At 39.8% G+C, this 144179-nt stretch overlaps 2 protein-coding genes across 4 annotated transcripts; one reads left to right on the forward strand and one right to left on the reverse strand.

Moving 5' to 3' along the window:
- Positions 1-3746: 3746 nt before the first annotated feature.
- On the reverse strand, positions 3747-103724 carry HHIP (hedgehog interacting protein). Of its 3 annotated transcripts, none has more exons than XM_054030881.1 (14): positions 103035-103724; positions 95829-96024; positions 87035-87191; positions 85992-86193; positions 42021-42172; positions 41001-41174; positions 38604-38747; positions 35188-35309; positions 32474-32597; positions 31542-31672; positions 29642-29723; positions 7655-7803; positions 5101-5225; positions 3747-4227 (listed from the first exon to the last, which is right to left on the reverse strand). In XM_054030881.1, exons 1-14 carry the CDS (start codon positions 103299-103301, stop codon positions 4213-4215), a joined length of 2040 nt encoding a protein of 679 aa, XP_053886856.1. In that variant the 5' UTR covers positions 103302-103724; the 3' UTR covers positions 3747-4212. The 3 variants fall into 3 exon arrangements, with proteins under 3 accessions (XP_053886856.1, XP_053886855.1, XP_053886854.1); XM_054030880.1 differs by having other exon boundaries at positions 5097-5225; XM_054030879.1 differs by lacking the exon at positions 3747-4227 and having other exon boundaries at positions 4538-5225.
- Positions 14506-16240, forward strand: LOC128838580 (histone-lysine N-methyltransferase 2B-like). The gene is made up of 2 exons (XM_054030882.1): positions 14506-14543; positions 15699-16240. The coding sequence occupies exons 1-2, from the start codon at positions 14528-14530 to the stop codon at positions 16190-16192; spliced, it is 510 nt and encodes a 169-aa protein (XP_053886857.1). The 5' UTR covers positions 14506-14527; the 3' UTR covers positions 16193-16240.
- Positions 103725-144179: the final 40455 nt, after the last annotated feature.

Consider the following 144179-nt stretch of genomic DNA (forward strand, 5'->3'; position numbering starts at 1 on the left):
TTTTAATCAAAAAGTAGGTTTTTGGTAAAATGGTTATGAAAACCTGGTTTTTGGTAAACAAAGAAAATTGGAAACCATTTTGCCAATGTTTAGGGTAAAAAATTGATTAAAAATACCCCAAATAGGTCAGTTTTGAAACCTACCAAATGGAAACAACTTTGAAATTTCAAAAATTTGTCATGATATTTTTCTCATTTTTGATCAGTTCTTTTAATGAGATTACATTTTGACTAATTCAATAGACTGTTAACTTGGTAGTTAACATTAATGATTATTTTAAATATCTAATACCTTCTTAAATACTTTCACAATCAGCGAAAATTTAGCTGAGCAATATTTCTTTTTAGGCAGTATCAATTTTCTCCCTTAGGCTCCAATCCTGCAACAACTTATGCATATGACTAACTTAATACATGTGAATAGTCTTTAACTCAGTGGGACTGCTCACATGTGTAAATTTACTCCTGTGCTTAAGTGTTTGCAGGATTGGGGCCTCAGGCACACATGTGTGCAAGTTAGCTTCATCCTTGTTTGTAATCCAATGCTAGGGAAAGAGAGAATTGTGAGGATCCACATTCCTTCATTCTGGGGAATCCCCTTCTGTTTCTCATTTGAGGGTTCTGATGGCTAGACTGGAAACAATCCCCTTCAAAGCTAATGCCAGTGCTGTTTTTTGAACTACCCGGAAGTTTGACTGTATAATAAACAACTGCCTAGCTCAAGCAGGTAACCTCCTTGACACTACTGAGCTTCATGATCTAAGAGTGAGGGACACGAGACTGCTACTCCTGAACCACAGCACATAGTGAATGACCAATGCCAACCAAGCTACAGTATTAGAAGTGGAAAAAAACCCCAAACCAATCGACCAAAAAAATAACACAGTCGGAATAATCAAAACTATCACTTAAAAATAACTGTATTTTGTTTAAATTCTGCATGTAATGTGCCATGGGAAGGCCACTTTAGTGAGGCATCTGTCTATAATATGGATTAAAAAATAGTGAGCAGAAACAGCATGGAAATACTGATCTTTGCTATGAGGAAAGAGCTATCACGCCAAAATTAACAGAAGTGAATGGGAGAAGCAAAAGATGAGGAAGTTATCATGGCTGCCAGTACAGAATAGTTCTCCCTGATACTGATATTTGGATAATTTGGATGCATGGAACACAGTAACCTCTGAGGACTTGTAGACACTGTGGGCCAACATCTGCTCTTTGATGGGCACATGTAGTTCCCTTAAAATCAATGGAAGACGTTTTGTGCCAATCTGAGGGATGATTTTGGGCTAATATTTGCAGTTGGACAAGTCAGAAAAATCAGCATAATGATTTTTGTGACTAGAAAGTAGAACAATTTGGGGCTAGTTTTATGGCAAATTCTTAACAGAACAAGTCTTTGCATCTCATACTGTCATATGTGGAGTAGAGAAGATGGTTCAATGGATATGCAAATATTAGACCTTCCACCAGATCAGTGGTGCATGCTATTTTTTTCAGAGAGAGGAAAGAGAGTTAGCCAGTGGTAAAGTGGGAAAATGAGAAATATAAATGGGTTCAATCCAGCTGGAAGCTAGAATAGAGCTATGTTGATATAAATACATTTTTTCCTCTTTGAGGGGAAAGACACCCGAAGGAATGTTTGAAATGTATATTGTGTTGGAAACAAAGGCATGGATGTGTTTCATAATGACCTTATTAAAATAAAAGACAGGAGAGAGAAACTCAAGCACATGCGAAAAACCCTACCTGGTCTCCTTAGCTGTTTGCCCCATTTAGCCAGTTTCATTTGGAAGCTCTGTTTTTCATGCTGGAAAACTCTTACTGAATACATAAGAATAGCAAACTAGCAATAAGAGTGCTACAGAAATAATTTAATTTTTGCATGTCAGTTCTCTGCAGTCAAACTTCTTTAACATTTTAGACTGTCGGGTCAGGAAAAGGTGACCTTAGTTTACTCGCCCCTTTCAATAGTTAATGTAATTTCTTTTGAAAAATATGCAGTTCAAACTTCTAATGAAAAATATGCAATTCAAACTTCTTTCAAATGGACAGTCCTCATGTTATGTTACACACCCTGAGGGGCTTAAAGGAGAGAAGCCTGCTTCCATGGGATGGAAAAGATGTTTAATAATGCAATGAAACACAAACTCCTCTCTATCTCCCCCTTTCCCCTCACCCCCAATATTTTAGATCGATTCTTAGTAATAAGTATTGCAATCTTTCTGGAATGTGTCAAATGGATTTTATTTTATAAATTGATATGGATGTTTAAATTTTTAGGATGGAATCCTGCCCCACTGATGTCAAACGGGTGTTTTGCCATTGATTTTGATGAGGCCAGGATTTTACCCTCAGTCTTTAATGGAGTGCTGATGTCTCTTTTCACCATTAACAGTAACTAGGGGCCCTCTGGATACTAGACATTTTGTTGTTATAAGCTAACATCCGTGACTCTGGATAACTTCTTACTAGAAGAATTTAGTCTTTTACCAAAATAGATAATGTCACTTAGGGCTCGGTTCTTTTCAAAGAACTTGAAAGTGACTAGTAAAAATGGTATGTCATTCCTCTTCAGTTAGGTACTGAAAATATTTAAGAGTCACTGCTGATATGAACAGGTTTTAGAGGGGTAGCCGTGTTAGTCTGTAAATTACAGCTTGGAATTACTTTTGTTAAAGGAAGTGAAAAAAGTGCTAGTTGTGTTGGATATTTAAATGTTACAAATAATACTGCAGTAACTTTATTCTTATTTTGCTGACTCTATGAATAGTATAATGCATAATAAAACTGCACAATTTGACAGATTTAGACAGCTGGCTCATTCACCAGAAGTTCACATTTTGTTAATGTCGCCCACGTTGAATAAGGGAAGATTAGTTGGTAAGGTCAATTTACAAAAATGGTTGTCAGGACATTTTTTTTAATTGTAAAACTTTTTGTGATGGAATTCAGTAAAAAGACTATAGGCAGAAAGCAGTGGAGACAAAGAGCTGCTATTAACCTACAGATGCAGGCTACTGCAGGGTTCATTGCAAGATTTGTCACACTGCTTAGCCAATGAAGTGTTAGTGTGACTAGAAGGGACCACCCTTTTCTGGGGTAAGAGGGCAATTTGGTCTCCATGCTCATTTAATCCTGAGACTTCTTTGAATAGACTGTCACTTGAATCTACATTGTGCAAAATTATGCATGCACTTTTTAATGCAGACTATTGTTCACTAAGCACTCAACCAAGATTTCTCAACCAATTTCCATTTGGCACGAGGTCAGCTGAAACCCAAGTAATCGTATATGGAAGGCAAGTGTAGCTTTCTGTTCACTTTAGCCAGTCTCTTAACACAGATCGGGACAAATATCAAGTATACTTTCCTTGCAAATTTCAGATGTATTAAAATAAGAGACTGAAAACATCCATTAATGGAAAATGTCCTATAGAGGTCATTTTCTTATTGGTGGGAAATCTTGTTGGACTATGTTAGACTGCATTGCTTAAACTACTATCCACTGTTGATATAGGAACAGCAGTTTATAGGACTATGATGGGAACACTGTGGTTGTTCTGTTCTCTCTTTGTAGGTAAGTTTTTCTGTAAGGCAGTGCAAAGGAAACCTTATATGTGACAGGTATGAACACACAGTTCTGGCTACACATCACGGGATCAAGGGGCAGGGGTGGATTGGGGGTGGTCCCCCAGTCTGAAGGTGTCTATAGTTAAAATATTAACTAATGCTTTAAAAAACCTGAATACAGCATGTACACCAAATTTATTGATACATTTACAAAAATTCATTTTTTGTTAACTCTTCAAGGAACATTTACATTTAAAACCATATTTGGCAATAATTGTCATATAATGTTTTGTACAAGTGACACCTTATGTAGCCAAGATTTGCTAAAATGAGCTCTTGTCCAGTGAAGTTCCATTCAGTGTGAAATCTGTAACAGTCTAATCATGTATAATCTGGGCAGTCCTGTTACAGTGAAAAGCACTTTTTATAAACATTTTTATGATATGCTGGAATTCTATAAAGATTGATTGGTGGTTGTTTTTTCATCCGTCGTAAAGGAATACATGTTGCCACAAGGATACATGTCTAGATTAGATCCACAACACATTTAAGAGTGTTTGCTCTCTCATTCCCCGTCATTCCAATTAAGTTGGTGAAAAATGTAACTTTAGTATTTTACAGGACATGGTAAAGCTGTTTCATCTAGGTGATGTCTATATTATAAAAATAAAATAAAATAAAATAATATAAATATGTAACATGAACCCAGTGCCCAATGTTAAATAAAATATATGATAAAAAGCAGACCTTCTAGGATGACTCGTTTTGAGATATGCTGATATAATTTAATTATTAAACACTTGAAACAATCTTGATATTAAGTTGCAATAACCAGATTTCTGCATCTATGCCAGATAAAGAAGTAAGTGCATAACATTCTGTAATAGAGATACATTGATGAAGGTGAAGGTTACAATCTTACAATGAATTGCCTATTTAGGAATGCATTAAGGAGTCTGGAAATATTATCTCATAGTGTAGTTTATTTCACCTTAAAAACTGTTATAACCAAATTTAATTAAATCCAGCAGTTTGTACAGTAATGTTTCAAAACTCCTCTCTTTATTGTTATAATCAGATAGCTACAGATGTAAAATTGCTGGGATGTCAAAGAATCCATTATGACATCATAAGAGTCCTTTGATGAAAATGTGGTTTAAGTGGAAACACTGTGTAAACTATTTCACATGAAGAAATATATTTCAAAAATTCCACTAGTTATGCAACCACACTTATGATGGGGTTTTGCGTGTGTTGTACATCTATACATCTGTGCTGATGTATTGATATATATATACACATGAAAAAAAATTATCTGCACATGTCTGGAAATTATAGTTAAATTAATAAAAGTAAATTGAATCACCGGTGTTTATAGCAGGATAACAGTCTTTTTAAAATGACAGGATTCAAAATAAATGCCCGTTGAAAACGTAGTATCCAAATAGTCCCAGAAACTATACAATGTAGCTGGTTAGATCCAGCAAATAGGATGTCATGTCTATAATCTGATCAAGAATACCTGCCCTTGTCACTCTTCGGATGTTTCTATCCACTTGTTCACACTGGGGGCCAAGATATCCTTTTTTACACAAGCACTTATTGGGTCTTACACAGACACCTCCATGTCGACATGCTGGATCACATTTTGCTGTGGGGGGAAAAAGTATTCTAATTCATGTTGAGAATCTTACTAAGAAATAGAAAAATCAAAGGCATGCACATGACATGAGAGCTACTTCGCGCCAGTGACTGTGATGATAAGAAAAAAAAATTAGAAGTATGGAGTATGAAGGAGTTAATGTCCCCAAAGACCAAACTGGTGCTAAAAAAAAGTTGCAGAATGGATGCCCAGAACTATAAATACTGTTTTCATGCTTCTAAGAGGACCTCACAAGTAATGGATTGTGAATATAAATAGCTATTTGATTTATGGCAAAATTTTCAAAAGTGTTTAATTGACTTAGGTTCCTCGGTCTCTTTTTAAAAAGCGAGTTAGGCACTTGGAAATCTAGGGTTCAGGGTTATAAAGGTATTTAGGCATTGTTCTCCCTGGCTTAGGTACCTAAATCTCATTTTCAAAAGTTACTTGGCACCTAAGTCCCATTGACTTTCAGTGAGACTTAGGCATCTATATCAGTTAGACATTACAATGTTGAGCAAAGCAACACCTAAATACTTTTAAAAAATCTGGCCCAAAGTCACTTTTAAAAATGGGACTTAAATTCCTAAGTCATTAGGTCCACATTTTAAAAGATATTTAGGTCTTGCAGTGCTCCTCATAGCAACACTTAACTGATTTAGGAGCTTAAATCTCTTTCTTAAAAGTGGGGATTTAGTCATTTAGCAGCTTAAATCCCATTGACAGTCAATCCCTAAATATCTTAAAAGATTTGGGCCTTAGGCACTTAGTGTCTCTTTAAAAGATCCCTGAAAATTTACCACTGCAATTCTTTATTACTCTGTTACTCAGAATTTCCAGATAATTTTTAACTGTAAATATTATATTGAGTTCTAACTAATTTTAGCCAAACCAACAATAAGTAACTGCAATTGTGTAACTTTTTTTAGCCCTTTGTTTGGGCTGGGCAGTATTATGATGAAAATATTCAGACGTTTTTTGTCATGATGATGCCACCCTGATGATATTTAATGATGTCTAAGACAAAATAGATGTATAAAAACTCAGGTCTCTTGGTTTTCATTAACAATTTCTATTTTTCACTATAAGCCCCTCTTAGAACCAGATTATTGACTCACAATTATTTACTTTTATTATTTAGAATATGTTAGTGGCACAAGGTCCCACCCAGGGATCTGAGCACCATTGCTAAGTGTAGTCTGACATGTAGAAAGAGAGAATCCTTGCTCTTTCCTAAGTTGCAAGTACTGGACTATATCAGATCATCCTACAGCCAACCTGCCAGAAGGGGAGGGATGATTAAGCACTCCATTAGATTCACATCGGAACTTCTTCCTGGAGCTCCCCTTGGGTAGGGAAAGTGGAAGGGGTACTGTCCAGAGTACAGACTTGCAGATTTTAGGGCTTCTGTGCAGAGGGTCTGCCCTTTTGTGCTGCTGTATGGGATTCTTTTCCCAGCTAGTGCTGTGCTGCCATCATCTGTCTTACTTGCTTTTTATTGTATACCCACATCCTTGTCTGAGCCATCATCAGCTCAGACATCAGCTCAGCTTTGGGATTAGGGTTTGTTCATTAACTTTTGCTTCCTTTGATGACACACCCAGAGCAAAGTACTGGGTCCCAGAAAAAAGTTGGAACATAGATTTAAAAAAAAAAAAGAAGGCTTGGCAACAATTTGATGGATTTAAGATATGTAAGTGTTTATAACCCAGAGAATTTTCCCAGTGGATTATAAACATTTTACAATTATCAGTTATATCGTGTGCTGAAATATTTATCAAATTCTCTTTAATCAAATTAACTAGAGTCACAGTATCTTATAGGGAAAAATAAAATAAAAATGCAAAGGCATTTTAAATAAAAGACCACATCAAACTGGCTGACTTTAAAGTATGCAAAGGAATAATTGTAGGGACAGATCCTGCAGCCCCTTCTCAGCAGGTAACTCTTATTTTAGTCAGTGGTAATTCTATGTGGGGGGAGACTGCAGGTTCAGGGATTTAGGACCAGATTTTTCAAGGTACTGTATTTAGTTGCCTAATTCCCTTTGATTTCAGTGAGAATAAGGCACCTAAATGTCTCTTGAAATCTGATTCCTGATTTATATTACTAGAATTTCCTTTGTATTTTACAACATGGTTGAAAGGTAAAATAGGAGTATATTGTAGTCTATAATGTTATTGCCGTTAATTAATGGAACTCTACATGCTCTACTTAAGGATCCCACATTGTAGCCTTAAATATTACATATTGTAGATCTTTCATCTGGTCTTCTACTTCACCCATCACCATGGTATCAAAGCGCCTGTTTGTTCTGTGCTTCTAGAAGCTACAGTAAATTTGCTTGATCAAAGATTTTATCTCAGCAAGTCATTAAAGGCAATTTTTGGGGTAGGTAATTGCTATTTTCATTCATTGCCATGAACCTAAATACTAACCAGTTCTGCAGAATTCTCCTTCCCAGCCTTGATTACAGCAGCATTTTCCCGTTGGAGTGCAGTGCCCATTCCGACAATGTCTTGAGCATTCAGATGTCAATATCTGTGCAGACTGAGCTGTTCTTTTGCATTCTTCAGGGACTAAAGGTCTGTAGAAAAATATACGAGCCAATTACTTATTTAAAAATCAGGGCCAAGGGGAGAGAATGCTTTCACACGTGAAATAAAAAAAACTTGCTTTTTTCTCTATTTCCTCTAAAGAAAGCTGTTTAAAATGGCCCACATAGAAAAGCGTTCCATTTTGTATAGAAAACATGAGAATACTGTAAGTGAAAACAAATCTCTTTTCACATAAAAGGATTATAAGAATACTGTCAGTTGAAATCTTTTAAAGACCTTATCATGAATCATATAATTCCTTTTCCTGCATTCAGACTGTCATTGTTGACAGTGAACATGGAATGCAAACTGTACTTTTTTCTTAATAAAGGCATGCTCCTTTTCTCATCGGTAACTGTCACAGTTTCAGGATAAAGTTGCCTGTATTCCCCCTCCATGGTCCTTCAAGGGTACCCACTTAGGGTTTGCGGATCCCAGTTATCACCTCTCTTGGGTGATGACTTCTTCTCTCTCTCTCCTCCCCAGCCGTTTTAAGGCTGCACAGCTCCCTGCCTTTCACTGTGATATTCCCAGCAAGCCAGTCTGCCTAAAGGCCAGCCCCTGTGCTTTGCTTTCTTCCCGAGGGCTATGATCACTGTAATGCCAGCAGTTACCACACAGCTCTTTCTAAACAAGCACATTTATTCTTAAGGTAAAAACTTTACATAGAACGCATATAAAACAATTCAAGTTCCTATGCACATGCTAAAAGCTTGCTAGAGGTCATCCATCAGTCTTACTGGGCCATAATAGGCCAAGTCTTTCCAACCCTTTCATAAGGGTTGGGGGCTCCTGGGACAGAAGGTCCTGTCCATCTGCTGGATCAGAAAGAAGGCCCTGAGTTAGTTGAAACACAGTCTTTTGATACCATAAGCCATTTCTTTGTCTATTGGTTTCTGGAAAAAGCAGTTTGAACTAGGATATGCAAGACTCCTACAGGGTTGGTACCTCGCGGGAGGTGTTTACAATCTGAGTGATTCACTCTAATCACCTCTCCCCTGTTCTGAGTTCCTAGAGGAGCTGTGGCAACTCTCTGTCTAGGAATTGCATACAGTCCCTGGCACGCAGTAATACATAAGCTATTAATACTCTTAACACAATATGGTCTCCAAAGATATTGCATCTGGTTGTACTATCTGTCACATATACCAATACAAGTTTTGCCAGATTGGGAGCAAGATTGGGTTCTAAGAGAATAGTCTTTTTCTCATAACCATCATTCAAAGAAGGATGACACATTTTATGTTCTTAGCAAAACACAGTACAATGCATCTTTGTATGCAGTGTTGATGGAGACGTGTCAGTCCCAGGATATTAGGGTGAAAAGTTGGGTGAGGTAATATCTTCTATTGGACCAATCTCTCTTCTGTTCTCTCACCAACAAAAGTTGGTCCAATAAATATTACCTCACCCACCTTCTCTCTAACGCATCGTTTCATACAAACTGTCTTCTAAGGTATTATTCAGAATTAAACAATATGTATTGAAACCACATATGAAGGTAGCACAGAACACCAATGCTATGAGAGATGAACTGCCTCCTGATGGAGCTCCCTGGTGGAGCTCAAGAATTTGATTTTATCTTAAAAGGCCCTAAATTATTTTGTAACTGTTTAGCTAAGAGGCTGCCTCTCTCCCTGGGTCTGTACTGCCACTACTGAGATCAGCAACAGTGCTTAAGTGAGCTAAACATCTGTACTGGAATTCACTTTCCATGCTTAGTCTGTTGAAGCCTGGTATTCTTTCGCATGCACTGCAGAGTTCGTGTCTCAGACCCATTTGGAGAAATTGGAGTCCATAAGAGGAGGAGCTGGAGGCTGAATGATGATTTAACTAGGGTCCCATAATATGGCAGGATTAATGATTTTCATTTTTGTGGGACTGTCTTTGATTTGGAACAATTGTATTTATTTAATATATATTTTACAAAGTATTTTATTGAACACTTTAAGTTTTTAATTATGTGGTTTAAATTTTAGGAGCTTCCTAGATTTCTGAATAGATACTTGACAAATCAAGACAATTTACACTTTAATAATAATGGGTGAGGAGCAGAGAAAAAGGTATAGGAAAGGGACAAAAGGGATTTTTGGACAGAACTTGAAAGAGATTAAGGGATTTTAGAAGATTCTCACCAACAGTGAGAATAAAATAATAGTTGTGTGGAGGGAAAGAGAAAGCTGCTGCTAGGCAAGTGTATGGAGTTGGAAGGGCAGTCGAGAGAAAGAAGGTAGGCTGGAGGGCTAAAAAAATTTAGAACAATTCTGAACTGGATGTTGAAATGAATCAAAAGGCAGTGAAGTTCAAGGATATTCAAGTAGGGAGAGACACCTAGAGAAAACTCCATAATATGGTGGAAAGAGGGAAGCATGTGGGGGGGAGAGGGCAGGGTCTATAGACTCATAGACTCATAGACTCTAAGGTCAGAAGGGACCATTATGATCATCTAGTCTGACCTCCCGCATGATGCGGGCCACAAAAGCTGACCCACCCACTCCTGGAAGAATTCTCTCCCTTAACTCAGCTGTTGAAGTACCCAAATCATGATTTAAAGACTTCAAATCGCTGAGAATCCTCCAGCAAGCGACCCCTGCCACATGCTGCGGAGGAAGGCGAAAAACCTCCAGGGCCTCTGCCAATCCACCCTGGAGGAAAATTCCTTCCCGACCCCAAATATGGCGATCAGCTGAACCCTGAGCATGCGAGCAAGATTCTCTAGCCAGACCCTCTGGAAGAAGTTCTCTGTAGTAACTTTTAATATCCCATCATTGACCATTGTTACTAATTACCAGCGATGGCACGTTATTGACCTATTGACTAAAATCACTTTATCCCATCAAACCATCCCCTCCATAAATTTATCAAGCTTAATCTTAAAGCCAGAGAGGTCTTTCGCCTCCACTGTTTCCCTCGGAAGGCTGTTCCAAAACTTGACCCCTCTGATGGTTAGAAACCTTCGTCTAATTTCAAGCCTAAACTTCCCAACGGCCAGTTTATATCCATTTGTTCTTGTGTCCACATTAGTACTGAGCTGAAATAGTTCCTCTCCCTCCCTGGTATTTATCCCTCTGATATATTTAAAGAGAGCAATCATATCCCCCCCTCAGCCTTCTTTTGGTTAAGGTAAACAAACTGAGCTCCTCGAGTCTCCTTTCATACGACAGATTTTCCATTCCTCGGATCATCCTAGTGGCCCTTCTCTGTATCCGTTCCAGTTTGATTTCATCCTTTTTAGACATCGGAGACCAGAACTGCACACAGTACTCCAAATGAGGTCTCACCAGTGCCTTGTATAACGGAACCAGCACCTCCTTATCCCTACTAGAAATACCTCGCCTAATGCATCCCAAGAACGCATTAGCTTTTTTCACAGCCACGTCACATTGCCGACTCATAGTCATCCTGCGATCAACCAGGACTCCGAGGTCCTTCTCCTCTTCCGTTACTTCCAACTGATGCGTCCACAGCTTATAACTAAAATTCTTGTTAGTCATCCCTAAATGCATAACCTTACACTTATCACTATTAAATTTCATCCTATTACTATTACTCCAGTTTACAAGGTCATCCAAATCTCCCTGCAGGATATCCCGATCCTTCTCCGAATTTGCAATACCTCCCAACTTTGTGTCATCTGCAAACTTTATCAGCCCACTCCTACATTTGGTTCCGAGGTCAGTAATGAATAGATTAAATAAAATCAGACCCAAAACCGAACCTTGAGGAACTCCACTGGTAACCTCCCTCCAACCTGACATTTGAGTGAGGAACAGCTGGATCTTTAGGAGGTGAGGGAATTGGAGGGAATACAAAGTTAGTGGTGGTTTTGGTAAGGGATGAGGAAGATGGTGGAGTCTGGTGAGGAATATCACATATACTACCAACTAAGGCAGAACATTTAAAAAGCAGGTTAGACAACACCTGTCAGGGATGGTCTAGATAATACTTATTCCTGCCATGAGTGCAGATGACCTCTCGAATTCCCTTCCAGTCCTATGATTCTATGATTTTTAAGGGAGCCTCTTATTAAAATTTTGGCATCACATAACTGTCATAGAAGCACAGTAGTTAAAGGCCCATTAATTCATCATATACATTGCCATGCCAGTCCAAGATTGCACACTTTTAGCTCACTATTACATGTCTAAAGCAATGGGGTTTCTATCACTTGTCCTTTTTTAGATGTTTTAGCTGAGATCCTATAGTACCAGCCTTTACAGGGTGCAAAGGTATATTTTACACAAAAATACTGAATATTTAAAGTTAAAGTGATAACTAAAGGTTATTTTATTACTCAGTAGGAAATTATATATACACAATATATATGCAATAATGGGATGTTAATGAATTTAATTAGGGCAGAGGTACCAAAGATATATACCTACAATAGCTGATGGTGTTTCAGCCTTTCTGTGTCTTTATTCTTTTCCTCTTCTTCCTGATTAACAGTATATCTTGTTGAAACCTTAAAATTCCACTGGTCCTGCTTTTCTGTGTCTCGTCTGTTCAGGAACTTGGTGTTATTCAATGGAAGTCACCCAGCAGGACTATGTGGACTTTTCTTCTAGGTGCTCAGATACTCCAGGCTAGAATCTCTCTGCCTCCTGTTTCTGTTGGCTTTTCTTTTAGCTAAGTGCCTGGTTTCTGATTTTTACCTGCAGAGAGCACTCTGAATGGAGGTATTTTATGTCATATATTATGACTCGTGCAGCCATTTTGCAACATCTAGCAACATCACTGCCGCATTCTACAACTTTCATTTGACACTCCAGATTTTTTTTGCCTTGTGCATTCATAATGAAATCAAACTTTGCTGTAGTTTTGATACCAGTGTAAATGGAGCGTATACCTTGAGGGATGTCGAGTTCAATTGACAGAAAGAATTTACTACTGAGCACCAATATTTCTTGAAGGATTCTGTATGTCATAGGTTTTATGTAATGTAATTTTTCTGCCAGCTTCCTGATAGAAGTATTTTAGATGCTCAATGGCACTCAATATTTACAAAAGCACAGAATATGTTCTGCACTAAAGAAATTACTGTAATGCTTTCTGCAGTAGCCATGGCCACCATATGTTCTTGTAGAAATATATTTTTCTACATGATTTTAATTCAAACAGCATGCAATTCAGGGAATCCATTATTTATTTATCACTCTGGCAACTAATAAGTCTTATAAGAACATAATATTCATCACACAATACATTAAAAAGTCCTACAGGATATAGATTCAGTGGAATCTTTTCCAGAGACAAAGCAAACCAAGCTGCAGAATTTTCTATTAATTATGCAGTTCAAGTATAGTTATTTATTATTTACTATTTATTAAATATGGTTTTAATTTTAATTTGGGAGTAACTGTAACTATAGATCTGCTCACATGTCATATGGCCTCAAACATCCATTTCATTGATATGTTTTGTTTATAAAATTCCATGCACAATCACAAGCATCTTGTGAAACATGTACATCTAAGCCACCACCTGTATAACGAATAGCATAATTTCATAGGAAATGCAGGCATGACTGTATGCATATAGACCCATATTATTGTCATATCCTTAATTTTTCAGTTGCCTCTGTGTTTTTAGTTTAAGTAATCAGCTTTAACATTGTATTAGTATCAATTTTTGCATTTTATTTCCTAATATTTTTCTTGAGAGAATTACTAAGAAACTTTCATTTGAATGTTTGATCTCTTATCATACATTCATGGTGTACCTTTGTGTTTATTTGAGCTATATTGTGACCCATGCTAAGAAACTTTCAGGTGCCTTAAAAGGAGTATGCACTCAATGGATTGGGACTAAGGCCTGGTCTACACTACGACTTTAATTCGGATTTATCAGCTTTAATTCGAATTAACCCTGTAACCGTCCACACAACGACGCCATTTAATTCGATGTAAAGGGCCCTTTAAATCGATTTCTGTACTCCACCCCAACGAGCGGAGTAGCGCCAAAATCGATTTTAGCAATTCGAATTAGGGTTAGTGTGGCCGCAATTCGATGGTATTGGCCTCCGGGAGCTATCCCACAGTGCATCATTGTGACCGCTCTGGACAGCAATCCGAACTCGGATGCACTGGCCAGGTAGACAGGAAAAGCCCCGCGAACATTTGAACTTCATTTCCTGTTTGTCCAGCGTGGAGAGCACAGGTGACCACAGATACCTCATCAGCACAGGTAACCATGCAGGCTGATAATCGAAAAAGAGCACCAGCATGGACCGTGAGGGAGGTACTGGATCTGATCGCTGTATGGGGAGAGGATTCAGTGCTTGCAGAACTTCGTTCTAAAAGACGAAATGCAAAAACTTTTGAAAAAATTTCCAAGGGCATGATGGAGAGAGGCCACAATAGGGACTCTGAGCAGTGCCGCGTGAAGGTCAAGGAGCTCAGACAAGCCTATCAAAAAACAAAGGAGGCAAACGGTCGCTCCGGGTCAGAGCCGCGGACATGCCGCTACTACGCCGAGCTGCATGCAATTCTAGGGGGGGCTGCCACCACTACCCCACCTTTGTTCGTGGATTCTGGGTCGGGGATAGTCTCGACGCCTGAGGATTCTGCCGATGGGGTAGAGGAGGAGGAGGAGGAGGATGAGCTTGCAGAGAGCACACAGCACTCCATTCTCCCCAACAGCCAGGATCTTTTTCTCACCCTGACTGAAATACCCTCCCAAGCCTCCCAAGCCAGTACCCAAGACTCTGACCCCATGGAAGGGACCTCAGGTGAGTTTACCTTTTAAAATATAAAACTTGTTTTAAAAGCAAACGGTTTTTAATGATTACTTTGCCTGACTTTGCATTCGCGGTCAGTTCAGCTACTGGAAAAGTCTGTAGCTACTGGAAAAGTCTGTTAACGTGTCTGGGGATGGAGCGGAAATCCTCCAGGGACATCTCCATGAAGCTCTCCTGGAGGTACTCCGAAAGCCTTGCCAGAAGGTTTCTGGGCAGTGCATCCTTATTCCCTCCTCCATGGTAGGACACTTGACCACGCCATGCTTGCAGCAAGTAATCTGGTATCATTGCCTGACAAAGCCTAGCAGCGTATGGTCCCGGGTGTTTGCTGGCATTCAAGCAACATCCGTTCTTTATCTTGTTGTGTAATCCTCAGGAGAGTGATATCACTCCTGGTAACCTGGTTGAAATACGGGAACTTAATTAAGGGGACAGAGGTGGCCGTTCCTACTGGGCTGTTTGCCTGTGGCGGAAAATAAATCCTTCCCTGCAGTTAGCCAAGCGCAGATGGGAAATTGGCCCTGAAGTTTTCCGCGTTTGGCTAGCAGGGTTCTTCCCTGTTACCAGCCACGCGGTGGGGGGAGGGTACCGTGATCATCCCAGAGAATTCATGGCGAGGGGGGGGGTCGGCGGCGGGGGGGGTAGTTTGGTGCCTGCAGGGATCTTCCCTGATACCAGCCATGCGGTGGGGGGAGGGGTACCGTGATCATCCCAGAGAATTCATGGCGGGGGGGGGGGGTTAGTTTGTTTTCTGGTGCTGCTGAATGTTAACAGAAAAACCGCAGCACTCTACTTGCCTGAAGGGGCCCAGACAAGCCCCCCCACACTGCCCCCCCCAACTGGCTGAGATTGGCCAGGCTTCTGCAGCACTCTACAGGCTATGCTTGGTATGTGGGAAAGGAGGGTGCAGAAGCTGTAAAACAATGGCTTACCATGGCCGCATGCAAGCCGAATTCTGTTGCCCAGACCTGTGATCTCTAGCAGCAAAGCCACAAGCACTCAGCATTAAGAGGCAAAATGCGACCTTGCACAGAAATCACATGTGCTATGTAATGTGAACAGTGTTGGTCACCGTGAAAGAGTATAAGCATTGTTCTGCAAAATGTAGCTTTTAAAACAATTCTCTCTTTTTTCCCCTCCCTACAGCAGCTGCAAATTCCTCAAGTCTCCCTCCTCCATCCCGAAGGTTATCACAGATAAGGCGTCGTAAGAAGAAGACGCGGGAGGACATGTTTTCTGAAATTATGCAATCCAGCAGGAGTGACAGAGCTCATCTGAATGAGTGGAAGGAAACAGTTTCAAAGTATAGGAAAGAAGTCAGTGAACGTGAGGAGAGGAGGGACCAACGTGAGGAGAGGAGGGACCAACGTGAGGAGAGGAGAGACGATCGAGATGAGAGATGGCGGCAGGAAGACCAGAGGATGAAGGATGCAACGCTGGGGCTGCTCCGGCGTCTGGTGGAGGTTCAGGAACGGCTGCTGGAAAACAGACTGCCGCTTCAGCCCCTGTTCCCCCCTCCCCCCTCCCCATGTTCCGTATCCTCCTCACCCAGACGTGTAAGAACGCGGGGGGGGAGGCTCCGTACACCTTCCCATTCCACCCCAGTAGACAGCCCAAGCAAAAGGCTGTCATTTTTTTAACCTTTTCTTTGTGGCTTTTTCCTTCCCAGCAATCCTCCTCCCAAATACCACCCGGGTTCCCTCCCTCTTTTTCTAATCTATTAATAAAGAATAAATGATTTTTAAATGATAGTGACTTTATTTGGTTTGAAAGAAAGCTGGGGGAAGGGGCAGGGTGGGTTCCTTACAGAAAATCAGTCAGTAAAGGGGGAGGGTTTTCATGAAGGAGAAACAAACAGATATTTCACACGGTAGCCTGGCCAGCCATGAAACTGGTTTTCAAAGCTTCTCTGATGCACAGCGCTTCATGGTGTGATCTTCTAATCGCCCTGGTGTCTGGCTGCGCGTAATCAGCAGCCAGGCGATTTGCCTCAGCCTCCCACCCCGCCATAAAGGTCTCCCCCTTACTTTCACAGAGATTGTGGAGCACACAGCAAGCAGAAATAACAATGGGGAGATTTCTTTGGCTGAGGTCAGAGCGAGTCAATAATGAACGCCAGCGACCTTTTAAACGGCCAAATGCACATTCTACCACCATTCTGCACTTGCTTAGCCTGTAGTTAAACAGCTCCTGACTCCTGTCCAGGCTGCCTGTGTATGGCTTCATAAGCCATGGCATTAAGGGGTAGGCTGGGTCCCCAAGAATAACTATGGGCATTTCAACATCCCCAACGGTTATTTTCTGGTCCGGAAAGTAAGTCCCTTGCTGCAGCCCTTTAAACAGAGTAGTGTTCCTGAAGACGCGAGCATCATGAACCCTTCCCGCCCAGCCCGCGTTGATGTTGGTGAAACGTCCCTTGTGATCCACAAGTGCTTGCAGCACCATTGAAAAGTACCCCTTGCGGTTTATGTACTCGGTGGCTTGGTGCTCCGGTGCCAAGATAGGGATATGGGTTCCGTCTATTGCCCCACCACAGTTAGGGAATCCCATTGCAGCAAAACCATCCACTATAGCCTGCACATTTCCCAGAGTCACTAACTTTCGTAGCAGCACCTGAGTGATTGCTTTGGCTACTTGCATCACAGCAGCCCCCACCGTAGATTTGCCCACTCCAAATTGATTCCCGACTGACCGGTAGCTGTCTGGCGTTGCAAGCTTCCACAGGGCTATCGCCACGCGCTTCTCAACTGTGAGGGCTGCTCTCATCTTGGTATTCTGGCGTTTCAGGGCAGGAGACAGCAAGTCACAAAGTTCCATGAAAGTGCCCTTACGCATGCGAAAGTTCCGCAGCCACTGGGAATCGTCCCAGACCTGCAACACTATGCGGTCCCACCAGTCTGTGCTTGTTTCCCTTGCCCAGAATCGGCGTTCCATGGATAGAATCTGCCCCATTAACAACATGATCTCCAAAGCACCGGGGCCTGTGGTTTCACTGAATTCTGTGTCCGTGTCCGTGTCCATGTCCTCATCATGCTTGTCGCTGCGCTGCCGCCGCCGCTGCCTCCTCGCCTCGTTTTTCTGGTCCTGGCTGAGCATAAACTCCACAAGAACGCGCGAGGTGTTTGCAATATTCATGAGTGCTGTCTTGACCTCAGCGGGCTCCATGCTTGCCGTGGTATGGAGTCTGCAGTGTTCACCCACCCAGGAAAAAAGGCGCGAAAATGGTTGTCTGCCGTCCGTTGCTTTCATGCAGGGAGGGAGGGAGGGAGAGAGTGAGGCTGTACCCAGAACCACCTGCGACGATGTTTTTTGTCCCATCAGGCACTGGGATCTTAACCCACAATCCCAATGGGCGCAGGAGACTGCGGGAACTATGGGATAGCTATGGAATTGCTACCCACAGTGCAACGGTGCAGAAATCGACGCTAGCCCCGGTACTTGGACGCACACCACCGAATTACTGTGCTAGTGTGGCCGCACTCATTTCGACTTTATACAACCTGTTTCTCAAATCCGAATTATCTAAATTCGGATTAATCCCGTAGTGTAGACATACCCTAAATGAGTGTTTGGCAGCTGAGTGAGGTGGATTTGTTAATCAAAATTTGGGCCATAAGGGGAGGAGATCCGAAAGTGGTGCCAGTGGTGGGGAAGGCATTTCCATACATGTCGCTCACTGGAAACTTGGTGAGTGGGTCTGGTCATCAGGGAAGAATTTAGCAGCTGGGGGTTGGTGGGATTCTCACTGAAAGAGTTTTATTTCTGAGACAACCATAGGCTTACTACTAAAATGGGTAAATTGATTATTGGAATGGGAGCCTGGATGGGACTGGTTGTATAGCAAAATTACTTAGATTAGTGAAGACTGTAAGGAACTCCCAAAGGATCTAAAAAGCTAGGTAAATGGGTAGCATGATGGCAAATGAAATTCAATGTTGGCAAATATAAGATAATGCAGGGTGGAAGAAATAACTTGAGCTCCTCATACACATTCTTGGGTTTTAAATTAGGAAAAAGAACATGGTAGTTTTTGGACAGCTCAATGAAAACTCTGCTGAATCAAAAACAAGTAATATGCTAGGATGCATAGGGAATGGGATGGAAAACAGTACTGAAATGTTAGTGTTCTATAAATCAGTGCTATGTCCTTATTCTGAATACTGACTTCTATCTAGTTGCCCTATCTAAAAAAATAAAATAAAAAGTAATAGTGTGGAGCCTGATGCTGAAAACTATTTCAAGGTCTGGAACAATATTCATGTGTGGAGAAAATGAAAAGATGAGGACTGTTTTGAGAGGGAACATAAGGGAACTATACAAAACGGGCCTGTACGGACAGGATAAATTGAGCACTCCCGTTGGCTGTTTCTCATAGTGTCAAAAGAAGGGGGATTCAAGGAAAAAAATTAAACTGGTAAAAGTAAATATTTTTTTGTACAATGTACAATTAGCCTAGTGGCAATCATTTCAACAGGGCTATCATTGAAGTCTGAGCTCAGTAGGATTTTAAACAAGGATTAGGTATTTATATGGACAATGGCAATCATAGTAATAAAATATAGTAGGATGCACTGAGTATCAGGTTGCAGTTTAATAAAGTCCCTTTTCTGAGTAGAAGTGCATTTTAAGGACTTAATATTAAACAAAAGCATAATCTGTGGTGGCAAGAAGAGAGGTGATAAAGGAAAATCTGCTAGTACACAGGCAGGGCCTAGGTAGAGAGACTTCCCATAGCCTCTTTATAATGTGCTTAATTTCAGATAGACACAGTGGGCCAAATTTTCCAAAGGTGTCTCAAAATTGTGTGCCTGAATGTCTGGCTTCCATGTATGAATGAATCATGTAAAAATGAAGATGTACTGAGTTATCTGAAAAATATTTTGAAGTAAAGATTGACCTTACAAACGATAGAAACTGAACCCAGAACTTTTATTTGTGAAAATATTCATGAATTTTTTTTTTTTTATTTAATCAAACAGCTTGATCTATGTTAGCACTGGTAGGTAAGTTCTGTCTTCTTAGTATTCTACTAATGTGGTGGAAATCATGTATTTTATATCAGCTTAAGCCTGTTTGATCACTTACGCAATTTCACATATTTCTCTCTGCTGTTGGCACTTGTGAATAAAACTCTGATTTTTTATTCTAATATTAATTATCAATAAGCTGTACTTGTAACGCTTCATCAATATTGATTACATCACTAGTTACTTGGGCTGGAGTGGAAGGGAAGATGGCAAAATTCGAGTTGGCAAAGAGCCCAGTGACCAGATTGATTAAAAAGGCAGGTGAAACAAAACCCTCTGATGATTGTTGAATTGTATATGAAAAATCTTACTAATACTCCTTATGTATATTATGGTAGAGCCCAAAAGCATTCCTCAAGATCAGAGCACTGCTAAATGTGTACATAAAGCGAGAGTTCCTGCCCCACAGAACTTACAATTTATGATTCTCAGATCTTTAAGGGCAGAATGTTTTCAGGCACAGAACAATTGTTTTGAACTGGATCCCACAAAGGTAAAATTACTCCTGAATCTGACTGACTGATCATGCCAACACTTAAGCATGTTGTAATTTTGCTTGCATGGATAGTTCTTCTGTGTCTCCTGACATAGAACATGGAGGATGGGGCAGATGTGGAGAATAGATGGGGCTCCATAAAGTTATTGACCTACTGTCCCTTCTTGGACTCAGGACCAGATTAAGGTCAGTGACTTCATGTATGTATCACCTACATCTCCACAATCTCCAAGTTGCAGGACATGGCAGCTTTAGCCATAGAGTTGCTCACTAGCCACATGATGTTCTGTGGGAAAGAGTCTTTCACTCCTCCCGTTAATCCCTATAAAACACTTAAGTGCACAGCTCAGTAACCTGATTGTGTGTAGGATTTGGCCCCTAGGAAGTCAACCAAAAAAGCTGCTGCTAATTATTATGTAACTAGAATTGTTCAAACTCTATATCTTAAAGAGCTATTCATATAAACAGTACAATATTAGATATCTTGCTTGTTAAAGTATACATTCATGAATCTGTGTAATCATTGTAGATATATGGAGCATAGAATAAAAGCTGCATTTGGTCTCGGGGTTCTCATTGTCTTATAAAGGTCTGACATACTCAGCAAATTGAGACATCGGGATAGTAAAATAATTTACATATGCATTACTGTACTAGGAATAGAAGAGTAACCTCTGTTATTATTTAATGCGAGTTAAGGAATACAAATATAAGCCATGTTTTAATAAATTAAAATTCACATTAAAATCTTTCATTTCATGGCATCTTTAATAAATCTCTTGATAGTTCCACCACATGCAGAATGTGAGTGACTTAATTGCAATGTGTGTTGCTATTCTATTCAGGCACACATGGAGCAATCCAATTTAGGAGGCAAAATTCAGCTTTCATGTAATTCCACTGAAGTGAATGCAGTGCCATCAAGACTGAATTTGGCACAATATTTTTAAAATGCTTGGTGAGTAAAACAAACAAAAGATTCATCTCTGTTTGTTGTAGGAATAGGGAAATCCTGACTCTGATGTCAAAGGGTTTCACTGCTATGTGGATAGGAGAATATTTCACTTCCCCAAAATATTAGATTTAGTTATTAAAATGATGGACAAACACACATTAATGCAAAAAGTATCCTAACTTTGCTTTTTTTTCTAGGGCAAATTACAAGTGAAAATAAGTTTGTTTCATTATAATTTACTACTTGTCACAGAATAAATATTGCATCTCTTCAGGTACAGTTTCTAAAATAAAAATATACCTTAAGTACTGGGAGACATGCCAGAAGCTCGTTACTTGTCTCTAGATTTACTACATGGGAATAATGTGGAAAAAAACCTCACTGTTCTTAGATTTAAACTCAGCAACCTATAAAATTTATTCTTATATGGTATACTCGTTCATGACCTCTAGTCTTAAGAAATTCTGTCATGTTTGAAAACTAGTCCCTAGTGGAGCCTGTATCAATGTTAATAGCTAAGAGGTCAATGCAACTGCTAAACAGTTTGTATTACTGTCAGGGTGGTCATGAAAACAACACCTGCTGCATGAGCACTTGGCAGCTGGGTCAACAGGCACTGTGGGAATTTATCAATTTAGGGGGCCACTTGCATAACACTTCGACTGATGAATTGGCAAAGACTGGCTTACTGGACTAAAGCTGCTCTATTATGTATGACTTTCTTTGGGATGGCAGAGGAATTGGCTTCCTGCAGGCTTCAGAAAATAGTCAAAAGATAAACTGAACTGTTTTTTTCTTATAAAGTGATAAAAAGTGAAAGCTCCTTAATACCCAATGTTAGAAACAGTAAGAAAATGAAAACAAAACCGTTACAGTCAGTGGATTGTGCTGTGATTAAAAAAAAAACCCTCAGTTTTTCCATAGTGGTTACAAAGGACTTTTTGTGGTGTACTTCTGTAAAGTGAAACTCTCTAGGCTGGTATTTACTAAGAGCTTTAATTTCTCTTTAGTGTCTCTTATGGGAATAGTAACTGCATGTGGCTAGGTAAATGAGATAAGAATTTTGCATTCTAAGACTAAACTAAATATAATTAGACATTAATTCTGACTTTCCATTCTCTTAAATGACTTAGAGGGATAGTAACTTTTTGGATAGAAGGAGATTGTATGGCCCACCTGGTTGGGTTCACCAATAAAATGGCTCATTTTGTTGACAGCTTTAATAAGTGCTTTCAGAGTATATGTCTGAACTATCAAACGTGGACTTTTTGTTTGGAGAATGGGTCTAATACTGTATTTCTCTTCTCATCTCTCATTAACCAAAATCTTCATGAATGCTACATTTAAATATTATTTTTACATTTTTCTGAAAATGGCAAATGCCTGACATATGAGACAGTTGTATTAAAAGATATAACAGCTGAAGTTCTTTGGAACAGCTAAGGAAAAGCTCTTAGCTTCAAATCACCTGAATGACATAAAGCGCCCCAGACACAAGCCTTTGTTTGCAATAAATTCATTTGTAAATATTCTTTTGATATCATAAATCCCAGAAGAGTGTCAAAAAAGAATGCTAAACTGAATGGAACATGTTTGTAGGGTTAAGCAAGTTTGGAGCTCAGTCCAACTCAAAACAACTCCTGCTTGGCCCAAAAATGCTTTGCAGACATGTTGTAGTCCAGGACTGTGAAGCCTAATCATAATGTATGGGGAAGTGTTCTTCCTTGAAAGTCCATGGAGCACCTGATTAGGTATTAGATATTGCCCTCTTTTTCAAAAATAAACAGGGACTAAGGAATTGCTATACTAGATCAGAACAGTTGTCTGTCTAGTTGAATCATGTATCAGACTGTGGCGAATACTGGATGATTCAGAGGAAGGAATGGATTTCCTTAAATGGATTTCCATACTTATGTCTGGCGAGTTTCTTTCTAACCCAAGGCAATGTTTGATTTAGGTCCTGAAGCATAAGAACTTAAGGTTTTGTCGGCACTAGCACTTTTGTCGGCAAAACTTTTGTCAGGCAGGGATGTGAAAAAAATAGTCCCCTGACCAATATAAGTTTCACCAGCAAAAGTACCGGTGTGGACAGCACTATATTGGCGGGAGACTTTGACTGATGAATTGGCAAAGACTGGCTTTCTACGCAGGAGACCTTATAGCAGCTCAGCTGCAGGGGTACAGCTCTGCCGCTGTAAGGTCCATAGTGTAGACATAGTCTAAGAGTTGTTTTCTCTCTCCCTCTCTTTGTGGGGGGAGGAGGGATGGGCAGGCAGTATCCATAACTAGCGTAGTGATGATGATGATACCTACAAAAAAATTGACAATGATTGGGGTGAGATCACTGCCATTCTTGCTGACCAATATTGCCTCATAGTTTGTCTCCTTCTGTTGTCACTTGTCTTCTACTTAGATTATAAACTCTTTGGGGCGGAGTGTTTTTTGTTCTGTGTTTGTACAGCGCCTAGCACAACGGGGTCCTGGTCCATGACTATGATAATAAAAATAATGTTATCTCTATACATGTTTGTTTGCTCTTTTGAATCCTGCTCTGTGCCTCAACAATATCTTTGGAAGTGGGTTCTATAGGTTAATTATGCATTGTGTAAAATAAACAAAAGTCCTTTTATCAGTTGTAAATGTATTGCCTTTCAGTTTATTTTAATTGACTGTCTCTTGGTTATTGTAATATGAGGGCAAAGGGCAGTGCCCAAATGACCTACCACAAACCATTCTTTATTTTATATTTCTCAATATTTCACCTTTTATTAATCTTGTATCCACATCAAATAGTGGGTTTTTTACATCCTCTCTTTGTATGTGGAAGTCTTTCCATATGTCTGACCGTTTTCATTGCCCTTCTAGCATAGCCACTCATCACAATGGTTTCAGAGCACTTTCCACAATTTAACGTATTAATTTTTAATTGTTAATTATTATTTTATTAGTAGTAGTAGTAGTATTGTGGTAGTGCCTATGAGTCTCTGTGATGGATTAGGACCACATAGTACTAGATGTTGTACAAGCACAGAACATGTTTAAAGATGTTTTAATTCAACTGTCCATAATGATGTCTACTTCTTCCCTTGAATTAGTTAATTTGAAACCATCAACATGTGAACATACTTCAAATGATTCCTTCCAATGTGTTTTATCTAGCACTTGTCATTTGCCATTGTGCTGACCAAGCACTACTTTCTGAGGTCCCTCCGGAATTTCTCCTTATTTTCTCTGTTGTTGATTAACCTAAATAACTTTGTCCTCCAGAAATGTTGCCACTTGGCTGTTGACTCCTTTTCCCAGATAATAAATAAACAATGCAGCTTTACTATGGATCTTTGGGACATCCCACCACTGACTTCTGTTCATACTGAAAATGTATGCATTTATTCCTACGCCTTATTTTCTATCTTTTCATCAAGTCGTAATCCATGACAACACTTAACTTCTCATATCATGGCAACATATTTTCCTTAATACCCTCTAATTCTAATAGGTTAGAGAGGCATAGTTTTCTTTTCTAGGAAATTCTGTCTTTAATTACTGTTTTAACTAATATATCTGATGCTGAAGTTTTACTTTTCTGTAAATGCTAGGATCATTCTCCTCTTCCTGTAAGCATGAAGAAAGCACAACATTAGCTATGATACCTTCCGGTTGCTGATATTAGTGACAAGTAAATCTTTGGATCCAATTATCTCTTGACAAGTGCCATTTTAATAAGATTTTTTTAAAATTGCCTGTCTCCTTCCTTTTTGTATGGGTGCAGATATGCCTGACTCTGATATGGTATACATCCATACTGATAAGTAATATTGACTTACTGTCATTTCAAAGCAGAATAGATCACAGTGGACTAGGAACTTTTAGGGTACTGTAGTACAAGTCACACAGACAGTTAATGTGCAGCATGCTAGCACTGAAGATTTTCACCCAGCGTATCACATGCTAACCGTTCATCTAAACAAGCCTAATTATGATTGTGTGCCTATTTTTATATATCTTCTTTCTCTAAAATCCTAATATCTTATTGGATGCCCCAGCCTCAACCCATCCTTCTTCTAGCAGAGCTGGAATTACTGACCTTTTCTTTCCTATTAGATACCTAGTGTATCTTCTGATATTGACATCTTCACCAGGAGATTCTGCCCAACTGGTGTGCAGCTCAGCATCTGTCAGTTTTCTTCTGATTAGAAGTTTAATTTTACCCGTCTTTATTTTCCTTGCCAGCAGTCTGGTTCCATTTTAATGATCTCTTCCATATTAGTCTCTCCCTTCCCTAGTGCCTACAATGTGACCATCTCCTCTGTACACATAATCTCATTTGTACAATGAGCTGCTGTAGTTCCCCCTGTCTAGCACATGGAACCAGAGGCATGCGAGAGAAAGATACCATAGAGACCTGGACTTAAGCCTTCCTAATAATCCAACTTTGACTTCTGGAACTAATCTTGTACACCTCCTTGTGTCATTTATACCAGTATATGCCACTGCCACAGGCTCCTCCTCATCCTTCTAGAAGTTTGTCTAGATGTGTCAGGAAATCTGCACAACACTGCGTGCCTAGCAGGCAACTCTCCAAATGGTTCTCATTGTCTCCGCATACCCAGCTAACAATATTTGACAATAGAATCCTCGATACTCATTGCATGTCTCTTTGCTGTGTTCCCCAGTCTGTGAGGGTTACCTACTCAGTCTTTTCTATCAGAAATAGAGAGTTGACTGTCTATTGCACTTGCAGCCTTTTCCCTTGTAACACTAATTTTGTAAGCTGAAGGATTGTGGCTTCAGGTTCTTTCTGCCTGAAGTGGCCTCTGCCTAGCAAGTTTGCTATGTTGCCATCCCAGCACAAGCTTACGTCTTCTGCACAGACACACAATCACCAAACCTCACTCAGGACTCACTAACTTCAACCAGAATAGACCACTTCAAATAGATCAGATAGAATAACTACACTCTCAGGTCCTGTTACAGTAAGTTGAATTATCTGATACCTTAATTCTGAATGAACCATCTCTGATTTCACTCAGCCTGACTGCCATGTAAGACAATCATACTCTAGAAAGTGAGGTCAGAAGACTCCATTGGATATGTTGCTGGATTTTCTCCACACATCCTAATGCGAGGGTGATTTCTTCTGCTGTTGACTAAACAATCAATTGTGGAAGAATTTTAAAGAGACCACATGGCTTGAGGTTTTGAAGTGGGGCTTTGCAATGGTTGATACTGTAAATTTGTTTGTGAGGTCACAGTGGTGGGGAAAAATTTTATTTGCCAGATGGGTTGGTTATATAATGACTTCCAATTATGGTGAGCAGAGATAAAACCTCAGATCTCCTCCATATTCAAACTCTGAGCCTCTACCAGTTGGGCTAAAAGAGTAACTTCATTAGTTGGTAGCAGTAGCAGGTAATTTTGTGGATCTGCTGCTAGGAATGGGGAACAGAACATATTCCCCCTGGCAGAGGAAGCTTATTCTGCATGTCTGAGTTACTCCTTTGTAGCCAATACCCAGCATTTGGCTATGTTTGTCCATGTGGAATGTTCTCACTGAGCTGATAAACAAAGCTGCTATTTGCTCCATGTTCACATGTCTCCTGATACCCACTTCTACCAAGGTGCTGACAAGAAACAGCTGATAGATAATTGCAAGATTGAGGGTAACTAGGATAGTCTGTATATCTAACATCTCTTTCACAGCACTGTATTGTGAAACATATTATTGAGAGGCAACCATCTTGACAACTTTTTTTGTACGGTATGGTCATTTGCCTTACACTTCATCTTTGTTTTCTATTTTAGACTTAAAACTCTTCCGACATGGATTACATTTTTGTGTGTGTGTATCTGTAAAGCAGCTAGCACAAAGTGGGCACTATCAGAAACAAATGATAAATGATATTTGTATGGAGATCAGGGCCGGCTCCAGGGTTTTGGCCACCACAAGCAGCCAAAAAAAAAAAACAAAAACGATCTGTGGCGGCAATTCGGCGGGAAGTCCTACGCTCTGAGCCGGAGTGAGGGACCGTCTGCTGAATTACCGCCGAATAGCTGGACTTGCCACCCCTGTCCGGAGTGGCCGCCCCAAGCACCTGCTTGACAAGCTGGTACCTGGAGCCGGCCCTGATGGAGATGAAAATGTATATCCTGAATGATGCATTAGACATTAAATTTTTCAAAGGCTTTGACTTTCTTAAATGCATACCTGGTCACCAGTATGCTAGCAATGAATGAAAAACTAATGCTTAAAATGTAATGATGCTGCCATGCCAAGATGCTGGACTGAGTCCAGTTCACCTAAAAAAAATCCTAAAATGATAATAGTTAAAAACAAACAACAAACCCTCCTTTGTCCAAAAACTATGTACTTTGCCACAATCCACGTAATTTCAAATGTATGCCAATGTACAAGGACAATGTTTATAGCGCTCAGGTTACTTTCTCCAGTAACCAAACACAAATCTTCCCCCCTGCCCACATATGAATTACCTAACCAGGAGCACTGCAATGGGAGGTCTGGCCTTTCAGGTATGTCATTTTGAGACCACCCTACTAGACAAGGCAACAAGAACACAAAGCCAAGGTCAATCAAGGCAGCCCCTTGTAACCGGATACTAATAATGGATTTAAGGTGAAAAATTCACTTAAACCCATACACCAACAGACTAAACAATCAAAATGAGGCTAGCAAGATTTGTGTTGGGGAAAAAAATGTTTTAATTCTAGAAAGCATACATAAAACACACATAATAACCTTGACTGACAGACTGTACTCGCATTTGCTTCCTAAATAATTGCAGTATATCTGGGTGGGATAATAATCACAGACCCTTAGAATTGTACTGTCACTAGTTCTAAATGCAATTAATTTATTACTACATTCACATCATTATCATGTGCTGTACCAGCAACAACATTCAGAATTTCAACTCTTGTTAGAAGACAAATTGTTCACAGGAGCAGTAAAAAGATGATGAATATGTGGACTATCCTCATGTGAACAGGAAAATATGCTGAAGTAGATCTAAGCAGCAGGCAGATCTGAATGATTCTAATAGTTCTCTGAAGGATGGTTGGGTGAAAGTAATTAGTACAACTGGTTCAATGGTTGTTGCCCTGTTTTCTTTTGTGTTACCATTGGGTTCAATCTTGTGGCCTGTGTGCATGTTTTTGCAGGATGGAGGTGTAAGAGGCTTAATATGACACAGGCCTAGTCTGATGAAGCTGCTGGTGCCAGGGGAAGAAAAGGCCACCTTTCTAACTAAAGTGAGTTCCCTTTAACTGCATTTCTCCTGGTACCCCTGATGATGAGGACGTTGGTGTATGGAAGGGAGGGGTTTTGTGCCAAGTTTTCAGATCCCCTATCATTCTCTTGGAAGTAGTTGCATTGTAGAGAACTTGAAATTGGGGTAAAGGGATTTGCTTCTTCATATTTTGACTGGTGTATAGGGTAGTATAGAAAGAACTTGGGCAATGTTTTTGTTCATTTGAGTCTGACAATTCTCATTTTTGATGTACAACTTTGGTGCTAATTACACCTCGGAAAACCTTTTTGGGTGATTTTAATTTCATCCCTGTTTTTATCACAAGTCAGAATAATTTTATTGAGTCTATGGATTTTGTTTTATAAATCATTTGGGTAGGATTTGGGGGCCTGTTAGAAATAGTTGCTGGTTTTTAGGTCTTCAGACACAATTTGGAGTATTCATTTGGTGGTGGGGAAACAGAAGGTTCTTGTATGGCCTTTGCTTTTCTGGTCACAGATAAATTCTGGGGTGCACTGTTTATTGTACAAACTTACCTGGAGAAGAGGTGGATGACAGCAAGTTAATCCATGCATATTACTGCCTGGAGGCAGAGATATCTCTAGAAACCATTGGGCAGATCCTCAGCTGGCAAATCAATGAGGATCTGCCCTCATATGTGTCCTTCCTCTGTGTGGGATCTCTCATACAGGAGAAAAAAAGGAATGCTTTGGGGAGAAATGTGTATGTTCCTCATATAGTCATTGTCAGCCAGTTCCATATATGAATACTACACCATTTTGCACAGCACACCTGCTGGCCTTGGGCATCAGTCACTAAGACAGGAAGAATTTGTTGTCCTGCCACTAGTGAGTACTGTATATTCTCAGCTGTAGGCACTGATGATTCAGAATCCCAGCAGAATCTTCTATGTGGATTGGTTCAAAAGGTTCTACTGTAAATATGGGAGTCTAGGCTGACACAAATTTACCCAAATACTCTGAAAATATGAGCATCAAGGCTACAGTAGGGTAAGATCCAGAGATTGAGGAAGATGAGATATAGGCTGCCCATGAGAGTTTAAAAAATCATGTTATAGCATTTAAATGATACTTCATAGTGGTTACTTTTGGTGAGTGTTTGTGTACCAGCTGGTGGCTCCTACATCTGCTGCTAGGAAGCCTCTTGAGAATTTCCCTCAGTTTTTGTTCAAGCATTACATGACCAGAGCTACGCGGAAAAGTGAAGCATAAATAATTTGTTCTGTTTCACAGAGTATTTATTTTATATTTTGCCCCAGTTGTTTTTATTAAACTGCTTAAGAACAGATTGATCTGAGTCTGTGATGTGAATAAAGCAATGCTTACCGTTTGGGGTCAACAATCTTGTAGAGTTTCCCATTGTGAGACTGTGACATGCTTTTGCTGCTTGATAAAATGTACACCTCACCTGTTAAAGAAATAGATCTAGTAAATTAGTGTTCTTTAATAATACGCTGTACCTCTGACTTATCATCTAGCTCTATTTGCAAGATGATGAAAACCTCATGAAATAAATATCTTGCATCATTGGAAAATACAATGTAATTGTACTGTTTGAAAACATGTATGAAACAATTCTTACCAATTAAAACTAGAAATGTGAAACAAACTTTGTCATGCAAATTTAAAACCAAATTTTTCACTTTTAACATTTTATAGAGCTAGTTGAAGATTTCTGAATTTCAAAATTTAGACATAACTTCAAAATTGGGGGGTGGGGGGGGGAGAGGAGGGGGAATTTCATCTGCCCACTCAATAACTTTACTATTGAAATATGGAGTTATATACATGTACATTATTTTTTGTGATGTGAATATGTGCAATGTATTACAGGCTCTTTGTTACAAAGATGATTAACTGCCTGTGGGCTGTTCTGACAAATATCCATTATGATTTAAAAACTATATATACTAGAAAGCATCTAACACCAAGTTTTTCCTTTCTAAAGGTGGTGGTGTATGCATTTGTTGTTCATAAAAGCGAAGGAATAGCATCAGCTAGAGCTAGATGCTGTGCAAACATCCTATTGAATTGCAGTCCCATTGCCACGCAAATCCTTAGTATCTATTAAGAAGACATTCCTGCCAATTGTGTCAATGGAGTTAATGATCTTTTGATGTCATGAGTGTGAAATCATCAAACTCATTTTTCCTTTACACCAAATTCAGGATTTGAAGTCAGATTTCTAAAGGTGAAAGGCTAGTGTCCTATCCTAATATGGCACTGAACTTCCATAGTTAATTATTTAGTGACAGACCTGCGGGTGGCTATATTACAACAGAAAAACTTCAAAAACAGACTCCAAAGAGAGACTGCTGAGCTAGAATTGATATGCAAACTAGATACAATCAACTCCGGTTTGAATAAGGACTGGGAATGGCTGAGCCATTACAAACGTTGACTCTATCTCCCCTTGTAAGTACTCTCACACTTCTTATCACACTGTCTGTACTCGGCTAGCTTGATTATTACTTCAAAAGTTTTTTTTTTTTCCTCTTAATTAATTGGCCTCTCAGAGTTGGTAAGACAACTCCCACCTGTTTATGCTCTCTGTATGTGTGTATATATATCTCCTCATTATATGTTCCATTCTATATGCATCCGAAGAAGTGGGCTGTAGTCCACGAAAGCTTATGCTCTAATAAATTTGTTAGTCTCTAAGGTGCCACAAGTACTCCTGTTCTTCTTTTTGCGGATACAGACTAACACGGCTGTTACTCTGAAACTTGTCTTAATTATTTAAATGAGTGTTGAGAGGCAAAGATAAGTCAATTACTAATTTAAGAAAATCTCTCATTGGTCTTTATGCAAAATCCAGTTAGCATGAATGAGAATTTTAAGTGCTGAAACAGGAGGAATAAATGGCATTTAGATATTTTCATCCAATTCTTGACCTCCTTTTGATGTGTGTCTTATGCTCATGGAACTTAAACTACATTTGTGCCTTTCACTTAAGTTCATACCCTCTGCGTTTGTGCAGAGATTGAAAATAGGGACCTTCACCCATTCTGCTACCTCATGATCACTCTCCCTGTTGCTTCTTACATAGATGCTAAAGAGTAGGAGGGACGATACTATAGCAATCTTGGTCAAAGAATTTAAAAGAAAAGAAAAGCTATGCTGTAGAGACTGATACAATTAAACACCTACTATAATACTATATGGTGCAGCATGTAATTTTGGTAAGATTTATTTTGTAACTTAATAAGAGGTTTTTCTATTATACCTAATTCATCTTCACCAAATCCCAAAACGTGTCCCGAAAAGAAGCCTCTACATGAGCCACTGTTGCCAAGACATAGAGGTTTCTCTTGCCACTGTTTGGTCACAGGACTCTGTTGCAGCGTTAAAAAATTTCTGTAATCAAATACATACAATGCAAACTGTTATATAGCATTTGAAAAGAGAACTTAAAATGTCCAGATAATAAAAAGGAGTTGCAGTAAGTAGTTCCATGGACATTTCTATAAAATTAATCACAATATAGTTTCCCAGCAGGCATTGTACAAATATAAAAAAAGCATAACATTCATCCTTCTGCCATCCTTACTCAGGTTGCTTAGTATCTATGTGTGGCAGAATTGAGCCCAAAGTATTGTAAATATATATATCCTGAAAATACTTTGTATTATATTTCTCTTGCACATTGGTACTAAGCATTTCTCTTGCTTGGTGAGACAGGACTGCACCCATTCATCCAGAAAGCATTATTTTTTCTCTATCATTGATGTTTCCATGAGACCAAGATTCAAAGCTGCACTGTTAATCAGTTAGACCCCGATCTTGTAAATACTTACACACATGCTTGATCCATTGAAGTCAATGGGACTACTCGTATACTTAAAAGTTAAGCATGGGCATAGGTGTTTGGAGAATCAGGGTGGATTAGGGGGTCCCTGAGGAGCATTTGGGATCAATATCTCCATTTCAACCTCCTTTAGAGATCAAGTATGTCACCTCTGCTGCTATTCATTAGAATGCCATGACTCAGAAAGTAGTGGTCCCTATCTTGTTTCCAAACCTGGGGATTTCTCTATGGCATTGCCACACTGAAAGGTTGGCAGAACTACTTTAATATGCAAACATGCAAAATATTATTGTTGCTTTATATGTACCATAAGTGAATATATTTTAAGACTGTGATTTTAAGAAACCTACCCGTTGCGGTCTCCAAACACATAACTTCCATAAAGCCTCTGAGATTGGCAACCTCGGTATACAAATCCACTGACCAATGGTCCACTACTGAATGGTTTGAATTCTAGAAGTGAAGGCTCGCTCTCTAAAAAGGAACTACCATAGCATTAGATCAAATACAATTTCATATATTAAGAACAATTATGCAAATACTATATGAAGAAAAGTTATTGCCATTTAAATTGCACCAATGTTGAGATGTACAGGATATATAAGACAGGAAATTGAGTATAAGGGAAACCAGAAAACACCATCATAAACATAGAGGGACATAGCCTAACCTAAGGCTGAGAGAAGAATAGAGCCAAAGGGGTCATATCCTAACTATCCTATTGAAGTTGATGGGAGTCTTGCTATTGACTTTTATGTGACTGGAATTTCACCCAGAGAATGGATCTGTTATGCTTCAGCATTATAAATAATAAAGGGGGTGGTTTAGGGATGTAGGAGTACAAGTCCCATTGACTTTCAGCGGGACTTGTGCTTTTGAAAATCTTGCCCAAAGCTACCTTCTTTTAAGGTCAGTTTCTTAATGCAATAAGCCTGTACTGTTCAGTATCATGCATCAGTATTGCTGGCTGTAGTTTCTTATTTAGGCTGAGGCCGTTATACTGCTGCTAGGGTTGACAACAGTTACATGCATTTTTTGTCTTACAGAACTGCACTGTTAAATCATATCAGATAATCTTCTCAACGATGTTAATGTGTAAATAATCCTATGTATGCAATTAAACTATATTTAAAGACTACATAGGTTAAAACCAAGCTCAGATTTTGTTACGATTATGTAATTTTAAATCAAAGTCACAGCCAATAGATATTTTTATTTTACATGAATATTGTTGCAGTTGGACTGCCACTTGTAAGTCTTTGTTGACTGAATTTCCCAGGTTAGATTATGAGCATAAAGGATGAAATTATACAAGGGAGAAAGCAAAATTATGATTTTTTCTTTTATTTAAGCAACTGACCACTGCACAAGCTCTGGCAAGTTCTTCTGGATGGACACAATTCCATACCACAATATTGTTTAGTTTGATCTACGGTAGAGATGCAGTCAAAATTCCATTGGAGCAGTGGTTTACCAAATCCATTTTAAACCACATTTTTCTTTGGCTTGGCATTCATAAAATGACAACACCAAATATGTGAAATAACTAAAATTGAAGTGACTGTATTACATATGTGGACTACTGCATGAGCCAGCTCAGCTGTACTACTTTCAAAGTACAGTACAGATTGGGGGAGAAATGGGTATACATAGGTCAGTCTAAAGACTGAAATTAGGTCAGTACTTGATACCATACAAGTGTCACTGCTTTGAACTTTACCACTCTTTACCACAATGAATTTAGAAGCTGTTAAATGTTCAACATAGGCAGAAGATAGCTCTGGGCTGTGGTCATCTGGCTTTTGTCTGTACCTGCAAGTGTCCTCAGCAAGCATCAGACTTTAACATTAAATATAATTCAAAGACTTATTTAGCAATAATAGCACCAAGTCAATAAATTATGTACAATTCTTTAAAATCCAAGTTTCCCGATGTACTGTGCGCCATGTTATGACTTGTGAAGTAATATTATATTGTACATTTCCAAACTGAACATTTTAACTGAAATTTAAACAGTGTTCAGTAGTTTCCCTATTTGATTGTTGGAACAGGGTCCCACTCACTGCTAGGGCACCTCCTCCTGGCTGCTTTGGGGATTAGCTCTTTCCAGGTCCTACGCCCCCTTCTGCAACTTGTTTGCTTGCTCTGCCACCTCTCTCTGTGTGTGACTCAGGGTGCTCTAGCTTCATGGCTTCCTGCCAGGTCACTAGAGTCCTCCCCTTCCCAGATATCAAAGTCCCTCCATACACACTATCTCCGGCAGTCTTCCCATCCACATCTTCCCATCTTAAGACCATCCATCTTCCCATCTGTGCCAGTTCCCAGTGGCTATTAGGGAACTCTGGCTTGCCCTCTAGCTCAGGGATCCTCTACTCAGCCAAGGGCTGCACCATCTTAAACTTTGCTGCCCTTTCCCTGAGTCTTTTCCTACACCCTCTCAATCTAGTTTTCTTTCCTTCCCTCTCTAATGTTCAAAGAGTGGCTACACGTTCCCTCACTGCAGCCCCTTTTTGCTGCCAGATTCCTGGTTTTATACTAGCCCCACCTGTTCCTGCTCCATATTGATTCAGGGGATTTCTTAGGCCACCTAATTCCCCTCAGCTGTGGCCTATCTGGTTAATTGGCCTCTCCTCAGTCCCATTATCGTCTCCTAGTCACCCCATCATAGTTGTGCTCTGTTGTTTTGCCTCTCATTTAGACTCCATTACAAGAGGCACATTGCCTAAGACTTAAATTCTGTGTCTTAAGAGGTTACATGTGAATGAGTAAGCATACATTTTCATCACTTCCTGATCTTTCAGAAAATTTTCTTTATAAGCAGTCACATATGGTAACAAACATGTATAACAACAGACCTCAGTCATTTACATCTTTTTCTTTTCTTTCCTTTATTTGCTTGTACTTTGTCTTTCATTGGTTTCCTATTAAGTTTACAATATTCCTTTTTATCTGTTTTTTTCTATTTTCCTATGGCAATACACGCTAATATGGCAATACTACCATATTCATTATTCCACAGACTTTTTGAAGGCTGTTTGTCATAATAGTTTTGGATAAAACTTACCATAGTCTTTCCCCTTTACTATTTGCAAGATTCTTGCTGAAGATCTATTCTTTCCATTTGAGTCTGAGCAAAGTATTGTTAAATTAATATTTAGATCTGTTGGGTGGCGATCCACGGCACACCTGTGCATCAAAAAGCATGTTAGAAAAGTCATAAAAGACATGATCTCACAAGGGGAAAGCTGGTTGTACTTCTTATGGACTCTTATTTCTTTACTAATAGAATAAAAAGTCAAATTTTGGAGGACTGTTCTCTTTGTGGTCTGTATATTTTTGTGGAGTATATTATTCACTGTGCCCTGATCACAAAGAAAATAAGTTTGTGTGCATAAGAAAGCATTCATACTTTTGTGACAAAAAAACAAAAACGAAACTACAGCTACAACCCCCCCCTATGCCTCATGACATATTCTGTAGAATGGATAGACTTTTTTCCTATTTGTCACCAAGAATTGGGCACTGCTGAATAATGTTTGAAATTATTGGTACTCTAACCGGCTTTATTCTGTAAAGCTCACCAAATCTATGCAACTTGATTCTTATTGCATAGCAGTGTTGGACCATAGAAAGGAAGCAAAGAACAACTCCTTTTTTAACCAAATTGAATTTCTTCTGTTTTTCAAAGCATGGCCTTAAATGTTACTGGGCAAGGCATCTGGTGAAGACATGCTATGCCAACAGGAGAGCACTTTCCTGTTGGCATAATTACTGCACCTTGGCAAGAAGTGGAAGCTATGTAGGCGGGAGAGCATCTCCTGCCAACGTAGCGCTGGAGTAGGATGTTTCCCCACTAAGTGACATAAGTTATATCGACTTAGGCTGTAGTGTAGACCTGCCCATTAATATTACCGCCCCTAATTTATGAACTACAAAATATGTGACTCCCTCTGCTCTGTTATTGTTGAGATTGCATCAGATATTTCCGTTTGTTTTCTACTTGCCTTTTTTTCTGTTAAGAAAAGGTTTCACGTTTTTAACCTGTCAGCCATTGCTCTGTATTACTCTACACTTCATTTTAAGTTGCAGTGGTTAATTGAGTTCTCTTTTCTTTCTTAAAGCTAACAGATGTCTCTCCCATTATTTTAAAAATACTTCTGTTTCTGCCACTTCAAAAGATGATTTATTACTTGAACATTTTGTGCCTTTTTTTCTACCAAATATATTTTTGAACTATGAAAAATCTGTACAAACCTCTGAGGGTTTTAAGCAGCTTGCTGATGGCTTTATTAGCTGACTTCTGCTGACTCTAGAATTATTGCTATCAAACTGTGTGAAATATTTCTTAATATACCACACTTTAACTCACTCCTTTGTACAAAGGTGTATCAAAAGATTCTTAATATAATACCAAGCACGTATCTAGTGATTTATATCTTCAGATCATTATAAAAACATTAATGTTTACACCCTCTCTTCCCCTCCAAAATTACTATCCCCCTTTTCAGATAGGGAATCTGAGACATAGCTTTTTGGTTTGCCCAAGGCCACAGAATAAGTACCTGGCAGAGCTGGGAATATAATATAAAAGTTCCTGCATTTCATCTTCATATTTAGCCAACTAGACCTTGCTGCCTCTGATTGAGGCATTTTAAACAAATGTTCAGATCAAGATAAAATACTACAGAAAATTTTCAATATCCTGAAAAACAGGCATATGGACAAGAATGCATTCCTTCTTCTTCCTTTCTAAAAGTGAATTTAGTGCTCTGGGAAGGGCTTTATTGACAACAATACACTTTCTTTGCTCAGGACGGGTACAGCCTGGGCAGCAGCAGTGCAAACTTCCTTGAACTGTCTTATGAATGTACCTCCATCTTAGTCAGGAAGCAACTAACTCTAAGGGCAAGAAGATATTGTAGTTCAGCTTCTATAACCATGTATTCCTTGGGGTATCTCAGGGTGCGAAATAATCTCAAATGTTGCTGGTATTTTTTCTTATTTAGCCATGCATCTACGAGGCATTGGAGAGACACCACCATTTAAGATGTGCTATTAAAGATACACTAGCTGGCAACAACTTGTAGTAAAAATAGCCTTGATTTGAAATAGTTCTCTAAAGTTGAAGATCTCCTGTATACCATTACCATATTTCCAATTTCATAATAGAGAAATGATTGGCCTGCTTACAAAGAAACAGTGCATTTTACTGCTCAGTAGGAACAAGGCCGGATTAACTCTCTTGTGGGCCCAGGGCTATTAGATTTTGTGGGGCCCCTGTATACAAGTCTTTTTCCTAATTTAAAACAAAATGATCACAATTATGGATTGAGGCTATTAACTCTATGCTAAACTTGGCTTTTAATTAACATAAAGCCATTCTGTGGTTACAACATTTCAGTAGAACATGTAGAATATAGTTAAGTTAATTCAAAATAGCCTACTTCTTACCTTAGAACAGCTATTATATTAGTTTCTTTCTGGGAGGGAGTTTGGGTGCAGGAGGGGGCTCCAGGCTGGGGCAGTGTGTTGGGGTGCAGGAAAGGGTGAGGGGGTGCCAGCTCTGGGAGGGAGTTTGGGTGCAGGAGGGGATTCTGACCTGGGGCAGAGGGTTGGGGTGCAGGAGGGGATGCGAAGTGTAGGCTCCAGCTGGGAAGTGCTTACCACAGGTGGCTCTCAGCCGGCAGCACAGCAGGCTGCCTGCTGCTGTGTTCCCACGATGTTCCCGGGAGCGACTGTGGCCAGCTGCTGGCACATCTCTGCATGCCCCTGGGGGGGGGAGGAGGAGAGCGTGCATTGCCCGCGCCCGTAATTGCCACCCCGCAGCTCCCATTGCCCGGGAACCAGCCAATGGGAGCTGCGGGGACGGTGCTGGGTGCTGTGCACAGCGACACACTCTCCTCCTCCCCACAGGGACATGGAGAGATGTGCCAGCAGCTGGCTGCTTCTGGGAGCGGCATGGAAACACGGCATGCAGGCAGCCTGCCTGAGCCCTGCTGCGCCACTGGAGATCGTGATCGACTGGCAGAGGCTCCAGGATCGACCTGTTGATTGCGATCGATGGGTTGGTGACCACTGAATTGTATAAAATTATGGATTTATTTTTGTGGGCCCCCCCCTTAGCCCGAGGCCCTGGGCTGCAGCCCCTGAAGCCCCTGTGTTAATCCATCCCTTAGTAGGAAACCTACTTACAAAACTATGGTCCCAACCTGGCCTGATGGATGTATTGCAAAGGCCCAGTCTCAAAGGGGTGCTATTCAAGATTCTGTGACATATTCCTTCCAATTCCTTTTTTTGGGTACTAAATCTTAACTGTATGGGTGGATTTCTGTCCTCTGATGTCTGTCACTCCTGTTGGTTTCAATAGAAGCATGTATAAAATATCTGAAAGCAGAATTTGTCCTGGAATTAGCAAGCCTAAGAAGCACCTGGATTGCAACAGTATCTGCTCCTCAACAATGACAAATATAATTTACTTACCTGCCTGGATTGTGGAGTCCATGTGCAAAAATTTCAGGGGGTTGATTGGTGCTGTTAAAGTGTGGGTTGCTCCGTGGTATGGAATAAGGAACATTGCACAAATCAGTATCTACGTCCAGACGTAATACAGAACCTGTAAAATCACTGAGAAAGTTGGAGGATAACATAATTGATATTAAAAAGTATTTCAGCTGATATATTTCATCTATATAGTACCACAATGAAGCAATAAAGGGAACCACTTATTTCATTGAGCCCTATGTAGATTACTTTTAAGGAACATGGGAATCATAGGGAGTGCCATCCCTGAACTGATCAGTGGGTCATCTAGTTCATTATCCTGTCTCTGGCAGATTATGTTTATAAGGAGGTACTTAGTGCTCCTTTATGAAACAACCTGCCAATAGGGTAAGTTTCTTCAAATCCTGACAATTGGTTTATGCCCTGAAACATGAGGGTTTACATCCCTTTTATGTTTTAACCTATCTAAGATAACTGTGGCTGTACTCATTATATAGCTATATAATATGTGTGTTTGCATATTTAATATGGTTTTGAATCCTGTTCTTGGATTCAAGAATGATATCTAGTGGCAGTGAACTCCAAAGGTGGTTTATGGCTTATGTAAAAATAAAAGTCCTTTCATACTTTGAATGGAGCTTTGATAGGAAATGTTGATGTTAGTAGTGAACAAGAATTCTTTTGTCACAAGGAATAGAACAAGGCAAAAACATTTTCTCATAACGTTCATGATTGGTGGAAAAAGGATAACTCAACTTTATATTATACTATCAAAACTTCTTTGCAAAAACATGCATCGACTAAATATTTAAATTAATTGCTTTCTGTCCTTTCCCATATCCAATCCTCAATCTGTTTTAGTCTCCCATTATTGTATATACATTTAAAATAAAATGTTGGAATTATTCTTCAGTTTTGCCACTGATAATATGCTTGTTGCAAAAGCTACAGAATATCTGCTTGTCTATCAGCGGTGATAAGGCCTCTGAGTGTAGCACCTCCTGTCAATTAATGAGGGAAGATCTCTCCATCTGGACTCATACATTACTTATTCTAAATGACAAGCAAGTGTTATTCCAACTGGAGTTTAGCACAATGAACCAAGTAGATGGACAAAGCTGTAGGGGCAGCACCTGAAATAGGATTGCTTCATTTGCTGTCTGGATGTTTTTCTGGTTGGTGCAGGGCCATGATTTACCTCAGTATGTGTCTGTAACCTTTCTTATAGTACATTTGCTTCTTTAAATTGGCCTGTTTGGAAAAAAATTATTTAGGAGAGGGAGCCTTTGTCATGTTTAAATTAGGGCTGTCAATTGCAGTTAACACATGTGATTAACTTAAAACAGATTAATGTTATTTTTTTTAATGAGTGTTAATAGCACACCTCTGGAGACAGGAGTTGGTGGGAGCTGGGCGGGGAGTGAGGCACAGGCTGTGGCAGTGAGCAGGAGGTGACCAGGGACACAAAACTTCGTAATGAGGGCTGGCCTTAGGGATGGGTGAGGGGGGCCATTCCATGTTCAGGGCGAGCCACCCTGCTCCACTGCTGCTCCTCCCCCCGACTCCATGGAGCCATCCCTGGCCAAGCTGCTCTGGACCAGGAGCCTGCCTCCTGTTGGCTGTGCAGTCAGGGGTGCTGGGGGAGAGGTAGGGGGCTGATGTCGGGGTGTCCCCCTCCCTCCACCCATGTACCAAGTTGCTGCAGGGCTGGGATTAGGGAATGGGGGGAGCCTGCCTCGTGCTGCTGCTAGCTCAGGAGTGAGAGCTGCTGACTGAAAAAGTGTTCAGGCTCTTGAATGCTCTGCTTAAAGAGAGTGCACTCCCCCAACACACACACACTTCCCCCCCAACACACAGTCTCTTTTGTTTATCTTTTTACAGTGCAAATGTTTATAATAAAAATCATATAAAGTTGTAATTGTGTTGTAATTGAAATCAGCATATTTGCAAATGTAAAAAACATCCAAAATATTTTAATAAATGGTATTCTATTAGTGTTTAACAATGCGGTTAAAACTGCAATTAATTGGGACTTTTTTTTTAATCTCGTGGTTAATTGCGATTAATTTTTTTAATCGTTTGACAGCCCTAGTTTAAATCTAATCACAACTGCTGGTGACAGCTAATTAAATGCTTTGATAACACACAAGTATGAAAAGATTTATTTCAGCTGCAAGAATGTACTGAGAATATTTGCTTAACTCATGCTCTAAAGTCAATGATGCTTAGTAGCATGAGTAAGGTGAGCAGGGTTTGTCCCTCTGTGTTTGTGGTGACCGGTCACAACACTGGGGGACTCAAATGTCTGACCCTAATTATTGTCAAAAGGCAAAGACAAATAATTAAGAAAAAGAAACCTATTGGCAGGTTTTGTACCTTAAACCATCCATCTCCTCCATATCATCTAGAGTGATCATTCCATCACCAAGGAAAATGTATAAGAAGCCATCTGGGCCAAACAGAAGCTGTCCTCCTAGATGTTTTCGGTGTAGCTCTGCTACTTCTAGAAACACTCTTGCTGTTCTCATATCAACCTGGTGTGGATTTTTCCTGTGGTATAAAGATATAAAAATAGATTCATAGACTCAAAGGTCAGAAGGGACCATCATGATCATCTAGTCTGACCTCCTGCACATTGTAGGTGACAGAACCTCACCCACCTACTCCTGTAACAGACCCCTAACCTCTTGCTGAGTTACTGAAGTCCTCAAATCATGGTTTAAAGACTTCAAGTTACAGAGAATTCACTATTTACATTAGTTTAAACCTGCAATTGACCCATGCCCCAGGCTGCAGAGGAAGACGAACCTCCCTGCCCCCAACTCCCAGAGTCTCTGCCAATCTGACCCAGGGGAATATTCCTTTCTGACCCGCAATATGAAGATCAGTTAGATCCTGAGCATGTGGGCAAGACCCATCAGCCAGATGCCTGGGATAGAATTCTCTGTGGTAACTCAGATCCCTCCCAATCTAGTGTCCCATCAAGCCACTGGAGATACTTGCTGCTAGCAGCCACTGATTGGCTACATGCCATTCTTGATTTCCTATTTTTAACAATAAACTTAAATTTAGTCAAATGACAGAAGAGCTATTGTAACTCTATAGTAAAACATCAAACAATTTCATAGAAATCGCTATGTCACAAAAGATATTACACAGGATAATTTGGGAATGACTAATACAAATGATAATTGAAAGTGTACTAAAAAAACAGAATGAGGCAATATACTCACTGCTGTTTCAAAACTATTGCTTGAAATTAACCCAGTGGTACTTCCTGAAAGAACCTAAATATATCCATTGTAATGTTACAATTCATTTTAAAAATAAGGAATACCAAAGAAAGAAGAGTGATGAACAGCATAAGGTTTTTGATTTTTTGACTTTTAATGGTACCTGGATACTGTGTATTCTACGACCCTAAGGATGTGGTCATGAGGTCCAATGGCCCACCGTTCTTGGTTGGTGGTATAAGACACATACAGCTTTCCATTTTTCTTATAATTGGGATGGAATGCAAGGCTTAACAGTCCTCTTTCATCTCCTCCCTGCAGTCAAATGAAAAACACAAAGAATTGTGAAGTTAATTATGTTCTTTATTGTGTTTCAGATGGAACCCCAAAAAAGTCTTTCTTGTGGATAATCTTTGCCCAAACTGTTTTCTTTCTTCCCTGATTACTACACAAAAAGGATTATAAAACATTTCACTTTCAGCTACTCTATAAGAGTTAGAACAAGACCATTGTCTTGTGTAGTTATCTATGCACAAGACTCTTTTTCCACTTTTGTGGAGTGATTTGTGTATGTAATCTTTGGGAAGCCATGAAGACAAGTTTAAGTGCTGTGAAGAATTCTTTGCTGAGTTACTAGTATGCTTGTAGTTCGCAGAAGACAAATAAAAAGGTCTGTAATCAGCAGTCACTTCTAATCCAAGTATCCAAAACCTAAAACACAGTGTTGGCTGCCAACTCCCACTGTCTTGGCAATATGTTTAGAAAACAGTTAAATTGCTTGTGTAATACGTAAACCTTTGTTTTACCCTGGAGGCAGCTACATTAGTTGTCACAACTATGGTGGTCTGGTCATCATAGCTAGCATACTGTAGGTAATAAGCAGCCTCGGTCTCTCTACACAGAAACCATAGTTTTACATGTGGCCATTCAATGGAAAGGTTTTTGTTATTCTTAAAAATAAAAATAGAAAATCCCCAAACAACTTTTCTTGTTGTTATGATTACCACCAAGATTAGTACAGTTCTATGTTATGCATCAAATCTATATAATATACTGTGACAATGCAAATACCAGTGTACTTAAATAGAAGGCAATTTAAGCTTCTGGCTTCTAAAAATATATGTAATTTACTACGGCTTAAATTTCATTTTGCTGTATTTAAATAAAAAGAGAGCATATAGATTTGTTTTACCCTTTTAGGTAATATACCGTCATCTGGAGAAGAGCACACAAATAAACAGAATATTCTAATCAATGGTTCAAATTCAATTCATATGTGACTGTTTACATCATGGCTATTTGGTAGCTTAGGTCAGGATTCCTCAGACTCACGGAGCTGGTAATAAGAAATGTTTTGTGATCTTTTTCCTCCCAAGACTTTAAACCCCATTCAAATGCAGGCAACCACACCTGTGATAACTGAATATAGAATTCTAAATTAAAAGGAGAGTGAAATCTTTTAAATACACTTGCAATTCAGTGACAGAGTCCTGTGGCACCTTATAAACTAACAGATGTATTGGAGCATAAACTTTCGTGGGTGAATACTCACTTCATCAGACTCGGTTTCAGATCTGACAAAGTGAGTATTCACCCACGAAAGCTTAGGTTCCAATACGTCTGTTAGTCTATAAGGTGCCACAGGACTCTTTGTTGCTTTTTACAGATCCAGACTAACACGGCTACCCCTCTGATACTTGCAGTTCAGTGTTATGGATGAGCCTGTCTTGGCTGTTGGGATATGTTCAACAGGAAGCCTCATTCAGAAAATGCACAGTTTAAATTTATTTTCACTTGAGAGATGATTCCAATACTTTGTTTTTTTCACAATCACTGAAGAGAAACCTGGCTTAGAGAAACAAGGATGAAAATAGGATGAGACCTTTCATAGTTTGTACAACTAAAGCTGGATCCTTCTTTTTCAGAGGCAGCCAAAATCAGCTGAGTTTTTGGCTAGGGAAAGTCAGCTATGAGATGTTGTCAGAGGAGAAGTCTGCCACTTTGTCTTGCAGTGGCCTAGTCAGTACTACTGAGTTATCTGCCTCTTTTTCTCTTTTGTGGTTCATCAAAAACATAGTCCTGCAGCTGGGTCTGAATTTATTTTAGATGCTGATTTGAGTTCCTGAGAGTTTTTATCAGGTTACCTTGATAAAGTCTGAAACAGGAAGCTAATCCAAATTTCTTTTTTAACAAACTAGAGGGCATATATTTCCAAGTTTTCTGATGCATGATTCTATCCTGTTGTGCGTAGACAGACACTCCCATTCTTCCTTTGGAGAGAAGAATCAGCTCATTTAGATGCTCAAAGATGGCAACTCAAATTGAAGCCTACCAGCCAAGGTGAATTATTGAAGACATCAGCAAGGGGAGATTATTGATCATTCTTCTCCTAATTTGAAGATTCTGCTTAGCATTTTATTTTATGAGAGCTATCTCCTCTCAGTGTGAAAGAGGAGTTGCTGGTGAAAGATATCACAGGGCTGGTCTACACTGGGGGGGGGGGGAATCGATCCAAGATACACAACTTCAGCTACGCAAATAGCGTAGCTGAAGTCGAAGTATCTTGGATCGAATTACCTGGGGTCCACACGGCGCGGGATCGACGGCTGTGGCTCCCCCATCGACTGCGCTACTGCCGCTCGCTCTGGTGGAGTTCTGGAGTCGATGGTGAGTGCGTTCGGGGATCGATATATCGCGTCTTAACGAGACGCGATATATCGATCCCAGATAAATCGATTGCTACCCGCTGATACGGCGGGTAGTGAAGATGTACCCACAGAATAGGACAAACAGAAAATTGAATGGAGAGCTATTAATTAAGTTCACTACTTCAACAGCTTCATGAAGGATCTGGCACAGATTTCCAGGCATTTTCTTAGTAGCAAGAAATTTGTGGTTTATGAAACACTGAAGCTATGTGGTGTTTTGCATCCATGTGATCAGACTGCTATTCATACTTGTCATTGCTTTGGCACTGTTCTCACAGATGGCAATACATGGCTTTCACTGAATGTGGAAAACTTTTATTGTCTCAGATAAGCAGTCTCCTGTTTATCCTGTCCCAACTTTACAAATGAGTAAGTCGCCTTCAACAGAACCTCAAGAAACGTCTCTCAAATGCCAGAACCTCTGCAGCACCAGCGACATCAGTTGATTCATCAAGTTGAATGGTTAAGTATTTGCTTTTCCTGGCCTTGGAAAGCAATTGCTCTCAGATGTTCAGTACTGCCACTAATACAGTATGAAACAGCATTATTTGATGAAACTACTGTTTCAGATTTGGTAGCTCTCTAGGTCCTGTATCTTTTGAAACCATACCTACTGTGCAGGTAAGGATACAATTTTCTGCAATGGTATGCACTTTACATTGTTGAACCGGTCGGTAGCGATACCAGATAAAATCTCTATAGGGAGTTCATGTTGACACTGCGAATCAGAATAATCCAGTCTTTCTGATTTTTTTCAAAGCTTCAAGTTTTCTCTCTCTCTCTCAAAAAAAAAATCTGTTTTCTTTTTCATTAATGGATTCTTGGTTTCCAAATTCCACAGCAACCCCTCAGGCTTCATACTCTTGGCAACTGACAACCTGAGAACATACTGCACACTTGTCAAGCCAATTGACACAATGAGAAATGTGTGATGGATAGTTTATTTCCACATTTTACTTTTTCTTTCTTAGTCATCATTGAAATAACTTGCCACCATCCTTTTCATGAAACAGTCTATCTTTCTGAATCACCCCTAGGCTGCAACTGATCTCCAGTGAAGTCTGGAGGACACATACACGTTTATCTGAAGCTCAGCAGTATTTTCAGGCATTAGCCATTGACACCTTTTGTTAGAAGTCTTAGCAGGGAGTCCATGAAATATGAAACTACTATCTGAACCCTTTGAAGGTGTATCCAAAATAAGGTGAAATGTATTGGCTGAACATAACAAAAAAGCTGGCACTGCCACTTTCTGTGCAGTTCTGGAGACTGATTGACAACTCCTTTTGCTGGCAATTGGTCACTTTTCACCAGCACTACATTTGTTTAAAAAAATTTTTTTTTTCTGTCAATTTGAAATATTGGGCTGGCTCCTTAGCTTCAGCCAAGGAGTGCGTGATGACCCTTGTGGGGAGTAGGTTGGATGTAGTGATGCTATAAAGGGGAAAACATGAAAAAAAATCACGTGTAATTAAAAAATCAGTAACATTTAAACTGGGACCAGACATTAAAATACCTTCATGATAAAGGCATGGTTATTGTATGATGTCACTACATGTCAAAGTATCTGGGTTCCTTATCTTAATATGTTTGGATTTCTTTTAAGTGTAACCTTAACTCAAAATTTCATGGATTTGTAATGCTTGATTTTAGATAAATTACAACATCCCTTTAATGTGTTTTATCCCTAATTTACTGATCAATATTGTCAACTAACTCCACCTTAATGTAAATTTGTCTGGAACTTAATAGTTCTCCAATATTTCGAATCACTGGGCCAGATTCTTAATTCATGTTAAACTGGAGTAACTCCACTGTCTTCAGCTGTGTTTCTTCAGCAGTACTGAGAGGATTAAAAGAGCAGTAAGAAAGTATTTTTGTCTCAAGTCAATGGCTACAACCTTGAGAACACACACAAGGACCAGAGTTTTTGAGAAAGAATGTGTATCTAATTAACATAGGTAAAATCAGTGAGATTTTAAGGGTGACCACTGTAACTCTTAACCCAACATGTTACCTAATCCACTTCCTGACGCATGCAAAATTGGACTCTATTATATATTTTCAAGTGCTTTGTCTAGTGTAATTATAAACAATTCCAGTAATAAAGCTACAAATACTTACTTTGAAAAACTATTTCATAGTCCAGTTGATCTTCCGGGGGTGAAATAGTATCATGTGTTCATTTTTAATAAACTTGTGGTCTGGACTATCCCAATTTAAGTTGGCAATTAACAGCATCTTTTCACTTAAAGAAAAGGGTATGTGTGTGTGTCAAAAATATTTTTTTAAATATTTTGACTCATAGTATTAAATCATTTCTGTGGTAATTTTGTAGAATGTTTGTTTGAATATATTATGGTATTGGCTATTCTGTATAATCTCATCAGGTAGTAGCCTTTCATTTAATCTGTTTCCCATGTAATAAATTTCATTGCAAATCTGCATGACCATATGTTTAATTTTGTGGGTTTTTTGTAAAGTAACTTAAGTATGTTTTTGATAATGTGAAAGCTCTTATTAAAAAATGGCCTTTAATTTCTGCAACAATTCCCATTAGCTATCGGAGTTGTACCACTAAGTAAGGATGAGTGAAGGATTACAGTTAAAACAAGAAAAACCCAGAGCTTCACTCATACCTTCTGCGGCTTGGGAAAATTCACCTAGGAACCCCCAATTTCCCTTGGAAATACCAACAGAGCCTCTTCCTGCTTGAATCGCCTTACCTTATTGGTTCATACTATCGGCTTCAAAATCAGCATTAGACTCTCTGCCTGGTCACAACTAAATCAACATTTCATGCAAATTTTATAGACATGTGGCCCCAGCATGTGAAGGAATTTTAATATTGCAGCAGTGGGACCCAGCAACAAGATTGTTGCATGGGCGCACACTGCCTTCCAAAGCCTTTCTTCCTTCATCATAAAGAGGAAATGAGGAGCCTTCCTGTCAAAGGTCAGGAAAGAGCGGGCAAAAGAAGGGACAGAAAAAGCCAGGAATTGGTAGGGGAAGGGGATTGGGAGATACTACACAGAGGATCAATAATCCAAAATAAAAAACTCTACCCTTTTGTCTAATCATCTGCATTCAAGGGGCCTCTGTAAGTTAAAACATTTAACATAAGGAAAAACAATTACACCTATGGCATGGTTGTGTGTAGTATGTAGATTAGACCTACCAAACTGCTATTTCCATTCTCCTGTTGCACTGCAAACACCTCCAGACACTTGGGTCTGTTTCTGCCTCTATCATTGCTGTAAATTCCATTTGCCAAGCCACTGTTGTTTTGGGGTTTTTTATTAAAAAAACTGTGTGTGTCCAAAACATGTATTCATTTTTAGAGCCGTGTAAATCCAAATTAGCCAATTCTTGGATTTTGAATTCCTTTAGGCTCTGAATGAGACTTTGCTTGGTCTCACCAAATGTGATCTGTAAGGCTGCAACACTGAGTTGTTTTCATTCACTTACAAAAGTGTCTGTCTCAGAAAAAACACTTCAGAGAAAGATGCTCAAGTCTTGAATTACACCTCTACCCCATATAACGCTGTCCTCGGGAGCCAAAAAATCTTACCGCGTTATAGGTGAAACTGCATTATATCGAACTTGCTTTGATCCATTGGAATGCGCAGTCCCCCCCCCCTTCCCCCGGAGCACTGCTTTACCGCGTTATATCAGAATTCATGTTATATCGGGTTGCATTATATTGGGGTAGAGGTGTATTAATATGGCAGGGAATATTTCTTAACCAGCTGCCTGTTTCTTCTCACCTTCTCTGATCCAGATTATGACCCATCTAAATATGGTGGGGGGAGAGGATGCAGGGGAGCCCTCCACTCTTCTCAGAAGACCTGTACAGCTGCAAACCAGGAAAGAGTGTCCATGTTGGTAGAGCAGCCTGAGATGGTAGGTATCTGGAAGGAGCAAATGTTGTTGCCCTTCTGCATAGGGACAGCTGCTAGCTACACCTAATCAGCAGCAAGGGGCACCTCTCTCAATGCTCTGCCCAGAACCCAAGAGGCATTGTGCTTTAGACAGGCTTGGTGCTTCCGAGCAGTGACACTCAGGCTGCGTGCATCAGCTAGAAAGAGGCGTAGCTTGGAGCCTTCAACATTTAGCTGTCACCAAGATGTTGTTATGCTTTTTCCTTGTTTATAATACAATGTATTTTGTAGGTGTCTGAAGATTTGGTTTGTTATGTTTTGCTTTATAGTTTACTGTTGTTCCAAATAAACCCTTTTACACTTTAGTGAAGAATATTTTCATCTTTAGGGCATACTGGTATCTCTTCAGTTTCATTTAGCAACATCTTCCAACTTCAGTTATTTTTTGACCTCAGATACACATGCAAAAATCCTACTGAAGCCAGTGCGAGTTATTTATGCATTTATATAGGCAGTATTTGGCCCAGAGACATTAATGACCCAAATGAACCTGCCAGAAAGTGGAATTATTAGCACTGGTGTTGGCTAAAATCCAATGTAGATAATTACAGAATGCTTCTCAAAGGTTTCCCCGGTAGTCACTCAGATACCATTGTGATGAGTGTAGTATGAATATCTAGAGAGAGGAATTCATTGGAATGCTGTAGCTTTTACTTCCTGCTATAAAGTGGGTGTATTGCTATGCGTTATTAAACAGCTACTGGGGTCCACAGCGCATCTGGTGGTTGATGTGATTCCTATCTGTAATTCTATAATTTGTAGAAAGCGTAGAATCATAGGACTCGAAGGGACCTCAAGAGGTCTAGTCCAATCCCCTGCACTCATGGCAGGACTAAGTATTATCTAAGCAGGAGCGCCGCCAGCTTTTCTGCCGCCCTAGGCAGCGGAAGGTCCCGTTCCAAAATGCCGCCCCCCACAGGGGCAGCGGAAGGTCCCACCGCTGAAATAACGCCACGGTTGCAGCCCCCCAAATTGTAGCGCTGGTCACCTAAGGGGTTGCGCCAGCCCTGTATCTAAGTATCATTCCCACAGGTTTTTGTCTAATCTGCTCTTTAAAATGTCCAACGATGGAGATTCCACAACCTCCCTAGGCAACTTATTCCAGTGCTTAACCACCCTGACAGTTAGGAAGTTTTTCCTAATGTCCAACCTAAACCTCCTTGCTGCAATTTAAGCCCATTGCTTCTTGTCCTATCCTCAGAGGTTAAAAAGAACCATTCTTCTCCCTCCTAGTTGTAACAACCTTTTATGTACTTGAAAACTGTTATCGTGTCCCCTCTCAGTCTTCTCTTTTCCAGACTAAACAAACCCAATTTTTTCAATCTTCCCTCATAGGCCATGTTTTCTAGACCTTTAATCATTTTTGTTGCTCTTCTCTGGACTTTCTCCAATTTGTCCACATCTTTCCTGTAATGTGGCACCCAGAACTGGACACAATACTCCAGTTGAGGCTTAATCAGTGCAGAGTAGAGCGGAAGAATTACTTCTTGTGTCTTGCTTACAATACTCCTGCTAATACATCCCAGAATGATGTTCGCTTTTTTTGCAACAGTGTTACACTGTTGACTCATATTTAGCTTATGGTCCACTGTGACCCCTATATCCCTTTCCGCAGTACTCCTTCTTAGGCAGTCATTTCCCAATTTGTATGTGTGCAACTGATTGTTCCTTCCTAAATGGAATACTTTGCATTTGTCCTTATTGAATTTCATCCTATTTACTTCAAACCATTTCTCCAGTTTGTCCAGATAATTTTGAATTTTAATCCTATCCTCCAAAGCATGTGCCACCCCTCCCAGCTTGATATTGTCCACAAACTTTGTAAGTGTACTCTCTATGCCATTATCTAAATCATTGATGATGATATTGAACAGAACTGGACCCAGAACTGATCCCTGTGGGACCCCACTCATTACGTCCTTCCAACATGATTGTGAACCCCTGATAACTACTCTCTGGGAGCTGTTTTCCAACCAGTTTTTCACTCACCTTATAGTAGCTCCATCTAGGTTGCATTTCCCTAGTTTGTTTATGCGAAGGTCATGCGAGACAGAATCAAAAGCTTTACTAAAGTCAAGATACACCATGTCTACCATGGATCCTCTGAGATATTTCCCTGCCTTTAGTCTTGTATCTCAGAGTAATACATTATTTTCTGCTCTCTGACCACATGCAAAACTCTCACTGTCCCTCCAGTGCTGGCCATACCTTTTTTTCTGCTGTCATACCCACACATAAGTATGGAATTGTGGTTCAGGAACCATTTTACAGGTTTCTTATCTAAAATTCATGCAAACAAAAATCAGTGCCTCACTCAGAATCTCATTGGTGCCATTTTATTTCTCAATTGTATGAGTCAATATTCTCATTACAGTAATTATTTAGGGGCTAGTTCTGCATGTCATTTGCAAACTGCAAATGAGCCCTTAAAGCCAGAAATTAGGCATATTGAAATGCAATCGATGATAAGATGTTATGTGAGAACAACTGTACAGGAAGTTTGAGGGAGGCTTTTTCTGGAATTGTAGAGGAGTATAAGTATTTATAGGAATATATTTTATTTAGCAGGAGCGTACTATATATTTTATACATCATAATTTTGCCAATAAAGAAGGAATTTTTTGTGAGCTTAGAGTGAGCCAGAATGTAGACAAGGGTTTTTAGAATTTTCAGATAACGCTAGTAGGTTAAAAATGACCCCACTAGTTCCCATTTTTCTTCTGATTTTAATTAAAGCAAGAACAAAAACTTTCATATGCCCTTGATTGCTTTATAACTTATTCTTTCTTTTCCTTACCTTCACTCCTTTGAGGAAACCAGTCACTAAATGGAGGACCTCTCACTTCTAGTCCTAGTCCTCTGTATTTTTTAAAAAATTCCTCTAGTCCAGATTTTGCTGTTCTGCTGGGCAAGTCTTTAACTTAATCCAAATGGCAATCCTGGTCCCCTGACAATACAATTCTTTCTTCCAGTCCTCCTAAAGAAAGTATATGAAATTTACAAATCCAGAAACCAAAATAACACAAACCCACAGATTGCCTCCTTCACACTCCCGGAGTAAGACATGGGTCCTGCTTTAGCAAAGCTCCCACTTATTGGTTGGAAGCAGTTAAAAATTTTAAACTTGCCAAAAGCCAGCCAATAATTGAGAGGTTCTGGGCAGAGAGATATCTGACTGGGAGTGTGATTATAGGAGGTGGCGGTGAGCCCATGTTAGGTCTGTGTCTGGACTGGGAAACTTCATGTACTGTTCTACTTTAGGAGAATTGGAATAACAGAAAACAGTGGGAATCAGAACTGGAAGAGGGAGGTTCAAAATAAAGGCCAGATAATTACTGTATTTACTAAAGTTGGCTTAAGAAGATGTGAATTACACATTTTCCTGCACCAGAGTGGCCCCTTGAACCTTAGGCAGTACTCATCCTATGGGAAAAGCAGATGGTGATTCCACCTCTGTCCTCCCTGGGATTTTGTTGCGGGGAATGACAGCTTTAAAAGTCATCAGTGACTCTGAGTGCTTCACCACTAGAAACCATTGAGGGAAGGCAATGAATAAGTATGCTCCCTAATGTCCTGCCCCATCCCACTCCTAGCCACGCTTTTTGGCAATTCTGATGTCCTATATCTCAACTCCCCAGTACTTTACCATCACAAACTGTCTGCTCCTGGTGGTCTTTCTGTAGCCAGAGATTGAGATCCATTTGGCTGTGGAACTGGTCTCCCGAGGAAGGTGGTAGAAGCCCAATGTATTGGGACTTGTAAAACTTGACTGCAGTAAGCACTAAAAAATTTAGGGACAGCCCTACATTGGCAGGGAAAATGGGTCAAATGATCTAATAGGACTTTTCCATCTCTATGTGGTGAATGCATGTCTTGCCTCTCTGTTTATTGCAATGAATATCCCTATAAAATTATTGTGAAGGGTCCAAGAGAGAAAGCTGGCATGGTCTGAGAATCTGGCTCATTATATTAATATTCATTAATGCATGGACACTTTAATGAAAGGCCCGTAATGACTTTTCAATCATAACAAACTTTGATTTTACATTTTCAAAAAGTTACCCCTTTCAAACAAAAAAAGGAAACATTTTAATACTATTTCTAGATTCTTTTTCCCCTATAGGGACACAAACAGTACAGTTTTAACCCATTTAGCTATTTAAATTATTCTACCAATGACCCAAGTTGACTGCAGTCCTCATAGAACACAGCCTTGGTCTTCTTAGGCTTTAGCCATTAGCCATATATCCAAGACACATCTCTACCTGTCATTAATGCTATTTTTGAAAAGCATTTCATTTTTTCAAAAAACATTGTTTCCAACAGGAGAAAGATGTCAACGAGTTCTGTAAACGTTGTCATCAATCAGTATAAAATTTTGATTTTAAACAGTATGATATTTCAACGGATCATCACAGCTTCTATCACAGCTACAAAAATAAACGTACACCATTTAAAAAAAAAATCTTACTACAGTGCAAAGATCTCCCTGAGCTGTTAAAAACAACAAATTGTCATGTATGTAAACACAGGCCCATAAGACTTTGAAATCAGCTGTATTTTAAAGTCTTTCTCTACTGAGAGAGGAGAAAAGAGAAGTGTGTATGCAGCAACACATGGCAAGTTTGACAGTGCTTATGTAAAATGGACCAACCTACAACAAACTTTGGACTCCAGTAATTGAAAACAAATTCATGCTGTTTTACCATGACCACTCTATATGGAAATTTAGGAGTATAATTCACCACAGAATAACGGCAATTATCATCTGTGAGTAAATTAAAAACAGAATGTTGATTTGTGCAAATGCTAGGTACTGAATAATAATCACTTTTAAGTGAAATGTAGGTGGGGAAGGTGACCGCATGGTTTTCTGGATATTGCACTGCCCTGCCTTATAAGCTCTTCTGCATCTCCTCTTTGGTTACTAGTTGTGAACTGTTGTCTTTTAAAAACAGTCACTTGGCCTTTCCAGCTGCAAGGGAGTGTGGGTTCATGAAATTCATTTAAATGTTCTTTGTGAGGAGCTTATTATGGACAAAACACACATCCAAAAACTAAGGAGAAGGCACAAAGATTTCCATTTGGACAGGTTCTCCTGTCTTGTCTTTAGGCTAGATATTATGAATGAGGCAGGAGTGCAATGAATGAGGAAGGAACATTGCCAGAGCCACCTCCCTTTAAATGCATTCCATACAAAATGCACACTTTATTAATACACATTTTACAAGAAGTGCAGTGAATAGGGTAGAGAGACTCCTCATTCAACATACACCATTTGTGAATTTTTCAGTGCACAGATGAACTAGGCCATCATGCATGTGCTGCGTGGCCTGATTTAAGCTGCAGACATTATAGGCTTAGCACTGTCATTGTTAAAAATGTGCTGTTTATAGAAAAGCATAATTTCAATGGGTCTTCATTCAGTCAAGCCAATACTAATCTCTGCTAGGACAGAGGCACTCCTCCTCAATTGGGGCTATTTCCATGCCAGATTTCTGCTTTTTACACACACACATTTTGGCATTAAAGCTGTTCAAAAAAAGGTTGTAAATCTTTAATTATAATTAATAAAATTTGGTTGTTTTGTTATATTTTACTTTCTCAGAAGCAGCTTAAACTTTTTTTTTTTAAAGTTGAAAGGTAAAAGCTACTGATGCCTGAAAATGAGGGCTGGAATGGAAAAGCATATGAAACCTTAACTGTAGTTGTTTCGAGTATTCAAGTTATGATCCTGCCTATTCGTGAAGATGAGGGACCCAGACTTAAAGTCTGAGCCCTGCTGCTAACAGACATAGAAATATGGAAAAACTTTACCTTTTCACCAGCTGAGGAAAGTGTGTGCATATTCTAGAAATAAATTGAATGCTAGTTTATTCCTTAACATCCGAAGAACTTTTGGACTGCAGAAAATTGGAGGCATGGAGAAGCATATTTCTGCCTATATTTAGTATCAGATGTTCAGCATAGTTTTGATAAGGATGTGACATATATCTCCAAAGCAGATTTCAATTGCATATGTTAGTGGTTTTTCAAATACTTGGCATAATCAGAATTTTGACTCCAAAGAGTTCTACAGTATATGTATTCCTCACCATTTTGTCATACCAAATAATGGGGCAGATTTTACTGAGAACTGGACAAATGAGGTTAAAAAAACCTGTTTATTCATACAAATTATTTTATTTTTGTGATTGTGCCTCTTTAGTGATGGCTTTACAAAAATATTAAGTAATCTTATTTGCACAAATGCTTGCAGAAAGCAAACAAAGTTCTGTGCTTGGTGATGAATTTTGAACTTGTACATGGGACAGTTTGCACTGGAAGTTGTATATTTATGAGAGATGCTGTGGAACATCGGGCCATGGTACTCCAAACCTGAACTCTGGCACAAACTCAATTAAACGAGCTAGAAAAGGCTGACTGTACTTTTTGCCCCTAGAACTGTGCATGTACATGAGTTATTTTCTGTGAATATGATGAGACAAAATTAAATTTAAAATCTTCCAACCAATAAATCTTAGGGTATCCCAGTATTTCTAAGAACGATGCCTTGTGCAAGATCTGTGTGGTCCAGAAAGGAAAATGTTTACATGCTAAATCTCCTTAAGTTGTTATTTCCCTTTGAGATTCTAAAGTCCAGTGTGTTCTTCAATCTCATTTTGTGATTGTTGGTCATCCAACAAGAGAACAGAAAGAATATCACATATTTATGCAATTAATGAGCAGCTCAGATTTCAAATACTGCAAATTATTTGTATCCAGCCAATAGATTAAAAATGCACACAATTTGTCCAGTAAAATCAGATGAAGAATAAATCAAAAGAAATTTTGGTTTACTCATGAATATTTTGTGAGCAGAAGAGGAGGCAAAATTCATCAGGTATATTATTTGCTATGAACTATTCACACAGCTCTATTTTACTTATTCTCTCAGTTAAAATAGTGTGAAGAGTGTTGTTAATTTGGAGACCGACATGAGTATTTTTATGAAATATACCAAATGGAAAAAGCAGGATGGTGAAGAATTTACAGTTCGCTCTTCCTCACTCAAAATATGTTATACTAGCAGAATGATGGAAATCCACAGCAGTGCTGACAATTGCAGACATGCAGGAAACATCCATCCAGAAAACTAATTCCATTTGGGTTTGGCTTAAAATATGTGAATGAAAAGTATGTTTCTTTCTGAGAATGCAAAGATAGTTTTGCACATTGTGGTGAAGGAATGTATATAGCATGTATCGTTATAAAACAAAAAAGTGTGAGGCATGGGTATGGAATAATTAGAGGAATATTTGAGTGTCTCAGTGAGCTGTTGCAGATGTATAGCACTGGACTGTGCGTTTGTCTTGAGACAATCATCAGTGAATGACCAGGGCAATGCCTCAACTAGAGCTTGTCAGGAATTCTTCAGACATGTTTTTTCATTGAAAATTGCAGTTCATCAAAACTGAAACTTTCCGTGGGAAAGTGTCGATTTCAACGAATTTCCCAGTTCAAAAACGTGTTGAGAAAAACTTTTGAAATTGTCCTGTTTTGACATTTTTGGAATGCAAATTTCTGTTTTTCAATTTGAGACAACTTTTTGTTTTGGAATATAATATAGTAGAAAAAGGAAAAATAAAAAGGTGAAATCTAAAGGAAGTGTTTCAATTAACCCAATTCAAAATTTTCAGATTTTTATCATAATTTTTGAGATTTCAACTTTTTGTCTCATTTGGGAAAAAGGAAATTTTTTGAAATCTCTCATTCTCACATGACGGAAAAACTGCTTTCTGCCCAGCTCTGGTCTCAAACCTATGTGTAAGAACGATTGATTGGGGTCAGGCACATCTTGGTGATACATTGGTCAGATCAAAGTTTTCTGTGTCTATTCTTTGCCTGGGATGACTTTCAGTTTTTAACACAAAGCGACAGCTACTCATCTGAGATCCCACTGCTTTTCCACCTACACTCTCATTGACTTGGAAAACCTCAGGAGAGATGGTTCTCCAGTTACTAATGAGAACAATGAATGCCCTAGCATGGAGAAGGAAAGGTTCTAAGCTCTCTGATTAGTGAGTATTCAGCCTTTTCTCAAGAGAACTCTCTTTGAAACTACTGACCTTGCTGGTTATAGACCAGTTGCTAAACATTTCTTTTGGGGGAAGGTTATGGAGAAAGGGGATAGGTTGGGCACTCAAATTATGTTTCAAAACTGCCCAGATCTGAGACTAGTCCCAATCTAGTTTCAAGCCTGCTCATGATACAGATGGCCAGGTTGATCAATGTTCATCTGATTGATACATATTGTCTATTGTTCTAGGTTGGCTATTTTAGATCTGTGAGCAGTTTTTGTCACTCCTGACAATGGTGTACACTTATCATGGCTAAACGCTATTGCATATGTTTCCTTAATTGTTCTCCAGTGCAAGTCATACCTGGAAGACAGGATCCAAGAAGTCAAAATGGCCAATTCAAGTCCATACCTAGGTACTTGTCTTGCATTATGTTACACAGGGTTCCACCCTTTCTTTCCCCATGTTGTTTAACATGTACAAATGTGAGGTCCTTGAATAGGATCACTGAAAACCATGGGGTAAAACATCACTCGTGCTAATGATATGAAGTTGTACATCTTTTGACTGATGGATTCTATTCAGGCTGTCATCAGCTTGGAAGCCTGCCTGAAGGGGAATGCAGCTTGGATGTGTGAGAACTAGCTTGAGCTGAACTAGCTTGAGCTGAACCCAGTCCAGCTAGAAATTTTGGCAGATGGGCATGGGTGAATTCTGTGCCTGGCAGCATCTACTCTGTGAAAACAGCCAAAGTTGTCCTTGACTGCACTTATGATGGAGAAGCAGGTGTTGGAGATGGTTAGAATGTTGTTTCTACCAAGTTCATCTCTGACTGAATGCACTCCCTGCTCTTTGGCAGTAAATGCCACCCAACCCCTCATCATCACACAGCTTGACTATATTTATTTCCTCTGCTTTAAGCTATCAACAAAAGAGTTCACTCATTTGCAGCTAATGCAAATTGTGAAAGGACATTTGCTTGTCAGGAGAGAATTTTTAAACATAGAGCATTGAATTTTCAATAGTAGGCACATGCAACTTGGCTTGTAAGTTCATGCACACATAACTTATCCATCCCGCTACCCCCAAGCAATTAGGTGAGCACAAATGTAAGCATACAACTGTACACCCCTAACTTTGAAAATCTAGTCCACTTTAATTCTGTGTACTGACTGCCAATAGAGGAGCAAGTAAATTACAGATCTGCTTCACTGACATGTAAAGCCTTAAATGGATGGTGTCCCAGCTACTTAAGGAACGAGGTCACAGTTTATTGTCCTTCCCTCCGCACCAGCTCCTCAAATTACCTCTTGATGGTAGTACCAGCTAGCCTCTCTCATTGAGAAACCATGTATTTGCAGGGGCAGACCCCAAGAATATGTAATAGATTATCACTGTTATGTCTTGGGCATTTATTTCCGGTGTTGGGGAAAACAAAGTAATGAAAACAATGGCTTTTGTAGGTGCTGCAGTTCTTAAGGAATTGTCTGAATTATGGTTGTCCTATTTATCTTAGTATTCTATGTTTCTGAATGGTGTTTAATTTTTATTCCATTACATGCTGCAGATTTTTATTTTGCATCCTAGGCATTTTTGTGGAGATTGGAGACCATGAATAAACAATTATTTTATCAGAGTAGTTACATCCTACCTGCACCTTTTAACTTAAAGCAATATTTTTCTGTCAACGCAGATGTTTTTCTTTTTACAAAACAAACTCCTTTGGGGGTCAAATTTCCTAAATGACCAATTCCTGAGTACAGGAATATTGTTTGCTATGTTGCAGGGCCGCCCAGAGGGGGGGGGGGCAAGTGGGGCAATTTGCCCCAGGCCCTGGGCCCCGCAGGGGCCCCCATGAGAGTTTTTCGGGGCCCCTGGAGCAGGGTCCTTCACTCGCTCCAGGGGCCCTGGAGCTTCTTCCGCTCTGGGTCTTCGGCAGCAATTCGGCGGCGGGGGGTCCCTCCGCTCTGGGACCTGCTGCCAAAGTGCCCCGAAGACCCATGGCTGAGGGTCCTTCCTCCCCGGGACCCACCGCCGAAGACCCCAGGCCCCCGGAATCCTCTGGGCGGCCCTGCCATGTTGTGTGTTGATCCCAAGATATTAGAGAAGAAGAACTCTGTCAGCTTGACAGCTTGTCTCTTTTGCCAACAGAAGTTGGTCCTACAAAAGATATTACCTCATCCATTTTGTCTCTCTGATACACAGATCTTGTTGTTTAAGAACCCAGTTTAGCAAAGCACTTAAGCATATTCTCAAGCTCCATTGATTTCAATGGTTCTAAAACAAGACACCATACTGAAGCTGATTTGGTTCTATTTTTAGTTGATATATACCTTTCTTTTGATGTCAGTAAAAATGATGTGATACAGAGCTGACGATGGTTTTTACCAATCAAAAAGGCATTGTACTGAAGAAAATTCATGACTAGAGTAAAGAGTACATAATTGTTTTAATTAACCTGACTCCTACTTTCTATAAAGATTTCTTCATAGAAAGATTTCTCCATAGCTAATATGGTGGTCATGTAGTTAAATGCATTATCTTCACTTCATTAGAATGAAACATAACACTGATATCCCTGACATTGCTAGCAAGGTTTCACTGCTATCTGACATTATATATTTCCTATTATAAATCTAAATAAGAACTTACATTGACCTGCATTAGAGCAAACATTAAACAATTTAGTCAGATTACTACTTTGAAAGGGAACTTAAAAAAAATAAATCTTTCAGACCACCAAGAAACAACCATAAATTTAAGGAAATATGAGGTTTCCACCATGTGACTTCCCCTGCAGAGTTATGCAACAGATTGCTGTGACTTAAAGGTCATACATAAAAAGCACATTTTTGAAGAGATTTATAGAGTTTCTATTTATACAACTTATATGTCAACAATTTAAAGGTATAGTTTACTAAAATAACAAATTCAAATCTAATCCCTGTGAACCCTTTATAAAATAGAGTGCAATGTTAACAATTATTTACATAAAACAAATTGCTAATCAGCTTATCTACATTAATTGATGTGACATATGTTACAATGATTAGTTGTTTACTATTTATTATGGATGTGTGTTCACTTTTACACTGAAAATCATCTTTCTTCATTTCCAAAAGGGGTTTAATAAGGTAGCATGATCTAAGTTACTCTGTTCCAATACACACAATGTTGCAACTGTGTTTAGAAAAGTGATAAAAATCAACCTCAGAAATAACTTATTTGTGCTTGTTTTGACTCAGTCTAGTATTATGCAAATAAAGCACCATCAATAAATAAGATTTCTTTGTCACTGTAAATTTCAGACTGTAAATTAATAAGTCATTTGTCAGCATGGGAGAAAATGTCATATTTTAAGTGGTAAGATATGTTTCTGACCACTTAAAATATGACATTTTTGTTAGAGGCCACAAATTTACATGATCTGGCATATGCTTGTAAGAAACTGGCTGTGTGTGTGTGTGGGGGGGGGGGGGTGAAGATGGAAGGACTAAGATCTTAAATATGGTAAAAGATGAAAACCTTAAATGAGAATATTTCCTAGTTTTATTGCAAGTTTTCAGTTGGTTTGATTGTGTTGCTTTGTCTTGTTTTATTAGTCCTGCTATTGGAAAGAAGTGTAGATTTTTTTCAAAAAATCAGCAAATTCCAGGTAGGATGAATTAAAATAATCTGGGGCCATAGGCACAACCCATGTGGAGCCCAATGGCCCTACCTCAATGCTGTGCCTTTGTCCCTCCATGAGGTGGCAGAAGGTTTCAGAGTTAAGATGAATGGGGCAGTTCACATCTCCTGGAGTGCCTGTTTCAGGCTGGTCACATGTTCAAGCTTGTCTTTGCCTCCATGGGGGCTAGGAACATAATTTTTTAAAATAAAATGACAGTAGAAATTCTGATCTCAACCTCTGACCCAGGAGCTGGGCCCTGAGCACAGGTGTTTGTGGTGTCTATGCTTTAATCCATCCCCTGACTTGAGCGATTTTTACATATTAAAATAATGCATTATGGTGAGATAACACTATTACAGTATTATTTAACAGCCCCAACTTGTATAAGGGTCCAGAGGTATTAGATGTTCAGTTCTTATCAAACTGAATCTTCTTGGGGAAACAGAGGCTCCACTTCAGCAAAGAATGTAAGCATGTTCTTTGCTATAAGCACTTTAGTGGTTCCATTAACTTCAGTGCTTTGCTGAAGTGGGCATTAACATTTAGAGAAACAGACATGAACACTAATGAGATAAAGGCAACAACAGAAATACCACAGAGATTTGAACAGTAATGCTATTATGGCCAAATCCTGGCCCCAGTATAAAGCCCGAATAAGCAAAGTGTGTGCTGGGGCAGGTTAATGGAGTTGGGGCCTCTATCAAAACTGTGCCCCTCACCACTGGGTCTGCGTTGACATGGATAGCCAGTCCAGAGCCCCAATCCACACCCATGGCATGCAGGTGGTCAGCGCCCTGTGTGGACTCCCTATATCTTGCCTGTTGAAAAACAGAGCGGTACTGATTCGGCAGTATTCAGGTATTTTCATGGCTGCGGATGCTGTGGAGAAGGAGGGGAGGAATTTGCCCTCTCCTCCCCTAGTTGAAGAAACACAATCTCCAGTGCAAAGCCTAGTAACTTAAGCGACCACTTAGCAAGCATAATTTATTTCTATAGTAGGAAATCACTATAAAGAAATTTGGCTACAACTGGTCCAAGAGAGTTTATGGGTTCACAAGCCAATCCAAGTAGCAATTAGTTGAGAGAAGATGTGATCATTTCCTATCTTTTATGTGCATTAAATAATATAATTTTATTTTGTGTGCCAAAAAATAGTAAAACTTAAGTTTATGTCAAATTACTGGAATAAAAGTTGATAGTATCCATGGTGTTTTTTAATATCAATGATTTTACCAATAAGAAATAAAATCACTAAGAGTATTGGAAAAGGATAACAGGTACAGAATTTTAAAAGCTGTTTTTCTTTATAACTGTTAGTCTAGAGTTTCAGAGAGAAAACACTAATAAAAGTCAGTCATCATTATGATGTCATTCTCATAATTTCCCTTGAAATAAAGAGCAAGTACAAATAATATTTGTAATGTGTGACATCATCTATGTAGCTTTCCATTGCTCAGACTTTGGGTTAGTGATGTTTCCTGTTTGTTATAAAGAACACCTTCTGGGTGGAATGGATTCCATTAATAAAATCTCTCTGAAGTTAAGCCATCTTTGTAAATTGTTTAAAAAAAAATCAGGCCAGTAATGACAGAAGGACCACAGTAGCAATTTAGTAATAACTTTGTCAACTGGTACAAACCAAGGGATTGGTCCTATTTTGATGGAAGTCCATGGGTGCACAAGGAAATCAGGGTCACACCACAGACTATTTGAATGATTCTCATTTACTAGGAAATACATTCTCATCTCTTTTCTTTATTCAGAAAACATAACTCTCCATGCATTATCTATCAACTTATAACAGCATGGACTGCAATAGCATAACATAACCAACCAAATGTTAACAGAAATGGCCATAGGCTTGTCCTTATTTCTCCTGCTTCAAAATGTTAAAGGGATTTTAACCAAAATTTTCATAAAATGACCAGTGGTGTATCAATTTTTGGGTGCTTAGCATGAGACAGCTTAAAGGGGCCTGAGTGATCAGCTCAAAAAGTCAGGTCCCTTTTTGGTATCTCAAGTTGACAGCCCCAAATCAGTAGTCACTTTTGAAAATCTTGGCCTTAGATTTACATGAATTAGGTGAGAGATTTTTAGGGGATACATTTCCCCTACAGAATGTCCAGCCATTGCCTTTGGTCTTTTCACATATTTATTTTAAAGTTTTCTACATTTTGAAAAATTGTATTGTGTTTTATCACTACTCCCTATCCCTACATAGCATTCCTGTCTTCACAGTGTAGCGATGGCAATATATCATTGGAAGGCCTGACCCTGCACTGCCGATGTCTATTGGAGCTTTGACATTGACTTCAAGGGTTGCAGCATTAAGTCCATAGCCTCTGCCAATGGCACAGAGCTGGTTCTTTATGCTCTTGCACTTTAAATACTCTGATATGCATTAATTATACATCCAGCCACTTGCAAATTGGACCTAATTTTGATCAGCACAGTGAAAATCAACTGAAATAATTGTCATTGCTCCTATTTTATATCAGTTAACTTAGTTTAGAATCAGGCCGATTATCTTTTCCTCTTACATATGCAATGTACAGATGAACTGGACCAGTCTTATCAAAAGGCTACATCTGATAATGGATTTAAGGAATGAATGGCACTATTACTTACTTTTCAAAGTAGTTGAAGCAGTAGTTCATGTCATTATTACTGCATTTTTATATTTTTGCTAGACTTGGGCATTTCATAAATGTTGAATAATGTGATTATCTACACATGGTATTATTTGGATTTATATAAAAATTTGTCAAATGCTACATTTGCTAAAATTCAAAATAGAAAAAGTGCCTATCTTGAGTCAATATGTTACAATATTTTGGCAGTTATTCTTTGGTTAAATCCATGCTTCCTCCTAAAAAGAGGCTGAACACTGTAATTTACCACCACAGGCAAAGCATGAGCCCATATGTATTTGAGTTTTCAAATCCCTTTATAGAGAGACAGAATGTTGGGTCTATACTAAATTACAGTCAAATAGAACAATTCCTGAAAGCAAAATGACTAATGTACACAGAATTCATTCTTTAGAAACGCCTGGTACATAAAAATTAAAACTGCATTACCACGCAACAAAAATTATACTACCAAAGCAGAAAGAGCAACAGTACAATAACTACTTAAAAAAAAAAAAAAGTAGTAGGCCATATACATACACAATTCATCGTAGCCTGGGGAGTACAAATGAAACTGTCTAAAAATATTTAAAAAATAGTAAAATCACTTCCTCTACAAATTCATAAACTCACAAATGTTCCCTTGCAATTGTTCTTGGAACTGATAGAGGAGAAATCATAAGCACACACAAAATGTATTAAGTATAATGGGAAAACTCCCCATTGCCATATGAAAATTAAAGCAAAACAAATACCCTCTAGAAAACCAGTATGTTCTCTCTTTTCTCTCATGTGATCTGATCCTGCTGTCTTTCTGCATGCATAAGAAGATGTGTGTGGAAAAAAGTAGGATTGGACATAAGAAGACATACCAAAGCACATCAGGGATTCAGCCATTTGTTAAACATTATTAATTTTCTATTATTTCTGGGTGCTACAGTTTTCACCTGTGTGTGTGTGTGTGTGTGTGATATCTATATATGCAGTGTTTCCAACTCTCATTATTTTATTACAAGTTTCTCAATATTTAGAATTTTTCCTATAGTCCCAGAATCAAAAATTTTAGTATAATGTCAGCTTTCAATTTGTAAAAAAGTAATTTTCTTGCCTTCAGGGTTGCAGAGGAAAGCTTGAAAATGTGAAATAAGTGTATCTCAAAGGCTCAGAAGACAAAGAAAAAAATAACTCAATATGTATTATTTTTTTAAAAATCTCATGATATTTGAATGCATAGGGTTGGCAATACTGTATATGGCTTATTTAAAACTAACATCCCCACCTAAAAATATATCAAATATGAAAACACTGAATTCCTTCAATATATAATTAATACCTGATTCTAAGTATCCTCCTTCTGTTGTGACAGCAGAGTTCTAAGAACCAAACCATTAAAAGTAATTGTAAGGGTTTTATTCCTTGGTGGAGGGGGATGTCCTACAGGTTCACTTGTCAAGGTTCACTGCTGCTCTCAGATCTTTCTGCATGAAGTCAATTTACAACTATTAAAACCTTGGCAGCATCTCCTATTTTGAAGTGATTTGCAGGTATACAAACTGAAAATATTATTTAAATATCAATGTTCAAAAGAAGTTAGCAAATCCCTAGGTGTATTGGAGTCAGCCTTATCTGAAGCAGTGACCCAACACTTTAAGTAGAATGGAGCAAAGTAAATAGTCTCCTCTCAGCTTCACAAGTCCCACCTATCTCTAGTCGAAGGTTTGAGTGGAAGCACTTGATTTCCAAAGAGATGGGAGAAGACTCTGGTGGGATGGTCAGGAGAAAAGGGACTCGAACTTTGAATACCAAACTGCAAATTTCTTCCATTCTCCTTTCCTCCATCTCAGTCCAACCAAATCTTTCTCCCTCTCACCCCAAGTATATAGTTCCCTTATCTGACCAACAAAGCCCTCATCTCAAGTTGTTTCCACCTCTTTTTACAATCTCATACAGGCCTACCCAACCTCAGATCTCCTGATTCTCCCAGTAACAGGTTCATATCTTGGGTAATTTCATCACAGGTTCTTAGGTTTGTCAGTCTGTCTGCTGGGACCTACTACTGCTGCTAAATATTTGACTGTCTTGGGGGCCGTGATGATCAAAAGTGCCTCAGAATGCCCAGAATGCATTATATGTCTGTAACAGAGGAAGCTTGAGAGTGCACTAATTCAACTGGAGCAGCTCCCCCACACCATATTATACGCTAACTCTGTTATCACAGACAAAGTTTTCTTTTCACCCCCGCTGGTGACCAGTTTGTCCTGAAGCATGAGAACTGATAATACTTAGTGCTTTTCATCTGAGATCTCAAAGGATTTTACAAAGGTGCGTAAATATCAGTATCTGCAGCTTTGTTTTTACAGAGATGAAAACTAAGAAACAGAGTTTTAAGTCAAAGATTGTTCAGACTGTCACTTTGGCAGAGCTGGGACCAAGACCCTATTCTCTTGACTCCTATTCAAGTGCCTTGTTTACTGTGCTGCTGCTGTTCCTTCTTCAGTTGACATCTTCAATACATACAGAGGTTGTTGACCATCACTTTTCACCTTTCTCAACAAGGAGAGCTGTGTAGCTCTTGTAATTTTTTCCTCACCAATTTTATTATTGATTCTATTATTTAGATACATTTTAACCCTTCCTTATATTGTACTGAACTGACTTTATAATACCCTGCAGCATTGAGTACCATAGGGCAATTATATTGTTTAAAATGGCATTTCCTTTCTTTTGTTTTAAATGTTCTGCTTTTTAATTTAATCATTGGCCATCTTGTTTGTGAATTATAGGAAAGAGGAAAAAGGACCACCTGTTTGCCCTTCTCTTATACCATTTATTACTTCCTATAGCCCTAGTATATCTTCTTACTCCTCTTTTCTCAAATTAAATAGTCTTTTTTAACATGTCACAGTAATGGATGCCCTCTCCAGTTCTATGCAGTTTAGTTGAAGCCATGTCAGTTCCAGGTTATTAGAGACACAAGGTGAGTGAGGTGATATCTTTTATTACACCAGCTTCGGTTGGTAAGGGAGATGAGCTTTTGAGCCACACAGAGCTCTTATTCAGATCTGGGAAAGATACTCCAAGCATCACATCTAAATGCAAAATGGAACAGATTGTTTGGGCTACAGCATTTCTCACATTGTCTCAATTTTGCTGTGTGTAAAAAGCAACTTTAGGATGTACCTTTCCCGATCATTGTTATGCAAAGAAAACAGTTAAGTTCTCTGCAATCTCTTAATTTTTTTAGTTTTTATCCCCTATTTGTTTAATGAACGTACAGACTCTGCAAAGGCCGCTGCTTCTGATAACCTTACTTAAGGAAATTCTTATTTCATTAGCATTTCTTCACATCTTTGGTTACTAGTTCTTCAAATTTCCCCTTAGTCCTCATAGAACCATCTCCTGCCATAGATGTTTATAGAAAACTCCCATTTACTTTGTATGTGGAACAATGGCAAGCTATTGCCCTTACTCTCTGCTTTGCATTTATATTCTGCTCTAATAGTGTTACTTGAGCTGGATTTCCATTTGAAATCAATTTGATTGATGGATATATTTTTTTTGCCTGATTATGCTCTACTTTCTTGCTATATTCCTCACCTTTCTGATTCCTATTTGTTCTAGGATATGCATACTTTTTGACTCTTTAAGCAGCCTCTATGCTGATTCTATGGATTTTAATTTTCTTGCATTCCTCTTCAGGCTATTTCTAACTTCCTCAATTAAAAATCCTCCTTCTTTTTGTAATTTACTGCAATACTAATATCTCATAGTATTATCCTTATGGGAGGATGATGAGCTTACTTATATTATGGTCCCTTTCATTTAGTGGCTCAACCACACTTATTTCTTGAATCAACTCATATATTTAACTCAGGACCCATGTCAAGAACAATGTCCCCCTTTCTGTGCTCTAGAACAAGCTATTGTAAGAAGTAATTGTCTGTGGTATCAAAAAGTTGTTTTTCTAAACACTGACCCAATGTGATGCTCAGTTAATTTAAAAAGATGTAAAATCCATATGAAACACCTGTTTACACTTCCTTGAGTTGGTAGAGAATATACGGCTTGATTTTTAAAGTAATGCATATGCAGTTTTGCAAGAGCAAATATTGTATGTACAAAAATCAAGTTGTGTATGCAAAGGGTCAGTTAAACATCTTCCTGGGTACTTGTGTTCAAATTTGATTTCTGCATGCAACCTGGGAATATGAATGTCCCATAACAATTGAAAATCAGGCTCATACATTTCTCAATTGTTTTGAGACTCATAAAATATCAAAGCTCTTTGAGATGAGATAAAGAAATAACAGTAGCCTTATTTTAGAATCTCCTTGAATGTGCTGGTCCCTTTAGTGGTATTTTAAACTTACATTTGTGTTTAGTAAACATAGCTGGAAGATTGTAAATTGATGTTTGCATGACCAGCAGGAAATAGAAGTAGACACTCCCTACAATTGAGATCAGTCTAAAATGTACAGTAATAGGCATGTCAAATAATAAGTATTGGTAGACAGGAACCTGAGGAAAACATACTTTCACTAGTATAATAATGAACTTCACTAGTATAATAAACTGTGTAGCAATTTTAAAAATCAGAATGGCATACACTGTATTTTTGAGGTGGATACCCTGCTTTCCTCAACTCATAAACATGTCACTTGTAAGAATGTACACAATTTCGCTGACCCTTCTGCTTTTGTCTTGTTTTTGTTTTTGTCTTTTCTCATTTTGAAAATCTAGCTCACCATAAAAGAATTCTCAGTGAAACAAGATTGCAGGGAAATACTATATCTATATATTTCTTACATCAAGACAGTATAAGGCAGCTACAATTATAGCATCCTATAACTTCAACAGTAATTGTCTATATTAGATTGAACTTCTTTAGTACTTTAAATCCAATAATTATTCTTTAGTACAATTTTCAGTTAAATTTATTAAAGTCAAGTATTGATACTTGAGCAGAGTTGTACTCTTTTGTCCATGTTACCAAAGTAGACTAAAAATAATTTCTAAAAATAGACAGTGCTAATGACACACAAATCAATTAATTTGTGTATTTGCAATTTGCCAGAAGTATTTTACTCAAATAAAACATTAAATGTATTTGACTCTTTTCTTTCCTCTGCTACTATAAGAACCAAGAAAGTAGGAATTTGTTTAACTGTGTGCCTCCATTTATTCTGACCATGATCTTGGAAACACATTAATTTGACTTAATCCAATCCAAAGATCTTTTCAAAAAGGCAGTGCAATTAGAACAGCAGCGTTTGTAGAAGTTCTAAGTGAAAATGATAAGGTTTCCAAAAATAGATACTGGAACAGAGTAGCATGGTGTATACCTCCAATAAACTAAACAGGAATCCTAATTCCAAATGTTTGCAATCTAGCACAGAATCATGTAGTTGAGAATAGCATTTAAGCATGGGAGGGACCTAACTTTTTTCAAATGGAAGTGTAAGCATTGCGCAGCACAGGCTGGGAAGCATCTGTTTTTCAGGCAAAAGTGGTATTATAGCACAGGTCGCACTAGAAGAAGAAGCAGTAGCAGCAGCAGCAGCAGCACAGTAAATAAAGTTCTAAATTAGGAGTCAGGAGAAGGAGGTCTTGGTCCCAGCTCTGCCAAAGTGACACTCTGAACGACCTTTGACTTAAAACTCTGGTCTGTGAGGTTTTTTTCTGCATGGCAGGGTATTGTTAAGTGCAAAATGTTAATTCTCTAGCCAAACTAATGTACTTTTAGAACCCACTTTGAAATCTGGTGCTGCATTTCCATAGCTGTTTAATGGCAGAAAACCGTCCTTTATGCTGTATACAATACTGCATATCAGATGTTTTCCTTCAGTTTTCTGTGAACATATATATACACTCTAGTGTTTTGGACAAATTGTAAAACCTGAGAAAATTAAATAAATCAAAGGCAGCATTGAGGTTTCCAGTCCATCACTAGTAAATGTTCAGTGTATGGCAATGGATACAGTATGGGTAATACATACAAATAGAAACAGTCTCATATGTAAAGTTATTCCTTTCCTTATAACAGCGCAGGCTGGTCTCTTAAAAAGTGAGTATTTGTTTTATGAAAAAGGAAAGGATCCTTCAGGTTTCATTACAGATCATTCTAAACACTCCATGAACTACTAATAATTCTCACTTTGCCACAACTGATGGCAGTGCTGTTTTTTGTAGGGGACCTTGTTGGATTTTTTGTTTAGAGGCATTCATATAGAGTGATTCAGGATACACAGAGTTTAGGATGTTACAACTAATGAAGTTGGTGTTCAACTAGTTACCTGGCTGTGGTGTTCCATTAAAATGCTTGTTGCTGAGTATTCAGATTGAAAATACCTGTAAAATTTGGCATAGTATATACTCAGATATCTAATGGAAGGACCATCTAAATTACCTTGAACCCTGAAATTTCATCTAAGTCTTTTATATGCTATATGTGCAAAATAATTAGAATGTATTGTTTCTAAAGGAAAATTGTTCCATACCATTAGTTTATTATTGTTCTTTAAGTAAGTCAAATATTTACTAGAATAAAAGCAAAACTTCTTGAAGTTGTACATTACACAGTATTACCCTGCAATATTGTACTATAGCAAAGTCGGCAGCTCTGGAAGTTTCCGGGACTGAATTTAATTTTGTTATATTTAATTTTAATTATTTTAAAAAAAAAGTATTCAAGATAGCCACACAAAATAAAGTACCAAAAGGTCTTAGGGCTTTATCCAGCTGAAAATATCTGTGGCCTTCTCAGTCCCAGAAACCTTGGAAAGCCCTGGATGCTGGCTGTGCAACAGGCTGATTTTTTTTCAAGGAAAAGGAAAGGCTAGTGGGTGGAGGGAGAGCCACAGAGACTGCTTTCTACTAGACAGGGCCTTAATACTGCAATTACATATCGATTTTTCTGCTTGTTTCAAACTTTTGACATGGCCTTTGGGGATATTTGTCTACAGAACACGATTTTACATTGTTTCAATTATCAGCTTCTTAATTATCCACGAGTAATTTTGTTGACAATCTTTTATGATTTTGTATAATCTCCTGGGTGGCTTCTTAAGCTCCATTTCAGGTTTATGACTTGTTTACACACACACTTTAGTAGAGATCTTCAGTTTACAGAAAAGAGTCTGCTGATCTCTCCCTCTCCCAACTGAGAAATCACTGAAACAACACTAACTGCTTCAATAATCGCATATCGCAGGTCCAATTATGGGGGAGAAATGGCTTCAGTGGAAGCTGCCAACTTTTTTTGTTTTTGCATTGCCTTTACTATAATCCTAAATGTAATTTCTTTTGCCAGACCTTTAAAGTGTTCAAGGTTTAGTCTATGCATTAGCATACCTAAACATTGCCTGACACCGGACGAAGAGTGTCAGTTTTGTACAGCCACATCTTCAACAATGCTCCTAGGATGCATACAATATTATATAATTCATATTCCATCTGCACATCCAAACTTTAAAAGAACGATAAGCATTTTCTATAAAGAAAAGTTCAAAATGATTATCATACAGACATTTAACTTGCTTCTATAATTCACACCCTTAAAAATTGTGGAGGGAGGGAAAAGAGTAGAAGATGGGCATTTTAGTAAATCAAATACAGCCCATCAACCCAAAAGAATATTAATATTGCTACTACAAATTAGTTTGTCTTGGCTAAGCCAAGTCTCTTTTACACAGCAGTCTATACTGTGAATGCCACAAAATTTATTAACATTTACACTCTGTGTGGAAGAATAAGGTTGGCTAATATGGAAACCATATTGATGTTCAGTGCTGTAGTATATAATGCTCTTTCCTGGTGATGCTTCACAGCACAAGGGGCCTGATCCAAGGCCTGTTAAAGTCAATGAAAAGACTACCACTGATTTCAGTGGATTTTGGATGAGGCAGTAGTAGAACAGTTACCATTGCTATTTTTTATCTTAAAAGAACTTTCAGTTCTATAGTAGGTCTGTTGGGACCCTAAAATGCACAAAACATCCCCTACAGGAGTTACATTTCCCTGAGTGTAGTGTGTTGTGTATATAGTACTGGCCCGGAAAAGGAAACATATGTCTGTTTGTACTTAGTTACTATGATGACTGGTGTGTTATAAGTACCTAGATAAGTAGATTCAGTGACCTAATCTTCAGAGATTAGATGAGGTCTCTGCACTGTGACAACAGACCACCCTGATACTAAACTAAAAAGTATCTACAGTAGTTCTTGGGTACTGTATGTTTGTGTTTAGTATGGTAAATTCATATGATCTGAAAAAAAGTCTCCCGGGGATTTTTTTTCTGACATTATCTTTTAAAAGTTCTTTTTAAAGTCCTGTAAATCCTGCTGGCCACCCCAGAATATAAATATGAGACCTAAGAGTTATCAAAAAGTCTAAAGATGGTAGGGGCAGGCAAGTGGCAGTTTCCTTATATCAAATTATATAAAATAAAGTTTTTAAAAAGCAAAATGACCTGGCACTTGACTGCCACTCACCTGGGCCCATGTGGTTGGATCTATTGCTTTGTTGGAATTTCTTATATCTGTGATAACCCGAATAATGCATCTGGATTGTCACAATGATCAAGAAATTGGCTGGTGTGATTTCAAGGCCAGCATTTTTAGAATGGCAAAAACAGAACAGTCCCCTCCCCAACCCTTAGTTAAGGCATTCAGTTCAGAACTAATAATTGTTTAGCTAGTATTTAAAAAAATCTTTGAAATTCAACTTCAGAAACTGTAATTCAGTGCCAGTGAATATAGATCAAGGTTTTGAAAAATATCTACTGTAAATTAAAAACAAATGTGTAAAAGTATGTTTCAGTGCTCTGTCCCACAGATCATATATTCCATTCCTCAAATTAAATCTAAGTGAATATTGGTTTATTGATTTATGGAATTATTTCTTTAAAAACTATGGAAATATGAGAATCCAGGCAGACACTTACAGTTGGTGAACAAAAATAAATGTCAGCTACTCAGTACTTTCATCATTTTCTTGGAGTTATTTTTATTTTAATTTTCTTCATGAATTAGCTGTTTATTTTAACAAAAATTAAGATTATACATACACCATGAAATTAGAGCTAGATCACCCTCTCAAATTTTAACTGCAAAGGGGATAAAATCCATGGAAAACTTGATGAGACGACCAATAATCTGTCAGAGGAAGGGAGTTTTGTGAAGTGGGGCTCCATTGGTGGTTGTGGAAGAGGGGAGTTGGAGCTAGAGGAAAGCTGCTCTTTTGGGATCATGGGGGAATAGCAGAGGGAATTAATGTTGATGTGGTCAGCATTAATTCTCAAGATTTACAGGGCTCTGCACCTTTAAATACTTTTAGAGAACTGAGATATGACCCGTTTTGTGAGTAGGGTTGCAAAAAGCATATGGCACCTAAGAGTCATGCTGCCATGGTGGATATGAAGAGGTGCTTGGGGAAATATTTTGGAAATTGGGGCATTCTGTGTGAGCGTGCTGGTCATTCATGGATACCCTGAGATCTTCAAGACCTTCACATGGATTTTGGGATGTCTGGGATCAGAGGAAGGGGAGGAGCACGTATCTTCCACCCTCAGTGGGCTGTCAAATCCCGACCCACTAGAGGAAATCATATGTTCAAAATTCTGTTGCCTCAAGGCCACAGAGTTTTCTACCTCACTTTGTCTCCTTGCTGCCTTTTTGTGCAGGATAACATGATCTGCCTGTTAGGCTTCAGAAAAAAGCAATAGTTTCCTTTTAATTAGAAAATTGCCATGTTATTCACTGGTTTTGATCACTTCTAAATAACACATTTGGTTTTAACAAATGACATGGGAGAGGAAGATGGCCTTTTACATTTTTAAAATTGCTAAATGTTCAAAAAGGATTTGTACACATAACAAAATTAAAACAGGGATTATCTAGCACTGTGTGTGGGATTCAGCTATAATCTATACAGTGCATGGAAAAGAAGCTGGCACACTCGGTTGTACTACACACATCTCAGTAATAACAGGGTATAAGGCATACAATTTCAAGGAACACCCACAATGAAAATTATTCTTTCCAAACAGAGAATTGTTTTGGAATAAGTTAGGTTAATTGGCACCATGGGATTCCTCTCAAGGAAACACAGAACATTAAAATCTATACATGTGCATGTAAGATGATAAAGTATTATCTTCTTTCCCCTCTCAGTTCCTCAAGTCTAGAAGACATTGCCCAAAATCAACAGAAACTACAGTATAATGTTTTGTTGACTGAAATTTCTTTAGCATAAACAGACAATTCCTCATCTGCTTGGCTTACAACCTGAAAGTCATTGCAGTGCCCCACAACTGCTAGCTTAAGTTATAATTATCTACTTCAATCTCATAAAAAAATGCTCTAGAACATTTAGGCATATGCTACCCATATTTATAAGGATAATGATTTTACGTGCAAACAACATTGCTTTATGATGCTAAGATGCAAGCCTCCTTAAAAGAACTATTGTGTATCCTTATTTAGGATCAGAATTGTGATCTGTAAAAGGTCAATGGGAGAAGCAGGTACATTTAATTTTCCATACAAGGTGTTCTATTAAGACTGATTACACATTTCAGTCCTCTGAATCCAGTTAAATTTTCTTAAACCCTCAGAAAAATGTTATTACCCTCTCTAATCTCACCACCTTATAAAAATCCCATCTACCTTTTAATGCACAATGCTTAGGCTCCATAGTGGTTACTGAGCAGCACGTGTAGACTTTACAGCTAGAAATAAGGCTGCTAGAAGCTGGAACTGAACAACAGGGAATGAATCACACGATAAATTGCCCTGTTCTGTTTACTCTCTCTGAAGCATCTCGCACCAGCCACTGTCTGAAGACAGGATACTGGGCTAGATGGACCACTGGTCTAACCCAGCATGGCCATTCTTATGTTCTTATGTCCTGTGTCTAATTAAGGAGGGAGCATATTTTATTTGTGTTCAAGGTTTTCATAAAACAGTGAAATTCTTTTTGTTTTATATTTAAAATTGTCCTTATTTTTGGAATGGGCTACTTGTGCCTCCTAGGCACCACTTCCTTCCTAAATTTCTGTCCAAATTCTGGCAAGGCATTCAAAAGTGCAGGCTGTCTTTACATTGCGATTCCCAGTGTGCAGGTCAAAGAGGGGGCGTGGCCATAGAAATGTGTATTGTGCTCAAAGTCTGCCTGCCTGCTCCCATCCTGACCTCCTGAATTACTGACAATCCCATGTGATTCGAAGAAATAACTTTGTTTCAGCCCCGTGATGGAGTTTGTCAGCCTGCAGCTGCCAGGGAGTGTTTCTATTACTTCCATCCCAGTAGTCTGTTAGTGGATTGATGAGACACAACAATAGTGCTTTGGGTGGTTTTTGTGTAGGCACAAAGTAGGACCTGGAAAGGGAGTCAGGTGTAGTATTAGAACCCAATCTGTCCCCTACCACAGCCAAGACACTCCTATATCCAATTGATGCATTTCAGAGAACCAAAACAGTAATCCATCATGTATCACTGTCATATGCTAGTAGTCAATTTTATTCCCCTCGAGGCTATGCACAGTTCTTAGAGGTTTTAACATGGTTCCTGTGGTGAGAATGTAGAAGCAAGGTGGCAGCTAAAACATAGACTCCAGGTGGTATGAATTGTGGAATGAAACAAAACAAAACACCTACATTGCTGGCTCTGAAGCAGAAATCCTGCACAACTGGCATATGTGGATAGCACTGCATGTTTGTATTTCACAGGATAGCATTATTATTTTAGGGGACTACATGAATCCCCCTGCATGTGGACAACAGCCTGGTCTCTCAGGAGGAGAGAGTTCCACTTCTCCCAGGAAAAGCCCACAGAGTGATGGTGCTGAGTTGTAGACCCATGAAGTTGGAAGGGGGAGAAGGCTCAGGTGGATCTTCCAGTCCCCACTCCCTTTCCAAATCCTGCAGAGGAACACAGCCCTCTTGCTGTGGAAAACTTCCACCCCTAGGGAAGGGAGATTCTAGGTATAGTGGTTGTAGCCACCGGAATCATGGCTTTTGCAGGAACCAGTAAAGTCAGGTGGCAAAGTGGCAGCAAGCTCATTTGTGCCGATTCCCTTGCCTCCTACAGCTCTTGGCTGTAAACCATGGGTTAATACACAAAACCCACATTTTTCCTGGGGGAAAATGAAGTGGGGGGGGGGCAACCTCCTTTCCCCAATGCAAGAATTCACAGGAAATTCCTTGCTTTGAAACTTGGAATTTCCTCTCTTCTACATGAGTTATTCCTATAAAAGAGAGGGTGAGGGGTTTAGTGATAATTTGTATGTGAAAATCAGTGTGAATTCTGTCCAGGTGTCATCTGCCTCTGTCAGTAGCAGAATGCCCATTGATATCACCGGGAAGCATGTGCATTGGTTGAGGTCAGAAAATGGCCGATATGCCTGATTCAAAAACAAGCACACATATTTATACCACTGTTCAATGGTGTATATGAAGAGCTTTGGGCAAACGTATATCTGAGCACAGAAGTCATAGAATAACAAATAATCTGATTTTACTCATAAACAGACTGATTATAAAATACTTTATCGTGTTATCTTATTTTTTTCAATAGTACCCATTCTCCTAGTGGCTACGAGGCTCCTTAGATTCTTTATAAGTAGTCATAGTATTCTATCTTTTGATTTAAGAGCTATAGATAATACAACATCTTATGCAAAAATACTTTGGATGTCTCAGAGCAATCAAGCAGATGATGCAGTAAACTTGTGGATGAAATTGATTTTATTAAAAAATTGTATTTGTTCTCAAGTTTTAATTAAACTTGGTCAAACGCTTTGTCAGTTATTTGATTATAGTGTAGGCCTATAATATAATGGAAGTGGCAGCAATTGCTCTAATTAAGGTTGAATAACAGGTTCCATTTCATACCTCATTTTAAATTGTCTGTAACATCTTAAAATTTTCCCGAGTTGGGTTTCTGCCCCAGGGTGAGTTTTTCCAGAGTTTGAGCAAAACTCTTCAGCTACTTTGAGCACAAAGGTAATGGGGGGAGAGAGGGGAGGGAATACCCAGTATTCTTATAATAAATAACTGTAATGTTTTTTTGAATAGCCCTATTGCCAATTCAGCTGAGAGATGAAAGCTAAAGTTTGGAATGGAAATAGCCCTCATATTGTCAGATGCAAAAGGGGTTAAAAAAGGAGTTGTGTGTACTTTGTAGAGTGCATTCAGGGCTCAAAATATGCCGCCTCAGGCAACGATTTAGCAAAGCATTCAAGCACATGCTTAAGTCCTAGCACTTTCTTAAAGTTCAGAATTTACTTAAGTGCTTTGCTGAATCAGGACCATAACCTTCAATTCTCAAGATGATTTACTCATCAGGCATAGTCAAAATAATTGAAGTACATTTGCATCTTCAATTCAGTGTAACAACTGCAAATACATACCTTGTATGTAAAGTTTTAGAGATATCTTGCACAATATTATATTTTATTATTTGAGTAATCATGTAGTTATACTCTATCCTCTTGGTGTCTTTAAAAGTTTCACATGCTAACCCTGCAGTCGTGTTGAAAGTTGTTTGTGGAGGCAAGGAGCTCATTTCATAAGTGTCCAGCCACCCTGAGCAGCTCTGGAATATTTGGGGCATTTGACTTCCAGCCTTATAGATAGCCTAATTAATACCTGCTAGTCCCCTTTGATGTACTTGTACTGAATAAAAAGAACAGGAGTACTTGTGGCACTTTAGAGACTAACATTTATTTGAGCATAAGCTTTCGTGGGCTACAGCCCACTTCATCAGGTGCATAGAATGGAACATATAGTAAGAAGATATATATATACATACAGAGAACATGAAAAGGTGGACGTTCTGATACCAACTCTAAGAGGCTAATTAATTAAGATGAGCTATTATCAGCAGGAGGGGGAAAAAAACTTTTGTAGTGATAATCAAGATGGCCCATTCCAGACAGTTGACAAGAAGGTGTGAGGATACTTAACATGGGGAAATAGATTCAATTTGTGTAATGACCCAGCCACTCCCAGTCTCTATTTAAACCCAAGTTAATGTATCTAGTTTGCAAATTAATTCTAGTTCAGCAGTTTCTCGTTGGAGTCTGTTTTTGAAGCTTTTCTGGTGCCACAAGTACTCCTGTTCTTTTTGCGGCTATAGACTAACTCGGCTGCTACTCTGAAACCTTGCATTGAATAGTTAAGCTGTTAGGGTATATCTAGACTTTAAGTGTTCATAAGAAGTGATTCAATAATTTAAATGGAGCATGTGTACTTAAAACAATTAAAGTGACATTTACATTTGTATTCACTGTAACAACTTCAGAAAAGTATTGACCATTAAAATAATTACAAGGAACTTTATAAGAATATCACACTTCAAAAACTCTGAAATCATAAGTATGTAAAGATAGTATCAAATTACTGGGTAATTTGATAGTTTAAAGAAATGAAGACGCATATGTGGTTTAAAATTTATGGAAACTTTCTATTAAAATTTAAGCCATTGTGACAAGGAAAAAAGATTCATAGCCGGGGGATGGAGCAGAAGGTGTCTGAGATCATGGCGTCTAGCTCATATATTCTTAACAGCCTATCATCAGCATCATTTCACTGACATATGTTTTCTCTTTTGGGGTTTTCTTTTTTTTCTTAGAGGCCTCAAAGGCTTTGCCCTATTATTCTGGTGTTTTCATTAGTTTTACTAATAAAAGATTATTATGTGTTTTGTTTTATTTTAAAGTTGATCTCCATACAATATAACTTGGTGTGATAACGCCGCAAAGGCAGTTTTAAGGATACCCATTTCACTCAGATTTCTACTTCAGACACTTTGGGTGAAATTGAATTGCTTGGCTTATAATGCAGTCCTGTTGCTGATTCTATAACTCAATAGTCAATATATATATATATATTAAAGCCTCTAGTACCAAATGCTACAATAAAATAAAAACGATTTAGCAACAATTAATGGCTGAGGCCCACCCTTGCCCTGCCTCGCACCTTTGCTGAGGCCACACCCCCACTCACTCCAGTCCCCCTTCCCTCTGTCACTCGCTCTCCCCCACCCTCACTCACTTTCACTGGGCTGGGGCAGGGGTTTGGGATGTGGGAGGGGGTGCGGGCTCTGGTGTCAGGGTGGAGATGAGCGGTTCGGGGTGCAGGAGGGGGGCTCTGCGCTGGGGCCAAGAGGTTTGGAGTGCAGGAGTGTGTTCAGGGCTGGGGCAGGAGGTTGAGATATTGGAGGGTGTGCAGGCTGTGGCTGGGGGTGTGGGCTTTGGGGTGCGGCCAGGGATGAGGGGCTTGGGGTGGAGAAGGGGGCTCAGGGCTGGAGTATGGGGTTGGCGTGCGGGAGGGTGTGCGGTGTGCAGGCTACAGGAGGGAGTTTGGGTGTGTGTCGGGGGGGGGGGGGGGGGGTTCCGACCTGGGGCAGGAGGTTGGGGTGTGGGGTCTGGGAGGGAGTTAAGGTGTGTGAGGGGGTTCTGACCTGGGGCAGGGGGTTTGAGGTGCGGGCTCTGGCCGGGTAGCGCTTACCTCAAGTGGCTCCCAGACAGCAGTGTAGCAGGGCTAAGGCAGGTTCCCTGCCTGCTCTGGCTTCGCATTACTCCCGGAAGTGGCTGGTATGTCTGGCCCCTAGGTGGAGGTGCAGTCAGGCGGCTCTGCATGGTGTGCACAGCCCGCACACACAGGCAATGCCCCCGCAGCTCCCATTGGCCGCCATTTCCAGCCAGTTGGGACAGCACATGGAGCTTCCCTGATCGCCCTGTGTCTAAGGGACGGACATGGTGACCACTTCCGGGGAGCTGCGCAGAGCCAGAGCAGGCAGGGAGCCTGCCTTAGCCCCCTGATGGTGCCGACCAGACTTTTAATGTCCCGGTCAGCGGTGCTGACCGGAGACACCAGGGTCTCTTTTCAACGGGGTATTCCGATTGAAAACCGGACACCTGGCAACCCTACTTGAGCTCCCTGTTGGTGCAGTGGCAAAAAAATGGCTAATGAGATCCTTGGATGCAGTGAGTAGGGGAGTAGAGAGGTGATTTTACTTCCGTATATGGCACTGGTGAGACTGATACTGGAATACTGTGCACAGTTCTGGTGTCCATTTTAGAAAGGATGTTGAAAAATTGGAGAGGGCTCAAAGAAGAGCCATGAAAATAATTTGAGTGCTGGAGAAAATGCCTTACAGTGAGAGACTTAAAGAGTTCAATCTGTCTATCTTATCAAAAAAAAAAAAAAAAAAGATTGATTATAGTGTAAAAATATCTTCATGAGGAGATGAAGCTGTATAAGAATCTTCATGGGGAGGAACTAACGGGTTCTTTTAATCTTATGGAGAAAGAAACAATGGTTGGAATCTGAAGCCAGAGAAATTCAAATTAGAAATAAGGCACCAATTTTTAACAGTGAGGGTGATTAACCACTGGAACAAATTGAAATGATGGATTGATTTGTCACCTCTTGATATCTTAATATCTAGACTGGATGCCTTTCTGAAAGATATGCATTAGTCAAATACAAGTTATTAGGCTCAAAACAGAGCTAACTGGGTGAAAATCAGTGGCCTGTGATATGCAAGATGTCAGACTAGATGATCAGTAGTTAAAAAATCTTAAAACAAACTATACCGTGAAAATCAATCCAAGACAAAAATCAGAAAACGTGTTTTCTTGGTAAATTTGGTTCTTGTTATAGAACTTGGAAGGAACACGTGTAGAATACTGCTTTGTAACTCAAAAACAATTTTATTAGGCCAAAAATGGGGCTGAAAATCAGGGGAACAAGATATCAGAGTCTATGTGATAGGCTACTCTTGCCACCAAGTCCCTTGGTTGCCCCTTGACACAAGCACTACCCACTGGAGGCTCCCCATAATAGATATCGTGGTTGGGTAGAGGCTGGGAGAGCCAAGGAGTTCCCGCTCTGTGGCCAGAATGAAATGTGCCTGAAAAATACTGAAGGGTAGCCAGCTTCTGCAGTAAGCCCCATCCAGGGCTTCCAAAGACAAGAAGAGGGGATGGCCAATTTAGGAAATACTATGGTAACAGGACATATCTGCCAGCCATGCTGCCAGTGAAGATTAGTGGTTGAGAGATGTGCAGAGACAAGTTGGGCACATGCTTCTGGCCAGCGTCCCCAGGGTCTGGACTTTCTTTCCCCATGAATGCTGGGTCTCTGTGTATTTGAGAAGTCTTCCTTAACGTTCAGGCCACCACCATCCTCACTTGAGAAGACAGGTTTAGGCAGTATGTCTTTAGGCTGTGATGAAATATTTCCTCAGCCTTAATGTGCTTATGCTAACATAATGTGTACATTATGTACATATGAGTGTATATAATATCCCTCTTTTCTTTTGATTAAAACCCTGAGAATTAACTCCCCTCACTCAACAAACTTGACTGTATTGTGCCATCAATTTTTAAGCAGAAATGCCCATTGACTGCAGTGAAGCTTAAAAATTAAAAATCTTCAGGGGGACAACTGTGAAAAAATACATGAGATCATCCCATTTGTGTGTTGAGGCTAGCTGCTTCACAGAAGAGGAAATGGGCACTGTCAGCAAACTCCACTATGTGCAGGGCTGGCTCCAGGCACCAGCCCACCAAGCATGTGCTTGGAGCAGCACCTGGAGAGGGTGGCACGGCGCTCCGGCCGAGAGCGGGGCCGCGACTGGGCTCGCCGCCCTCCCCGCGGCGCTCCGGCCGGCCAGGGAGAGCAAAGCCCCGGCCGGCTCATCGCCCTCCCCCTGGCCGGCTTGCCGCCCTCCCCCCGGTGCCCCGGAGGGGGGGGAGGGGAGGCGGCGCCTGGCTTTTTTGCCTGGGGCGGCAAAAAAGCCAGAGCCGGCCCTGACTATGTGGATCACCAAGCAGATCAGAGGAGCAAAAACACCTCTGCACTCTGTACCACTGGCAGTGTGGCTCATTCCCTGACAATATAGTAATTGGCTTCACCATAGCTGTGCATTGTTTCTCTGTTCATGGATCTGACCACCAATGCCATAGTCAGGGACTTAATACTAGTCAGACCACCACTAATGTTCATGGCTATTTGCTTTTTGTACAAGGGGACCATACCACCTATGGGGGCTTCCTCCTCTTCATCCCAGTGACAGATATGGCAATTTCCTGCAATATCTTTGAGAGATATTATTGAATTAAGTTCAACTAGCTTTGCAGTCCATTGTCCACTGTGCTATTACTTGGTATATAGACAGGCCGTCAGTCTTTCAGATATAAATACAAATTAAACAGAATTTTTTTAAACTGCTGTTTTCAGGGAGGTTAAACCTTGGTTGTAAAAATAAAATGTAACACACACAGCCTAACCCAGTACATTTTCATCAAAAAGTGAAAATATTGTTTCTTAGTTACACCAAACCCAAAATGGGCGGCGGGGGGGGGGGGGTATGAAGGGAGGGAGGAAATTGTCAACAGTTCTTATTCATTTCAGAGGGAAATCTTCCCTCTTATTAATTTCAGAGGGAAATCATCAAATCTACATGCACAGGTAACTGGATGAAAGTGTTCTACCGGAGGTCAGGTTAGATTATCTAATGGTTGTTTCTTCTTTAAAATCTATGAATCTACGAAAATGATGGGAAAACTGAGAAAATAGCTTTTTTGGTATTTTGAGAAAAAAAAATGGCCAAAATGTCACCTTTAGAAAAACAAACAAACAAAAAAATTTGTTAGCCTCTAAGGTGCCACAAGTGCTCCTGTTCTTTTTGCGAATACAGACTAACACGGCTGCTACTCTGAAATCTGCCATTTAGAAAAACACTGCACCTAAACATTTTGGGCGTGATTCTGATCTCTCATTACTAAAACTCCATTGACTTCACAGTAGTTACTCTTGAATTTACACCACTGTAAGGAGAGAATCAGGCTCATTGTAACAAAAATGTACACAGACAGTTTCCATTAGTGTTACATTAGTGAGAATTAAACATGTTTAACCTCCTTTTGTATTGTAAAGAGAAGAGATCTCTTATTCAGACAGCCCACACACAGCTACAACAGACCTGAGCCATTCATGGTCAATTATGTCAGTAATCTGCATACTAATGTCCTGAAGCACTAATTAGCAAAATATGCAGACTGTAAAGATTCTGGAGAAATAGCTCTGCATTTAAAAAAAACTGAAACAGGGATTATGTTAACATGAACTAGATACCTTTTTGATTGTGCCAGCAGGGTCTACATAGGGCAGTTAAAGTGCAACATGTTAGAGCCTTTTACAAATTGCTCCTCTCCAGAGCGTTTTGCCAGAATCAGATATTATTATCCCCGGTATTATTTTTCTATGTGAACGGTGTCTGTAGTTGCCACAGGAATGTTATGTGACTGTGAATGGGAAGGAAGGTGATTAGTGTGATTGGGAATGAGAAGGGAGGTGGCCCACAGGATGTTCTATTATAATGATATACACTGTAAAAATGTTTGAGAACTCCTGTTTTAAAATAATCATTAGGAAATATTTGGTTTTATTTGTTCACTTTTACTTTTTCAAGTTATTGGGTGTTTTATATAACTATTAGCGCAGTTAAGCTGCGTGTACTCATCTTCAGCATTCTCCTGCCTTCCTCTCCCCACCTATCAGCTAGTGTCCTGCTTCCAGCTACTTCTCCTTCCTTCTTCCTCTGCAGAATGCAAAAAGGCCTCCATCCATTCAAGCTCCCCACCCACTAGAAAGCACTAGAACACCCATCATTCCCTCTAACTGGACTGTTTTTGGCTTCTTGCTTGTCTTTCCTTTGCTCCCAGTCTTCCAGCTAAATTAGCACTACTATCATCTAGGAATTAACTGAAATTATTTAATGGTCTGATTTGCACTGGCTAAATAGTGGGCTAAAGTACTTATTTGGACAAATTCTGCTTTCCATTGACATTAATTGAATTGTACTAGTCTTAACCAAGAGGAGAATTTGTTCCATTGTGTGCAATATGTAGGCACAAAGAGCTAAGTCTGGGTTTGTGCTTTAGAATTGGCTATTCATTGCTTACCTTTTTAAAAACTTTTAATTTAGCTTATTAAAGATATGTGTCTCGACATTAGACAATAACTAACTGCTGCAGTATTTCTAGGACATATGCAAACACATGCTGGCCCATAATGTTTTGCTATAATTCCCAGTAACAACTTTTGCCTTAATGTGATATATGCCATCATGTGCCAGCAATGCCCCTCTGCCATGTACATTGGCCAAACTGGACAGTCTCTATGTAAAAGAATAAATGGACACAAATCAGACATCAGGAATGGTAACATACAAAAGCCAGTAGGAGAACACTTCAATCTCTCTGGACATTCTATAACAGACTTAAAAGCAGCCATACTACAACAAAAAAAGACTTAAACGAGAAACTGCAGAACTAAAATTCATTTGCAAATTTAACACCATTAATTTGGGCTTGAATAGGGATTGGGAGTGGCTGGCTCACTACAAAAGCAACTTTCCCTCTCTTGGTATTGACACCTCCTCATCAATTATTGGGAGTGGACCACATCCAAACTGATTGAATTGGCCCTGTCAGCACTGGTTCTCCACTTGTAAGGTAACTCCCTTTGCTTCATGTGTCAGTATAATAATGCCTGCATCTGTAATTTTCACACCATGCATCTGAAGAAGTGGGTTTTTTTACCCACAAAAGCTTATGCCCAAATAAATTTGTTAGTCTTTAAGGTGCCACTGGACTCCTCATTGTTTTTTTGCTTGGGAGGGTTCCTGTGTGAACCAAGTGAAGTATGTGTGTGTATACAATATATATGAGAAAAGAGATGTATAGGAGTGCTTGTGTGAGTATTCACAACACATGGTTTGGTGATATACATGTGATAAACTGCAGAACCATGTCATAAATTGTAGTTATCATGTACATTTGACTGCCTCACATGTATTTACTTCACCACTCATCAATAATGCAGCCATCCCAAACTCAGACTTATAAACACTTTGCCAAGATTTGAAATATCAGGAGTCTAAAGTTAGTCTCTCTAAATCTGTATTTATATGCCTAAATAAGTGGGCTAATTTTCAAAGTGCTGAACACTTAGCAACTTCCATTAATTTTAGTGGGAGCTGCTGGGTGCTCAGCACTTCTTGAAAACCAAGCCACTTATTCGGGTGCCTCAATATAGACCCAGGGGTTTACCCCAATTTTGAAAATTGTGGTGCTTTGTCTAGTACAGGGATGGCCAACCTGTGGCTCCAGAGCCACATGCAGCTCTTCAGAAGTTAATATGCGGCTCCTTGTGTAGGCACCGATTCCGGGGCTGGAGCTACAGGTACCAACTTTCCAATGAGTCAGGGGGTGCTCACTGCTCAACCCCTGGCTCTGCCACAGGCCCTGCCCCCATTCCACCCCTTCCTGCCCCCTCCTCCTCCCCTGCTGTGCCCTCATTCCTCTCCCATCTCCCCCAGAGCTTCCTGCATGCCGCGAAACAGCTGATCAGGAGGTGTGAGGAGGTGCTGATTGGTGGGGTGCTGATGGGTGGGAGAGGGTGGCGGGAGCTGCTGTGGGGCTGCTGATGTATGACTGTGGCTCTTTGGCAATGTACATTGGTAAATTCTGGCTCCTTCTCAGGCTCAGGTGAGCCACCCCTGGTCTAGAATATCTTTGTTAATAGTAACTAGGCCTTTATATTATGCCCATCACCATGATGTAAAGACACTCAGAACACCATATCACACCAGAACATGATCCTTTTATATTTGTTGTGTATTTTGTCGTTTGTCTTAGAGCTCAATAGCTGAAGGCGATTCACATAGGCACTAAGGCAAGAGTTCAATAAATCATAAAATCATAGAAATTAGTTCTTTGTTTGAAAGAAACTACTGTATTTTGCATTTATTCCTGTGTTTCAAAACAAACCCAAAATTATCCAAACACCCTCTCAGAAAGGTCTATCTGAAACCAGCCTGTTGGCGTTGTATCTGATGCACAAAAGGCCTATTTATCATGTAATAAATACTTTAGATCAACATAGCTCATTTTTATTTTTATATTTTCATTTCACTGAAGCAAGTCCATGAGTTATTTCAGCTAAGGAGGCTTTTTATGAAGTTAGATTGCAGTTATTTGATGCAAAGCCTGGTTACAAAGCTTAATTCCAATTTTACATATCGCATAGTAGGATTTCAGCTGAGTTATCAGCATAAACATTTACATGATAAGTAAATACTGGAATAAAATATAGATGGGTTCTGACTAAAATATCACCTGGTAGCCTTTGGATTCTCTTAAGTTTACTTATCCCATCATGTTGTTGTCGTATCTGAAGTACTGCCTTGAAAACCATCATCTCCAGGAATAATAATGTCACATCATTGCCCAATCATCAGGGCCCCATTCCAGCTCTCATTAAAGTCAATAGTAGTCTTTGTGCACAGTGCTTTCTTAAGAGCTTCATCATTAGAAAAATTCGCTAATCTGTAGGCATGCGTTTAGAGGTGCAATAACATTTTTTAGGGTACAGGTTGTGTGCTGCACATTTTTAGATTATACCACAGACAATGGGCAGTTTTTGTAGTTCTCAGGGATTGAAGGAAGGGGGAGGGAAAGCACAGCTCCCCCTATGCTAAAAAACACAGGACAGCTCCCCCTCCTTCTTGGATGGTGTGGTGAGAGCTCCCCCTTCTGTATGCTTCTATAATAACCACTGGTAATACCAAAAGATTCAAGTGGGAATAATTCCTTAAATGGCTCAAGGCTGCTCTCACGGAAGTCAATGCCAAAGTTTGGCAAACTTCAGTAGTAGCATAATCAGGCCTAAATGATGTAAATGTGCAGATAACTTTGTGATCCTGGTGCTGTACATCCTCCGCTACATTCAAGGGGAGGAAACAATAAAAGCACAGAGAAAATTATGAATACAGTTCTTATAATCATGTCTTTTCCCTTTACTTTACCAAAGAAAGCAGACTCTATCATTATGCTCCCTTTCCTTATCAGTTGGAACTCTACTATATTTCATATTTGCTCCTTATCTTCTGTTTAGAATATTTTTTCTTTACATTAAAATATTTTCCTGAAAAAAATTGCTGATGCTCTCCATGGTTTTGATTTTAAATTAATAGCACATACAGGGAGGGTAATAAATAATTAGATTAAAATATAAGTAGATGTTGAGAGAGAAATAAAAAAGAATTCCAACCTTTATTCCACTTTGAACAAGCTTGTGTATGTCCAAAAACGGTTCCTTAATTATGTCTCCTTCAGGAGTGAAAATCTTCACATATCCTTCCTTCTCAAGGATAAAGAGACGATGTGATCCATCCCCACAGTGCACTGCACCAACAGGCTGCCTCAAACCACTCACAATCTCCTGAATACAGAAGCAGTTGTGCTTGTGCTTTCTAAAGAAATGAAAGAAAAACAGTGAGACTTTATTATTATTATTATTATTATTATTTATTTTGCAATAGATACAATTCACAGAACTTTCACTTAACATTGCCCCTGAGAACTACAATACAAGTTTCCTAAAGTGGTATTACAAGGATAATTCTAAAGACCATATTCTGTCCTCAGGTGCACTGTGGCCACTCCTATTGAAGTAAATGAGAGTAACCTGTGTACATCCAAGAGCAAAATTTGGCTTTATATAGCTGGGAGTTAAAGTAAAGTAGCCTGAGATCTGAGAGCGAGGCGAGGGACAGCAAAATTCACAGAAAGGAAAGTAAAATTTTTATAGGCAAATTCTCTCCTAAAGTAAGCATTGCAAATCCCAATGACTTCAGAATTTGATAAAATTTGCCTTAATTTGGAGCAGTCTACTTAAATAACATAATCCAATTCATTCAATTGTGGAAATAATAATAATAATAATAATAATAGTGGAAAATGTACAAGAGAAAAAAATGCCATATGCATAAAAACAGATTTGCTAATAAATTATTGTAGAGAGAACTTCTATACTGCTGTAAACTATTAGTAATAAATTTCAGATCAAAATGACACACATGAAATACATATGAATCACAGAGAAGCCTGGCTCATAATACTCTGTTAGTTACCTACATATCAAAAGTATCTAAGCTAATGTGATTAAAAAAAAAGGCACTTAAACAGCAGCAGAAGAAAATAACATCTGGAGGACACAGCTGCTGAGCATAAGCACAGACTGAGCTGATTCACTGTGAAAACCACAAAGATTTGTCAGTTTTTTTAGATTAAACAGCATTTATCTTTATGAACCTGCTGATCTCTTCCACTTTGTCATATTCTTCCATCTGGTCCAAATAGTTAGAAGCTGGGCCTCGCACTTGTTTTCTTGGAAAATCTGGAAAGCACAAGCCACCATCTTTTCTTGCATAGTAAAAGCAAAACTCATCAGCTGTAGTTTGGAGACACCCTTAAAAATGTAAAAGAGCATAAAAGTGTTTAGTGTATTGCCAAGGCTGCAGGTTTTGTGCCTTCAACCTAATGTTCAAATGGGTTATATTCTGAGTGGAAAAATAAGCACTTTAAACAAAGTTCTGTCTTTAAACACAGATAGATGGAGTAATACCTTTTGTGGCTTACTCTTCTCTATTTCTATCACCCATTATTTGCAATGTGATTAAACAGGAAAAAACCAACTATGTTAAAATAATACTAAGGGTCAGTCATAAAAACGTGAGAGAAAATTCAGTTAAGGTGGCCATGCACCTGTTGAAGTCAGCAGACCCCACTAATGAAGGACAATGTGTTGTAAAGCTCAAGCTATTGCGGCCTTAACTTTTTCTTGCTGTTTTGGTTTATAGCTGACCCTTAGCATTATTATTTTAACAACATTATATTACAGAGTATTGGTTTTCATTTTGTTTTTATGTTGCTAACTGCCATTCAAATAAATGATGCTACTTTCCATTGATTTATGAAAGGGCGTAAAAACTTCATATCAATATCTTAAAAACTTCATGAAGCATTGGCACCAAAAGACAGGCAGAATAAATGGTGCGTGAGTAGTTGTCTCAAAAAGAGAGGACTAAGGATAAAACAGAACTTCATTTATATTCAGGTATCTTTACAGCTCTGTGGTTAGTACTCTGCATTAGCACAGGAGAACCTGAGGTTCAATATCACAGACTAGTTCTTCACTTTCCAGCACCTAAGAAGAGGGAGTGCCTCATCCTGCTCTGTAGCTATACCTGTAGCCTATCTAAAGCAGGTGTGTATGGATTCTGTAAACTGTTTTTAGCTGAAAGGAGTTCTTTAGGTTTGGGGTTATTTAAAGAAGGAGTCTGAAAACCAGAAGGAAAAAAAAAAAAAGAAATAGAGATCTATGAGAAAGAACAGTGCTGCTGTTGACTTTTTAATACATTCTAATAACAGCAAGACTATTACTTTCTACCGATAGACCTATTTCTAGTAAGTTTCACCCATTTTTAATCCTCTTTATCAAACTCATATGTAAATCAGAAGGCAGAATTTGGCCCATTATATCTAGTGTGTGGGGTTTCGAATAAAATCAGCAAAGTAGTCTGGTTTAGAACATCTTTAAGTTCCCTTTGCACTGCCAGAACAATGCAAAAGGAGACCTTGCATGGGTCAGGATTTGGGCCATGGTATATATAGAATTAATAATGATGCAGTACATAGCATAAAAGTTTTATTGCCACTCAGTTGGGATCATCAGCATAACTCTTATATAGCTTCACCATTTGTAAGTAATGCAGTTATCCCAAACTTATGTCAATAAAACTTTTGGACTTCAACTCACAATCATGTATTCTTCTCATATGAATCCTCCTTTAATAAATAAATATCCCGGTCATTCCAAATAATGGGCCAAATTCTGCCTTTGGGTAATAGAAAATAAAATTTGGAACACGTGATTGTGTGTTGTGGTATGAAGGTTTCATTGGCATGAATTTGGAGATTCAGCAAATAGCAGCTGCTAGTGGCTGTTTCTAATTTATATGAACTAGCACAAGAAATGCATGAGAAAATAAGATACATAATTTTCATATGGAATAAGTGAAGATTAATTGTGACATAAACATGGAACAGTATTCCAAGGCTCTGTAGATGTCAAGCTAGACCCAAAACCAATCCAGAATCTTGATGTTGAATTATTTGACTTCAGAGGGCACGACCGAGCTCTTAGTAGTTTCTTTCTCTACATACAACAGACAATCAAGCTAAGTGCAATGGACATTTGGAGCTGTAGAATTACTACATGCTCAATATGCCATTTTTATTAAGGACACATTTCTTTGTTCTGAAATTTTGTCTTCAATAAGAATAAATGGGAGTATGTGTGGATCACACTCTTTAGCCAGTATATGTTCATTTCTAATAACAGTCAGATGCAAACTCATTTAACCAATGCCATATGGAATGTTCTTTACTTATACATAAAGTGATTGACTTTATGCCTGTAGCTATTTGTATCACGAAGTATTTTAGCATGTAATCAAGTATGAAATGTACTGAACTTGTTTTTGCCATTCAACAAGCCCATTCCTTTTTCATATTCTATAACTCTGTTTTTAAAAACTGAAGGTTGAACTGAACTCTGAAACTCTACAGTGTTAATGGATGAACTTGCTAAGTTGTCAAAAAGAGATGGTGCCTCTATAAGGACAACTCCAATTGTGCATAATGGGTGATATTTTGAAAAGTGCTCAGAGTTGGTCTAACTACTTCCATGGAAATTAATGGAGTTAGGCCAACTCTGAGCACTTTTCAAAATCCCACCCTGTATATGTTCCATCCAATTAAGGTCAATTTATCTTTGGATGTCTGTGCAATTCCCATTGACTTCAACAGGAGTCTGGCATATGCATAAAAAGGCAGAACTTGGCCCTTAAGTATTATTCTGCCATGTAATAAGAAAGCATTTACTTAAAAAAATTTGCTGCCATATATTACAAATACTAGATCAGATATGCAAACTGTCTCAATAAAGAAATATTTACATTATGTAAGGGGTCAAATCCTACAGTTTTACTCTATTCTTAGTAAAGTACAGCTGCTACTGACTTCTCTGTGGGTTATGCCTAAGGGCTGTAAAGCGTGGCCCTCTTAATTTCTGTATCTCTTGCTATGTTTTTAAAGAACCTTACAGGCGATGGCCAATTTTCTCTGCTCATTTTAAGTCTCTCTTGTTTTGCTAGGATCCTGGGGGCATTATATTTCTTTATATTTGAAAAATGAATGGTAAAAAGAGAGAGGAATCTGAGCTCAAGTTCCCAGTTGTATATTCCTGAAGTTGAGGCTTGTTCAGATCAAGAAATCTAGCTCTAAACCCATCATGTGGATTTGGGAATCAATCTGGATCCAAAACTTGCTAGGGAAGGTTGGAGCCAGAGCCAGCAGCAGGGTTTTGGCCACCCCAAGTGCCAAACAAAAACAAACAAAAAAAAAGCCGCGATCGCAATCACGATCTGCAGCGGCAATTCGGCGGGAGGTCCTTCGCTCCGAGCAGAGTGAGGGACCATCCGCCGAATTGCCGCCGAACAGCTGGACGTGCCGCCCCTCTCCGAAGTGGCCGCCCCAAGAACCTGCTTGGTAAGCTGGTGCCTGGAGCCGGCCCTAGTTGGAGCTTCCAGGCTCAGAAGCTATTTCCCTCCTCCCCACAATCTCACCCCTTCATCCCGATCTCATTATGTTTTCTATCACCCTTGACTCCTTCTACCCTCTCTCCCATTGCAAGGTCACCCAGCCAACCCTTAGCCTTGGCTTCACTCACTAACAACTTCCTCTGCTCCTGAACTCATCCAGCTGAGCATCCTGGATGGCAGTCCCAAAACCATGCTGACTTCTACCACTACAAATTCATTCTTTCCTCCTACAGCTCTTCCATCTCACTAGTCAAGAAGCACCACTTCTGCATTCTTATTTAATTCTGCCATTGCAAAGTTGCAACCACAGCCGCCTCTCTTACAACTTTGCCTCCCTTTTAAACCTTCCATTACTCCCACCTCTCTAAGGTCAGTATGTCACTGATTTTTTTAATCAACAAGATCTGATGGGACCTCCCTTCTTCTCTCTCTAACTCCTCCTCCAAATCATACTCTTTACTTCCCCCATCACCAAAACTGAGATTTCTTGTTTGCTGTCCTCCTCTAACTGCTCCAACTGCCCCAGCAACCCCTTCCCTTCTTCCCATCCTGATCTCTCTACTCCCCACTCTCCTTTTCTTAACGTTTTCCCTCAATCCCACATTCTCCAATGGATCATTCCCTTCACGCTAAAAGTATGCTCTAATTTCCTCATCATAAAAAAAATATATATCACCCTTGATCCCACTTACTTCTCCAACTACATTCTCTCTTCTCCCATTCATTTCCAAGCTCACTGAACATACTCTCTACAACTGCTGTCTGGAATTCCTCTTCTTCAGCTCCCTTCTAGACTCTTAATCTGGTTTCTCCCTCCACTGAAACAGCTTTCACCAAAATTCCTAATATCATCTTCCTGATGAAATCTTCTACTGTATCTCCAACTATTATCAACTTAACTTGCTGCTTTTCAACCCATTGACCATGCTCCTCTTCTTGAAATCTTATTCTTCCTCACCTTTTATAACCTCCATCACTTTCTGGTTACTCCTACATCTCAAATTGTTCCTTTGGCATCTTGTTCAGTGGATGCCTCTTCTCCCTTTCTGTAACTTTAAAGAGGAGTCTTCAGTGGACTGATTGAGTCAGGTTCTGATCTGGCTCCAGCCTTTACCCACAATCGTGGAGAGCCTGCTGTAAATTAAAGCAGCCGCTGGGCTACTCTAACTTATCCTAGGCCTGTACCATGCCTGGAGTAGGTCAAGTCCAGAATTCACACCACTCACCTCTTTCTTGGGCTGTGCACAGCATGAACGTCTAGCCCACAGAATTAAATGGAGCTACATTGATTTATGCCACCTGGGTATCTGACCTAATGACTTTATTCCTGCTAACTTCATTGAGATAGAGAATATATATATTTTTAATGACTAAGGAAAGTATTGTTCTGTTTCCTTGTGGTTTCTTTGTTCCATGATGATGGATTTTGAAAAGTTTTGGGGGATATAAGTGAGCAGATTTCTAGCTTCACATCTGAAATTGTTGACAAAAATGTCACCTCACTCCCCTCAACTCTTAGCTATGTTCCTGAGGTGACTCCAGCCACATGCTTCCCCTGATGAAACCTTTGGAGACTACCAGGTCAGGTGGTCACACAACTTAATCCCAGTGGATTTTTCAGGTGCGTGGTAATGGGCCTGCATACACCCAGCAGCAATGTGGAACTGTTGCAGCCTCCACTAGAGACAGCCACTCTGTAAGCCCTTGACATTTTTCAGCAAACACCAAATAACTATGAAAGTACTCCTGGAATTACAGTGCAGGGAGCAGTTATTCTCCCAACATTTCTGCCATTTGGTTTGAATGCCATTTGGTTAAAATCCACATCTAGATTCTGACTTTGGTAACATCTGGAGCTGGATCTGCACACAATCACCTCAACCAATTTCTGTTAAAAACAAGAATAATGGGCACAGGGGGACAGGTAAACTGTTGAACCCCAACTAATGTCAGTTGCTTCCATGATATGGAAAAGAATGGAAAAGAATCCTCTCCCCAGGCCATGGAGCAATTGTGGAGCCACTCTGTGAATGAATCAGTCCCATAAGGCTAAGTACCTACTAATAGTTTTGACTTGCAGATGGAGAGAGAACTGTGGATGGATTTCTGGTGCTAGTCAATAACAGAGCTGGTTCAGTTGTCCTAATGTATCTTCTCTTCTGTGGGAGGGGAGAATAGGAGGATAGTGTAGCAATAGAATATCAGTCCCTAGCCCTAGTCTGCCACTGCTCTTCCCCTTACATTTGACTACCCCAAAATCCTTCCCCTGGCTTGGATGTCAGAACCTTCTGTGGCTGTGGAGACAGGGATAGGTTTTTCCTCGGTGCATGTGGCTTCCATTGGCATTAATGGAAGTTATGCTATTGGCTGAAGGGAAAATAAACCCTTCCTTTATTTATTTAGATATAAGAAACATAGATAATAGGTCCACCCATCCCTAAGAGCACCTTACAAAACTTAAAAATCATAATTAAATAAATTACATTAACAGACTTAAATTCAGTGCTCCAACATTCACTCAGACTGAGCTTCTATGTAAAGTTCAGATGCTAAAATGAGATTAGACATCTAAGATAAAATAGGGAGCTTCTATACCATTCTTTACATCCTCATGTAGTACATATCCACACAATTTTTCCAAGTATTATTTGTATACAGCTTACTATATATATATTTTGACCTTGTGCAAAAACAGGGGGGATGGACCCGATCCTTCATTCCTTGTGTATTCAAAACTCTTGCTGAAGTAATTGGGTATTTTGCAAACTCAAGCTCATAATTAGTGGGAAAAATGTACTACTTTCATAGGTATTTCTTAACGAATCAGTCCCATAAGGCTAAGTACCCTCTAGTATTTTTGACTTGCAGATGGAGAGAGAACTGTGGATGGATTTCTCATGCTAGTCAGTAAAAGAGCTAGTCTGAAAATGAAACTACAATTTAACAAAAAGAAATAGTTTTTTTCCAAAGTTGAAATTTCATTTCAACCAAAAATTGCTCACCAGCTCTAGTCAATAAAAATATTTATCATTCCTATATCACTTTATGGAATAAAAGCACTTTTGCCATCACCAACTATTCCTTGTAATTCCCCTGTGATGTAGTTGGGTATTATTCCCACTGCACAGATGGAGAAACTGAGGGAGAGAAATTAATTGATGTGCTAAGTGCCAAACAGTGAGTCACTGGCAGAGCCATGATTAGAACGCAGGCCTGTTTACCTCCCAGCCCTGTGCACATTCCTCCAAGCCACATTGCCTCACAGGAACCTGTTCTTTGCAGTTCATGTCAAGCAATCTAAATAATGAAGCATAGGTTGTGGGTTCTTTTTGTTTGTTTTTTCAATACTAGTCAAGTTTGTAAAACTTTCAAATGGGAAACACAGATCTCACACATGGATTATAAAACCCAAATGAACTATGAATTTGCTTTTAAATGTACATATATATTTTGAAGGACACTAGAATTCTATAGGTCATTTTCCCCAAAAGTGTGACCTGAATCTCAATACCTTCATGAAATATTAATACATGTGCCAATGACCACTCTGCCAAACAAATCAATTAACCCTGTCCGACATAAGTATGCAACGACTTTTTGTTAGTGCAGCCCACTCTCAGAACAAGTATTTAGAATGATTATTAGCATCTGATTGATGTAGGAAAAATCCTATTCTAGCTAGCTTGTAAGCTCTTTCCTGCAAAGCACAGTGCTCTGTCCAGTGCTAAAGTTATGCTTTCATCTGGTTATCTTTCAAGGCAACCTGGGTGGTCACAAAAAGCACTTGACATCTTGATGCACTTCAGCAGTTTTACATATACACAAACTTTGTAGAAAAATAAATTTGTCATTCGTCACCACATATGTTGATCTGGGGAGTGAGGATCCTGAGGCTGTAGCTCCTGTGCTGCTCAGCCCATTCCCTCTCTACCCCCTCCTCCCTCCTTAACTTTTTTTCCCTACAGAGCATTTTTCTCAGAAACTTAGACTCTAATGAAAAGATGATGTAAATGTTCAGCAGAATACACTCATCATTTGGGTTAGTTACAAACTTGTATTTAAAAAATACTCTTTGTGGTGGCTTCCAGGATGGGCCAAACGTTTACAGTATCTACTCTGTTATCTCTGCTCGGCAGGCAGTCTTGGCAACTATGATCTATTCTGCTTTGCTCTGGGGAATGTGATAAAGAGCAAGAAACAGCTGGTTTAAGAAAGCCTTAGAAACATCTCTGTAGTTTATAAAGACAATAATAATATTTTCATATTTGAATGGGTTTAGATACATGTTAAACCACACCAAAGGGAAAAAGCAACTCTATTCAAAATGTTTTTGCAAGTCAATAAGAGAACACTACAGAAAAGTCCCGCACCCCTGGGAGTTCAAAGAAAACAAAGTACATACTGTACATAAGCAATAAAAGCATTGCCCACTTAAAGCCATACCTATTACACAGCTCTGATGTTTTATGTTACAGTTTTACAGAACTGTTCATGTTATAAATGATTATTCGCAAATTTGTCATGATCTTACCTAACTCAGAACTACATTATTTTATTTTAAATTTCACTGATCAAAAAAATCACACTAGTTCAACTTTTTTTTCTGTGTTGCCAACAATGTTTTGATAAGGAGAGAAGAACAGTTGAAGAAAGGGCAATCATAATTATATAAATGTTTTAGTCCTGTAATTACTGATGATGTTGTTTAACATAATCTTTTAAGACAATATTTTAACTTTTTAAAAATGCAACTACCTTGTGTAAAGATGACATTTATGTAATGGCTACAGGCACCACGAGCCAAATTCCGCTTTCGGTTATGCCAAGGTAAACCCAGTAACTATGGCAGGGCCCTTCAGGGTCAGTTAAGGGTGGGATTTGGTCCCATGTTGTTAACAGCATCATGGAACTGATTCAAAGGGCACTGAAGTCAGTGGAAAGACTCCCACTGATTTCAGTGGGCTTTGAATTCTGGTGCATATGTTTAAAAACAATAATGTATGTGATTACCAAACCAGAAAAGGACACCTTAAATATTCAACATCTTTATACTACCTACTATACTACAGCTTCTCTTTTCTTTCACTTTAAAAGCAATGTATCAGTTAGAAGAGCTTTATTGTGGTTGGCTAATTGTTTTTACTCTTTGGGTGAACAAAGTGAAATTTCAATACAGAGAATAACTTATCCTGGAGATTTGAAAAGTTATAACATATATCACTGTTTTTTCTAGAAATTCAAGAGGAGGCTGGGAAGAAAAAACCCAAATATTCACTCAAATAGGAAAGATCTACCTTCATGGTCCTGATTCTACAGTCCTTAATGTCTTCGGGGTTTTCCCGATGGCAGACTGCAGGATCTGATCCAAGATTTCTTAAGCAATAGAGAGCATTTAAATTTAGACATCTTTTTTCAGTCCATTATTTTGCTATAGTTTTTACCTGGTATTTGACCTCTGCAAGTATAATAGAATTCTTTACAATAGTCTTTGCACAGGAAGGGAAGAGCTAGTTCTCTTTCAGATGCTTCCCCTTTCTCAGGTGAATGGAATAGATTCTGAGCATGTGGTGAGCAGTGTGCACATTTGATTTCTTCCAGTAGCTTCACACATTCTGTGTTGTTGGTAACAGAAAATATCTGCAAGCCACAAACCAGAGACAAATAAACACATGACCTATTTCCCTGTCTTATACAAAAAGATTCTTTGAAATAATGTAAGTAAATCATGCTAATGTAACCAGTACAGTTATGAATCAGTAAAATGTGCCATATTTTAAGTCACCATGCTAAGTAAAAAATTAATACTATGAAAGCGAATCACATGCAATAAATCATCAGATTTTAGAGTACTAACAAGTGCTTCTCTTTCCAAATGCAAATTAATTTACTCCCACTACTCAAGCCTGCAATCTCTTAATTGTGTGAGTAATTCTTGATCAGGGGGAATACTCACATAAATAAGAATTACTGGCATAAGCGAGGGCTGCAGGAACAGGCCCTATGTCTACTTCTTTTATAGGGATGCTGAAAAATACAACTTCCAAGTCTAAATTACATGCATAAGAGGCTCAGATTAAAAGTTACCTAAAGATTTAAAACTAAATGTCTAAAGTCAGAACACATTAGAAAAACAATCTCCAGGTATTTATAAAATATGCAGGCTTTGGTTTGTACTGTGAGCCTACTATTGAACCTCCTATGGTGGAATTCTCAAGGGGTTCCTCTGAGTTTTCTGCTTTTCAATGCAATTATATTCATGCATATGCCAATGTAAACTGTTGGTACAAAAAGCCTTAGATTTTCAGTAATTTCTGTTTATATGAAATAGAAAATATGAAATTTTCCTTAACATACAGTTTGTCCTATCATTCAATTTTAACTTTGTCCTTAATACTTACTTAAGCACTACACCAGGTTTGATAATTTGTATAAGTAAACACAAGAGCTTGGGGAATGCAATGTCAGCATACCATGAAAAATAAATGTTAAGGGAAAACAGCACATTCTTCACTATTAGTCTGTAATATTATGCACTTCATAACTTATTGTAAACCACATGGTACTAAGGGGTTTGCTTTTTGATCTCTCAACCCAAAATTACATTACGGCTCAATCCAGCATTCACTGAAGCTATTGTGAGCTGGATCAGGCCTTATCAGAACATAAAGCACAGTATCTCATTATTACTGATTTAGCATAATTATAAACAATTATAATATATTTTTTTTTTAAAAAGTGATTGCTACAAACATTTTATACAACCTTTCTTCTACCATGCAAGTTCTCAGATCTCAGAGTGGATTTGATATTACTATTTTTCACACTGTGAAGGACTCTGTGATGTTTCATTCTACTATAACAATATTGATTAGTTCCTTTTAGAAAACATGCAGTAATTTTGCTAAATTACCCTAGGTAAATCAAATAATTTAACTTGCATGGAGATTTTTGGCCCACAATTTGACTCATAATTGCTGTTCCACAGCTCATCAATCATCTAGAATGCCTAAGGCCAGTAATATAATTTTGAACTCATCACTTTATTTCTGGATGAGAATCATATAACTTTGCTTCCAAATATCTGAGAATGCTTTTTTTATTGTTTTAAATCTGACAAAATATTAGCAATAATATGGCATTTTAAAAATCACATACAAAATATTAATTGCAGCAATCCTAATTCTGAATAAACCTACTTTTTTTTTTAATTAAGGAAGCATTTCTCAAACTTTTGAAAGCCAGACCCTCTTCAGAAAAATGAAATTAATCATGCCCTATTCAGCCCTTCCATGTGCTGCCAAAGGATCCATCCCCCAAAACAAGCAGTCGCTCAAAGTAGTCCCACTGGCTTCAATTGGACCCACTAATGTCAGTAAGTAGAACAGTACTTGGCCTGCCTTCTCTGGTAGAATCCTCATTAATTTCAGAGTTTTTCTGGTTTGAGTTTGCAGGATCAGACCCTAAATAGTCTATTCTGTACAGTTCTTATATTGCCATCATCATCATAGTATCCGAATGCCTTCTAGCAGTGCATTAAGCGACATGACTAACATCTGTCACATGTAGTTAGCTCTCTTTCTTGTCCTTTCCACAATAAGAGAATTGTGTGTGCAGTGTAGTGTTTTGTTTTGGTATGGGGTTGTTTTGTTTTTTAAGTGTACACACTGACACACGTTTGTATGAGAGAAGGCAAAGCTGAAGCGCACCTTGCATTTGGAGTAGAAGGTGGTGAGATAAATGTTGGCCCTTAGTTCCTCCTGTTCATTTCAGTCTCAGACTAATCCCAAGAAAGCTCAGTTTCCTGCACAGATGATCTTTGCCTTTATAGTAGAAAGTTTCATTATGCCTGAGGAGCAGAGTTGTCAGCCATGGTCTTCATCCAGGAATTTTAGCTGATCCTTTTAGATATTCTGGGCCCAGGTCATTGAGGGCCTTGAAGATAACAACCAAGATCTTGAACTTGATTTTCCTCTATAGGAAAACAGTGGAGGATAGGTCTTACGTGCACATGGTAGCCCATGAGTACACATTCTGTACCAGTTGGAATTTCCTTCAGGCTGATGGCTTCATGCCTAGGTATACTGCATTGCTGTAGTCCATATGTGAAGTGACAAAGGCCTATATAACAAAGACCAGGCCGTTGTTCACCATGATGGAACAGAGTCTCCTAGCCAACCACAGAGGTTAGACAACTTGTGGATGCTGATATGTGAGAGTTTAGCATCAGTGAGGAATCCAGGAGCACTCTTAATATATGGATTGAATTGCCCAATTTTGAGTGTGTATTTACCACTAAGGAAACTACACCATGTTTGCAGACTGTTCAAAGTGCTTTCCTCTGTCCACTAGAATCACCTGTCTTCATCTCCTTCAAGTACTGGGATACATTGGTGATAGTGGTATGTGGCGAAGCATAGGTCAATAATCAAAGAGGTAAATATTGAGTTTGTTTACTGCATTAACCCCTCAACTGATGCAGGCATATTGCTATAGTTCTATTGGAAGGTAACAGTGCACATGATGAGAAAAAAAAAAAACAAAATGTCAAAAGCTAATTTATTTTTCCTTGTGAAAAATGCATTTAATTGCCCAGTTATATTAAAGTAAAAAATGCTTGACTCCATTTTAATAGCTAACGCTAAAATAAAAGGATCCTAATCCTCCTGACCAGCTGCCATCCACAAGGGGTTTGATTTTAGTCCTTGAGGAATTTAATCCCACTCTCAATTTTTGGAATGTGTCTTGGTGATATAATAACTAATCAAAAGATTAGGTAATGGGACTCAATAAATTATCTGAAAATCAAGTACAATATTTTTATGTTAAGTTTCATGCTATTTGAGCATAGTAGGATGGTAAAACTTTGCTCTGTGTGAGGTCTGCAGTAGAAATACCTATTTGAAGGTAGATAGAACCATCATTCTAGCTTTGGTTTCAATAAATCAATAGCCTTACTGAAGTCAATTAAATAGATTTAGCCCAAGGCTGAAACACTGTTTAGAACACAGTATTTTTGGTGAACATATAATAATGACCTTTACCTTTAAAACTGACAATATCTTTGGTCTCTTAAAGAAATGCAAAGTAATTTCCTGTATCAATTTTAAAAGTTATATGTGAAACCATCAAATTTGCAGTGGTTTGCTGGGGAAAACATGTAAAACTTCCAAACATTATTGTAGCATGCGTTGTAATGATTATGCCTGCTGCTGACTAATTTACAACATCTGTAAGATCATCCTTTAATCTCTACCCACAAGAAAGTAAGACTGGTAGAAGAAAGGTAAGAGAAATACTGGAATACAGGAAAGTACAGCTTACATGACTGGTTTATCAACAACAAAAATAGTGAAAAGAGGGAGAAACAAAAAGACACAAGAGACCGAAATTCTATAAATGTAATATAGCAATCTGTTTTGCATACCCTGTGTTTATTTTATTTGACAAAAAACAGTGTGGGTTTGATGTTAACAGCAAAAATATGTGGCAGTGAATTAAGATGTTTAATTAAACTGTATTTGGTATACAAGCAATTATTTCTAAAAATCATATGCCTAAAAGGTTGTTCAGCTGTTGGGTTGAACATATGTTTCTTCTGTACTATAGTGCTGGATTATGTCATTAAAGAGTTCAGTTTCAATTTTAGGCTAATATGTAAATAGATCATTGTACCAAGGCAGCTGTTAAAGGGACCCCAAGATGAGTTATTTGTTTAGTTGGATGTGTTCAACAATAGCCTTTGTTCGTGAAAGAGCCAGAGCAAACAAATGATTGTAAAAGGGCACACTTGAAAACAATTACTTTTCACCCATTCCTTGACAGCCTTGGCTGTGAAACCATCCAAGGTAGAGAGGACTTCTGTGCCTATCTGGCTATATGCAAACCTTCAAAAACTCTGGTGTCACAACATTTGATTCTGGCTTTAGTGAACCTAGTGATAAAATCGGGATATTCTAGAAAGCTAGAAGACAAAGAGTTAAATGCCAACATTATGCAAAAATATTACTAGAGACAGTCTAATTTTGTCTGATTATTAAACCAGTGCCCTTTATTGCTGCTTTGCTGTGCTTAAGGGACTGGAAGTATTGTCATCATAAAGACAGATCAATAATTTGATCATAAAATTGTCCCAGGGCTGACACACAGCATCTTAACCAAGAAGCTAATCTGAAATTGAAAATGCCTGCTGAGCAAGCTCAAATTGCTCTAGAGAAAGCTAATGTTCAGATTCCTATTAATGTCATGGACACTCAATCCTGTGGATTAATATGACTCTATATCAGATTAAAGACCTGTTCGATGTCCAGCTTTTGGAACCCTTGTGTAATATAGTGTCAAAAACCCAATTTTTATAAAGTTCCCTCCAAGTGTTTTGCATGATACTGTAATGTCTCTTGTGGAATGGTCACTACTTCTATCACGTATAAATTACATGTATTTTGGAAAACTGTCTAAATAGATATTTACATGATAAAACAGATTTAAGATAGCTGTAACCATTGACATTTAATGGATAAATAATGTGGCTTTAAAACCTTTTAGAATAATATCCACTAAAAAGTATAAATCTATATTTATAAAGTAAGTGTTAATGCTTAGAAATAGATGTTATGGTATATTGTTTTGAAACTTCATGCACTTCAAGGATTTATTACTATCTACAAAACAAAGAAATTAAACAAAAGATATATTCAAATAACACGAAGGGACGAAACCCTACAATAGCTAGGAAATTCAAAATTGTCTTAACTCCATCTTTAATGCAGCACATTAAACCAACTATTGCAAGGGTCTCCAAACAGTGGGTGATCTCACGTAACATATGTGCTGCAATACCTATATATTACAAACAGGGTGAGTTAAGGACATATTTTCCAGTCCTTAGTCTGACTTTTGTGCACTTCAATTAGGCTTTTAAGGTTATCTGAATGTAGTTATTTTGTAGTTTAATTGAATTACCACACAGGAGCTTAATGACACTGTCTCTGGACAGCATGAAGAAATATATCTGCCCTGAATCTCAAACTACTGCTGCATATGGTAAGAATAAAGAGAGAGCTGCAGCTGAAAACCTGCAGTAAGACTGTTCTCACTCATCTGGGAATAGAGGGGGTAGGACAAATGCTCCCTCAAAAGGCATGAACATTTGGACAGAGCTGTGGACTGAAGGAGAATGATGTTCTCCAGTTTCACCCATTAGTGAACCAACTAACAAACACAATGGTGTTGTTGTTATTCTTTTGCCATAAGCAACAGGACTCTGTGTGTGGGCAGCAGTTTAGTGGGGAGGAGGATAAGTCGACCCCTTTTTGTCCTATTGATTTTTTCCTATTTGCATGACTTGAGCAAATTAAATGATGCAATATGGCTTTTTGTTACAAAACAAAGTGAGAGATACCACCCAGACACATATGTTGATTCGTAGAAGCTGTTTACATGAGAATGGAGTGAAATCTACCGTGAACTGAGCATAAAAATTCGATTCAGGCTGGGTATTTTTTTATTATGCTTGGGCCAGCAAGACTGAAACACAAGTTTTCCAAGAGTCTCTCAGACCTTGACAACTACAGTGTTGTAACTGAGGAATTCTTAATTAAACCTAAACTGGGGAGGGGGAAAGTGAAGGGGTTGGAGGGGAGGAGAAGACACCTGATTGTTTATTTCACGTGCAGTGATTCTTAATGACATTATTCAGGAATTTCCCTCTCTGTGTACACACTTAATATCGTTGCCCTGCTTATCCAATAAGATCCTGCAGAATTATATATGGACAACTTAGAGAAATCGCAAACACATTAATAAATAGAAATTAAGCTACTAAAGGAAGCATAAATTAAATATTTTAAAATTCCAATGAGATGCTTCTTTTCAAGCAACTCAATTTTAAATTACGCATATGCATTGTCACACAGTGTGAAAAGGCAAATATCTCATGCCATTCTGTGTGAGAATCAATAACAGTCGAGTCCCTTTCAGCTGATACAGGTAATCATGTGTAACACAAGAGCCTTGACTAGAGATCACTAAGCTCTGATGCACCAGCACCGTCTACTATCCAAATCCTTTACTGACCAAACACGTGGAGAAAATTGAACACGCTTTTTAACCCCCAGAAAAATAAACCGGAAACCACCGTCAACTTAATTCACAGTTTCACTGCTGCCAATGCACAAACTTAATCCAAAAAAGCCATTCAAGTCTTCCTTCTTCTCAAGCCATCCCCTCAGCACAGGGTCCTTGTACCTGAAGTCCATGTTTCGTGAGAAAAGGGCACTGCCAATAAACATGCAGCAGTGCACCCAGCTGCTGATTTGAGCAAGATGGGACGATCTGAATGAGTGAGATTTGTAAGATCTCACAGAAACTCGCAAATTTGTAAAAATCCTTCGTTGTAAGAGGGAGAGAACTTTCTTTTAAAAATACCTTCCCAATTGACTAAGCCTCCCTTCGGATGAACAGCTCTGGAGCGAGGTCTATGTAACTCTCAAGGAAATAAACCAGAATCTCTTTAACGCTTCCATTTTATGAGACCACTCCACCCTCCCAAATAGTAATGGTCAAACCCATGTTGCTAGATCAAACCAGACACCACCCAGCAGGTTAGCAGTGAGTTTGCATTCATGCAAAAAGCCTCATGTGGTGCCTACCTTAGTCTCAATGTGCAGCAGCCCCTGACTGTCAGTCCTGGAGCAGCAGGACAGGCGAGGGTACAAGCCACGACACATCATCTCCCCTCCGCTGGCAGGCTCCAGGAACATCATCCTCCTGTCTCGCTTTTTCAGTCGCCTCGGTGGGTTACCATTCAGGCACTTTCTCCTCCTTGCTCCACTCTCCCCAAACTTAGCATCCCCCTCAAAGAAGCACAGAACCACGGCCACCAGCAGCAGTTTAAACGGGAGCATCTTCAGCATCATGCCTTGGACCGTGTGAGTGAAAAAAACAAACCGAACCTCTCCCCCTCCCCGACTGATTTTCTTTTTGCACTTCAAAGCAGGGAATCAGCACCCCCAAAACGGGGAGAGGGCTGGAGAGTGATGGTGATAAAAAAAAATCTAAAGGGCAAAGAACTCCCCCCGGCCCCCCCAAAAAACCGGCTTAGTGGGAGGATGCTCAGGAGTTGTGGGGCTAAAATTGTGCAAGTGACACAGATTTAGTAACTGGTGCTGTTGCGCCCTGGTGGTGAGAGCTGGGCCAAGGGGTCCCCCCCTGCTGCAGTGTGAGGCGGCGGCGGCGGCGGCGGCAGCAGTTCACTTGTTGTCCCATAGAAAGGATGTTCTCTAGGTAGGACAGTAGCAGCCGCCTGGCTGGGGTGATGTCTCCTCCGCGGCCGGCGGTGGCTGCAGCTCACTACGGCTCTCATGTTTCGCTCCCTCTTTTCTTCTTTTTAAGCAGCGCGCGGGGAGGTGCTGCCACCGCGCGCCCCTTCACGTCACCGAGAGGCACTGGGGAAAGCGCGCGCGCGCGCGCAGGGGGGGAACGGGACAGGGACGGGGTAGGCGTGCGCGAGAGGGGAGGGCTCAGGCTGGCTGCGGGCTGCCGCGGCAGCAGTTGCGGTGGGGCAGAGCGCTCTGGGCTAAAACCGGAGCCTGCTGATTTTTGACCCCAGCCCCCCACATTGCCACGGGGGAGACAGAGCAAGTCTGGCTGCTCCTGCTTCACCAGCCGCCCAGGCAAACGCCCAGCCGGACCCCAACACATTCTAGTGCAACAGCACGGGGCCAACCGGCATCCCACATCTAACCGCTGCTGGGTCCTGTCCCTGGGGGCTCCACACTCTCCAACTCCCTATGCGTGCACAGAGCCACCAGGAGCCAGGTAGCCCTAAGTTTTTCCTCCCCCTTCCTCCCCCCGGAGAACTCGTGTAGCGGTCAGTGCAGGGGAGACACAAGACTAGGATTTTGTTCCCAGGTGTGCCACTGACTCACTTTGTGACCTTGGGCACATCACTGTGCTGCTCCGTGCCTCAGTTTCCCATCTGTCAAATTGAAGTGACATAATACCAGGGGTTTCCTGAGGCAGAGTGTGCTCCTAATGAACTTGAGAGGAAGTGGACACTTGGAGCTGCAGGGGGGAGGAGGGGTGATTCCCAGCTGGAGGGGAAATCTTCCCATGGAGTCAGAGAGCTAAAAATGGTAGCTGCAGCACTGCAAGTGGAGGGACTAGCTACTCTGAGTATGTGTCTAGGAGGGTTGCTACCCCCATCCAGCAGTGGGTCAATGCTCTGGGTGGCTAGCCTGGTCCCATTGCTACATTCTATTTTTAGCAGGCTAGCTCCCTGAAAGCTAGCTCCAACTGGGAATTGCACCCCCCACCCCCAGTGAAAATATACTCTCTGTTCATTAGGAGCAAATAGTTGCAGTTGGGCACGATTCTCATTCTTGGGCTGTGCACAGGGAAGCTGTGCTAGGATCAATAGAATGAAAAGGTATCCTTTCTACACATTTCAGCCTCAGAGTACAGCACAGGATGTGCTCCAAATCCCTTCTGCAAAGGGCGTGCACGTGTGTATTTGCTCAGTTACACACCACAGTCTATGCTGAAACAGAGAGTTCCTGTGGTGAAAAAATATTGAACCAAATCCTTAAACAGTATCAACTGAACTCACTAGGCCCGAGTAATGAGGGCAAGATCGGGTCCATAGATTACCGGATTGAGAAATGTAAAAAAATAGTGCCTCTTTCTTTAGTCTTCTTTCTTTAAGGCAAGTACTTCCTAAATACTTTTGGCCAGTATAAACTACCACTGACTCCCCATCGAGTTGTGAACACTCTCACCTGCCACAGAGTTTGAGCTTCACATATAACAGTTACAGGTCCTGTTTCATTAACACAGAGTGAAGTTAAATAACAGTTAAGTTGAACAAGAGGAACTTTATTAAACTCCGTAAACTGCTCTGTTCATGTGGTTGAGTTGCTTCCAGGTTACTGCACCTGTTCTCCAGTTTCCCAAGTGTCCTGTTCATAACAGTCTCAGCATGGAATATGGACTCCAGTTCCACTGATCATGATTAGGGCCCTGTGGAAATCACTATTTTTAAAATAAAATTAATTACAGTGTAAATGGAAAAGTATTGAATTTTACAAAATATGCACAGAATGAATTTAACTAGCAAACTTAGTCAATTTTAATAATGGAATGAATTTCATCGACAAACTTAGTCAGAGTGTCTGCAGAATACTGATTAAGTTTGCAACTGACATTCATTCCACCTTTGTAACTGACTAAGCTTGCTGGTAATTCATTCCATCCTTGACATTGTCTAAGTTTGTGCACAGCAGTCTGGTCTTCCACACAGGCATGTGCACAGCACTGTAAGGTAATATTTTAAAAATTGCAGTTTGGGGGCATTTTTGTGATTTCCATGCCCTCCATGAAATCGTGATTTACATAGGACCCTAATTGTGAGTCACTGTTCTATTTTACAAACATTTTAATATAAATATTAAAAACAAATAACTGACACCCAGGCCTGCACCCCATGTGACTTCAGAAGAGGTTGCTAGCACATACCTAGTTGGAGTCTTTCCTTTATCACAGACTCAGCTGGCTCCATTGTCTATGACGTAGTTGAGCTCCTCAACAGGAAATCAGACCGCCTGTCTCTCTCTTCCTGTCACCTGTCTCTGAGTCTATCAAACTATTTGTCTGTGGAGTTGGCCTCCAGATTGTTCTCTGTCTCTCCGTTCTGTGATGAACTCTATATCTCTGTAGGCTTTCTCTGGGTGTTGTATCTGCTGGCTCATAAGTGTCTCCTGTTCCTTCCGATTACTTGTCCCTCTTGCATAATCATCTTGTATGATCTTGGTGTCACTGCACTACTCACAACCACTTTAGTCCATTCCTTCTGGTGTCTCTCAAATGGATGGAGACACACAGGAGTGCCTGTCTCCAGGCCCAGTAGGTCTTTGGCTGACCTGTTGTACTCTAGTGCCACTTCCTCTGATTGTTGGCCATTTCCTCTCGGAGGAGTTCCCATCCCTCTGGCTGCAAAATGTCTCACCTCATTGGTAGCAGGATTTTGGTCCTCTTTCCATCACTGCCTGTGCTGGATTGTTTTGGCACCCATGTGCTGTGGTATTCCCGTGTGCCAAAAATGCTAAGAAGGGGTATGAACCAAAAGAAACAGCCTTGCGTAACAGTCTTTTAGCTGTTTTCACAGCTGATTCTTCCTGGTTGGTTTCCGACAGCAGTACATTTCTTTTCCACTGTTGCACTAAAATGCACTCCTTACTCATTCAGTTAGAATTAAACATTTGGTAAGAGCAGGAAATCACCACACTGGGTATTGTATAAATAGCTCAGACTTTACGCCATCTTTCCCTGGATCTCCACTTTTTAACAATGGAGGACAAACTTTCATTTCCCCCAAATGGAGTATACAACTAGATTGTCCTTTATACCAGTGTCTTTCAAATCTACTTTATTATTTCATATTCATACTCCAGTGGAACCCAGAAGCTCAAATCAGGTTTAGGCCCCCATTGTGCTGGTCATTATACAAATAAATACAAGAACATGTTGCCCCACAGATCTTAAAGTCCAGGATTATAAATATATTAAACTAATTATTAAGCTTATTAAAATACTATAATCAGGTTTCCACTTCAAAAAATGTCTCAGTTCCAAAGCGTAAGTATATTTAAGAGATGCAGCACAGGCTGTCACCTGTAATCTTTAAAGACCTAAGAGATCTGAGAGTCCATTACTTCAGATGCCTTACCTCCTTATTACAATGTGGCAGTATAAATTCATTGATTAATAATTATTGTTGCTGCTAGAAACTCAGTTGAGTAAAGTTATCAATCCTGCAAATATCCTGCTGCAGCCAGCATTGAATTTCTTTGTGTGTACTAAAGCTGCACTTTCCCAGCATGAAACATCCATGGAGGTGGCAGTCGAATCCTCATTGGAGTGCAGTGAGCTTCCCTATGTCAGCTAGGATGAATCTATCCAAGTGCCTTGACAACCTGACCTACCTCTGAAACAGGGCTTGTCTACATGGTGGGTAATGCACACTAACATTGAACCTTAATCGGTTCATTAGATTCCGGTGACTTTAATGTTTGAAAGAATACTATATTAAAGCACACTAGGGAACCTTTAGTGCAAACTATCAGGGTCTACACAATCTAATTAATGCACAACACATTAGTGTGTTTTAGAACTAACACATCTCTAGAGCACATTACTCCATCATGTAGAGAAAGCTACAGTGGCCATCACCATTTTGATATATTTCCATCTTAGCCGTGCCAGCACTACACCAAATGAAATCCTTGTGTCAACCAACATCGTCAAAGTCTCGCAAGTACCGCCTCTAAAAAGGTCCTACTTCCATTAGCAACATAAAATCCTAGCAGGATTTGTAACATATGTGAGACATTTGAAGCATGTGGGAGTGAGTAGCCAGAGCACTTTTTAGCAGTCATCTAGGTAAAGTATTTCAATATTCACCTACCTTGAATGTGCACTGATCTATTAGCCCTTCAGCTCTTTTCTATTGTGTGAATAATACATATTCCAAAATATTTATAAATATGCATAGAGTTGAAGAGTTACATTAATCTGACAAATCATTATTATTAATAATGATAATATCTAGCTCTTATCTAGCACTTTACAAAGGAGGTCAATACCATTATCCCCATTTTATAGATGGGGAAACTGAGGCATAAGGAGGGACATGACTTGTCCAAATAAATCAGTGGCAGAGCCAGAAATTAAACCAAGGTCTCCTGAGTCTCTTCTCCCTCCCACTCCTCCCCGCAATTCCACTTGGCCACACTGCCTCTTGATTTTCATGTTAGAACAGGGTTATTTTGTGAACTTTCATATTGGTGAAAAATTAATGTTATCCCATATAATAAAACAAATTGCAATGCTTCTCAACTTGTGAATTTCAACATGCTTTACAAACAATAAGCCTCACACACCACATGAGGTAGAGAAGTATTATCCTCATTTTATAGCTGGGGAAAACTGAGGCACAATTTGCCCAGAATCACACAGGAAGTATGGTGGAGCTGAGAATAAAAGATAGGTTTAATAATAATAATTAGTAATATAATTAATAATATTTAGCACTTATATGGTGCTTTACCTGTTCACAACATCTCAGGCCTGGTCTACACTACGAGTTTAGATCGAATTTAGCAGCGTTAAATCGAATTAAGCCTGGACACGTTCACACGGCTAAGTCCCTTTTTTCGACTTAAAGGGCCCTATAAATCGGTTTCTTTACTCCACCTCCGACGAGGGGATTAGCGATAAAATCGGCCTTAGCAGGTCGGAATTGGGGTAGTGTGAACGGAATTCGACGTTATTGGCCTCCGGGAGCTATCCCACAGTGCTTTATTGTGACCGCTCTGGACAGCACTCTCAACTCAGATGCACTGACCAGGTAGACAGGAAAAGCCCCGCGAATGTTTGAATTTCATTTCCTGTTTGCCCAGCGTGGAGAGCATAGGTGACCACGCAGAGCTCATCAGCACAGGTAACCATGATGGAGTCTCAGGATCGCAAAAGAGCTCCAGCATGGACAGAACGGGAGGTACGGGATCTGCTCGCCATATGGGGAGATGAATCAGTGCTAGCTGAACTCCGTAGCAGTAAACGAAATGGCAAAATATTAGAAAAGGTCTCAAAGGCCATGAAGGACAGAGGCCATAACAGGGACACATAGCAGTGCCGTGTGAAAATTAAGGAGCTAAGGCAAGCCTACCACAAAGCCAGAGAGGCAAACGGAAGGTCCGGGGCAGAGCCGCAAACATGCCGCTTCTACGCGGAGCTGCATGCCATGCTAGGGGGTGCAGCCACCACTACCCCAACCGTGTGCTTTGACTCCTTCAATGGAGAAACACACAGGGAAGAGGGTTCAGGGTATGAGGAAGATGAGGATGAAGATAATGTAGATAGCTCACAGCAGCAAGGAAGCGGAGAAACCGGTTTCCCCAACAGCCAGGATATGTTTATCACCCTGGACCTGGAACCAGTAACCCCCGAACTCACCCAAGGCGTGCTCCCAGATCCTGAGGGCACACAGCGGATCTCTGGTGAGTGTACCTTTGTAAATATTACACATGGTTTAAAAGCAAGCGTGTTTAATGATTAATGATTAATTTGCCCTGGCAATCGCGGCCAGTACAGCTACTGGAAAAGTCTGTTAACGTGTATGGGGATGGAGCGGAAATCCTCCAGGGACATCTCCAGAAAGCTCTCCTTTATGTACTCCTAAAGCCTTTGCAAAAGCTTTCTGGGGAGGGCTGCCTTATCCCATCCGCCATGGTAGGACACTTTACCACGCCAGGCCAGTAGCACGTAGTCTGGAATCATTGCATAACAAAGCATGGCAGTGTATGATCCCGGTGTTTGCTGGCATGCAGACAACATCCATTCCTTATCGCTCTTTGTTATCCTCAGGAGAGTGATATCATTCACGGTCACCTGGTTGAAATGGGGCGATTTTATTAAGGGGACATTCAGAGGTGCCTGTTCCTGCTCTGCTGAACAGAAATGTTCCCTGCTGTTAGCCACGCGGTGGGGGGGAGGGTGGATTGGGTGTGGTGGGGAAGGGTGGTTAGTTGGGTTTGTGCTGCATGTTAACCCGGAAACCGCAGCCTCTCCTTTTACATTGCAAACCCATTTTAAATGGCCAACCCAACGGGTGCTTGGTATGGGAAATGAGGGCACTACTGTTTGAAACCATTCCCACATGTTAAGAAGGTTAAAAAAGCCAAAAGACTGTGGCTTACCATGGCTGCCTGCAAGCCGAAATCTGTTGCCTGGCACTACGTGAGTGATCTCTCACACCAAACCGGCAGGCCCTCAATATAAGAGGAAAAATGCGACCTTGTAACGAAAGCACATGTGCTGTGTAATGTGAACAGCAAAATTTAACGTGAAAGAGTGTACCCATTGTTCTCTAAAATGTGTCTTTTTTAACCATCTCTCCCTTCTCCTCCACCAGCTGCAAATATTTCTCCTTCACAGAGGCTAGTGAAGATTAGAAGGAGAAAACGGCAGACTCGGGATGATATGTTCTCGGAGCTCCAGATGTCCTCCCATGCTGACAGAGCACAGCAGATGCGTGGAGGCAGTCAATGTCAGACTACAGAAAAGCACAATATGAACGAGAAGAGGGGTGGCGGGCTGAATCGCGGGATGAACAGAGCAAGTGGCGGGCTGAAGATGATAGGTGGCGTCAGCTTGCAGACAGAAGGCAAGAGTCAATGCTCCGGCTGCTGGAGCATCAAACTGATATGCTCCAGCGTATGGTTGAGCTGCAGGAAAGGCAGCAGGAGAAGAGACTGTCGCTACAGCCCCTGTGTAACCAACAGCCCTCCTCCCCAAGTTCCATAGCCTCCTCATCCAGATGCCCAAGAACACGGTGGGGGGCCTCCGGCCACCCAGTCACTCCACCCCAGATGATTGCCCGAGCACCAGAAGGCTGGCCTTCAATAAAAGTTAAAGATTTAAACTGCAGTGTGTCCTTGTCCTTCCCTCCTCCCCCACCCATCCCAGGCTACCTTGGCAATTATCCCCCTAGTTGTGTGATGAATTAATAAAGAATGCATGAATGTGAAGTAACAATGACTTTAGTGCCTCTGCAAGTGGTGCTCGAGGAGGGGAGGGGAGGGTGGGGTGGTTGGTTTACAGGGAAGTAGAGTGAACCGGGTGGGGAGGGGGGCGGAGGGTTCATCAAGGAGAAACAAACAGAAGTTTCACACCGTAGCCTGGCCAGTCACAAAACTCGTTTTCAAAGCTTCTCTGATGCGCACTGCACCCTGCTGTGCTCTTCTAACCGCCCTGGTGTCTGGCTGTGCGTAATCAGCAACCAGGCAATTTGCCTCAACCTCCCACCCCGCCATAAATGTCTCCCCCTTACTCTCATAGATATTGTGGAGCGCACAGCAAGCAGCAATAACAATGGGGATATTCTTTTCGCTGAGGTCTGAGCGAATCAGTAAGCTGCGCCAGCGCGCTTTTAAACGTCCAAATGCACATTCCACCACCATTCGGCACTTGCTCAGCCTGTAGTTGAACAGGTCCTGACTACTGTCCAGGCTGCCTGTGTATGGCTTCATGAGCCATGGCATTAAGGGGTAGGCTGGGTCCCCAAGGATCATGATAGGCATTTCAACATCCCCAACGGTTATTTTCTGGTCTGGGAAGAAAGTCCCTTCCTCCAGCTTTCGAAACAGACCAGAGTGCCTGAAGATGCGAGCATCATGTACCTTTCCCGGCCATCCCACATTGATGTTGGTGAAACGTCCCTTGTGATCCACCAGGGCTTGCAGCAACATTGAAAAGTACCCCTTGCGGTTTATGTACTCGGTGGTTTGGTGCTCCGGTGACAAGATAGGGATATGGGTTCTGTCTATCGCCCCACCACAGTTTGGGAATCCCATTGCAACAAAGCCATCCACTATGGCCTGCACGTTTCTCAGAGTCACTACCCTTGATATCACCAGGTCTTTGATTGCCCTGACAACTTGGATCACAGCAGCCCCCACAGTAGATTTGCCCACTCCAAATTGATTCCCGACGACTGGTAGCTGTCTGGCATTGCAAGTTTCCACAGGGCTATCGCCACTCGCTTCTCAACTGTGAGGGCTGCTCTTATCCTGGTATTCTGGTGCTTCAGGGCAGGGGAAAGCAAGTCACAAAGTTCCATGAAAGTGCCCTTACGCATGCGAAAGTTTCGCAGCCACTGGGAATCGTCCCACACCTGCAACACGATGCGGTCCCACCAGTCTGTGCTTGTTTCCCGGGCCCAGAATCGGTGTTCCACGGCATGAACCTGCCCCAGTAACATCATGATTTGCACATTGCTGGGGCCTGTGCCTTGTGAGAGGTCTATGTCCATGTCAATTTCCTCATCACTCTCGTCGCCGTGCTGCAATCGCCTCCTCGGCTGGTCCTGGTTTTGCTTTGGCATGTCCTGGCTCTGCATATACTCCAGGACAATGTGCGTGGTGTTCATAGTGCTCATAATTGCCACGGTGATCTGAGCGGGCTCCATGATCCCAGTGCTATGGCGTCTGGTCTGAAAAAAGGCACGAAACTAGTATCTGACGGACTGAGGGAGGGAGGGCAAGTGACGACATGGCATACAGGTACAGGGAATTAAAATCAACAAAGGTGGCTGTGCATCAGGGAGAAACACAAACAACTGTCACACAGAATGCCCCCCCCCCAAAGATTGAACTCAAAACCCTGGGTTTAGCAGGCCATTGATTTCACGGAGGGGGGGGGAAGCAAATGAATACAGAACAAATCTATTTTTTACATCTTAAGCTGGCAGACGATGGTGCGGCATGACTGATAGCCCTCAGCATCTTCTGGGTGCTTGGCAGAAAATACTGGGCGCTTGGCAGAAAATAGCATACTACGACTGATAGCCATCATCGTCATTGGAAAGGCAGTACGACGACGACGGATACCAGTCGTAATATACCATCTTCTACCAAAAGGCAAGGGGCTGCTTCTGTGTAGCAATGCAGCCCAACGTCTGCCAGCCCCACGTCTGCCAGCACCCAGATCGCCGATGAAGGCTACCAGTCATACTGCACCGTCTACTGCCACAAGGCAATTAGCTGCTGCTGTGTAGCAATGCAGTACCACGTCTGCTGACACCCAGATGACATATGGTGACGGTGAGCTGAGCTGAGCTGAGCGGGCTCCATGCTTGGTGTGGTACGTTGTCTGCACAGGTAACCCACGTAAAAAGGCGCGAATCGATTGTCTGCCATTGCTCTGACGGAGGGGGAGGGGCCTGACGACATGTACCCAGAACCCCCCGCGACACTGTTTTGCATCATTCAGGGATTGGGATCTCAACCCAGAATTCCAATGGGCGGCGGAGACTGCGGGAACTGTGGGATAGCTACCCATAGTGCAACGCTCCGGAAGTCGACGCTAGCCTCGGTACTGTGGACACGGTCCGCCGACCTAATGCACTTAGAGCATTTTATGTGGGGACACACACAATCGTCTTTATACAACCGATTTCTATAAAACCGGCTTCTATAAATTCAACCTAATTTCGTAGTGTAGACATACCCTCAGTGAGTTAGGCAAATAGGCATTATACCCATTTAAACAATGAGGACACTGACCATATCAAAATGGTGATGGCCACTGTAGCTTTCTCTACATGATGGGGTAATGTGCTTTAGAGATGTATTAGTTCTAAAACACACTAATGTGTTGTGCATTAATTAGATTGTGTAGATCCTGATGGTTTGCACTAAAGGTTCCCTAGTGTGCTTCCCTAGTGTGCTTCTGCTCTCAGAAAATTTAAATATAAATGTTTTCTCAATTAAGGATCAATTTACATTATAAAAGATTTCTATTTTTGAGTTAACTGAAAAGTACTGATTCCTCTAAAACACTTAATTTTTCAAAGTTGCATGATGAATGAACCAACGGAGCTCCTTTCTACTGTAAAAGAAAAAGAAAGAAAGAAACAGTAAGCACTCATCAGCTGTGAGTTTCTGCTCACATGGAGAACTACATTTAGTGATAATGAACATATTTACATGCTAAATCTGGGATTTTCAGCTTTCTATTTAAGTCTGATAAAAGGTAGCTCAAAATATACACCTTGGAAACCAGCTTGAGAGAATTACAATTTAAAGTAACAGCGGGTCCTGTGGCACCTTTAAGACTAACAGAAGTATAAAAGCATAAGCTTTCGTCCCACGAAAGCTTATGCTCCTATACTTCTGTTAGTCTTAAAGGTGCCACAGGACTCTCTGTTGCTTTTTACAGATTCAGGACCCTCTGTTGCTTTTTACAGATCCAGACTAACACGGCTACCCCTCTGATACAATTTAAAGTGTAAGAAATGATAGAAACATAGAACCACTTGCCCGTCAAATCGTATCTTTGGCAGTGTCCAATAGAGGATTGCATTGAGTTAAACCTCTGCTCCCTCTCCCCCTGTTACATATCAGACAGATAAGTCAGCTGGCTAAACACAATTCTCAATCTCTTAAAAAAAGTTTATTAAAACTTTTAAAGAAAGATGTCCCTATTTTAAAATACTGGAAACTTTAGAATTGCTACCTATCTACTCAGCTGTGTCAAAATAATCTAACTCTGGAGACTTCCATACTACTTCATTGATTTCTTGGTGCCTAAAGCACTCTTGGGGAACATGCTGCTGTCACTTAGAACAGTGTTTCTCCAACAAGTGTCTATACAGATTGCCAGCTTCTGGGGCATATAAATGCCCTTGATTTTGAAGTGAAAACCCTCTGGAAAGCTGTACTTGCTGGAGCGGAACACATGCTCCCCTTGGAACAGAACAAGCAGTGTGAGTTTATATAATAATCTTCAGGTCCGTTGCCTTCAGTTCCTTCCAACTGCCACAGGCAAGACAGTTGGAACTCCCTTTACTCCTCCCTTCATCAAGCATATTCATATTAACTTATTGTAAATAATCACATAATTGCATTTTCCAATTAGCTTTTTGTTTTATTAGCAGCAGGGTAGTTAGTTGAGCCTGCATTGTTGTTAAATTCAGAGGGTTATTCTGTCCCAGTAGTTGATTGTGTCAGTCAGACTTACTGTTCTGTTCCAGTATGAAGGACTTAAGAAAACTGAAGTGAGTCTGCAGATTCAAGCTCTTGATAGTGATGTTAGCTTCTATAATCCCCTCCTAGAACTACAGGATTGGTTTGGGGCTCTCAAACTCAAACATGCATATTTCCACATATCTGGCAGAGGAGTATGCAGGAAGTATCTAAGATTTTGAATCAGAAAGGACCACTATTAGAACAAAGTGCACTGTTTTGGTCTACTAATGGCTCCATAAATCTTCATCAAGTGCCTGGTAGAAGTGGAAGCCGATTTGCAACAGAGGATTCATAGCCATATTTGACTGACTGACTGATAAAAACCACCAATCAGCCCAAGGAGTACGTACATGTTGCTCTGCAAACAATATACCGTACTCTCTTATTAAAATATGTTTCAGTTAGTGGGTCTGCTAAATCAACATGTATAGCAACCCCAAAACCATCTTTTATGAGAGCCATCATTGACTCCACGACAGGTACAGCATATCCATGATAGGACAGATTTCTGGAGATAGTCTATCCCATTTAATTAATACCCAGAATGAAGTCCCATACCGAGAATACAGTCTATTTCTTGTGTTTGTATAGCATCTAGCACAGTGAGGTTCCAATTTTTGTTGGGGCCTCTAAACACTGCTGCAATACAAATAACAAAGAATAGTATTTTTCTTTAGGTTGCTAGGATTCATGGCCTCTTGCGCATTTAAATCACTTTGTTTGCCAGACTCAGGACAAAGCCCCTGCAGCGGGGTAAAGGACAGTCTACTTACCTCAGTTAGACAACATCTAGTCTGCAGTGACCATTCCTTGGGAAATTAGGGATTCCCTCACATATGGAAAGAACTTTATAGGGCAGAACAGCTCATCCTTAAGAACATTTGATAGTAATTGTAATATATGCCTCAAGGGATAGGATGGGGTGCTTAAATCAATCACCTGATTATATAAAGAATTTGAAAGCTTGCAGAAGCCAGGCTGTGTATAAAATTCTGTAGTTAAGGGCAGTTCACCTGGTTTTCAAATCCTTTCTTCCGCACACTGGCTCGAAAATAATCCATGTTCTGACAGATGGCACTACTGAAATGCATTACAGCAAACAACAGGGAAAAGCTCATTGCAGTCTGTTACATCAAGAAGCAGTTCAATTCTGGAAGTGCTAAATACATTATCAGATCTTTCCTGTTGCTGTACATTTTCCGGGAAAGGTCCTTGCAGATGATGTGCAGTGGAATCAGTGTCCAACATGAATACTAAGTGATAGACTTAGAACTTGGAACATTTTTTCATGGATATATTGCTCACTTATTTACAACAAAAGTGAACATGAACTGTCATCACTTCTGCTCCAGATGAGGAAGAGTTGTTGGTATCCTAAGGGTACATCTACACTACAGGGGGGAGTCGATTTAAGATACGCAAATTCAGCTACGTGAATAGCGTAGCTGAATTCGACGTATCACAGCCGACTTACTCCGTTGTGAGGACGGCGGCAAAATCGACTTCTGCGGCTTTTTGTCGGCGGCGCTTACTACCACCTCCGCTGGTGGAGTTAGAGTGCCGATTCGGGGATCGATTGTCGCGTCCTGACGGGACGCGACAATCGATCCCCGAGAGGTCGATTTCTACTCGCCGATTCAGGCGGGTAGTATAGACCAGACCTAAGTGATATTTTTCTGCTGGACTAAAGCAAGGTGTTATTCACTGCATTTATCTCTGACTTTTGAAAATAATTAAGAAGATAAAACAGGACAACAGGTTTGTGGATATCGCCTGATTGCGCATGTCATTTCTCGTACCTTGTCCTTCTAGTCAAGGCAGTAGAGCCTCCAGTTTGAGTCCTGGCTCTTTTAGAATTCCTGTCATAGCTGACTGCATGAATCAGGAAACCTTAAGAGATTTGGACCATGAGTGAACTAAGAAGGTGCAGCATATTCTTTTGCAAAGTCACAGGCTATCTACAAGGGAAACTTATGCAATAAACTGGAAGATGTTTTTTATTAGGACTGTCCAGAAACAGATGGTTAGGCATCTGCTACTGTTTCTCCTATCCTGGGCTATGTATTATTATTATTTTATTATTTTATTTTATCTTTAAAGTGTGGCTTGGTCTTAAGTTCACTCAAAGTCCATCTGACGTCCATATCAGCTTATGTCTCCATATAAGTATCTTCTTTATTCATACATCTTATAGTGAAGTGATTTCTGAAAGGAATGATTCACACCTTTCATCCTGTGTGTAAACCTACCAACAACTACTAGATCTAGTTGTTACCAAAATGATGGAATCTTTGTCTAAACTTTAGGCGAATATTCACTGTCCCATCTGTCCTTGAAACTGCATTCTTGGCAGCAATAACACCAGCTGGGAGAATCAGTGAGCTCCAGACCTAATGTTTGATCTGCCTTATACTGTGTTCCATAAGGGAAAAGGTTGGTTCCACAAACTAAATTCCTAACCAAACTGTTGTCTGCATTTCATTTTAATTATAGCGGGTGCTTCCACTTCTCCCTTACCCTCAACACACACACTCGCTCTCACACGCGCATGCACACACACAAAACAGGTTTAGGCTGGGATAAGGGAGTTAGGGACTGTGTCTGGACCATAGCTAGTGGAGGCCTTAGGTCTCATGTCACAAAGATTTTGGCTGTGTCTTCCCTGCAGAGTTAACTCGAGTTATCTACACTCAAGTTAACGCAAAGGTCAGGAAAGTTACTTTGGATACTGGGTGTATTAGTGAGGGATAATATGGACATAGCTCCTTTGCAGGATTATGTGGTAGCCCTTAAAAGAGCCTTTGTGTCTGTTCATTCATGGAGGGTGCAAGGTCTGTTTCAAGTTAGTTAAGGAGTGGAACTACTGCACTACTATTCAGAATGACTGATGTGGCTTAGCATGATTGATTCAGCATGACTGTAACACGTAGAGCTACGGTCTGAGTCAAGGGGTTTCATAGTTTTCACCACCTGAACTTCTAACATAAGATGGACTTCAGAATCAGTACCTAGAGAAACATCCTGGAACATGGAGATGGGAGCTGACTTCTTGGATGTCAGAGGATTCATCCTCAGTGACACAATCTGTGTCTTGGGGAGCTGGGGGAGTCTTTTCTGTTCCACTGTTGATGTCTGACAAGATCTCAGTTCTGAGATGCATTGTCTCTCTCGGGGAGTTTGTCATGGGGCCACGGAAGGCAGATTCTTCTTCCATGACTGTTTGGGATTGATCTACAAAGTGAAGGTGGCCTTTGAAAGTTGTAAAGAAATAAGGTGACTCTCAAAGATCCGATAGCAGCAGTGGGAGGAACAAGTGTGTCCCTTGCTTTCATAGATGCCAATAGTTGACACTGAGCATGTGTGACCCAAGAACCGTTTAATGTCAGCTGGCAAGAGGATTACAGGAATGTCCTGATTCTGGTCTGCATATTCTGTTCATCAAGGAATGCCATGTGAGGTCTTAAATAAAAGCCAGGGTCACATTGGTTATCAATACCATTTTGAAATAGATGTACAGATACTGTATAAGGAACTATGTGTATATATACTGAAAATATATGCTTAGATTCTGTATCAAGGCACGAGTCACCAGGAGAAGGGAAGAAACAGGTTTTCTGTCAGACAAGAGATGCTTATTGATCTGTCACTCTGTTGGATGTAAATTAAGCATTGTAAGCTAACACAATGGATGCCCATTTATGTACAAAGTTATTGGAGAGATGCTGAGTCAACAGAGAAGCAGCATGCAGGAACAACAAGCCATGAGGGGGAGGGGTATAGTGTCTCTGAGTACAGACAATGAACTTCGGGGAGATGTGTAGAAGGCAAAGAAAACACCCCCTTATCCTGCACCTAGGAAGGAAATAGGCAGTTTGTTTCCGTACATCTCAGCCAATCTTGTTGAAAAGCTGCAGAGAACTTTTGAGGGTGAGATAAACTTCTTCAGACAGTTAAGTTTGGTTTCTAGAAAACATGTTATGATTTTGTTTTACATGTAACCATTTGTTTCCAATACTCTTACTCATTATCACTTGAATCGTGAATCTTTGATAATAAATTTTATTTATTTATTATTGTAAATACGTCTAAGTGCTGTGATATTAAGCAAGGTACTGATCCTGAGTTGAATCATACAAGCTGCTGTGTACCGTTCCTTTGGGGACAGCAGACCTGGTATTTCTGTGAGTGATCAGTGGATACGGGGTTGGGCAATACAGGGGAATACGTCAAAGGGACTCTGGGACTGGGGTGCACCTATTGTTAACCTGCAAGACAAAGTAAGGACTGGCATAGCCCAGAGGAGAGTGCTAACAGGCTGGTGGTGTCAGGGAGCTGACACCCAGTTAAGCACAAGCGAGACTTACTAATACTGGAGGCAGGGTGATAACAAGGTGACTCACAGTCCTATGTACCCCAAGAACCATTGCAGCATGTCACAGATTGGATATTTGTCCTAGTTAGATTGCCAGGAGCATGGTCTACAGCCAAGTTCGCTTTACACTGACGTGGGAGGAGCAAAGGGGAGTGAAATTCAGAAACAACAATGCATAGCTTAGCATCTCAACCAGGGTGGATTTGATTTAAATAACATAAATAATAACATAAAAGGGCATTCTTGTTGTTTGTTATAACCTTAATATATATTCGTCACAACTCAGAGATAGACGTAGGTTTAATTTTTAGAAGGTACACACTATACATCTTTAAGTGATTTATTTTGAAAACTTTTCAGATTAATTTTACAGTTATATCAGAAAATGAATGATTGTTTGGTTATTTCATTTACCAAAGGTAATTGAAGCAGATATTTATGAAGTCATTGGGAGGTGAACTATCTCCAATTCAACAGGTTAATCATTAATATTTGGAGGATTTTCTTGCCATGCTTATTAGGAGGAGAACATTGCCAGAGAGACATTTAAATTGTTTTATTTAACTAAAACAACAATGTTATGTATTCTGGATTTTTTTCAACAGCAAACATATAATATTTTAACAAAACAAGCATATGAATTTTTGAATTTAGTTTTTTATAATCAGGTTTTTGTTAAAATTGTTTTTAACTAAAATAGTTAAATTAAATATTAAAAAAAAATTGACTTTGTCAGCCAGATCAACATGAGAAACTTAAAATATTGGCTTCTGCAGCTAACTCAGTTGTCCTCACCTTCATTTTCCTGTTTGTTCATAATCTGGAAAAGAAAAACAAGCTTTCCTGCTTTTTTCAGGTCCCAAACGATTTCTCAGTTTGGAATGAATTAATCCATATTCTTTCTACACCGGCAGAAGAAGCTACTATTGATAAAAGTGAGATTATCACTTCAAAGTCTCTGAATCCAAGTGCTTAAGTGACTTCCACCAGTTCACTGGTGTGGCTTTCTTTAAAACAGCAGCAGCAAATGGTTTCTTGAATGGTTCTTATTCCCAAACTGGGTCTCTTTTATGGCCTGCTGCCATTATAGGTTTTCCCTTCTAGTGAGAGAACGGTATGGTAGATCTCAAATCAATGAAGGCTACATGCAGAAAGACCTCAAGACTTCTGGAATATGCTGCTCAAACAGTTTCACTTTTGTTTCTACTACCTGGCCCTCCCTTCTCACATTTATCTCCAGACTTCTTCTCCTGGTCCAGATCTATTCTGCCCCCAACAATCTTCATTCATTGAACTTTTTGAAACTTTGCACTTTTAGAGAGAGGTAAAGGATTGACTCTGTGTACACAAATTTGTAGAGGGACAATAGGGTTGAGGTCTGTTGTTTCTCACCTCTATATATTATTTATTTATTTTAAAACATTTTTGTTGTTAACAAGCACGTTATCTCTGGAGACACAAATCCACAGTTTAAGAACTGCAAAACTAAGTATCTCTAATGATATCTTCTAACCAGTGTTTCTCAAACTAGGGCCGCTGCTTGTGTAGGGAAAGCCCCTGGTGGGCCGGGCCGGTTTGTTTACCTGCCCCGTCTGCAGGTCCGGCCGATTGTGACTCCCACTGGCCTCGGTTTGCTGCTCCAGGCCAATAGGAGCTGCTGGAAGCGACGGTCAGTGCGTCCCTTGGCCCGCGGTGGATTTTTATCCACCCTGATCTCAACAGAGGAGAGCAAAAGCAGAATCTGTGCTATGGTCATGATCATGTTCATGTTCTTACAATTTGTATTGGCATTATTTGTATGGGCTTCAAATTCTAATAGTTCCTAAGAAGAGAATATTTACCTGTAACCGATTTTTTGGCAATACAGTTATGTAAGCACAGATCCAACAACGGTCTCCGAGTGCAGAGCTTATTGCCTATCTATGCTTCATGCACTTCTACATTTGCTTTGTCTAAAGCCACGCTGTGCTGTTCTGGTGCCTCCTTATTCCAGTTCATACAGTGTATGTGCCACTTCTATACATTCAGAGGCACCTATTTCATAGAACTGGAAGGGACCTTGAAAGGTCATCAAGTCCAGTCCCCTGCCTTCACTAGCAAGACCAATTTTTTTGCCCCAGATCCCTAAATGGCCCCCTCAAGGATTTAACTCACAACCCTGGGTTTAGCAGGCCACATGTCTCCATTGATCCTAAGGGATGACAAATGGGAAAGGAGAGGGCTTGTGGCCAGATTACAGTATAATTTAACAGGGAAGTAAGGGGAAAGTGCCTCCTCATACCTGTGCTATGGGATATGTGCAAGGTAGTTAGTAAGGGAAACAGCCATGGCTGCCTTATTGGTGATACTGAGCTCTGGAAAGTATAGTGTGTTGTGACTACTGTGAGTAGTCTGGGAGGCAGGGTACTGTAATAATGAACCCCTGGGGCCAAGGGTATTCGAGAAGTAGCTCCTTCCAGGAGAAATGTGGTGGGTCTTAAAAGAGCCTTTGCATCTGGTTGTGGAAATCCACAGGAGAGAAAATGGGTTCCTGGTCTGTAGAATAGCTATCACAAAAGTATTCTGCAGTGGGACTGCCTATACTCAAGCTTCTACTGCTGTAGGACAGGCTATGTGTTCTCCAGTACCAATGAGAATAATGGGAGCTTTCAGTGGCAACTGGAGGACATTCCTTCAATGTTGGACAATTTGTCCTCTGTATTGTAGTCTGTTTCCACAGGGATCAGGGAGCCTTCTCTCTAGACCAAGGTCATGGCAAAGAAGAAAGTCTCCCTATGCAGCCCTTGCTAGATGTGGATGCTTTCTACATCTTGTAGGGTCATTTTGGCAGTAGTGGCAGCTGGATTCTTTGTCTGAGAATCTGAGGAATGTTCCGAGAAATCAGTGTGAGGCTGAGAGCCTTGTAGAGAAAAGGGACCTGCAGGCATCTACCTGGCTTTATAATGATGGCATTAGAGAATGACTATGCCCTATACAGGTAGCCAGGCACACAGACTTCCACCAATACAGTATGTGAATCAAAGCCCTGGGCACTGGGGTTGGGGAAGATTCTTACCAGAGAGTGTTTTTCTCAGGTAGGAATTTCACAGCCACCATGTCCACATGAAGCTTGTTGTGTGGATAATTGAGTCCTAATGCACCCAAACAACAACTAGTGTTGTTTCAAGCTATGTGGCCTCATGTAAGCTAACATTCTCTACACAGAAGATCATGAAACATTTCTGTAAAATTATGCACAATGATGGCCCTTTTGCTTCCCCTGGCCCTTGCTTAGCAATCAGATGCATAGTTCAGAGGGTATGTCTTTACTGCAGAACTAATACAGATGATCAGCACCCGGGTTAGCCTAGCCCAGCTCTGAATGTCCACATAGCATGCCATACTTGAGCCATTCTCAAGTTGCTGTGTCCACACTGGTGCTTTTACTCATCTGTGTGAGGCATAAGGTTTCTGGGGGCATAGTCCATGGTTCTTAATGCTGCGGTAAGCTGTGCTGCTCTGTGAATCCTTTTGTGGTGTGTTGTGGGAGAACTTGTATGTCCTTTCTGAGCCCCAGGGCATAGGTGCTGTCAGCTCACCCACTTCTGGCTTGGAACACTCTAGATTTCTGTCCATGTCCTTCATTCCAACTGATGCCCAAGATATGGATCCAGCTCTGGACAAAGATATGCTCCAACTGTTAGCATTAATGCAATTCTCATTTCAGAACTAGGAGGCAGACAAGGCATGAGAAATGGAGAAGGGTATTTTGGCAGTGACCTGTCACCCAGAGAAGGTGGTGGCTTTGCTAAAGAGATTATGCCAGCTGCATGTAGACATGGACAGTGGAAACAGCTAACACACACTGTCATCTTATTCTTTTGTATGGCAACTTAAAAAGCAATATTAAAGGTTAACTTCCAATTTTGTCATCCACTGTATGGCTTCTGGTGACATGGAATGAATCAAAGCTGTCCCTCCGGAGAAGGATCTTAAGAGAGCGAAATTCACTAAATGTTCCATGGTTGGATGTCTTTTCCATATTTGCATATCAGACTGTCCTTCATTTTCCATTTGTGTAGTAGGTAATTGCAACACCTGTGTGAGATTCTGATGTAGTTCACTGTGATTCATATCTTACATGGCATGGTGAAGCAAGTGGTTACTCTGTAGGATCATAATCAGGTTTTCCCACAGCCTCCTCCGCTTGTTTTTTGGTGACAGACCCAAGGTTTTCAGAGCTTTGGTTGCTAATCAGAAGGGATTTCTGCACGTAAAGTGGTGTCTTGGGGAACAGGGGGTTAGAGATCTTCATAGATAGTTAAGTCTGGGTTCATCAGTGCATAGTCTATTCACATATTATTGCTGCTTCTCTTCAGATGGATGGTGATAAGATATGCATGAATATGGGGAACCAAATGATTGTTGTTGACTTCAGCACTTCTGTGACAATTCTCACAGCAGTGTTCAATTGCATGTCAACAAGTTTGTATGTACGATACTTGCCCATACAATATTCAGCTGCTGAGAAGATGAGGGCTAAGGTGGCTTTCTGCAAGATATGAGCATCTGCTCTCCAACTGGTCCCAGCTAGTTTGTAGGAGATATTGTTCCTAGTCTTTGTTTTGGCCATGGTCTCCATCAGATGTTGATGGTATGTCATGCTATGATCTAGAACCACTCTGAGATATTTCAGAAAATCCTTGTGCCTGATTTTGGTGTAGCAGAAGGTGACATTCAGGCCCATATTTGCATGGTGATTGTACACATGGAATGTGGAAACGGATGTTTTTTAGGGATCAGTTGGAGTCACTATAATCAATAGTACTCCTCCAGTTTTTTCAGATCTTCTGTGAGGGTGTGTTCAGTTTGGGTGAAGGTGCTCACTTGGATGGTGAGTGTGAAATTATGTGTATATTCAAATTTCCATGACTAGATTGATGGCATATTGTTACATTTTTACTTTACATATCAATACTGGTGCACAGGGTGGAAACTAGTCTCTTCCATCCCTTGTCATTTGCTATTTGTCTTTTCTCTTGGATGACCTTGTTTCCTCACACCAGTTGGATTCTACTTGACAGCTTCATATGGGAGTCTGTTTATTGGCATCAGGAGTACGTGCCCCAAATATGTCCAGTGCTTCCTTCTGATTGTAGTGGAAACAAGCTTCTGGTTGGTGATTTCTTGGACCTCCTGGCTGGTAACAAAGTCTTTCTTTTCCAACCAGTGCCCAGAATCTTTCATAGGCACTGATACATCATAATCAAGAAATGGTAGTAGGGAATTAAATTTTCAAGTAAATATTTTGTTGAAGAGGAAAAGATTAAATTGGTGGTTTCCTTCCCTTACTTATTGCATTTCTATCTCCTGGTCTGTTTCCTAAATTTAGGAAAGTAACCCTATGTTTGAGGGTGTATGAGGTAAGCTACTGGAAAGTGTTAATGCCCCTACAGTTGAGCGGATCTCTTGGGCTGAAATCATGTCTCCACTAAGGTCTATAGGAATTTTTGCCATTGTCTTCAATGGGGCCAGGATTTCATCATGGGCATCTAGGCACTAGGACATTCTCTTTTGGGAGTGTATATGAAAGTATTTGTGCTGACCGGTAACTGAGACCCACACTTAGAAGAGAAGGGGGCAGTTTGTCATAGATCCATTGACTTAAACTGAGCTTTGACAATTGACACCAGCTGAGGATCTACAAATCCAAGGTCTGCAAATACAGGATAAAATTCAGCAGAATCGCCCACATGCTCAAGAGATGTTACTAATGAGTTATCTTTTACCCTCCAGGGCAGAGTCTTATGGAAGAGAGACAGCAGTCCAGGAAATTTCATAAGGGTCACTTCATGCTGTTTCCTTTGCAGGCCTCCTTTGAACACAGAAGTTTAGGAAGCTGCTGAGGAGAGCCAGGTGGCTTAGGTCCTAAAGCCAGTTGAGCAAAGGGTTCCTCGGATAGCTCTGCCTCCACTGTGGAAACTTTGGGGACTCCACTCTGTTTCTTAACCGCCTACGTCCTATGTCCTTTCCTCATTCAGCATCATAGAACTGCTTATGACTTTATGTTCCAAATGCAGAAACTTTATTACTGAAGAATGAGCCAGAAAGAACACTGTTTGATTTTCAGGCTAAATTTGCACAGCTGGTGTTTAGAAAACAAAATATTATTTTACTTGTAAACGTAGGAAATTTGTCATAAAATCACCGAGAGACAATAATCATGTAATCCCACAGTTCCATTTTTATGGAGTGACTTTTCAGAGTACAACCATTAAAGAGGTACTTATAGAAAAAGTAGCTTGTAGGTGCTATAGAAATAGCAAAGACCGATTCAGATAATGCTCCTGGTCTTAACTGTAGGGTATTAATTAATTGAATCAACAGAACCCTGGAAATGATGGTTTCTCCATTTGTCCTGGAGGCTTCTAATTACAGTTATCCTGAAAGAAAAGTATGTCTTTTTTACAGGAACTCAGTGTTATTCAGTGGATTTCACCTTGCAGGAATGGAAGAATTTTGAAGACTGTTGCTTCAGCATGTGCTGCATATTTAGTTTTGCTTAGCAGCTGAAATATCTTAGCACATCCTACTTACCAATCTAACGGATAAGATTTGATTGTGCTTCTCTATGTTTAACTTTTATAGGGAACTGTTTAGATAACAAAAGTGCTCCAGTGGCCAGGTTTTGTACAAAATTCCAAAATTAGAAAACAGGCTGTCTTTAGTATCCCAGGGTCTCAGATGGAGGGAAACACAGAGGACAGCAAGCACACTTCAATATTTTACAAGCTCTGCATTAGAAACAAGGTTAATGATGTGCTGTTGAAATAAGTTTATTTTCTACATTACTTTAATTGGTTGGGAGGTAAATGTAATGATCAAAGAACTATTTCATATGTATTACTATAATCAAAGAATCTAGAGAGAGAGAAAAAAGTACTTTAGATCATCTAGTCTGTCTCCCTGCAAGTGCAGGATTGTTTCCTATAGTATATTTTCTAGTGCTTTGTGCTGTCCAGTCAAGTTTTATACACCCCTAACAATCATGGATGGTGTAATCCTTATTTGCCATTAAACTTGAATAAAATAGTATGAATTGAAGAGTAGGTTCACAGCCAGCCAGCCTCCTGTGCTTCTCCAAAAAAATCCAGATGAACCTTTAGAGCAGTTATCAAACACCACCCACCTATAGCTAATAAACAATTTTATTTATTAAACAATAACTTTACCCTGCCTAGTTTCCGCTTTCCACACAACAGGAGCTGATGGGCCCAAGACACCACAACCCATCTCCCATCAGCATGGGCCTCAGTATCCCAAAGCTATTACTTAGAAGCATAGAAATCTCAAGCTACAAATTGTAGCTGCTGCTACAAATAAGGATCTCCAAGACAGTCTGCAAGAGCCTTGCTAAAAATAACACATCTTTCTCTCTCTCTCTCTCTCTCTCTCAAAAACCCACACTTAACTCCCTGAAAATCAGATGTCACTCAGACCCTAAATATATATAACTCTTCATTCCTTCCATCACTTCCCCTTACTCCCACAGTTTTGACACAAATCCCAGCTTTGATAACCTTGGCAGTCAGTTTCATATACTTATTACACTTCATGTTAAATGATTCTGCCTAAATTTCCTGATTATTTTTAGTTACTATTTTTTAGATTGTTCTGTGCCTCCCCGCTTTCTTCCCCACTCACCATTCTCTTTGGTCTAAATAGTTTCTCATTCCTAGTCCTTTGGATATAGCCAGTGGATTGGGAGTCTGGAGGACTGGGATGAAATTCTGGCTCTGTTGAAGTCAATGGGAATTTTGCTATTGACTTCAGTGGACCAGAATTTCCCTCATGGGTTCTAGTCCTTTCTTTCCCGCTGACTTGGTGTGTGACTTATGGCAAGACACTTTACCTCTCTGCCTTACTTTCCCCATCTGTAAAATGTGCATAATGATACTAACCAAGCATTTTTAATTAATACGTTTCAAAGTGGTATGAAGAGATAAGCATAATTTTTCTCTCGTATTTTTATAATTTTGAATGATTCTATTTGATTACCTTGAAGTTTTCTCTTTACCTCTATGCAAATAAATTCTATGGGCCAAATTCTACCCTCAAATACACACAAGTGGTACACTTTGAAGTCACTGGGAGCTGCCAACATGCCTTTCCTCATAAGAAATAATCTCAAAAGCTGAATTTATCCTGGTTACCCCATTACGATGTTCAATAATAGTCTTTCTGTGGAAAAACGAGCACAACTGAGCATGAGGTCTAACCAGTGCCTCATAAAGCAATAATATCACGTCTTTTGATGTGTATTCCATTTCCATTAAAAATATTTATAGAGTTTAGCAGGAACAGGACAGAATACATCTTAGCAAACATTGAGAAAAGCAATGAGAACAATATATCCATGTACACATTTACAGTACCTCATTGAGTGATGACAGTAATGACCTGTCAGCTGTAATAGATTTATGCAAGACACTGCAAGGCACAGGTTATCAAAAAGTAAGTAGTAGAAAAAACATATGACAGCATATAGGTTACTTTGTTCATGCCTTTTTAGTATGCTGTTTGCCTTTTAAATGGCAGATATATACTGGGCTAATGGCAATAACTCATGTACCCTTTTCCTGTTTAGAGTGCACAGCAGCACAACTGCTCTATTCACTGTGTACTCATTTATTTTAAAATGCCCTTCTGTTTATTGTCTTAAGCCCTCTACACAGGGCCATAGTGTTCCTCATTATGATCTCTGCATCTCCAATTTTGGTAAAAATAATTGATCCGATTTTTGTTGTTTTGATACAGACAATCTCCCCTATTTTTCCTCACTTTATTCCCCTACTTTGTTTTTTGCTTCCTCCCCATCTGTTCTGTTTTTGTCCTGTGCCTCCTCCATTTGCAGTGACTCTTTCTGCTATCTATATTTTATCTGTTTCCCATTGTCTTTCATCTTCCTTCCTTCTCCCTCCTTATTGCTAACCCCTTCATTCCATCCTCAATTGTCCATTCACCTTTTGCTATCTGATGTACCTCTCACACTTCTGCACCCCAATATCCTTCACTCTGTTTTCTTTTTTCTTTGTCTCTGTACACTTACTTCTTACTGCTCCCATCAATTTGTTTCCTTTTCCCCTCTCCGCCCCTTCCCTTTGTATCTCACACTGGATGTCCTAGTGATGACTGATGAAGACAGAAAAGAGGTAAAGATGACGACAGATGAAGGGCAATGTCAGGAGTTAAGATAGAATCTGACTTTGTAAATATTTTTGCAGGAAAAAATAATGGAAGAATCAAACAGAAAAAATTCTTACAATTATTTAAGATATTGAATCCCATGACTGAAAAGTTATAGCCCTGGAATTAATGAAGTATGTGTTATAAAAGTACTCTTTTACAGTTTGCTTAAAAATAGGTACCACAAAAGCAATGGAGAAACAAAAATAAAACCAAAATAAAGCTGCAGTGGTACAAGATGCTGGCAATGTACACCAAGAAAGAAATGCCTCTGGAGGATGTGGAGAGGCTAGTGAAGGAGATGAATATAGAAATAAGACCAGGAATGTATGCAATCAGAACTAAAGTATGAAAAGATGGTGAATCAGAGGTAGTAAAAAACCTGCATCAAGTAATTAGTGCAGGTTGAAAAACAGAGAAAGTACCACAAGACTGAGAACAAGCAGTAATTATTCCGTTACACATGACGGAAAAAACAGGAGGAATGGAAAATGCCAGCAGCACCAGTTTACCGAGGGTACTAGACATACAGTATTCATTAGAGCAATTTTAAGCAGGACATAAGGCTATTTGGATAAGGCAATGGAATGTGGAGAAGCCAGAATGATTCTGAAGAGGATATGGGGTATGCTGATTAAATTTATCCTAGTATGAATGGCAGAAAGTACTCAAAGACAGGAATTCACTTGTGTCATGCTTCCTAAAATTTAGTCAAGCATGTGACATATCTACTGTACAGTAGAGTTTCTTACATTTTGTAAGTTTGACCACTTCTGATTGTATCCCCCAGTAGTGGCTAAATTTTTGCCACCCTCCCATACTCATGCTTTTGGAGGAGTAACTTATTCTCAAGAAAAAAATAGGAGTCCTTGTGTCACCTTAGAGACTAACAAATTTATTTGGGCATAAGCTTTCGTGGGCTAAAACCCACTTCATCTGATTTATGAAGCTTATTTATGCCCAAATTTGTTAGTCTCTAAGGTGCCACAAGGACTCCACGTTGTTTTTGCTGATACAGACTAACACGGCTACCACTCTGAAACTTATTCTCAAGAGTTGTTCCACTGAGTGCTCAGAAAGCATGAGTACAGGGGGCAAAATAGGGTGATGAGATGTCCCAATTTTTGGGTCTTTTTCTTATATAGGCTCCTATTACTCCCCACCCCCGTCCCGATTTTTCACATTTGCTGTCTGGTCACCCTAGGGAAAAGTCTAGCCACTAACAGAAGATACCGTAACTTAGTACAAATGTACAAAATGTAACAAACTTTTTAAATCACTAACTCTGGGAGTGAAGGACTACTCAGCATGAGTAAGGATGGTACAATCTGACCCAGCATATACAAGGAATCTCTCTCTCATACCAGGAAAACTTTCAGAATGGAATACACTGTCTAGGAGCACCCAGTGTATTTATATAATGACTGCCATCATGAATGGATACACTTCACTGTCTGTCAAAGATTCTCACCATCTGCATATCCAGTATTATTTCACTGTCTGGGACTAATTTTTCCCACTGATAATCCCATAGTAATATCGATGCATTTATATTTCTCTGTGATTTTCCCCCAACATTTTAAACTGTTTAACTATTCAATGGATGAAAGTGAAAGAAATATTCTCTTAATTAATACAAAGTGCTATAGACTATACTTGATTCGTTATGGAACTCCCACCAATGTCAGTGGGAGTTGCGCATATGAATCAAGGGTAGATATGACCCTAAGAAGCAATTTCTGCACTACTTTGTGCAATTGTCTTGAGCAGGAGGACAACACAATAGTTGAAAAATACCTTAAATATTGGGGGGAAACCCTAAATATTTTACTAGAGGGACACTTTATCTTGAAAAAAGTTGTTTTATTAAAGTAGCATAATTTTTAAAAAATGAATAGTTTGCTTTCATAAAAGTTTAAAAACCAGTAATACAGAGTAAGACCAGACAGGTACAACTGCACCTCGAGTAGCTGAAGGTGTTTCAACCTACACCCTTATTACTCAAAATATACACGTTGTATTGGTTTCTGATATAACTGTACACTTTGTCATGTACTTAAGCCCCTTCATTTTCAGTTTGAACTGATATTTACTGAAAATTTCCCAGGTTTTACAAAAAGTATTATTCTTTTTTTTTCTGATTTTCACCCTACTTTTGTATCATTCAACTATATAAAGAAACAACTTAGCATTTTTAGATGCAAAACACAGCTCCTGTTGGCTTCATTTGCTCAGCTCTTCTGTAAATCAGAATCTGGGTGTTTCAAGTAGGACATCCAGAAGAAGAGGAACACACAATTAGTGACCACCTATGAAAAGTGTGGTTTAAATGATTTATCAGCGTCACACAGGAAATTTCTGGCAGAGGCAGTGATAGAATGCAATTCTTCAGAGCAGCATTCAACTACCTTAACCACTAGACCATCCTTTCTCTCCCTGCAATCGCCTGCCTCAGTTGCTCCACACTTTTCAACTTCTACAACAAATGAGGCAGAGGTCTGAAAGCCAACATCTTCATTCACTACACAAGCCTCATTAATTCCCTGAACACTGTCCTTCCTGTGCTCTGAATGAGGCAGAGGTTCTGTGGAAAAATAAATTGTGATACTGTAAATAAGTGCAAGGGGAATACATTAATATTGCACAAGTAACCTTAATTCTGGCATCTCCTAAATTTGAGTGCTTGACTTTGCAACCTAAATCGCATTTTTATATCGTTTTTAAAATGTAATTTCTTAGATTTTATAAAAGATAAACTTAAAAAAATGGATCATGGATCTAGCCCCAATACTAGAATCATATTGACCCACACATGGTTCCAATAGTGCTGATATTACTTGAGTTAATGGAGTAGCTGGTAGTGGTAGTACGCTGTTATTCTTTATGTGGACTGTCTCACTATATGGGCAAGAGACACACACTTTGAAATTGGGTTTCCTCGGGAATCTTGGGTTCATAGATTCATCGATTTCAAGGCCAGAAAGGACCATTGTGATCATGTTGTCTGACCTGCTGTATAACACAGGCCATAGACTTCCCCAAAATAATTCCCAGAACAGATCTTTTAGGGGAAGAAAACCCAATCTTGATTTAAAAATTGCCAGTGATGGAGAATTCCCCGTGAATCTTGGTAAATTGTTCAAATGGTTAATGACCCCCACTTTCAAATATTTATGCCTTATTTCTAGTCTGAATTTGTTTAGCTTCAATTTCCAACCATTGGATCTTGTTACACCTTTCTCTGCTAGATCGAAGAGCCCATTGTTAAATATTTGTTTCCCATGTAGATACTTATAGACCAGGGGTCGGCAACGTTTGGCACGCGGCTCGCCAGGGTAAGCACCCTGGTGGGTCGGGCCAGTTTATTTACCTGCTAACGCGGCAGGTTCGGCCGATCATGGCCCCCACTGGCCGGGGTTCGTCGTCCCGGGCCAATGGGGGCGTCGGGAAGCCGCGGCCAGCATATCCCTCGCCCGCGCTGCTTCCTGCCGCCCCCATTGGCCCAGGATGGCGAACCGCGGCCAGTGGGGGCCGCGATCGGCCGAACCTGCCACGTCAGCAGATAAATAAACTGGCCCGGCCAACTAGGGTGCTTACCCTGGTGAGCCGCATGCCAAACGTTGCCGACCCCTGTTATAGACTGTAATCAAGTCATCTCTTAACCTTCTCTTTGTTAAGGTAAATAGATTGAGCTCAGTGACTTGTCCTCTTCATTATTTACCACTTCCCCAATTGTTGTGTAATCTTCAAACTTCATCACTGAAGATTTTATGTTTTCTTTGAGATCATTAATAAAAATGTTAAATAGCATAGGCTGAGAACTGATACCTGCAAGACCCCACAGGAAACACACCCTTTGATGAATCCACATTTACAATTATATTTTGAGACCTATCAGTTAGTTGGTTTTTAACCCATTTAATGTGTGCGTTGTTAGTTTTATATTGTTCTAGGTTTTTAATAAAAAATGTCAGGTGGTACCAAGTCAAATGCCTTACAGAAGTCTAAGTATATTAAGTCAACACTATTAGCTTTATCAGCCAGATTTGTAATCTGGGTTTTATCCCAGGTTCTGGAAGGATGTAGGCTATAGTGGTTATAGACTCGTCTAACTCTTTCCATCCCCTGCCCCCATTCTGCAGCTGTCCTCTAGTATGTCTTACCTACTGCCCCTTCTGTTCCTATTTTACCTGCTTCTATTCCCCATAACCAGTTCTTAACCCCCTCTTCTCCTATCATATCCCCTCTCACCTGCTTGGCCCTTATCTCTTCATCTCTCTGTATTCAAGACAAAATGCTTCCTCCTTTTCCACCAACGTTCCAACACGAAGAACATTGACAACACAAGAAAATCAGTTGCCTTCTCTGTTCCATTGCTCAGTGCCAGAACAGCAATCATAGGCAGACAGCAATCTCTGAAGCACATCTCTGAAGTCCATTCTCCAAAGTATGAAGGTACAAGAGTTTCTCAATCAAACAGTTGTAAGAATTTTTTAACACTGGCAAAATGACATATTTCTCCCCAGGCTCATTCTCAGAAACAGCTAAACTAGTTTTTTGAAGGTTAAAAGAAAAGAAAAAGACAGAAAAATCATCCTGAGACATATAGCTGACATGAAAAATTTCAGGAATTTAAATTTTGGCAAAGTTATATAAAACTAAAACAGGGTCTTAAGTGTTAGACAACATTAACTATAGGCATTGCTACCAGCTTCGTATATAATAGATCATAATATGTATCTATGTATGTATAACATGTATAGAGTTATTCATATACATATGTTTTGATATATATATTTATTACCTTTTCTTCCCATGACCTTCCTTTTGCACCCCAGATGTCAGTTTTCTCCAGATGCACCAGATATCAATAAGAATGTCCATTTCAGTGTGGCCTGTTTGTTGGAATTTTTACAGAAATATGGATAAAATCATAAAATGAAAGAGTTTAATTACATACATATCTAGAATGATTCTACAAAAAGTATCACTCACCTAACACTAGATTTAGAATGACAAAATGTTGCAGTTTCACCCATTTGATTGGAATTTGGAGAGAGATTTCTGGAGAAATTTTGTTCCGCAATTATTGATTTATCAGAAACTATACATGAAACAAAGATTTTCAGCCAAATCCTCAGCTGGTGTAAACAAGCATACCTTCAGTGGAGCAATGCTAATTTACACCAGCTGAGGAACTCTGCTGTTGTCTCCATTTTAAGGTAATAGAATGAACTAATGGGGAATTATTCACCCAGTGTTCAATAAACAACTACAAATGAGCTCCATGGGCTCATGTAGTATCCTTGACAACTCTTCAGCAGATTCACAACATGGTCAGCTTCCATAGTTGCAAATAGTTCATTAGTTCTTGAGGGTGAAGGCAGGCATATGGCATTTAAATGGCTAACCCCTCCCATGGCTGGAGCCACAATCCCTGTCCATCCTGAAAGCCATATGTGGTAACTGGATTTATTGAGGGTGACCTTAAGAGAAACAGTTTTTTGAGAGAACAGATTCCTCTCCATCTGATTGACAGCTGGGAAGACTGAATAGATCACGAGGCCCTTTATCATCTCCTGGCTGAGGTCTCTGAAACTGAGCTGTCATTCAGGGAGAGAAGATGGTGCCAATAAAACTTCAGTACATCCAGCTGCCCTGCCTGAACTTCCCTATTCATGATGAAATGACAGAACTGTTAGTCTGTACCTCTCGTTCTCCACATGGGACCCATGGAATGGTTACTGTAGCCCTTAAAGTTATAAAGGATGGGCCAGGGAGATTATTTACATTAGTTCCTTGTCCACCCTTCAGCATCTCAATAGCTCCTGGCCACAGTATAAGCCTGCATCTCTTTCTTACCTCCATGCAAACAGGGCTCAATTGTTTATCTCCCATTGCTTGGACTGTTTCTTTCCTTTCTCTATAGTTTCCCCAGACCCTAGCTCTCTAGACTCCAGGATTATTCAGCTCAATGTGTAACTAGTGTAGGCAATCATATGAGTGTTAAGTGCCCATTGCTACCATGTAAATTGGTTCACAATCTGTTGCCTTTTTAGTTTGGATAATGAGGTACCTGCCTTTGTTCAGGTCTTAAAAGAAGTGAATCATTTTAATTTGTCTATTGCTAGTAAGTTTATTTTTTCCTCTATTTGATCTTTGGTGTTTTTAGGAAATTAAATGCAATTAAATTTAAGAACAAATAATAGCTGGATGGAATTAAAACCAGATTCTCATGACTAGCAGTAGCAATCTGTGAACTACTGATGTATATGTTTAATATCTCCCTTGAGACTGGGGAAGTTCCTCAAATGTTGAAACTGGCTTAAATAATTTAAATTCATAAAGGTGGTGAAAACTCCTTGGCTAATAATGTTAGACTGACTTCTTTGCTTCCAATTTAATCTAAAATTCTTGAAATACTTGTTAACTTATGTTGACTTATGTGAATGTCTTATTCTACTGAATGGTTGGCATCCTTTATAATGTGGCCTTAGAACAAATCAAGCTAATATTCTCATGTTGCTTAAAATAAAAGTGACTTTTATCAAGCAAGTGATCATGTTGTTTGACCTATAGTGTGTTTGCAGTTGTGTACAGAGCATGCAAAATATCTGACCACTTTAAATAATTTCTAAAATTAAAGGGTGTGGGTTTTGTTTTAACATAGCATAGCTGCAGTGGCTTGAATCCTATGTATCAAAATGTCTCCTGTTCACTTCAACAAATCATTTTAAATCTAACAATTATGAGTAAGATTCATTTTAGCTCCTTTGCTGTCTGGTTTTGGAAGCAATGTATACAAATACTTGTACACTATTACCTAATAAATATTCCAATGTATTGATAATTATAAATAGTTTTACCTAAACAGATGGTGATACCAGTTTAATGGTGTCTTTAGAAATAAGAAATTGAATTTTAAGAGCATTAAAACTGTAGTGTGTGTAGTATATTTCTTCAGTGAAGCTTTCATCTCCTTTGCTTGTATTTCCTTTCTTCATAGTCTTAAAATTTCTAGCTTTCTAGACTTTAATATGTGTAGAATGTTGTTGCCTTCTTTTTTACACAAAGAAATAAATGAAACCACACCATACCACTCTTAAACAACACCAATGGCTTTCATTGGTTTCAGGGTCTATGTCGGTATTGCCATGCTTGTTTTTAAGAATCTCCTTGGATCTTGCCTCATCCAATACTTTATCTTTCTTGACTCTCCTTATACTCTCCTTTGATGAGTTATTATTTATTTTGTGTATTATCTTAGAGCCTAAGAGCCCCAACCATGGACGAGGACCCCATTGTCCTAGGCAGTAGTCAGGTCTTTTTGTCCCTTCATACAATCGTGCCTCTATTATCACACATACCTTTTACTACTGAACTGTTATTGGAAACCAGATTTCTAGTATCTTTTCAGCGGAGGTTTGGAAACAGCAGGAATCGTTTTTCTTCCTTTACAGAACACCTTTTGCTGTTCCTCTCCTGATTTTAATACAATAACTACTATTTAGCCTTGCAAAGCATTTTGGGATACATTTTGTTGAGAGATGCTATAAAAATGAAGCAATATGGTATTGTGTTTTTACAGTTCATGGAGAAATGAATAGGTAAACCGCAATGTGGATTTTAACAGGAATGAGACATTACATAATAAATATTAATATTGTAGAGCAAGGTAGTATGCAGTAAATATAACACTTATGACACTAATCCCAGTACATAGTTCAAGTAACTGGACTGTACACTGTGGATTTACAAAGGGAAAAGGTAATCCACTTCAAAGGCTTCCGAGTAGCAGCAGATTGACTCTGTAGCCACTATTGAGTCCTCAGGGGTATAAAAGTCCTTACTTCGGCACGTTTGCTTTGCTGGTACAGATGCTACCAGTTCTATCTACTCCAACTTCCAAGCCCCTCTGTGAGCTATAATGAAAACTGCATGAATTATTCATATATTTTTTTAACTAATATAATCCTGCTTGTATGTCAAATTATCCAGGAGCACACATTACCTGCTCAGTTTGTTATTCACAATTATTTTGGGATTATACAAATACATTTCAGCCTATGGATTTTTCATTATTAACTTCTGTGACTATTGCTTTTTTCTGTTCATCGTTCACTATTTGCCTTGTTTGATGTGATTTCTGCTTCATGACTGGCTAACTCCAAAATCCACAAAGAGATTTCTCTTGTCACTTTGTCATGACATTTTCTCTTTCCATGCACATTCATAGGAATAAAAATTATCTCTTATGAGCATCAGATGAAAGAAGTCAGGAATCCTGTGAAAGGGAATTTATTTTTATTTCAATGAATACTGTTTTGTCATGGTCTCTGGTGTGGTTGGGATTCAGGTGTCCCCAAGAGTCAGAGCTCCATGGTGTTCCAGGTTCTGTGGATCTACCTGTGGTATCCCTGCACATCTGTCACAGGAGTAGTTTGGGCCTGTCTTCTCTCTTCTTGCTCAAGTGCTGCTGAAGCAGAGGGAAAAAGATTGCAGGGACTATACGGAGTGTGTGTACTCCATGGACTACATTGCATACTTAGAGGTAGATATAGCATGGAGTTGTCTTTGCAGTAGAAGCTGAGGTCATGGAGTGGGCATGCTCAGCGGGGTCTGAACATTTTAACTAGCAAAGCTGACCTGAACATTAAGGTGGGTTGCAAAACACCTTTTTTCTGCTTCCCCTGAAATTTAACCCTTTTTTGCCCATGATTATACCAGCATTTTGCACAGGGCTAACCTAAAGATTTTGGTTGTGAGGTGATTTTTTTGGGGATATATTTAGAAATCAATAGACTCATTTGATTTATTCTCTCATTTTTGATGTCAGTTTATGTTGGGTGACCTATAGGTTATATCCAGCTTCCAGCTGGGTATTCTTGTTAATTGCAATAATTGATGTGCATCAGTTTACTTTTGAAAGACTACCTTTGAAGGACCAGGGCTAGAAGACAATGTTCTTAAATGAAAGACGAGGTTCGCCTTTATAGGGCATAAAGGCTCATTCTTTTAACAAAGGACTCACGTGAGCCTGAGAGCCCCTCGAGACATTAACTCCTTCTGTGGCTTTCAGCAGTTCATGTTACATCTGCCTCAATTTCTCCATCTATAAAATGGTGATATTATTATTTACTTATAAACTGCTTTGAACATGAAAGATATTCAAGTGATGGCTACCCTTTTATGGATGCTTTCACATATTTAGACATTCCGCTGACCATTTTTGTGCCTGTAAACATGCAGCTGCAAGAACAGAGGGCCAGTGAAGATGCGGTTGGAGATTTGTGTTTAAAAAAAGAAAAAAGGCAAGCCAGAGCATGCAAGTATTAAGTGTCATCTTATTTTACTATATCAAACAGATATATGCATCAGTCTCTTAAATGAGAAAATTTTAGCACAAAGCACAACTTATCACATATTCTTATTAGCAACAAATCTGTCAGGAGCACATTTTGTTGAAATGTATAATGTGTAATGTAATTGCCGGACTAAACATTGCTCATGAGTTTCTTCAGATACGTAGCCAATAAGAAACTCTTTGCCTATGTGATCATTTCAACTGTCTTAGAGAGCCAAATGAAAAATTTAGTATCTATCCCTATTCTGCTATTTTTTAATTTCTGACAAGTACAGTACAACATGGGCAATTTCTCCTGTCTAATACCTAATTTAAGAACAATTTAAGAATTATTCCTTATTTGAAATAGTCTTTACTTTATTGAACTGTTTGTAAATAACCAGGATGGAAGAACACAGCTGAATGAAAACTGCTTCTACAAAATCTGAGAGACGGTATCATCTTGTGGAGTGGCGTGTATGCTCATTGAAATAAAAGCTGTGTCACACAGTGGTTTTGACTGAGATATGCTACAGGTGAAAAGCCAGATTTTATATTTTATCTGTTGACCCCCTCTCTCTCTCACACACACACTAATGCCCACTAGTAGGAAGCTGAAAAAAGAATTGTGAATCAATGTGATCTTCTAAGGATGGCAGGCAAATTCATCTCTACAAAAAGTAATAGGTACCAATATAATCAAAGCTGACAGTAGACAAACTATACTATGCATAAGAACTAAAAGTTCAGCTAATTTTTGGTTTGGGTTGGAGTGCTTAATTTTTTTTAAACCTGCAGACAGTCCAGCTCAATCTCTTTCAGCCAGCCTCTGCCAAGAGAATGCATGACCCTTTGCTTCACAACATAGAACTTTAGCATATGCTGTTTACAGTTGTTACTTTCACCATGACAACACCCAAGGGAGTGAAGATTCCCCCTGTATATGTTTTCAGAAGTATTGAGGTCTTCTGCAACTTCACCCTTTTAAGTAGTTTCTGATAATCCTAGTGTGAAATTACAGAAACAGCAGACCTTGAATCAAGCTCCATTTTAAGTCTTATCCCTTCCACTTGCAAAGGAATCCAAACAATACCTTGTTTGTCTTCTAAATTAAACAGTTGTAGAGATGCTACAGCATTCTCCATGGATTCCATGTTGCCTTCTGTAAACTAATGAATCTGAAATTCTCTGGTATTGCCCTTGTAAGGTGGTGGTTGTGCTTCTCGCACTGACCGGCACATCTTCTCCATGTGCTCCAATTTCTTGCAGTTTCTACGGGACTTGACTTTGAGCCAACAATCATTAGCATTATGAAACTGTTTGCCATCATAAAAGCAGATAACTTTTGAGTTTTTTTCATGTTGTCCTTTTTGCTTGACCCCCACTTTATTTGTTGCATGTATCTGATGCTGTTGCAACTCTCTGGCATCTTTAATAGCAATTTCAAGGGTCAAATCAGCCTCAGTCAATAACTGTTTTTGGATTATTTCATTTTACATACCACATACTAACTAGTCCCTTACTACATTATTTAAACTCTCTTCATACTGGCAATGCTTTGTTAAATTCCTTAATGCAGCCACACATTCAAGAATTGTTTCATTTTCTTTTTGATTCTATCTGTAAAAGTGGAACGCTCTGCAATCTCAACAGGGGCTTTGGGGATAGCTGTTTCTGTAGAACTTCCATTGTCTCAGCAAGTATTTTGTCTGCTGGTTTAATAGGAGCTGGTAAACTGAACAGCAAAGTATAGATTTGAGCCCTAATATCTCAGTAAAACTGATACTAGCTTTTATATCATCACTTTTTCTTTTCACTGATACCATTAGCTTTTATATATTGTCTCTTGATATAGGTAGTCCAGTTCTTGATTGAGCTATCAAACAAGTCCATTTCCCCCAAGTAGCCAGATATTTTTAACCTCTTTTTGATTTCTATTAGTAGATTATGCACAATGCCAGTGCTGCAGGTTGCAGTTTTAGTTTCACTTTCTTTAGACCTCTGCAGTGTATCCCACTGTATTCCTGGCTTAGGATCCAATCATCCTTGCCAATTGTTGCATCCTTGCTCTCCACATAATATGGCAAAACTGCACTGGCATAGTTGGATCCCAAACAACTCAGTTTATTAACTATATACAAATATACATAGCTACTTACGTATAAGCTGATGGCTCTGCAACAGACGACAGAGAGATCCACTAGAGCAGTGGTTCTCAAACTTGGGCCGCCGCTTGTTCAAGGAAAGCCCCTGAACGGGCCGGGCTGGTTTGTTTACTAGCAGCGTCCGCAGGTTCGGCCGATCGCGGCTCCCACTGGCCGCGCGGTTCACCGCTCCAGGCCAATGGGGGCTGTGGGAAGTGGCCAGGGGCTTTCCCTGAACAAGCGGTGGACCAGCTTTGAGAACCACTGCACTAGAGTTCTTCCAAACGATTTAAAGGAGTATTACCTAATTCCGAGATGCTACAAGGAAAAGAAAGAATGGTCTCATGGATAGGCAGTTGAATGCTGCCCTGGATAATTGGATTCTATTCCTACCTCTGCCACACAGTTCCTGTGCGTTATGCTAGGCAAGTCCCTTAAATATGGCTTTTCACAGGTGGTTGCTAATTGTGTGATCCTCAGTATCTGGCGTCTGACTTGAAACACATGGAACCTGATTTCCAGAAGTGCTGAGCACTAACAACTGCAATTGAAATCAATAGAAGCTGTGCTTTGCAATGGTGCCTGAACTGCTCCCCTGCCACGAAGTGCAGCCCCTGCCGGTGTTGCTCTGCACTTGCCCGAGGCTTGCAGTTTTGGGGTGTGGCAATGCTTCTGTGAAGCACAGCCCCTGTCAATGCCACTCTGCCTCTGCCTGAGGCTTTAAGTTGGGGGGGGGGGGCACACTGTTGCCTGCCCACCAAACTACACCTATGTTAAAAAGTGGGGAGGCATCGCCTCCTGGCTCCCCTGGTTCTGGTGCTTGTGGCCCCTCGTCACTTCTACAAAGGTTCTGGTGCTCTTAGTGCTTTGTACTTATAAAGTTCAATAAAATTGATAAGTACCCAGAAAAATTAAGCCTAAGGCATTTCAAGTTGGCCACCCAAAATTTGTGGTTACTGTTGGCCTTAATCTCTCTGTGCCTTTGTTTCTGATCTGGAGATAATACTATCCCCTCAATTCACAGGGATGATGTAAAAATAATTCTGTCTTTGGAGCAGCATTTGTACAGTGTGCAGTCAATAAGGTCTGGGACCACACATTGAACAATGCGGAGAAAACAGTTTACAAAATGGCTGCTCATTAAGGTGAGCACCTTCCATTCTATGTGCAGGGGATGTGTGGAAAAAATAGTATGTGATCATGAAATTAAAGACTGTGTTATAATACATACACACAAGAGGGCCTAATTAATGTTGCACTGGCAACCCTTAATTATGACATTCTCTAACTTTTCAGTGATTGGTTTTGCAACCTTAATGTTGTGTAATATATAAATATAATATATGAACGATGGAATTAAACACTTTTATTATGTGAGTATTATTGATGGTCACAAAGGTACTTAGAGATTTGCTTTGTAAGGTATGAGGGATATGAACTTAAGTGAGGGCACTGAAGAGGTCTAGTACTAACTCACAATAAAAGAAATCAAAGCTAATCCTCTTGTCTATCTTTAACCATCATGCTTCATCATGTAATTCTGCAGTAGATTAGTCAACACATATAAAGGTTAATGGAAATCACAGTGAAAGAAAAGCTGGCTGATCTTGAACATGCATGTGGAGACTTTGTAAGAGTGGCAGTTATTTCAAGATTCTGTTGGCATGTTAGGAAAAAAATGGAAAGAAATGGAGCAAGAGTGCCCGATTTAAAAAAAGCTGGTAATAGTTTGTTAGTAACGGGGCAAATTATAGTTCTGTGTAGTAATTGAACAAATTAGAAGGATGCCTCAGTAAATATGAGAGTATATCTCTATTTTAGGCAGTGTGTGTTTGGTCCAAGAAGTCTTTGGGAGGGGAAAAAAGGAAGACAAACACCCATTGCACGAACAGTGTTCTTTAGGGGATTTGGAAAATGGTGTTGAAGAGAAGGGAACTAACAACTTCTTAATCTATTTAGGATATTGTGACACACTTAGCCCTGATGACACAAAGAGGTTCACGGTAGTCTTTAACTTTGTTTGAGAAAACTCACTTTATTTTTCCAACAGAGATCTGCAATAACAATCGAGGTGCAGGGCATTTACTTGAGATTAATGACTGGTTAAGAGGAGTGGATGTCCCAACGTTCAGCCGGGGGCCATTAACCACAGCCGGCCATTAATCCCCAGGAAATGCTCTACGCTGAGGTCATTATTGCTATTATAAGATGAAAATGAAAAAAGACATAGGCATGTGGATTTTTTTTATTTTATCAGCAAAGCAGTTTCTATTAGTATGAATAGGGCATTCCTAGAGAATTACTGCCCTGTACTTCAGCCAATCACATTGCTTGAATCATCTTTCACATTCCATTCATTTTGTAATCTCTTATATTTACAGAATTCTTCATATTCTCAGTGAGGCCAAAGTATTTCATTTGTTTTAAGCAAAATAAATAAATAATAAAATAAAGACAAGAAGTGTGGATAGTGAGAAAGTAATATAAACCTTGTAAAACTATTGATAAACATCAGGTAAGGGTACTTGAAACATCTGAAAATTACAAAAAGAGTGATAGAAATTATATGCATCCTAGTATGTTAAGAGATTTTGTTAACAAATATATATTACAATAATGGCAATTAGTTTTGAAAAGTTAACTGAATAGGAACAATAAGATTGGAGAAAAGCAAATTTGGTTATGATTTTCAAAGATCATGTAAATGCATTTATGCAGTTGCTTTCATAACACTAGTAAAATAGTGGGACAAATATTAGGTTTACCAAACTGTATACAGTAAGTACCTGAGATTTATAAAGATCAAAATTTTCCAGACAAACTTTATTGCATTTTTTTGGTAGAATTATAACATAAGAGGACGAAGGGAACACTGAAAATGAAGTATAGTATAGATTTTAATAAAACCTTTGATAATAGTGCCTCATGAATACTTACTCTTAAAATTAGTTCGTACTGATATTAATTTAATTCACATATGGTTCTAAATTGTGATGTACTGCATACACTAGAGGGGACAGGGAACAATTAAAAGGGAACCAGTGAGATTATAAATATGAGCAGAAAATAAACAGTGGAGGCCTGCTGGGGAGATGGGAGAGCTAATCTGGTGTCCAGAAGTCATAGAAGAGACATCATGTCATAGAGTAGGGGGTAATAGTCCCCCTCACTGGGCCTAATCCAATTGTCTTCAAAGTAAATGGAAAAACTCCCAGTCATTTCAATGGGAGATGAAATGGCCTTATTTGACACTAATGTGACTGGAGCTGAGTGAACACATCATATGAAACTAACATTCAACAGATTTTGACCTTTTTTCATGAAACATCCATAAACAAGTTGCATTTTTTCATTTACATTTGAAATGATTAAATTAAAATCTTTCATCAATTTAATTTACTGCATGTCTTTCTATTTAAAAGTTGAAATCCAAAATTAAGCCTTTTATTTAGCTGTTATTGGTGACATTGTTTATGTTCTGTGGTTGGATGAGTGTTGTAATTCTTTTAAATACAAGTTCCTGATGCAAATACTTGTGAAAAGAAAATTTTCAATTTGCTTTCCATTGCTATGCAAGTTTAAAATTAACTTTCCTTGGTCATTTATGCTGGCAAACTCAGTGAAACAAATGTTTGAAGAAAGCAAATGCAACACAACTACTGTAACAATTAATTCATTTATTATGGTTGACAATTTTCTAATCACACAAAACCAAACATCCTTGCCCTGCCACTTCTCTGAGGCCCCACCCCACTCACTCCATCCCCCTCACTCTGTTGCTCCCACCCTCACTCACTCGCTCATTTTCACCGGGCTGGGATAGGGGGCTGGAGTGTGGGAGAGGGTGAGGGCTCCTGCTGGGGGTGCAGGCTCCGGGGTAGAGCCAGAAATGAGGGGTTCAGGTTGTGGGAGGGGGCTCCCAGCTGGGGCAGGGATTGGGGAATGGGGGGTTGAGGGCTCTGGCTGAGGTTGTGGGCTCTGGGGTGGGGCTGGGTATGAGAGATTTGGAGTGCAGGAGGGGGCTCCAGGCTGGGGCCAAGGGATTCAGAGTGTGGGAGAGGGCTCAGGGCTGGGGCAGGGGTTGGGGTGTGGGAGGGGGTGCAGGCTCTGGTGGGAAGTTTGGGTGT

This window comes from Malaclemys terrapin, chromosome 5 (assembly GCF_027887155.1).
Source record: "Malaclemys terrapin pileata isolate rMalTer1 chromosome 5, rMalTer1.hap1, whole genome shotgun sequence".
Classification (NCBI taxonomy): domain Eukaryota; kingdom Metazoa; phylum Chordata; order Testudines; family Emydidae; genus Malaclemys; species Malaclemys terrapin.

Coding starts and splice junctions, on each gene's coding strand:
- HHIP (XM_054030879.1), bottom strand. CDS start 103,301: ATGATGCTGAAGATGCTCCCGTTTAAACTGCTGCTGGTGGCCGTGGTT. Junction 38,748..41,000: donor GAGGAGATGGATGGTTTAAG/GTACAAAACCTG, acceptor CAACTTTCTCAG/TGATTTTACAGGTTCTGTAT. Junction 35,310..38,603: donor GGACTCCACAATCCAGGCAG/GTAAGTAAATTA, acceptor TTTGATGCACAG/GTGTGCCGTGGATCGCCACC.